This window comes from Taudactylus pleione, unplaced genomic scaffold, assembly GCF_031769625.1.
Source record: "Taudactylus pleione unplaced genomic scaffold, aTauple2 ptg000845l, whole genome shotgun sequence".
Taxonomy (NCBI): domain Eukaryota; kingdom Metazoa; phylum Chordata; class Amphibia; order Anura; family Myobatrachidae; genus Taudactylus; species Taudactylus pleione.
Genome location: NW_028285247.1, coordinates 4,762,392 through 4,906,570, shown reverse-complemented (window position 1 = coordinate 4,906,570; position 144,179 = coordinate 4,762,392). Strand labels below are relative to the sequence as shown.

Below are 144,179 nucleotides of genomic sequence, written 5' to 3'. Positions count from 1 at the left end.
GCTTACCTTCATTCAATATGCCGGGTGTAGGGATTTTGGAGGGTGGACAATGATAGGCATCGGGATTTCGATGCCTATCGTCCCACGTCTGGATTTTACAGTCTGGAAACCGGCGGTCGGCATTTTGACCGCTGGCTTCCTGACCACATACCGAGTAGCGGACGTGTGCTAGCACCAGGATTAGTGATTCCAATCCCAACATGATTTCGCAGCAGTTTGCTGTTGTGGAGCTCCATTGGTGTCAGCAAGTTGTCTGAGCTCTATCAACTCCCCCTGGGTACATGATGATCTGCTTTACATCTTCTCATTTCTCTTCCTCTTGCATTTACGGAATCAGTATGGTTCAAATCCCGACAGCGGCAGCCCGGCAAGGGTGAAAATCCCGATCATAAATTAAGGTAAGTATCGCTAACCTTTCTAACCCTCCCTTACGGGTGCCTAACCCCCCTCTAAGTGCCTAAACCTAACCCCCCCTTCCCCGCAGCCTAACCCTAACCCTCCCGGGGAGGGGGGGGGGTGCTTAACTCTAAGTCCCCACCGGAAGCCCCTAACCTAATCCTCCCCCCCTGCGGCTGTCTGCGCCCAGCTTACCTTCGATCGGGATGCCGGGCTCCCGGCTAAGGTAAAATGACAGGCGTCAGGATTTTGACGCCTGTCATTAGACCCTTGCCGGGATTAGACAGTCGGGATGCCGACGGTCGGCATTCAGAACGTCGGCATCCCGACTGCATACCGCATTTACTGAGGCTGTATGAATTAATTTGCTCTACCCTTATTATACATGCCTATGTATATATATATATACACACACACACTTGTCACTCTGTAACTTTAATTTTCAGAAGTTAATGAGTTATTGTTCAGCTATTTGTCAAGACATTTTCTTAGTTTTATTCCCTCTTCCTAATAAGCAAATTACTGTAGTCATATAATAGTTAAGTATTTGTCCGAAAGAAAAACTGAAATTAATATTTTCCACAACAAAATTATATCAACAGTTCATTTATCACATAAAAACAAACAGCTACTTACCATTATTAGCACTTAATTAAATAAAATAAACCGGACTATTAAACAAATTGTAAGAGATGAAAGATAAATGGTCTCACCTGCAGCACAGAAGTTGCAGCAAACTGCTCTACCCTTGGACGTTTCGGGATATTGGTTTTTCCCACAGCTGGGGGGGGCATAATGAGAACGGACCAGCAGGGGTAGCAGCACCGTGAGCTGGATATAGAAGCCAGACATCTCAAGAGCAAATGAGCAATTTTCCAGCTTTGGAGGAAGTTATGCTTCTCTTACTAACCAATCATCAATTAGAGGGTGGGGATTTTCTCAGCACGGGTTTGAAGGGTCAATTATATATTTCTTGCACGAGCAGTGCTGTGTGTACTATAATTCTCATTCTGAAATGTTAGATTATAAATACAGTATTTGTTTTATTTATTTTGTGTTTCTAAAATTAATTTTTGAAAAACATTAACAAAGGCCAGGGAATAAGACTGGGGAAAGTGAATGGCATTCTATAATAGAATAACAGGAATTGTTCAGTCAGTATTGAAAAATAGGGACATTTCTTCAAGTGCTGAGGACCGTCAGCATTATCATCTGCCATGTGCACCTGCCCTGGACCCTGACCACCCACAGATAATACAGGTGAGGTCAGTCATGTATGTATCTAATGTGCATGTAGTCAGGATAGCACAAACATGCCACTTACTGCAGTCAGATACATTAGAACTCCCTCATCCTGCCCAGCCAGGCACAGGTGAACATAAGTGGCACAATCACAGAAATCTGCATGGACTCATATGCATGCACCAATGTTCTGGGCATTTTCACTGTGAATTCACACAATGCACCAAGCTGGCACAGTGCATAAGACCCAGAGTCTAGTAGTTAAAGGTGAATAAATCAAGCTTATCTGTTGTCGTTAACATTTAAAAGGCCTGATCCAGTGATGAACACTAATGCCGCCACCGATACTGCAAATTTGTATGCAGCAGTCGTGCGAAAATATGCTAATGTTGCAGCTGGGATTGTATTGAGATGCCTACCGGCAGCTTTGCAAATCCAAGCGATTGTGTACAAATACCCAGCATCGGACGCAGAAGCGCCTAGTAACCCCCACAGTGGTCACAACACTCCTGTGTTTGAGACGGTATGCGTTCAGCATCCCAGTGGTTACGATGCCGACACTTACAATACCGTCGCCAGAATACCGACGCCGGTCAGAATCCCGTCGCCAGAATACCGACCGCCGGGATGCTGAAGATAAGTAACGGGGTTGGAGGGAGGGTTAGGTTTAGGCACTAGGGAGAGGGTTAAGGTTAGGCACTAAGGAGGGAGGGTTAGGGTGCAGGGAGGGGGAGTTTAGGTTCAGGCACTAGGGGAGAAGTTTAGGTTAGGCACCAAAGAGGGAGGGGTAGGGTAGGGAGAGGGGGAGGGTTAGCATACCGAATAAACAACTGTTGGTATATTTACCCTGTCGGGATCCCGGCGTCGCGATTCTGACCTCCAGGATCCCGACTGTTGGTATTTCATACCGATTCCGTTTGAGACGCTCCTTCCCCGTTATATGCCCCAAAAACTCCATGTTATATGCCCCAAAACCTTGCTGCAACCACGACGGTAATTTAATTTGACACGCGAACTGTGAATCATATGCATGCACAGACCATCGATAATCACTCAAATGCAGAAATATCAGGTCTGCATCCATCTCTGAATCATGCCCTATAAGTGAGATGTTATCCTCCATTGTCACTCAGAAGATAAACCAGACGATTATTGGACCTTAGCATAAATTTGCCGGAATCAGAACCGAACACAAAAAATGCCAGAAGATACCTCAGTTTAATATTTTAGGTTTAATATAAAATTAATCTGATTAAAGAGTGTAAATGAATAAATTATATGTGCATATCACATAAGATCACCCATATCCTGAAGGATGGAACCAACCACAACCAGCAATAAGGAGTTCCATGCCGGCATGAGACTTCAGGATTATGTCACAGTGAAAGCATCCTGAAACCATATTACAAAACCCAGGTAAAACTGCTAAGTGATGACTAATTTTTATCATAAGAAAAATGCAAAATCTAATGTGGATAACTCATCCAAAATGGCGGCAACTGTGGACCTACAATGCACTGGATATAAACAAATTTCAGTGACTTCATGAAATATGACCTAAAAAAAGGAGCGCCAACAAACTTTGTTAGCTAACAGTGTCACGAGATGGCACATGACGCACCAAGGTGTAATGCCAATTATAATAAATAATGGCGTATTGTCCCAATGACATACACTCTGATACTTGCTTTTTCATTGAAAAGTGTCCTCCCCCCACTGACCTAAGGAAGGCATAGAGATGAAGTAAATGGGAGGGTCATTTATTTCATTTCTATGCCCTCCTTAGTTCAGTTTGGTTACTTTTATATTTATGGTGTTGTTCACTAATGCAGTTTACTCATCCTTGGCCTCATGAGCTGTAAGGTTAGGTTAGCTTTGTCTGTGTGTATCTGATATCTAATGGTGCGTACACACGGTACGATTTTTATGAACGATAATGATAAATCGTTCATTTTTATGCAGCGAACTATCAACAAATGATATCTGTGGTCGTCCGTACAAGCAGACCAACTTGGACGATTTCATCACAATGACTTCACTGAAAGATATCTATCAGTGTTGAATCTTACCTAGGGGTTGCAAGGCTGCAGCCCTGCAAGTAAAATCCGCCACTTCAGTGTGCTAGTGCAGTCCGTGACTGCGCTGACTTCACTGTTACTGGAGGTGGCTTCTCATTGGAAGCGCCACCTGCCAGTCACGCTGAAGACAGGCAGCCAGGGGAAGGAAGGTGTCTCCTCCCCCTGGGACTGCCAGTCCGGGCTGCGAACAGTGGAAGCCGCTGCTCTGCCCTTTGGCATCCCTACAGGGCTTCTCAGGGCTTCAAACAATGCAGCCCTGAGAAGCTGGTGTTAAGCGCGCGCATGCAGGGCGTCACCACCGCTCATGCACATGCGCCAGTCCCGACGTCTGCGGGATTCATTGAGCAGGCATCGGGGCCCAAGCCAGCAGCTGCGGCAGCCCCCTCAGGCAAGATGGCAGGAGCCGCTGCTGATTTCTATCATAGATATCTTTCAGTGTGTGCACCCAATACCGTTCGTCCTGCACTACAGAAAAGTTCAAGGGAAATCGTTCGTTGTGCAGCGATTGTACCCAGCACGAGACCCCTGTGATGTTTGCATTTTACCATTATCATTACTGCACATGTATTCCTGTTAAAGTTCATTGTGAACTCTTTTTGTCTTCAATAAATATAGATTGCCTAAAAAATGTACTATTTTGCACTATTATTGCAATTAATAAGTAAAACAAAAACAATATAAAAGTGTAACTTTAAATGTGGACTAGAATGTCTTTCATCTCTTATGCAAACTGATGTGGTTTATGTTGTGTGAACATTTCAGGAAAGGGGGCGATTGTAGCGGTAGACATCAATTGATCATAAACACTGTGAACCTAAATAGAGCAGACCTACAGTATGCTGAGTGAGGACATAAAGCCTAGTCCTGGATCGTTGAGCCACAGGATTCTCTTGGACGCATTTCCCAAGTATAATGACACACACCTGAGTGATCAATCAGAACACATTGGGTCATGTGTGGGGCTAAAACAACCAGCAACCCTGATCAACACAATTCTCAGTGGGCATGCTGATCCGCTAAGGGCCACAATCTCCATCTGATCAGTTGTTGAAATTGGAACCAGTGTGCTCAGTAAAATAACGGAAACCCTGGTCTGTTCATGTGCGGGCAACATAGGCTCTAGCTCAACTTAAATTAAAGGGCTGACATCTAAAAGACAGTTTTTGGGGATACAAGTACTGCTGGGAAATATGCACATGTGAAGAGAATTGTATATGGGCTTCTGGTGACGACAATCTACCACAAATTCCGCTTCTGTTCCAAATTACTTTGCAAGCAGTTACATAGGAAAATATCGCAAACTACATGATGTTATCAAAGGAAGTGCTACATTGCTGAGCGTGTATGGCTTATGATTACCATCAGCAAAACCGTTTTCACGTTTGATGTCACGGATGGTTACATTATACAGTGGAATTTTCAGAAATTTGTTTTCTTATCTAGACATAAAAATCAAAATAAAAATATATGTGCACTACAGAGGAGACAAAAAAAACATGAAAAACAGCAAAACATTTAAAAACAGCAAAAAGGTGAAAAACAGCATTGCAGAAACTGTTGCTTTACTGTAAAAGTTGGAAAACAGAAACCTATATAACAGTTTTCTTTTATAAATACATTAAATATAGTTAAAATGCTACAAATGGGGCTCCATTGGTATGTGGTAATGCAGGAGAGTTTTTAGGGAATATGGGTTGACTAGATCTTTGAGCCCACCATCAGGGGACATAGCACACCACAATATGATGCCCCCTTTCAACTGTGTGCACTGGGCCTGATTGAGACCCGGTCGCAAGCGCTGTGCGCTCGCAACCGGGTCGAAGGTAGGCCAGTGCGCATACGCACGACGGAGCCGGCTCCGTTGTGCGCATGCGCGAGACCCAGATAGCGACGGGCAAATCGTCGCTCAGGGTCTCGCACCAAAGGGGGCGTGCTGTCGATGTTGAGTGACAGCACACCCCCTTTGGTGGGCGGGTCGGGGTTGGCTGCCCAGATGGAGGCGTTCCCAACGCCTACCATCTGGGGCCGGCCCCACTGACATCACAAGTGATGTCAGTGGGAGAGCTTTCGGCTCTGTTAGAGCCGAAAGCTCTCTGGGGCTTGCAGAAACGAGACCCTACCACAAGGGTCTAGTCACAAGCCCGATGGTCGCGATGGTCTTGACCATTGCGACCATCTTCCTGGCCACTCTAAAAAACAAGAAGGTCGGCCCTGATTCAGAGCGAGCGCTCTGTCAGGGATCCGGCTCTGAATCAGGGCCTCTGTCCCAAGGAACAAAGGTAAAATGTGGGGCATGTCTGTGTCAGTTTTACATAATATCCTGTTGATGAAGTGGACTGTGAAGATCAGTAAATAGTTTGATAAATTAATCACTAATTATAATAAATTGTGTGTTACATGTTCACCGAGAATCTGGAGGTTGCATGACTGCACAAGTATGGGGATAGTCATCAAAGTAGGCCACAAGTACTGTACGTATCTTGGAAGTCTGTTCATTTATAGGAAGCCATCACAGAGGGCAGAGCTAAAAATGTTATCTAATTTTCTGAAAGAGAGAGTAGGAATATACAGTACAAACAGGGTGAATCAATCCTCATCATGTCTGCGCAACTTATATATTTAATGACTTCAAAGCATTAGAATTATGGAACATTTTTAAAATGAGTCATGTACCAAAGAGGTGGGGTAACTATAAGCTCAGATCAGGGGAACACAGACTCTTCTTTCTTTTTCCAAAAGCATTAGGGAGAATGGAAGGAGATTCTGAGGAATTAATAGAGTAGAAACGGTGATCTTTTATAAACAAGAACTCACTAATAAGAGATTATCAGTTTGACAAATTTGCAATTTAAATATTCTCATCACCCTGCTCCTTTACTCTTTCATAACCAGTCATACTTACATATTTTGTGATGTAGGCTCTATTCTTCAATGAATGGCTAGTGTAAGTACACTTCTCTAGCACCTACTTCTGGACCAACATCCAAGGCATCAGCTCAGTCATCTAACCCTGTGGGTCAATGGGCAGCCTCAGGGTCTGTGAGTTAATCCCTTTTACAACAAAGTCCCGGGACAGACCCTTTTTACACTGCAGCGCCAACCCAGGGTATGCCCGGGTCAGCACCATTCACACCAGAGCCATGTCTACTAGCTCTTCCGGCATTGCAGTGGACACTTGGAGATGATTTAATCTCAAAGCGCCGCTGAAGCTAGCCAATCAGGTAGCATGCGGTCATCGTGACCTGGCTCGGACCGTTTACACATCAGGGAACGACCTGTGCCCAAACCTGCAAGCTACCCGAGTTGGATCCATTTGCACTGACTAAAATTCCGGGTTGATGCGCGTTCATGTGCAAAAAGCTAGGATTTTAATGTCGGTTAGTTATGATCCTGTTTCGTTTAATGTACACACTGGTATAGTAGTAGAGTACAATTCCCTGGTGACAAATGAACAGGCACCATACCATCTCTCTCCGAGGAAATAAACAGTTTTATTACAGCTTGGTTTAATTATATTTGAGGCACCACATAATTAAGCCCCAATAGTTGACACTGTTACCATAAGCGTGCACAGCACATTACATTACGGTGTGCACCACCGGAAAAACATTTCTAGCTCTGCTTTTGGGGTTGCAAACGGTAATGGAATAAACACCAGTGCTGACAGTGGTTGCCCCTCTGAGCAACTGCTAAATAAGAGATAGTCTCTTAGATAGGACCAGAATATAGAATAAAAAGCAGCGCTACATCAATAAACCATTTAATAAATTGAATAAATATAAAAAAGACACAATAACATATAATAACACTTAATTGCATTGATTCTATAGTAAATATACTTGCAAGTATTAATAAGCAGATAAAAAGGCACTATTAAATAAGATAGTGGACATGCATGTCAAAATTGAAAACTCACATACTTAGTATGCACCCATATCAGGCAATAATGCTAGTGCACCGCACAAAATTCATTTACACTAAAATTACAACTAATTTTAGTGCAAATCAATTTTGTGCGGTGCACTAGCATTATTGCCTGATATGGGTGCATACTAAGTATGTGAGTTTTCAATTTTGACATGCATGTCCACTATCTGTCGAAGCTGGATTATTGGCTGAGACAAGATCAGTTTAAAATTGAATCGCAGCGACGCCATCTTGGAAGTGAAATCGCAAGACGCCATTTTGCGAATGGCCGCCCAAGCGCCATTTTAGATAAACTCACACTTTAGTACATGTGGCTATATTACTATTAGCATCATGTGATTGCATCTTACACCATTTCTCATACACACATTAATACGCACAATTGCGCAGTTAACTAGTCGCATATTAGCGAATACATAAGATCCTGTATGACAACGCCGAATATTAACTTCATGCACACGCATCTGCCCCAAGTTAACTAGCGTCTTTACATCAAACCCCACATACTCACACATTACATATTCACATACAAGGTTCCATAAGCTTTAAGGTATAAGATTCAAGCATGCACATTTACTATAATTGCTATGTAATAAAGATTATTTTGTAACTAAGGTTTTAAATGTGACAAGTAAGCCATGTTTGGTATTGTAATGATGTGTACTCTCTCAACAGTATTCCGGTAACATTGATGTAGAGATCGCAACAGGCATTCTCAACTTATGGACCGCAGAGACTTCAAGCAACAAAATGTACATTATATGACCAACTGTTAGGATTAGCATGAGGCGGGAAACCAGAGACCACCAATTGTTAGAGGCTGGACTGTGTCTATTTGAACCAACCTGTTAGATGCCTTGTAACATATGCCCTCTCCTTTAGGACCAATGTTATTAGCAACAAACTTCTGTATTGTGTTGTCTATTTCTGGGGGGGTATAAATATGTGTGCTCTGACCCTGGGTTTCTAGTCTTCGTGCTGAATGCTGATTGACGAGGGGTTTCATGCTGATGCCTACATCTGGTCCAGAGCGCTGCGTATGTATAACTGTACTTGGGTCTGTATAATTCCTTTGCGCTAAATTGTAATTATAAACTAGCGTGTAACTGACTGTACTTTTACTTGAATAATACTTTGTGCTTTGGAACCACAGGTTCTAGGTCTGGAGTCTTTATTTACTGTAAAACTGCGTACGCAAAATAGCGTCAACCTTAGAGGTTTATAGGCAGGATATCAGAAGGTATAGGCAGGGGTGTATAGAGGTTCAAAGGCAGTATCGTTAGTTGGGGGCTCGAGTGAAGTCACTTACCCACTCACACGACACATACGGTTATCGATATCTCAGCAAAGGGTGGAGTGGCCACATGCAGGGTTTACCTGCAACCGCTCGGTGCTGAGAGATCGCTGCCCGTTTTCGTGTGAACCAGGGATGCTGACTAGAATCCAGGGACAAGAGAGGAAAAAGTTTGTTTTCCTTTGTTGATAGAACCTAACATTTAAAGGGGTGCCGCAGTATTGAACACGCGGCTGAGTCGCAGTTTTGCGCACAGTAAAGACGCACTTTTGTGTACGCAGCTAAAGGTTGTCATACGGTTGTGTGGTAGTCGCATTATTGTGTATGCGACTGGTCGCACAATAGCGTATACGTATTTCCGGTTGTGCTGCCACATGTTTAAACAAAGCCGTTGAGGTTTACATTCTTTTCAATTGTTATCAATATCTGGGTTAACGTTTATTTTTCTGCGCAGGAAAAAGGTGTGTAACTGTGAGTGTTTGTTTAGGGTGTTACACGGGACCTAAATGTTAAGGGTATCGTAGGACCCTTAAGTGCTAGGCGCAGGAGTTGGCCTAGTGACTCGGTAGCAGCTTACCGTTTACTTTACACAAAGCAGGTGTATGGTTTGTTATTTTTGTTAGGGTTCGGCCCCCAGCATGATTATAGCGTTCAGTAATCAATGTGTGTGATCTGTTAGGCTTATTTAAACACTATAATTGAACCACATAATCTTGGCTAGATTGTGATTGTGAGCTGGTGGGAGAGTGGACGAAATCAACTGGAACACAAAGGGTACTTTGCTGCTCCCTAGCAGTTGAGAAGTAGTCAAAAAGGGATTGCTGAGCGGAAGCAGCCTTTACTTCCGTAGGTCAGTGGAAGTTTCTAGAGGTCCTCCATAAGGTTTGCGAATTCGCCTTTTTTCAAAGACGTTCGCAGGTAAGTGAAAGTATCTTGACTGTCTTTCACCAGTTTAAATCTTTATTGAAAAACGTAGGAGTTGTCTCAGAATGGGAGCCACGCAAACGATAGAGATGTTAGACAATGATGTGCTGCTAATGGAAGCGCCGCTTGGATCGGCCCGTCGTATTATGCATACTAAGTACGGTACTTATGCAATAAGGTATTGTGAGGTATGGTATAAGATAACGATGAAGAGTGTTAGACCGTTTCCCAGAATTGGTAGTTTTCATAAAGATGTATTAGATAATGTCCGGGATCACATCAGTCTGATGTGCTGCCGAGAGAAATAGGTCAAATATTCTGAATGTTTAAAGTTGTGGCAGCATGAAGGGTATGCGTGGCTTAAAAAAGCGCAAGCGACGCAAACTAGCGTTGCGAGCGCATTGCCAGAGAATACATCCGCGACACTGAATTGCAATGCGGGCGAGCCGCAAAATGGCGTGCACGTGCAGCAAGGTGGCATTGCAGAAGGTGTTGCCAGCAGTTCACGCGCACCACCCCCACCTTATGTGGATGGAGGTGCAAGTACAGTTATCAAAAATACCCATAAAAATTTAACAAGCAACTATAAAGAAAATGTTCATGATGCGGATGATGAGCCTATTGTAATGTCTGCCATTTCCCATGCTGTACAAATGATAGATGCTACGCCACGACAATCACGAGTGGTGCCGCCATCTCCATCGGTAACAGCAAGGGAAGTGCTAACACCCTCTGCACCCGTAGAGGAAGTTGTTAATACCATACGTAGCAGAAACAGATTAAACCCCCAGCAAGGTAACAAGGTGAAAGGTAGCAGCGCTACCGGTCTGCATCCCATTCAGACAATAACTGTTCCGAATGGATATGCAGATGTGAACGGTGTAGTGCCCACGAGGGAAGTGGTAATGCATTGTCCTTGGACAAGAGCAGAACTAAATTCCATCATAAATGATTTCCCCGATCCCAAAAAGGAACTAGCCAAATGTCAAAGATTTTTGAGGAATTTGGGTAGTTCTCATGAGCCAACTAATAAAGATTGGCGGGTGGTGTTAAGGGCCTGTCTACCATGCAATACCGACATGACAAAATTTATCACAGATTGTGTATTGGATGATGACGTTCCCTTAACAAGTAAACCAAGGTAACATTTCCTGCATTGTAACTCAATTGGTTATATATTTTCCGGTAGTAGTTAACTGGAACAAAATTTAGTCTCCTGAAGAAGCCGCCGATGTTTCTAAGGCGGAGAAACACGTAGAGAGAAGGACGGGACGTGAGACCGCAAGCCGGGCAAGTGAGTCACTGACCACTCTACACTGACCACTTTACACGGAGGAAGAACAATAACGCTGCACGCTGCACACAGACGAGTGATTGCACCGGAGCCGATCCCTCTCCTCTGTGGATTACTGTGAGGCCACTGCATGTGAAAGATAAGTGGGGAGTACGGTATGACTTATGGTCACAACTGGATCGTGAGTGACAGACCCTATAAAGCATGCATGCTTGAATGTGCACTATTCTAAAAAATTTTTTTACATTTTTATTCTCTGATATATTGAACAGAGCTGTCTGCAGCTGTGCGGTCTACACGTATTAGGAGTGGATTCAAATGTTAGAAACAGCCAATGCTCCTAGATGAACAATCTATAAGCCCGGCTCCTAAGGGCTCAATCTATATTCTAACTTTTTTTCAGAATATCACTGGACATCAACAGTCCCCCTAAAAATCCGTTGTGCCACATAGGCTGGAATACCTTTATTATGGTGTACTAATTAACATTCTCCTACAGTCTCAGATGTGTGAGAGACATTAATATATATGTCTACACGGACCATCTAAGAGCTATGTAAACATCAACACCTTTAATGTTATTTGTGATTGTTTATATGCAAGCCACTATACACTGCCATTGTTGCTACATATTTACAATTTATCTTGCAGGTTTATTATTCTCAGCTTGGTGCAGATTGTATGCAATTACAACAAGTATTGCTTTTATTTTCCTATTCATTTTTTATTGTCTTAGTTGAAGCAATTCTCTAATTTATTTATATATATATTTTTATTCTTTATTTTTATTTTTATTTTCATTATCCCATTATTATGTCATTTTAGCATTTCCTATCCTATATGTATTTTTATTAATTTTTTGAGTGTCTAATTTACTATTTACTGTGGTCTTCTTATTAAATATTAGTATCTTTAGTGCCTGTCTATCTGTGCTTTCGATTTCTTGGTAATTGTTGGGAGGGTCCAGATTCCTCCACCTCTATGACGGCTGCTTTATACTAATTAATCCCCTGGTCCTCTACACACTCCCTACATTTAGCCTGGTCCACTGAGGTGGTTATAGTCCAGCGCCTATTTTTTGTCTGTGTGTGTGTCTACTGTGGAACAAAATTTTCACCATAAAGCAAAAGGAGAGTGTCACGCTGGGAGGCGGTTTTCTGGAAGCTGAGGCCTGAGGCTGCGGGGGGAAATGGAGGCGAGGGGCCTGAATGTACGACCTCTGCATCCACGGGTCTTGGTCGTTGGCGAGACCTAGTCAAAGGTGCGGAATCTAACCCACGAGATGGTGTTCGCCAGTGACCCCACCAATCGGGATATGGGCTTGAGCTGCACCTCGTAAGCAGGTCGCGGTCCTTTGACTAGGTGACCAAAACCTGCGGGAAAAAGGAGAGACGAACACTCGTGGCCCAAAGGATCTGTGCCAGTAAGGGGCACGTAGGGACACTGTACTTGAGGTACAAGGACACACTCTACCGGGTTGCCGGTTAGAAAGAGTGCACCACGGTGCAATACTGTAACACGTAGGTAGGGACCACAGAGTCCAGTAATGAGGTGGGTAGTGGTACTGGAGCCAGCCAGAGATTATGATGCTGGAGAGGTGGGTACGTATAACTACACTCAGGCTGTGATGGTAAAGCACTGGTGAAATGGATAGTATACTGCACACAGGCGGCGGTGGTAACGCACTGGTGGAATGGAGGTATACTGCACACAGGCGAGGTGGTAACGCACTGATGAGATGAATGATATAGCTGCTCACAGGCTGAGATGGTAAAGCACTGATGAGATGAATGATATAGCTGCTCACAGGCTGAGATGGTAAAGCACTGATGAGATTAATGAAATAGCTGCACACAGGCTGAGATGGTAAAGCACTGGTGAGATGGATGATATAGCTGCACACAGGAATAGATCACTGGAAGCAAGGGAACCTGGAACGAGAGACCACTAGTAACACTAGCAGCGACAATGGTTGTTCAGGCAACTACCTGATACACAGGAGCCGGATATATACCCCTGGAAGCCCACTGATTGGTCCACAGCGTCAGCTGACCGGCCAGACTGTCAGGGAAGGAAGGATAGTCAGAGAAGGAAGTGTCATGGTGGCACCCATGACAGGAACTCCGATCCCCGCGCACCAGGCTGCCCGAGACACCAGCATCAGGGAGAATGCTCAGCACCTCCCACGTCACCGCACCAGCCGCCCGACTGTCCGGGAAGTCAGAGGAAGCCGGCGGGACGGTAAGGGACGGCCGATCCCCGGCTGATCTCTGACAGTACCCCCCCCTTTCAGGGTGGACACTGGACACCCACCAGGTTTACCAGGAAATCTAATATGGAAGGCTCGAACCATTTGAGGCGCGTGAACGTCTGTGGCTCTGATCCATGCCTTCTTCCGGACCGTACCCTTTCCAGTCAATGAGATATTGGAGGTTGTTAGATTTGGTAAATCGAGAGTCCAAAATCCTCCCTACCTCGAACTCTGTACCTTGAGAAGTTTGCACTTGAGGTAACTTAGGAGCAGAAGTTTGAAAATGATTCAGCACTAGAGGACGCAGCAAAGAAATATGAAAGGTATTGGATATTCTTAGTTGAGGAAGGAGTTCCAACTTATACGCGACTGGGTTGATGACCTTCCGAACACAGTAAGGACCAATGAAGCGTGGGGCTAGCTGCATACTGGGTACTTTCAATCGGATGTTCCTGGAGGATACCCAGACTTTATCTCCAACTCTCAGCAGTGGAACAGCGACACGTCGTCTTTCCGCAAATTTTTTGTAGTTCTTGGACGACTGCTTCAGAGAGGAATGAACCCTCTTCCAAACGGTTGCGAAAGACTCCACCAATTCAGAAACTGCAGGAACCTCTACTGTAGGCAAATTTTAAAAATCTGGGACTCGAGGATGTCTCCCAAACACCGTAAAAAAAGGAGTGGCTTTGGAGGAAGTGTGATATTTGAAGTTGTGTGAAAATTCTGCCCAAGGTAATAGATCCAGCCAGTTATCTTGTGAGGAGGAAACGAAGAGTCTTATGAAAGTCTTCAGCTCTTGGTTAACTCTTTCGGTTTGCCCATTAGTTTGTGGATGGTAGGCTGAAGAAAATTTTAACTTGGTTCCACAAGTGCTACATAAGGCTCTCCAAAATTTAGTTACGAATTGAACTCCACGGTCGGAAATGATCTCTTTAGGAAGTCCATGCAACCTGAATATTTCCTTAATAAAGACTCTTGCCAACTGAGGAGCAGAAGGGAGACCCATCAATGGAATAAAGTGTTCCACCACTACCCATATGGTATTGTATCCTTGGGAGCATGGTAGTTCAGAGATGAAATCCATGGATATATGGGTCCAAGGAGTATTAGGAATGGACAGGGGTCGCAGGAGACCTGCTGCCTTCTTGCGGGGAGTCTTATGCTGAGCGCATTTTACACATGAAAGAATAAATTCTCGAATATCCCCTTTCATTGTGGGCCACCAATAGGAATGCTGAAGGAACTTGTAAGTCTTGAGGATACCAGAATGGCCAGCAAACAGAGAGCTATGAGCCCAAGTTAGTAATTTTCCCCGTAGTTCTGGGGTCACAAAAATTTTCCCTGGGGGAGGAGTCAACATTTGAGTAGAGGCGAAGACTACAGGATCTAAAATTGGTCAGGAACGTTGATGATCCTCTTCCTGAGTGCTGGACAAGAAAGACCGTGAGAGGGCGTCAGCTTTTCTGTTTAGACTGCCAGGACGAAATTGAAGTTTTAAATTAAATGTTGAAAAGAGCAAGGACCAACGGGCCTGTCTAGCATTTAGACGGTGAGCCGTTTGGAGGTAGATTAAGTTTTTATGATCTGTGATCACGGTAACTGGAAAGTTGGCTCCTTCCAACAAATGCCGCCATTCCATTAAAGCTAACCGCATTGCTAGTAGTTCCTGGTCACCAATTCCGTAGTTCTTTTCGGCAACGGAAAACTTACGAGAAAAATACCCACAGGGATGGTACTTTCCATCACTTGAGATTTGAGACAGTACTGCCCCTACCCCTACTGAAGAAGCATCTACCTCAACTGTGAACGGTTTGTCCAATTGGGGTTGGCACAGGATAGGTGCAGTGGAGAAGGCTTCTTTTAATTTTTGGAAGGCTTCGGTGGCAGTATCTGGCCAGCGAATGGGATTGGCACCCTTCTTTGTGAGATTTGTGATAGGAGACACCAGTGTGGAGAAATTTGGTATAAACCGCCGGTAATAATTTGAAAAACCCAAGAAGCGTTGAGTAGCCTTCAAGGATTTTGGTAACGGCCAGTCAGAAATGGCTTTTAACTTCTCCGGATCCATCCGGAGGGTCTTTCCAGAAATTATGTGCCCTAGGAAGGGTACCGAGGTATGTTCAAAAAGGCACTTGGATATTTTTCCATAAAGATGATGCTTCTGGAGGCGTGACAAGACTTCGCAGACATGCTGGCGTTGATCTTGAAAATTTTTTGAAAAAATTAGAATATCATCCAAATAGACTATAACAAAACTGTAGAGGACATCCCGGAAGATCTCGTTCACATAACCCTGAAATATCGCTGGGGCGTTGCAGAGTTTGAAGGGCATTACGACATATTCGAAGTGGCCGTCTCTGGTGTTAAAAGCGTTCTTCCACTCATCTCCAGCTTTAATACGTATTAAATTATACGCACCCCGCAGATCAAGTTTGGTGAACAAAGAGGCCCCGCGAACTTTATCAAAAAGCTCCGGAATCAGAGGCAGAGGATATCGATTCTTTACAGTAATCTGGTTGAGACCCCGGTAGTTAGTACAAGGCCGAAGCCCGCCGTCCTTCTTGGTAACAAAAAAAAACCCCCGCCCCTGCTGGAGAAGTGGAGGGCCGGATAAACCCCTTAGCTAGATTCTCCTTTATATATGCCGCCACAGCCGATTCCGTTCGGCGGTACTTAACCGGGATCTGTTAATTTGCATCGGCTCCTCACTGCTAGAGAAGGAAGGAGAGGAATCCCTGAGAGAGTTGCGTATGAGGTGCGGGATATGTTGGACACTCCCCAAAGGATAATGTATCACTCTACCAGTTTAAATGAAAATCCGTCCCAGGTAGATCAAATGTCCCAAATTCCAGATTCCCTTTGGACTAAGGATGGACAGGACACTGGATTAATGGCAAACATAAGCCCCGTAATGGTAAATTTAAAAAGCGGTAGGCAAGCTCCAAAAAATTCTCCAGTACCCACTAAAACAGGAGGTAGAATTAGGGGGTTTTCCAATAATTGAGCGACTATTGCAACAGGGAATTTTAGTCCGTACAGCTAGTGTAGCCAACAGTCCCATCTTTCCGGTGAAAAAGAGTGGTGGGAGGGGTTATAGGCTAGTATAAGATCTTAGAGGTGTTAATAAGGTCGTAGAGAGACAATTCCCCATAGTGCCAAATCCAGCTGTCATCCTGATGCAGATCCCATTCACTGTCATTGACCTCTGTTCTGCTTTCTTCTCTGTGCCTCTCCACCCTGACTGCCAGTATCTATTCGCATTTACATACAGAGGTGTGCAATATACATGGACACGGTTGCCCCAAGGTTTCATAGACAGCCCCAGTATCTTTTCCCAGGCATAGCACGACTGTTTACAATCTTTTCAACCTGCCAATGGATCTGTTCTAATTGAATATGTGGACGATTTATTCCTGTGTTCTGATTCGTTTATGTCAAGTTTGAATGATACTAAACTTTTGTTGCTTCATCTCTCGCATACAGGACACAAGGTGGCTAAGGACAAACTACAGCCGTGCCAATCCAGAGTAAAATATTTGGGACACTGCCTAACCCAGGGGTTAAGACATCTCACAAATGATAGAATCCAGGCCATACAGAACATGACACTGCCGCAGAATCAACAGCAAATTCGTACCTTCTTGGGAATGTGTGGATACTGTAGAATGTGGATCCCAGGTTTTTCTATTTTGGCCTTGCCTTTACAGGACTTAATCTCTTCCTCAAAGCCCGATCGTGTCATACACACAGAGGAATCAGAGCAGACTTTCCTTAATCTTAAGGATAGTTTGACAAAAGCACCTGCATTGGGAATACCTGATTATGAAAAACCTTTTGATTTGTATTGTACGGAGCCGATGGTTGTGCTGCAGGTTGTCCTTACACAAAAACATGGTGATGCCAGTAGGCCCGTAGCATACTATAGTGCCCAATTGGACACTGTGGCGAGATCACTCCCCACCTGTTTGAGAAGTGTAGCAGCTACCGCTCTATTGGTGAGTAAAAGTGAGGATGTAGTATTGGGTCATGATATGATTGTATACACTCCCCACGCTGTATCTGCTTTGCTGAATTCTGCTCAAACCAGACACGTCTCTTCGGCTAGGTTTATCAAATGGGAACTAGCTCTAATCGCACCTGCAAACATCACTGTTAAACGTTGCAGCACGCTGAATCCAGCAACGTATTTACCATATGTACAACATGATGTACAAAGGGTGGAAGGAGACGAGTTGCTGGTGAGGGGTGAGTTCAGCGGACATAATGATACACACGATTGTATGGAATATCTGAATCAGACCTTTACTGCTAGACCTGACATACACGACACACCTTTAGAGAATGTAGATGTGACTTTTTACACAGATGGGAGTTGTCATAGACAAACAGACACAGGTGAATTATGTACAGGTTATGCTGTTGTAAATGACACAGACATCATAGAAGCTAAACCTCTTGGTCCTCCTCACTCAGCCCAGGTGGCAGAGTTAGTAGCACTAACTAGAGTGTGTGAACTGACAGCAGGCAAATCTGCTAACATTTACACTGACTCGAGGTACGAGTTCGGTGTGGTGCATGATTTCGGGGCTCTATGGCATCTGAGAAATTTTATGACAGCAGCAGGCACACCAGTTGCACATTCCCGGCACATAAAACACCTTTTAGAAGCAATCCAACTGCCCAAAGCGGTGGCAGTAATCAAGTGTAAAGCCCATACATGTGAGGATGATCCGGTGTCATTGGGCAACAACAGAGCCGGTGAAGCTGCAAAATGGGCGGCAGGGTTAAAAATGTTTTCTCCCACTGAAAAAATTATGTCTTTCCAAACAATTGATATGCTGAATTAAATTGAGATGCAAAATTTGTGTTCAATTCAGGAAAAGTCCATGTGGAAGTCCAAGGGATGTGGGCAAGAGTACTCCGGGCTCTGGAGGGACTGACAAGGTAAGCCAGTAGCCGCCAATGCATATTACCCCAGCCTGGCTGAGGCAGCACACGGTCTGACTCATCTGGGAAAGCAAGGTATGTGCAAGTTGGTGAGAGCATACTGGTGCGCACCAGGTTTTTCTTCACAAGCAGAAAAGAGAGCAATGTCCTGTCTGACCTGCTTGAGGAAGAACATAGGGAAAGCGATCCCTACCGAACCATCCCACATTCCACCGACTGATGGACCTTTCCAGGTGATACAAATTGATTTCATCCAATTACCACCCTGCAGGAATCTTAAGTATGTATTAGTGGCCTACCCAGCGGCCACTAATACTGCTGCATTTACTGCCAAGAAAATAGTTCAGGAATTTGTATGCAGGTACGGTATCCCTAAAATCATTGAGAGTGACAGGGGTACTCATTTCACAGGTGATGTTTTTCAAAATATGTGTAAGCTGATGGATATTAATAGTCAGCTTCACACCCCCTACCGACCGCAAGCCAGTGCCAAGTTAGAGAGGATGAACGGGACTATTAAAAATAAGTTGAGTAAAATCATGGCAGAGACTGGACTAGGATGGCCAGAAGCGTTACCTTTGGTCCTACATAGTATAAGGACCACTCCTAGACCCCTTCCAAATCTGTCCCCATTTGAAATACTGTTCAGTAGACAACCTCATTTGATTATAAGTCCACAGGAAGACTTGAAGGGTAACAACGAGGTAACTGTAAAGTATCTTATATCAATGAGTAAGCAGTTAAAACAACAGCAGCAGAAACTGAAATTGTTGTCCAATGATATGCCTGAAACTAAGTGTCATGATGTTGAACCAGGAGAATATGTTCTGATCAGAAATTTCTTGCGTTCAGGTTGTTTGACTGATTGGTGGGAAGGTCCGTACCAGGTGCTGCTGACAAGTACTACATCTTTGAAGGTGGCTAAGAGAGATACCTGGGTCCATTCCACTCACTGCAAAAAGGTCAACCAACCGGTGGAGAAATGAGTTGGAGACAAGGCTGATAGCGTGGACCTGTCACTCGTGAGCTTGTTCCGGGAGGATTGAAAAGGATCTTAGTGAGATACCTGAACTAAAAGAAATCTGCAGGTCTTGTTGTGGCAATGGACGGGCAAGCTGTGTTCATTTTCATGTTCTCTTTTAGAGTGTTCACCATCCTGGTCGGTTCAGGAATGTCCGGTTTCTGTGAAGGGGGACCGATTGTGGAGAGGGGAGTTGATGGCAGTGCTGATGGAGTGGAGTCAGAAGGAGTGTAGTGCCAATCAGGGGAGTGTCTGACCAATCTTAGTACTGTTATTGTTAAGAGAGCTGTTATCCCGGATACTCGGGGACGGTGTGGAAGTTTATTGTCTGAAGATTCCTGTATTTGTGAGCTTTGTGAGTCCCTAGTTGATGAGAATTGTATCCAACGGTGCCAGCCTAAATATAACCCGTACTGGGGTGGGTATCCTTTAGAGGATTATCATAGCATGGTAGGCAAAGTGTTAAATCAAACTGATTGTTGGGTGTGTTCACATGTGCCACAGGGACAGCATAATGTAGGGTTGGTGCCATTTCCGCTGAATATCACGGAAATTTTAGAATTACAGAAAGGGAAGACATTGGATGGAAACTTCCTCTCATCCAAACCACCTCATTTCAAACTCTATCAATTACAAGTAGATAGATCACTTTTGTGTTTAAACATAACCAACCCCAATAGACCCGGGAGTTGGGAAGTGACAGGGAATAATCATACGATGACCTTCTCACAAAGAGCTGATAATGAGTCCATAAACCATGATCTGTTACGCTCAATTAAATCTAGTGGGAGACATTTTAGGTACCGGTATGCATTGAGTTCCACCAAAGAAATTATTGGTAAGGTGCCAGATGGTTATTGTGCTAAAATAATACAGCCAGAGACTTACATGTACCAGATGGAAGACCCAGAAATAGGATTGTTTGCAAGGGAAATGTGCTTATTGATAATGATGCATACCATTCCTTATGTTCTCCCTGATAATGTATATTTTATATGTGGAAGAAAAGCGTATAAGTGGCTCTCCCCGAGTTCCGAAGGTTTGTGTTACCTGGGAAGAGTAGTCCCAGAAGTTATGACCCTCACACATGTTGAAATGCTTGGTATACATAAACACACACCATCACCATATCTTCACATGCAATATGAACACAGAGGCAAACGATATATGATACCTGGTGACGTTCATAAAGCCACTTGGTTAATTAGTGAGACAACTGGCTTTCAAGTTTTAGTCGCATTGGATCGCACCAGGATCGCTCGGGGTACATTAAATTTTAGATATATTCAGGAACTTGCTAAATTAATAGATAATATCACCGAGATGTACGATGACACATTCAGGTATACAGGGAGAGAATTGCAAGTGTACAAGAAAGAACTGGTGCAACACAGGCTAGTGTTAAATTATTTAACTGCTGTTACTGGAGGGTATTGCGTAATGTTGGCCACCCAATTTGGAGTAAAATGTTGCACCTATGTCACCAATGATACCAGCGACCCTAAGGAAGTATAGAAGGATGGGTTTCATGGCTGAACCCAGTGAAATGGTTCTTAGGTCTAGGTAAATGGGTCCAGGAAGTGATTGCCAGCATAGGCAAATTCTTAATCCTTATACTGATTGTCATCATAATAATTGGCATATGTGTCCGGTGTGTTCCTATTGTGTTGAAGTGTGGAAAATGTAAAAATACAGTAAAACGAAAGAACAAAATTATGATGGTGGTCAGTATGAATACTGAAGTAAATACAGAACTGGATTACAACCCTGAACTAGGAAATACCATCATTTAATGTATTATATTTAGACATGCATAGAATGTATTATTGAAATGTTATTTTAAAACACCTCAGATAATGTAAAGTCTCAAATTTCCCCTTCAAGGCTGCCTTTATAGGACTGGTGTATCCCCACACCTTTCACATGATCTTCCAAGATCCACGGTGTGCGTATAATAGTAGTTTTATGTCCCCACTCAGACACATAATTGATGGATTAAGGACCACCTTGTGCCATCCCATAATAACACTAAATAGTATATAAATGTACGCCTAAATGATATTTTAAAATCAGATTGTGATAGCATGTTTTTCGCTATCAAACGGTGGAGTGTCGAAGCTGGATTATTGGCTGAGACAAGATCAGTTTAAAATTGAATCGCAGCGACGCCATCTTGCGACTGGCCGCAAGACGCCATCTTGGAAATGAAATCGCAAGACGCCATTTTGCGAATGGCCGCCCAAGCACCATTTTAGATAAACTACACTTTAGTACATGTGGCAATATTACTATTAGCTTCATGTGATTGCATCTTACACCATTTCTCATACACACATTAATACGCACAATTGCGCAGTTAACTAGTCGCATATTAGCGAATACATAAGATCCTGTATGAAAACGCCGAATATTAGCTTCATGCACACGCATCTGCCCCAAGTTAACTAGTGTCTTTACATCAAACCCCACATACTCACACATTACATATTCACATACAAGGTTCCATAAGCTTTAAGGTATAAGATTCAAGTATGCACATTTACTATAATTGCTATGAAATAAAGATTATTTTGTTACTAAGGTTTTATATGTGATAAGTAAGCCATGTTTGGTATTGTACTGATGCGTACTCTCTCAACAGTATTCCGGTATCATCGATGTAGAGATTGCAACAGGCATTCTCAACTTATGGACCGCAGAGACTTCAAGCAACAAAATGTACATTATATGACCAACTGTTAGGATTAGCATGAGGCGGGAAACCAGAGACCACCAGTTGTTAGAGGCTGGACTGTGTCTATTTGAACCAACCTGTTAGATGCCTTGTAACATATGCCCTCTCCTTTAGGACCAATGTTATTAGCAACAAACTTCTCTATTGTGTTGTCTATTTCTGGGGGGTATAAATATGTGTGCTCTGACCCTGGGTTTCTAGTCTTCGTGCTGAATGCTGATTGACGAGGGGTTTCTTGCTGATGCCTACATCTGGTCCAGAGTGCTGCGTATGTATAACTGTACTTGGGTCTGTATAATTCCTTTGCGTTACATTGTACTTATAAACTAATGTGTAACTGACTGTACTTTTACTTGAACAATACTTTTTGCTTTGGAACCACAGGTTCTAGGTCTGGAGTCTTTATTCACTGCATAACTGCGTACGCAAAATAGCGTCATCCTTAGAGGTTTATAGGCAGGATATCAGAAGGTATAGGCAGGGGTGTATAGAGGTTCAAAGGCAGTATCGTTAATCTTATTTAATAGTGCCTTTTTATCTGCTTATTAATACTTGCAAGTATCTTTTCTATAGAATCAATGCAATTAAGTGTTATTATATTTTATTGTGTCTTTTTTATATTTATTAAATTTATTAAATGGTTTATTGATGTAGCGCTGCTTTTTATTCTATTTTTTGCTGCTTTTGGGGTTGTCTAAAACCAGTCAGGGTGCGAGTCTAGCATTACCTTAAAGGGGATGTAGTTATCAGACCGGCGGCATTCCGACAGGGGAAGCCCGAAATGGGACTTTAGATAGGCGTCGATATACAGACACCTATCTTAATCCCGGCGCCGGAATCCAGAAGTACGACAGCCCGAACAAGATAAGTCTGGGGCGCCCTTAGTGTTAGCTGCAGGGGGAGTGTTGGGGTAGGCAGCGTAGCGGGGCTATGGTTAGATTTTGGGAGGGAGGTTAGGGTTAGGCATCCCTAGGGGGGAGGGTTAGGATTATATATGCTTACTATATGTTACAATATGTATACATTTTATAATCATACCACCATCCTAAAAATGTATTTAATTATTTTTACTTATATACTCCCTATGACTGGCACCCACCCCCCCACCCCTACCTTTCCCCAGTTTACTTACAGAAGTCACTCACATTGAGAGTCTGACACAGCGCACACTACTGCTGGCAGCTGCTGCCAAAGTAAGTGCCTGCCACTTGATAAATGAGTGCCAGTGCTCCACTGAATGTGTAATACTCCTCATTGCCTGGCACGGAGAAGAGAGCTGGTTGGCAGGCGTGCAGCGTGACCTCATTGCGTCACATCAATCGCACACATTGATTAAAGAAGACACTGGGAGGCAGAGCAACTGTCCCCATGATTAGATTAATTGTAAATTATATACTGCGCTCAGCTCTTTGTATCCTATTAGTGTAGTGTATGGCAAACTAGAATAATCTAGTATACACCATTAGGGTGGTATAACTGAGGAATAATTGCTATATCAATGGTCACTATTTGAGGAATAAGGATAATATCAATGTGGTAATACTGAGCAACAAATGTGTAGACAAAACAGAATCTTTACTTTTTAGGTGATGGGTGCAATTAGGGATGAGCGGGTTCGGATTTCTATAATGCGAACCCCCCCGAGCCCCCCCCGATCTGAGTCGTATCTGAGTCAGGCTCGACTTTTACCGCCTGACTCGGATCTGAAATCGAGGCAAAACGTCATCATCCCGCCTTCCGGATCTCGCAGGTTTTGGATTCTATAAAAGGTCCCCGCATCGGCGCCATTTCTCACTCCGGCTATGGACAGTGAAGAGGGAGGGTGGGAGCTAGGGCTGGCTAGGCTGTGTAGTGCTGCTGTTGTCCATAGGGGCTGGCTGGGCTGTGTTGTGCTGCTGTCATAGGGGCTGGCTAGGCTGTGTTGTGCAGTCAGTTGTCCATAGGGGCTGTGTCCACTCCAAAGTCTATAGGGGCTGGCTGGACTGTGCAGAGTCCCATAAAGGCTGTAGTCCTAGAGGGGTGCTGTAGTGTGTCCAGGGGGTGATCTGTGCATCAGGGGTGCTCCCCCAAAGTGCACTCCCCAAAAAAATGTTTATTTTTTTCTTCTGTGTTTGTGAATTGTGTGCGTGCATCAACAAATAGCGCCAAGCATGCGCCTGTGTCATAAAATAAGGGCCGGCTGGCTTGTCCGTTAAAGGGTGCTGTAACCCCCAAAGTGCACTCCAAAAATAAATAACATGTTTTTTTGTGTGTTTGTGAATTGTGTGCGCAGTAGCCGCACGTGTATCAACAAAGTAACGTCGAACGTGCACCTGTGTCATAAGTAAAGGGCCAGCGGGCTTGACCGTTAAAGGGTGGTGTAACCCCCAAAGTGCACTCCAAACAAAATAAAAAAATATTTTCAGTGTTTGTGAATTGTGTGCGCTGTAGCTGCACGTCCATCAACAAAGGAGCAGCGCCAAGCGTGTGCCTGTGTCCCATAAGTAAAGGGCCGGCTGGCTCATCTCTTAAAGGGTAGTGTAACCCCCAAAGTGCTCTCCAACAAAAATAAAAAAATATTTTCTGTGTTTGTGAATTGTGTGCGCAGTAGCCGCACGTGCATCAAACCCCCAAAGTGCACTCCAAAAAATATTTTTTTTTTCTGTGTTTGTGAATTGTGTGCACTGTACGTGCATCCTCAAAGCAGCAGCGCCAAGCGTGCGTCTGTCTGTTAAAGGGTGGTGTAACCCCCAAAGTGCACTCCAACAAAAATAAAAAAATATTATTTTCTGTGTTGTGAATTGTGTGCACTGTACGTGCATCCTCAAAGCAGCAGCGCCAAGCATGCATCTGTCCGTTAAAAGGTGGTGTAACCCCCAAAGTGCACTCCAACAAAAATAAAACATTTTCTTCTGTGTTTGTGAATTGTGTGCACTGTATGTGCATCCTCAAAGCAACAGCGCCAAGCGTGCGTCTGTCCGTTAAAGGGTGGTGTAACCCCCAAAGTGCACTCCAACAAAAATAAAACTTTTTCTTCTGTGTTTGTGAATTGTGTGCACTGTACGTGCATCCTCAAAGCAGCAGCGCCAAGCATGCATCTGTCTGTTAAAGGGTGGTGTAACCCCCAAAGTGCGCTCCACAAAAAATTAAAAAATTCTTCTTTTCTTTCTGTCTTTGTGAATTGGGTGCACTGTAGCTGCATGTACATCAACAAAGGAGCAGCACCAAGCGTGCGCCTGTGTCCCATAAGTAAAGAGCCGGCTGGCTAATTTCTTAGTGTGGTGTAACCCACAAAGTGCACTAGTCTACAACAAAAATACAAAATTATTTTCTGTGTTTGTGTGTGCCTTAGCCGCACGTATATATCAATATAACATAAATGGAGGACCAAACTTTCTCTGATAAAAATAAAATAAGGAAAGATCAAGAACCACTTCCTCCTAGTGCTGAAGCTGCTGCCACTAGTCATGACATAGACGATAACATGCCATCAACGTCGTCTGCCAAGGCCGATGCCCAATGTCATAGTAGAGGGCATATACAATTCCAAATGACAAAGTTCAGGAAAATGACCTTAAAAAAAACATTTAAATCATCTGAGGAGAAACGTAAACTTGCCAATATGCCATTTACGACACGGAGTGGCAAGGAACGGCTAAGGTCTTTCCCTATGTTCATGACTAGTGGTTCAGCTTCACATGACGATGGAAGCCCTCCTCCCGCTAAAACAATCAAGCGAGTTAAGCTGGCAAAAGCACAGCGAAGAACTGTGCGTTCTAAGAAGATATCACAAATCCCCAAGGAGAGTCCAAGTGTGGTGGTGGTTGCGATGCCTGACCTTCCCAGCACTGGACGGGAAGAGGTGGCTCTTTCCACCATTTGCACGCCCCCTGCAAGTGCTGAAAGGAGCACACACAGTCCACTTGCTGATATGCAAATTGAAGATGTCACTGTTGAAGTACAACAGGATGAGGATACTGGTGTAGCTGGCACTGAGGAGGAAGTTGGCGAGGAGGATTCTGATGGTGATGTGGTTTGTTTAAATCAGGCTCCTGGGGAGACAGTTGTTGTCCGTGGGATGAAAAAGCCCATCACGGTCATGTCTGGGCAGAAGACCAAACATTCCACCTCTTTGGTCTGGCAATATTTCTATCCAAATCCGGACAACAACTGTCTTGCCATATGTACCATATGTAAAGGTGAAATAAGTAGGGGTAGGGACGTTAACCACCTAGGAACATCCTCCCTTATACGGCACCTGCAGCGCGTTCATAAAAAGTTACTGTCAAGTTCAGAAACTTTGGCTAAGACCGTAAGCAGTCCAGGGACACCTAAATCCCTTTTTCCTGTTTTATCCAAGGAATCGGCTATGAAATGGCTAAGGTCTTTCCCTATGTTCATGACTAGTGGTTCAGCTTTACATGACGATGGAAGCCCTCATCCCGCTAAAAAGTTCAAACGAGTTAAGCTGGCAAAAGCACAGCGAAGAACTGTGCGTTCTAAGAAGATATCACAAATCTCCAAGGAGAGTCCAAGTCTGGTGGCAGTTGCGATGCCTGACCTTCCCAGCACTGGACGGGAAGAGGTGGCTCTTCCCATCATTTGCATGCCCTCTGCAAGTGCTGAAAGGAGCACCCACAGTCCACTTGCTGATATGCAAATTGAAGATGTCACTGTTGAAGTATAACAGGATGAGGATACTGGTGTAGCTGGCGCTGAGGAGGAAGTTGTCGAGGAGGATTCTGATGGTGATGTGGTTTGTTTAAATCAGGCTCCGGGGGAGACAGTTGTCCATGGGATGAAAAAGCCCATCACGGTCATGCCTGGGCAGAAGACCAAACATTCCTCCTCTTTGGTCTGGCAATATTTCTATCCAAATCCGGACAACAACTGTCTTGCCATATGTACCATATGTAAAGGTGAAATAAGTAGGGGTTAACATTAACCACCTAGGAACATCCTCCCTTATATGTCGCCTGCAGCGCGTTCATAAAAAGTTACTGTCAAGTTCAGAAACTTTGGCTAAGACCTTAAGCAGTTCAGGGGACACCTAAATCCCTTTGTCCTGTTGTATCCAAGTGCCTGCAAACCACACCGTCAACTCCCTCCTCGTCAATTTCCTCCTTAGTCAGGATCGGAAGTAGTCCTGCAGGCCATGTCACTGGCATGACTGACTCTCCTATCCGGGATTCCTCCGGAGGATCCTGCATTGCTACGCCTAATGCTGCCGCTGCTGCTGTTGCTGCTGGGAGTTGTTCATCATCCCAGAGAGGAAGTAGGAACACCACTACTTTTACTAAACAATTGACCCTCCAACAGTCCTTAGCGAGGAGGATGAAGTACGACAGCAGTCATCCTGAAGCAAAACGTATAACTGAGGCCTTGACTGCTATGTTGGTGTTAGACGTGCGTCCGGTATCCGCCATTAGTGCAGTGGGATTTAGACAATTGATGGAGGTAGTGTGTCCCCGGTTGCAAATCCCGTCTAGATTCCACTTCACTAGGCAGGCGATACCGAGACTGTACAGAAACGTCAGAAAAAGTATCTTCAGTGTCCTGAAAAATGCGGCCATTACATCTGGGCAAATTCCAGCACGTCCCATGTTTTGTTCGCACAATAAATTTGGTGGTGCAGGATTTTCTGAAAAGCGACAGGGGCGTGCAGGAGACTCTTTGGGTGGCCTGAATAATTTCTGCCCACTTTCGCCATTCAGCGACTGCGGGCCGAAGACTGGAGCGCCAGCAAACACTCTTGAACCTGCCCCGCCATCACCTGAAGCAAGAGGTTGTGACACGGTGGAACTCAACCCTTTATATGCTTTAGAGGATGGAGGAGCAGCAAAAGGCCATTCAAGCCTATACATCCACCTATTACATAGTCAAAGGAGGGGGTATTCACCTGACTCAAGCGCAGTGGAGAATGATTTCCGTGTTGTGCAAGGTTCTCCAGCCCTTCGAACTTGCCACATGTGAAGTCAGTTCAGACACTGCCAGCTTGAGTCAGGTCATTCCCCTCATCAGGCTTTTGCAGAAGCAGCTGGAGAAAGTGAAGGAGGAGCTAAGATGGAACGATTCCGCTCGGCATGTGGGACTTGTGGATGAAGCCCTTCATTCGTTTTGCCAGGATTCCAAGGTGGTCAACCTGTTGATATCAGACCACTATATTTTGGCCACCATGCTCAATCCTAGGTTTAAAGTAGGGATGTGCAGGCTCGGTTCCGTTCATTTTTTTTTACCGAATCTTATTGGCTATCCAAAACTCGTGACAGCTGAAACCCAATAAGACCGAACGGAACCGAGTAGAACCGAGCCTGCACATCCCTAGTTTAAAGCCTATGTGGTGTCTCTCTTTCCGGCCGACACAAGCCTGCAGAGGTGCAAAGACCTGCTGGTGAAAACACTGTCAGCTGAAGCGGAACGTGACACGTCAACAGTTCCTTCTTCATCTCCCGCAACTGGGGCTGCCAGGAAACAACTTAGGTATCCTAAGCAACCCGCTGGCAATGACACAGGGCAGGCAGGACCAAGTTTGGACATCTGGTCCAGACTGAAGGACGTGGCAACAATTTCTGACATGTCTACTGTCACTGCATATGATACTGCCACCATTGACAGAATGGTGGAGGATTACATCGGTGACAGCATCCAAGTAGGCATGTCAGACAGTCCATACCTGTACTGGCAGGAAAAAGAGGTAATTTGGAGGCCCCTGTACAAACTGGCTCTATTTTACCTGAGTTGCCCCCCCTCCAGTGTGTACTCCGAAAGAGTGTTTAGTGCAGCCGGGAACCTTGTCAGCAAAAGGCATAGGAGGTTGCTTCCACAAAATGTGGAGAAGATGATTTCAGAAAAATGAATTATCAACTCTTCCAGGGAGACCAGCCTCCAAAACGTACAGAGGGACCTGTGGTGGTGGATTCCAGCGGGGACGAATTAATACTCTGTGAGGATGAGGATGTACACAACACTGAAGAGGGTGAGGAATCGGTGGATGAGGAGGATGAGGATGACATCTTACCTCTGTAGAGCCAGTTTGTGCAGGGACAGATTAATTGCCAGCTTGTATTGTGGGGGCCCAAACGAACCAATCATTTCAGCCACAGTCATGTGGCAGACCCTGGCGCTGAAATGATTGGTTTGTTAAAGTGTGCATGTCCTGTTTATACAACATAAGGGTGGGTGGGAGGGCCCAAGGACAATTCCATCTTGCACCTCTTTTTTTTCTTTGCATTATGTACTGTTTGGGGCCTAGTTTTTCAAACTGCCATCCTGTCTGCCACTGTAGTGTGACTCCTAGATGGTGTCGCTTAGCATAGTCATCCAGCTACCTCGGTGCAACCTTTTGGACATGAAAACACTATTGTGAGGTGTGAGGTGTTCAGAATAGACTGGAAATGAGTGGAAATTAAGGTTATTGAGGTTAATAATAGCATAGGAGCAGAAAAACCCACAAATTTTGTGATTTTAGCTGATTTTATGCTTTTTAAAAAAAAAATACAGATCCAAAACAAAAACTGGGGTAGTATGAGAGGGTCTCCTGGCTGGACCTTATCCCCTCTGGACGGGATCACCAGAGATGCGCCTGTTGCCAGGTGCGCTCCGGTACCCGTGCTGCAGGGGGGGCTGGTCGATGCCTGGGGTGGGAATGTGACAGATCTGGTTCTGGAGAACTGGCCGTCTAACACCCCCTCTTAATTGCGACTCACCTCTGACTTGCGCTCCAGATGTCCTGCTTCCATACCTCACCGGCTTGCTTTCTGTGCTCCGTCTTCCTCGACCGCTGGTGTCTTGCACTTCTACGTAGTTGGTCACGTGACCGCTGATTGTATGGCGCGTCAAATTGGTTAGCGTAGATCTGTTAGGGAGTCCCAATGTGTTTCTTGTATATTAATGCCAGTGCATATAAACTGCTCCAACACGTTTCAGCCGTACAGGCCTTCTTCTAGGAGTTTGGTTATATACAGTCAGGTCCATAAATATTGGGACATTGACAGAATTTTCATATTTTGGCCTCTATTCACCACCACAATGGCTTTGAAATGAAACAAACAAGATGTGCTTTAACTGCAGACTTTCAGATTTAATTTGAGGGTAATTACATCCAAATCAGGTGAACGGTGTAGGAATTACAACGGTTTCTATATGTGCCTCCCACTTTTTAAGGGCCCAAAAGTAATGGGACAAACTAAACAATCCTAAATCTAACTTTCACTTTTTAATACTTTGTTGCAAATCCTTTGCAGGCAATTACAGCATGAAGTCTGGAACGCATAGACATCACCAGACGCTGGGTTTCATCCCTGGTGATGCTCTGCCAGGCCTCTACTGCAAATGTCTTCAGTTCCTGCTTGTTCTTGGGGCATTTTCCCTTCACTTTTGTCTTCATCAAGTGAAATGCATGCTCAATCGGATTCAGGTCAGGGGATTGACTTGGCTATTGCATAACATTCCACTTTTTAGCCTTAAAAAACTCTTTGGTTGCTTTTGCAGTATGCTTCGGGCCATTGTCCATCTGTACTGTGAAGCGCCGTCCAATGAGTTCTGAAGCATTTGACTGAATATGAACAAATAATATTGCCCGAAACACTTCAGAATTCATTCTGCTACTTTTGTCAGCAGTCACATCATCAATAAATACAAGGGAACCAGTTCCATTGGCAGCCATACATGCCCACGCCATGACACTACCACCACCATGCTTCACTGATGAGGTGGTATGTTTTGGATCATGAGCAGTTCCTTTCCTTCTCCATACTCTTCTCTTCCCATCACTCTGGTACAAGTTGATCTTTGTCTCATCTGTCCATAGGATGTTATTCCAGAACTATAATGGCTTTTTTAGATGTTGTTTGGCAAACTCTAATCTGGTCTTCCTGTTTTTGTGGCTCACCAATGGTTTACATCTTGTGGTGAACCCTCTATATCCACTCTTGTGAAGTCTTCTCTTGATTGTTGACTTTGACACATATACACCTACCTCCCGGAGAGTGTTCTTGATTTGGCCAACTGTTGTGAAGGGGTTTTTCTTCACCAGGGATATAATCCTTCTGTCATCCACCACAGTTGTTTTCTGTGGTCTTCCGGGTCTTTCAGTGTTGCTGAGCTCTCCGGTGCGTTCTTTCTTTTTAAGACTGTTCCAAACAGTTGATTTGGCCACACCTAATGTTTTTGCTATCTCTCTGATGGGTTTGTTTTGATTTTTCAGCCTAATGATGGCTTGCTTCACTGATAGTGACAGCTCTTTGGATCTCATATTGAGAGTCGACAGCAACTGATTCCAAATGCAAATGTTACACCTAGAATCAACCCCAGACCTTTTACCTGCTTAATTGATAATGAAATAACGAGGGAATAGTCCACCCCTGTCCATGAAATAGCTTTTGAGTTGATAGTCCCATTACTTTTGGCTCCTTAAAAAGTGGGAGGCACATATAGAAACCGTTGTAATTCCTACACCGTTCCCCTGATTTGGATGTAATTACCCTCAAATTAATTCTGAAAGTCTGCAGTTAAAGCACATCTTGTTTGTTTCACTTCAAAGCCATTATGGTGGTGAATAGAGGCCAAAATATGAAAATTCTGTCAATGTCCCAATATTTAAGCACCTGACTGTATGTTCTCAGGCTTCATTTAAATTTACCTATGTTTGCCTGTTTTTTATCGTTGCAACCATCACCTAAAAAGTAAAGATTCTGTTTTGTCTACACATTTGTTGCTCATTAGTATTACCACATTGTTATTATCCTTATTCCTCAAATAGTGACCAGTGATATAGCAGATATTCCTCAGTTAGACCACTCTAACGGTGTATACTAGATTATTCTAGTTTGCCATACATTACACTAATAGGATACAAAGAGCTGAGAGCAGTATATAACTTACTGTTACTCTACTTACCTTGTAATAGTCAGCTATTATTTCTTATACTGCAGCTCGCCAAGCATTAAACACTCTCAGTGCGCAGTTATCCCCCATTCTCTCTCTCTGTGCCCATGATTAACCCGGTCAGTAATCAGTCCAGACCTGGTGCTGTTGGGGGAAAATTAATTGGCGGCGAACACTGCAGGCTTGTGGGGGGGGAGGGTGCTGGACAATAGAGTGTGCCTGTGCACACCAGGCACCCCCCGTGTACATGCTTATGGCTCTTACTCCCAGGCAGATTCATGTGTCTACAGTTCAAGGGCCGGCTGCGCTTCCAGAGTTTGCGTTCTGCTATGGAACGCAAACTGGAAACTCCCGGCTCCTGTGTCTCCTCCCTCATCCTCTGCCACCTTTCTATGTCCACCCCCTGCCGCTGTGGATGTAACAGTGGGTCCCCCACAGGAGCAGTGCAGTAGGGCGTGTCAGTCTCCTCTCCTTACCCGTGATGTCAGCTGCCTGTGTACTAGCGGCAGCAATAGAGAGTGACGCCGGCCCCTTACAGAGCAGCACTAGGTGGTATCAGCGGCCAGTCGCTGATACACAGGGGGCACTCGTACTGGGAGCATTACACACTGTGCATTACTACTGGGAGCATTAGACAGGGGTCATTACTACTGGGGGCATTACACAAGGGGCATTACACAGGATACATTACTATGGGGGCACTACTACTGGAGGCATTACACAGGGGGCATTACTACTGGGGGCACTACTACTGGGGGAAATACACAGGGGGCATTACTACTGGGGACATTACTCCTACTGGAGGCATTACTACTGGGGGCACTACTACTAAGGGCATTCCTACTAGGGGCATTACACAGGGGGCACTACTACTGGGGGCATTACTACTGGGGGGCAATACACAGGGGGCATTACACAGGGGGCACTCCCACTGGGGGCATTACATGGGGCATTACAAAGGAGGCACTCCTACTGGGAGCATTACACACAGTGCATTACTACTGGGAGCATTACGCAGGGGGCATTACACAAGGGGCGCTACTACTAAGGGCATTACACAGGGGGCATTACACAGGAGACATTACACAGGGGGGAACTACTACTGGGGGCATTACACAGGGGGCACTACTACTGGAGGCAATACACAGGGGGCAATACTATTGGAGGCATTACTACTGGGGGCACTACTACTAAGGGCATTACTACTGGGGGCATTACACAGGGAGCACTACTAGTACTGAGGGCATTAAACAGAGGGCATTACTACTGGGGGCATTACACAGGGGGTATTACTACTGGGGGCATTACACAGGGGCACTACTACTGAGGGCACTACTACTACTGGGGGCATTACTACTGGGGACATTACTACAAGGGGCATCACTCCTGGGGGCACTGCATACGGAGCACCACTCCTGGGGGGCACTGAGTAAGGAGCACTACCACTACAGTGGGCTCTGCATAAAGGGCACCACTACTGGAGGCACTGAATAAGGGGACCTGCATTAAAGGCACCACTACTAGGGGCACTGCATAAAAGGCACCACTACTGGGGGCACTGAATAAGGGTCACTATCACTGTGGGCACTGCATAAGGGGCACTACCACTACTGGGGGCACTGCATAAGGGGCACTACTACTGAGGGCACTGCATAAGGGGCACTACCACTACTGGGGCCACTGCAAAAGGTGCACTACCACTACTGGGGGCACTGCATAAGGGGCACCACTACTGAGGGCACTGCATAACGGGCACCACTACTGTGGGCACTGCATAATGGGCATCACTACTGATGGTACTGCATCAGGGGCACCACTACAGTGGGCATTTGCATAAGGGGACTACTGCTGTGGGCATTGTATAAGGGGCACTACTACTGTGGGCATTGTGTATAAGGGGCACAAATGTGAGCATTGTGTAAAAAGGGCACTGCTGTGTGTCATACATGAATAAGGGACACTACTATGTGGTGTAATGTGAATCGGGTGAATCAAGATTGTGCTACTGTGTGGTGTAATTTGAATTGGGAATACTATTGTGTTACCACGCCCATTTATTTTGTGACCACGCCCCTTTCATTTGAGATCACGCCCCTTTTTTTGTCATGCACCTACGATGCGCACTGTAATTTTTTTACAAGGGGGAGGGTGACTTCCCCCACTTCTCTAGGACCACTTTAAGTACTGGTGACACCCTACATCCGGAGGGAAGATACCAGGCTGTGGAGTGCTAAACCAGCCGAGGAGAGGCTGATCGCTCCCCTGTGATTCCTGGCGACTGGACGATTGTTTGGCACCCTCATATCACCTCAAGCTTTGGGCCTCATCATCCCGGAGACCTGCAAAGCTATATTCGCCATCCTCAAGCAACAGTACTTCAAGGTAATAAAATTTGAATGTCCCTCAATGCTATATGCTTCTGAACAACACTGTATGCCCCCCAAGTGTTATTTGTTACTCCCCTTACGGTATATGCTGCTGGACACCACTGTATGCCCACCAAGTGTTATTTGCTGTTTCCATTACGGTATATGCTGCCAGGGCCGTAGAGAGCCCAGCCGGGCCCAGGTAGAGGAGGGGGTGTGGCCTAATCGCGGGAGGCGTGGACATGCCCCCTTAAAAAAAAAAACACTTTTCCAGCGCCGCTGTAAGCCCTCCAGCCCGGCGCTAAACAGGGGGGGGGCACGAACAGTGTAATCGCTCCCCCCCACAGCCATAGGAGACTGCTCTGGCTGCTGCAGCAGCTGTGAGCAGTCTCGCACTGCAGAACAGCACAAACTGTGTGCTGAGCTGCTGTGAGGGAGGATGGGGGGGCAACGCCGGGCCCCTCTAGCAAGCCCAAGCCCGGGAAACTGTACCTGCTCCCCCCCCTCTCAGCGCCTATGTATGCTGCTGGTGACCATTGTATGCCCCCCAAGTGTTGTTTGCTGTTCCCATTACGGTATATGCTGCTGACCACCACTGTATGCCCCCCAGGTGTTATTTGCTGCTCCCATTACGGCATATGCTGCTGGACAGATCTGTATTTAAATGTAAAAACCATGTATTAATAATTTTTTCTCTTATATATTTAATTCTTGTTCCCTTCAACCATAGAGGAATGGCAAAGAATTGCTCATGAGTTTGAGTCACGGTGGAACTTTCCAAATTGTGGGGGAGCCATTGATTGCAAGCATGTGAGATCTGGATCCATGTACTTTAATTAGGGCTGTAATTAGGGTGGTGCGACCTGTGCCATGGCACAGGGTACCACGGGGCAAGGGGAGCTGTTTGAGCCTGTCCATTTTCCTGTCTATTATCATTCTCACTTGTAGCTTCCTCTTCTTTTATCCCCATCTCCTGGCCTCCGCTATCTCTTCTCTGGCCCTTCCCAATGAGGCCACGGCCCTTTTTCAGGTGCACTGTCTTATGTCCCTATTTAAGAAATGGGGTTGGGGGGGCACCAATGCTCTCTCTGCAGGGCCAGCTCTAGGGGTGTTCGACCAGTGCGATTGAACTGGGGCGCAACCCATAGAGGGCTCACCCCTCCCCAACATCTCAATTTCAGCGGGACAGTACTGTCCCGCTGTTCCACCTGTGGGCCGAGGTGGCCCGTGGGTGGTCAAATCGGGGGGTTGGGGACCCCAGAGTCTGAATGGATGCTGCGAACATGTGCGCGGCATCCATTCAGTGACAGGAGAGGGCTGAGGGAAGCCCAGCTAGTGAGGCTCCCCACAGCTTGCTATTATTTGGAGCATAGCACGCCTTCGAATAACATCATGTAGGGGGTGTGGCTTATGGTAATAAGACCACACCCCCATTTTCGGTTTGAGCGCACTGAAAAGAGCCAGCACAGGGTGCTCCAACCCCTGGAGCCGGCCCTGTCTCTCTGGCACAGGGCACCAAAAAGTCTAGTTATGGCTCTGACTTTAATTATAAGGGATTCTTTAGCATAGTGATGATGGCCATCGTGAACGCAAAATATAAATTCCTGTTTGCGAACGTGAGGAAGAATGGCCGTGCATCGGGTGGTGGATCCTTCGGGGAGATGGTCTTTTATGATAAGCTCATGTCTAAAAGCCTCAATGTACCTCAAGCTTCCCAATGCAAGTCTTGACTAAATTTTGTGTTTGTAGCAGATGAGGCTTTTGCACTGCATGAGCACGTTATGAAGCCGTTTCCACAAAGGGAATTAATAAAGGAACGGAGGATTTATAACTATCGGCTATCTAGGGCATGGCGTACTGTGGAAAACGCCTTTGGCATCCTTAGCAGTCGCTTCAGGATATTCCACACAGGCCATCAACTTACATGTGGACAAAATAGAGTGGGAAGTATTGGCCTGCTGTGCCCTGCATAATTTTCTGAAATGGGGGGGTGGGCATAGTGCGCCGTTCTTTCTAGGGCACAGTGTACTGTGGAAAACGCCTTTGGCATCCTTAGCCACAAAGGCCATCAACTTACGTGGACAAATAGAGTGACTAGTACTGGCCTGCTGTGCCCTGCAAAATTTTCTGAGACGTAAGAACACGCAACAAAGGCCAGCAAGTACATCATTGGCAGAAACAGACCGTATACAGAACATTGATATGTGGACTCCTGTGGCTAGTGAACGGTTCCCAGAAGTGGCCTCTGGGCGTACTAAACAGGTCAGGGTGGAGTATCTGGCTTATTTCAATGAAGAGAGGGCATGGCAGGAAGCATGCATAGTCTAAATTTAATTTTTAAAAACTGCTAATTGCTCAAAGAATAAATCTTTACATTTCACAAATTATATAGCATTGTTTTCTGTTGAAATGGTTATGTTTTTTTAATAAAAATTATTTTAAAAAGTAAAAAATATTGTCAATAAATTATATTTGCAATGAAGCTACTGGGAGCCATGTATAATTGGTGCCTTTGTGTACTATGGGCGTGATTCAGGTTGGTGCGCAAGGCCATGTTCGCATGCAGCCAGCCGATGTTTGCATTCTGCACATGCATATAAGATGCAGTGTGCGTGCGCGAACCAGCCACAGTGATCAGGAAGCGATTGCAGTGAGCTCGCAGAGTCTTCATACACTGATTGACAGGAAGTGACCGTTTCAGGATGGTGATGGGGGTGGTCAGAGAAACGCAGGCGTGTCTGGGCGATTAAATGCCGTTACAGAGGCGTGCATAATGAAGCCCCTGCGATAGCATGCGCTGGCAGAAGTCTAGATAGCGACAGGAAGTTTAGCAGTTTCTGCGGTAGGTTCAGGTCAACCACAACTGTGCGGATGGTTCCGATGTTACCCGATGGTACCGATGTTTTCGCCGACTTGCGGATGCATGTCATGAGAAGTGGGCGGCTTTATACAGTGATGGGCATCTTGGTATAGTGCTGCTGTTGCCATGCGATAGCATTCATTAGTACATTTTCGCAGTGATCAGTCCCTATGTGCCATATACTGGGTGCCATATGTAGAATTTACATGTGTTTACATTGTATAATGAAATAATTTTTTATCCATCGAAAATTGCATAGAACAGAATTCAGGACTGGATTAATTGATTTATAACAGGCCACTGAGTGCCTCTACAGCAAAGACTACTCCAACAAATTAACGTATGCTATTTGTGACATACGGTTAAGATGTCATGACCACGGTTTCTTAGCATGGTGGTCGACGAGTAATACCTGTGAGGTCACTGTGGTGGGGGGCATCTGGTGGTGGCGCTGGTGTTTGGCGAGGGGCATTGGCTATGCGTAGTTCTGTGCGGGCATGTTGTCACTCTGGGCTGGTGAGGCCTGGTGGTGCTTCAGTTCTGCTCGGCATGGACGCCGCCATCTTGCCTCCGGCCATGTGACCTAATCGCCAATCCTGGTGTGTCACATGCTCTCTCCGGGCCAGTCACGGTATGGCACTTGGTATTTAGGGAGGTCCAGAGCCTCTCTTCATTGCCAGTGCAACGTGTTCCTCAGCGACAGCAGAGAGAGAGTTCCTGTGCTCATTACCTGCCTCCTGGAAACGCTACCTAGCCTGTTACATCTCTGCATGCTCTGACCCCACTGGACTTCCCTGCACCCTCCATTTACCTTCCCCTTGCCTGAGTACCTGAGTCTCCTGTTCCCTTCCACCTTGCCTCCACTTGCACTCCGCTGGATAATATCTCCTCAGCCTGCATTTTACCTCAGCTCACCATACCTGTTTACTGGACTGTCTCCTGCTTGTCACTACCTGGACTTTTTTCCATTTACCTCACTACAGTTCCCAAGTGCACTTTAGTGCTATATCTGGACTTTCATTTTTGCCATATTCATGTCTACTAAACCACTCATTAAAAGTTCCACATTTTCAGTTAAGTCTGCTTCAGTGTCTGCTCCTATTACCACCCCGGGTCCACAACAAAACCAGAACATCACAGTTTGCACTGGCCCAATGGATCCAGCCACGGAACAGGAGTCTGGAGTGGATTTATTCCGGTGCATCGTAGGCCGTTTGGAAAACCTGGAAGCTATGCAGCGCCAAATGGCTCAGTTTCTACAAGAGATGTCTAAATGACAGGATAATCTGCAAACCTCCTTATCCACCCCTGAGGTAACAGTAACTACACCCGTTTCTGTGTCTGGAAATACAGGAAGCAGGTCATCCCCCTGATTACACCTTCCTATGCCAAGCAAATTCGGTGGTAACCCTAAGCTCTGTCGTGGGTTCCTGAATCAGTGTGATATACACTTCACCTTACAGCCTGATAATTTTCCCACTGCAAGAACTAAAGTGGCTTACATCGTGTCTCTGTTGTCCGGCCCAGCCTTGGATTGGGCTTCCCTACTCTGGGAGCATTCAGATTCCCTGCTGGATAACTATACGGGCTTTGTATCATCATTCAGGAGGATTTTTGATGAACCTGGGTGTACTGTATCAGCCTCGTCCGGTATCATGACCCTGAGACAAAGAATCCGTCCCGTCAGTCAATATGCCGTACAGTTTCAGTTTTTGGCATCGGAGCTCAAGTGGACTGAGGAAGCCCTTACCTCTGCCTTTTGGCACGGACTTTCTGACCGGCTAAAAGATGATCTGGTCACCCATGAGCTTCCTACTAACCTAAATTATATTATTTCTCTCTGTAATAAGATTGACCTATGCTTCAGAGAACGTCAGGCTGAAAAGCATAGAACTGACCAGCAAAAGTCATCTACCCCTCCCTTGCCTATCTGTCCGTCCCTTCCTCCTATGGATGAAGAGCCTCTGCAGCTGAACCATACCCATCTCCCCAAAGAGAAACGTCAGAGAAGAATATTGAAAAACCTCTGCCTATACTGTGGAGATTCGGGTCACCTGGTGGCCTCCTGTTCCCGTAAATCAGGAAACGCCCGCTCCTAACTGACACTGGGGACATCAAGTTGGGAGTAATGAGTCCGTCCTCAAATTCTAAAGACTTTGTGGTGATCTTAGCCATAGATCTCAAGCCTAACCTGTCTTTGTTACTGCTTTACTAGATTCTGGAGCAGCCGGAAATTTCATGACCTCTAGCTTAGTTGACAAACTACAGATTCCTTGTTCACCCCTCAATCACGCGATTTCCCTGACTGCTGTAGACAGACGGCCTCTAGCTAACGGGGTGGTCACTAAAGAAACTTGACCAGTACTAGTTCTAGTTCGCATTGGAGCACTCCATTCTGAGTCTCTGAAGTTCTTAGTGATACCTGAAGCTTCCCAAGAAATCATTCTAGGACTACCCTGGTTATGCCAACATTATCCCAGGATAGACTGGTGTTCAATGCAAATTCTATCATGGGGGGCTGACTGTCAGAAATCCTGTCTTCCCAAGGCACGAATTGTAAAGAAAACAGTTTCAGTAATATCTCCAGCAATTCCTAAGGAGTATCAGAAGTACACTGATGTATTTTCTGAACAACAGGCAAATATCTTACCTCCTCATAGAGAATGGGATTGTCCAATTGATTTGTTGCCTGACAAGATGCCACCTCGTGGTCGCACCTATCCCCTATCCTTGCCTGAGACCAAAGCAATGTCTGAATACATCCAGGAGAATTTGGAGAAAGGATTTATTCACCCTTCCACCTCTCCTGCTGGAGCTGGGTTCTTTTTCATTGGCAAAAAAGACAGTGGCTTAAGACCTTGTATAGACTACAGGGGTCTTAATGATATAACGGTCAAGAATCGATATCCACTTCCATTAATCACAGAGTTATTCGACAGAGTCAAGGGATCCATCATCTTCTCCAAGTTAGATTTGAGAGGGGCCCATAATCTCATTCATATTCGCACAGGTGATGAATGGAAGACTGCTATTAATACCAGAGATGGACATTTTGAATACCTTGTGATGCCCTTCGGGTTGTGCAATGCCCCTGCTGTCTTTCAGAGCTTTGTTAATTAAATTTTAATTAATTTGTTAATTACATTTTCCGGGACTTTTTATGTTTCAGTTGTTGTCTATCTGGACAATATATTGATTTTCTCATCTTCTTTAGAGGAACATCATAAACATGTGAAAGAAGTACTAACCCATCTGAGGAAGAACCACCTCTACTGCAAATTGGAGAAATGTGTCTTTAGTGTACCCAATGTGCCATTCCTTGGTTACGTCATCTCTGGCTCCAGTTTAGAAATGGACCCCAAGAAGGTGCAGGCGATTCTGGATTGGTCTCGACCTCAAACCTTGAAAGCCATCCAGAGACTACTCAGATTCGCCAACTACTATAGATGATTTGTCAAGGGATTCTCTCCATTACTGCCCTCACCCGTAAAGGCGCTAATCCTGCCCTATGGTCATCCGAGGCAGATACAGCCTCCTAGCTTTTGAAACAATCCTTTATTTCTGCCCCAGTTCTAAGACAACCAGATCTGGATAGACCTTTTCTATTGGAGGTTGACACATCATCAGAAGCAGTGGGAGCAGTCCTATCCCAGTGTTATGAAGACAATCAAGTTCATCCATGTGGATTTTTCTCCAAGAAATTTTCTCATCCCAAAAGGAACTAAGCTATAGGTGAACAAGAACTTTTGGCAGTGAAGTTGGCGCTAAAAGAGTGGAGATACCTGCTGGAAGGGGCCAAATTTCCCTTCACTGTCTTCACTGACTATAGGAACCTCCTCTTCCTCAAAAATATCCAGTGTGTGAGCCCCCATCTGGCCCGATGGGCAATATTCTTTGCTTGGTTCCAGTTTATCCTGACCTTGTGATCTGGAGCTCTTAATCAGAAAGCAGATGCTCTGTCCAGATCCCTCCTCTGTAACGACAATTCGGAGATCCAACATAGTGCCCCTGTGCTGGAGTCAAGGGTGTTTGCCACCATACAAGTACAGCCCCCTACTGGGAAGACCTTTGTGGCCCCAAAGTTAAGGAAGCAGCTCCTCACCTGGGCTCATTCCTCTTGCTTTGCAGGTCACTCAGGTACTCGGAAGACTCTGGAACTTTTAAAAAGAGGCTACTGGTGGCCATCCATGAAGGCTGTGTTGGAATTTATTTCTTCATGTACTTCATGTGCTCAGCATAAATCTTGCATCAAGCCCCAGCTGGCGAGTTGTTACCCCTACCTATTCCATCACATCCATGGACGCATCTCTCCATGGACTTCATAACGGATTTACCAAGCTCTCAGGGTTGTGGTAGACCGATTTTCGAAAATGGTCCATTATGTTCCTCTAAAGAAGCTGCCTACTGCCCCTGACTTGGCTCATTTATTTGTCCAACACATATTTTGCCTCCATGGACTCCCTGCCAAAATAGTCTCAGATCGTGGTGCTCAATTTGTGGCAAAATTCTGGAGAGCGCTATGTTCAGTTCTGCAAGTGAAGCTAAACTTCTGGTTGTCTACGGCTTCGGGTTCCTGAGTTTCAAAGCCTGCCTGTCTTTGATGTGCCAGCCGTGGAGGATACTGTACAGAGATTCGCATCAATTTGGACTGAAGTATGTACTGACTTGGAGAAGGCGTCCTCTCGCTACAAACTTCAGGCTGATAAGAAACGTAGGAGGGTGCCATGAATGCAAGTTGGAGACCAAGTCTGGTTATCCACTCGGAACCTACGGTTCAGAGTACCATCGATGAAGTTTGCTCCACGTTTGCTACCTAGCCTGTTACATCTCTGCCTGCTCCGACCCCACTGGACTTCCCTGAACCCTCCATTTACCATCCCCTTGCCTGAGTACCTGAGTTTCCTGTTCCCTTCCAATTTGCCTCCACTTGCACTCCGCTGGATAATATCTCCTCAGCATACCTGTTTGCTGGACTGTCTCCTGCCTGTCACTACCTGGATGTTTTTCCATTTACCTCACTACAGTTCCAAAGTGCAAAAGTCCAGGAATGATGATGAGGAATGTTTGTCCATGCAAGATGACGTTTTGCCTCTTTCTGAGTCCCGTTTTTTGGAGGGAAAAGTCCGAACTCAGCGTGCAAATTCTAACCTTTCCGAGCCTGCACATCCCTAGTTTAAAGCAAAAATCTTATTTTTATCCGGGGGTTTCTGAAGAACCTCCTCCGCGTGGTTTTAAAATTGGTCCGACCTAGACGGTCCAGAAGTGGGAGCCTTGGAAGCCATCCTCCACTTCTTTGTGGGAGCCTGAGGTGGCGGTGTCTCCATATCACTCTCTTCAACTTCTGTGGGCTCACTGGTTGGAGGGTCAAGATCCACGTCTGAAGTAACGAACTGGGAGAAAAAAGTTGTTTAGTTCATATTATTAATTTAGGGAACATAAATCTACTTTCATTTATTAAGTGAGGAGAAAAGGAAAAGCCAAACCAGTGAAAAGAATGAAGAAGTGAGCCAGTGGAGAAGTTGCTAATGTTAACCAATCAGCTAATATGTAGCATTTATCAAGTGCATTATAGAAAATTAAAAGTAGTAGCTGAAAGTTAAACACGGACAAATTAACTACTCGCACACTACTCTTTTCAAATCTTCCCAAATGTAATAGTGTAAATGTTTTTATTTATACTTTATTTTTTTTAAAAGGGCGTGTTTGCCAGATCCTGACTCTCCGATTCTTCCTCTACCAAGATGTCTGGCAAGTCTGGTCCCAGTGAGCACCATAACTGCCTCTTCGGCTCTTTATCCAGGGTAAACGTGAGTAGGTCATAATACCATAACGATGGTTTTCGGACTTCATTGGCCCCAGCTCCTGAATGTTGCGCATCATTATATTTCTTGTGCTCCTTCATGAAGACAGTTCTTAAATTCTGGATCTTCGCCTTGACCCAGGGTATGTCGGCATCACTCTACTGAACAAAACCAACTTCTCTAGTGCCTGATTTTTCTTGTCACGGTTGGAGTAGTCTTTGCTTTTGACTCTCCAGAGGCACTCGTTGGCCTGGTACAGATCAATGAATCCAGTCCAAAATTCGCGATTCTGTGTACCAGCCGTATCTGAAATTAAATTTATGAGAGCAAAACTTTAATATAAACATGTAATCCAGGAAACATATCATCGTGTAAACGTTACACAAAAGTAGTTTTAAAAAATTTATCAAAAGTGGTCTAAATTACTGGGCAGTGTTGAAGTTAGATACATGTGGGCAGAACACATTTGTAGTCACCTGAAAAAATATAGTCTTTTTCTGGGTATCTGCCTGACTACATTACCTGAGTTTGGCAGTATTAAATACATTTGTAAACCATTAAATCTTTGATATCCCTAAAGTGTGTATTGTTAAAACTGTACCACATATGTATGTACACCATAATTATATATTTACAGTGTTTATATAAAAAAAAGTAGCTGCCAGTTTGTATATATGGTAACCCCCTCACACAGAAGGACAATGGAGTGCGAGTGCGAGCGGCGGGAATCGGACCCGCACGCGACCGCTTCTATAAGAGAGAGCACCCGCGGAGGCCGCTGGCAGTGTGTGGTGCTTGAGGTAAGTGAGCAGTGGGGACAGCGCTGTGCTTACCGGAGGGGGAGTGGATTTGCCGAAGATGTGAGGAGCCACCGCTGCCGTGAAAAGACTGCTGGAGCACACAGGAAGCTGCTGCCGGGACCATGACAGGAGGAAGCAGCATCAGCAGTGGAGCTGCCCTGCTCCCTCCCCTTTCTTTTTGACTGACAGCCGGGCCGGAGAATGCTGTGGGCGGAGGCGCGGCTTCTACAGGATAGGACGGACCAGAGCTGGTGACAGGTAGGGATGGGCAGATCGATTCACTGCACTGAGTTGTCTCGAGACACGGCTCTTTAGATAGAGCAGCGCTGGAGCCAGCAGGGGAGCCAGCGACTCAGAGTGAGTCGCTGACAGCTCCGCCTACCCCGCAGCCCAGCACTACAGCTCAGGGTTCTCACTGACTCTCCTGAGTCAGTGAACTCCCCGAGCCCTGGCTGTAGCTGCGCGACTCAGTGAGTCGCTGACAGCTCCGCCCCCCGCAGCCCAGTTCAAGCCTCTGCACTGACTCAGGAGAGTTAGTGCACTGCCCTGAGCCCTGGCAGTAGCTGCACGACTCAGAGTGAGTCGCTGACAGCTCCGCCCCCTACACTGCCGATCTGACTCAGTGCACATAAGTATGATCAGGTCGGATCAGCAGTGTAGGGGGCGCAGCTGCCATTCACTAGCTCCCACTGACAGAGAGGCTAGGGGACGTAGGTGTCTCGACTCACCAAACACTGAGTGACTCGAATCATTCACTCATCTGAATGATTAGAGTCAGTGTGTTGAGACACTCACTCACTAGCCATCTCTAGTGACAGGTGGAGCAGTGAGTACCCTGATCCAACCCTAAAATGATCCCTGTCAGCCCAATCCATCCTCTGCCATAGATAATACCTCGCAGCTGGGGGAGAGATTTTAACAGGCTATAAACAGTCCGGATCACTAGTGGCTTTAATGTAATCCCAAAGTGAATTGTGCTGAGCCCAAGAGAAAACAGTATTCAATGCAGTGCTAGTTTCTTACCCTCCAGAGAGATTTTACTGTACAACTCTGGTTAGGTTGCTGTCAGGAATTGACAAAGACAGAGGCCCTGATACAGAGCCGCTCGCTCTGAATCAGGGCCGGTCTTTTTTGTTTGTTTTTTTAGAACGGCCTCCTTGCCGCTCGCATAGCTGTGGGTGACCACCCACAGCCAATGCGAGCGGCCAGGATGATGGTCGCGATGGTCAAGACCATCGGGCTTGCGACGAGACCCTTGTGGTACGGTCTCGTGGCCGCAAGCCCCAGAGAGCTTTCGGCTCAAACAGAGCCGAAAGCTCTCCCACTGACATCACTTGGAATGTCAGTGGGGCCGCCCCCAGACGGTAGGCGTTCTCATGGGAACGCCTCCGTCTGGGCAGCCACCCCCCCGGACCGCCCACCAAATGGGGCGTGCTGTCACTCAACATTGACAGCATGCCCCCTTTGGTATGAGACCCGGAGCGACGGTGTGACCGGACGCCGTTCGCCTAGGCCACCCCTGGTCATGGGTTAGCGCTTTTGGACTCCCACTCACCGTCAGTGACCGCCTGTCACTGACTCCGCCCACTGCGCCGTGAGCGTTTAACGATGCTGCCACCACCAAACTCTACCATCGGCGTTTGGAACCGGTTACTAGGTACAATCAGGCTCCTGCCTTGGAACCTGGAACCGCTTCTGCTGCGTATGCGTTTGATTAACTACGGACACACCTCCTGTTTGGTGTCAGCTGTTCCCACCTGATCCCTCGTAATGGACCAGGTCTGCACGGTAGCTAGCAGAGGGCTTGAACTTGGAGACACGGAGCTCTTACCCAGAACAGCAGGAGAACGGAATAGCGTTTTTGCGCAATTCTGTTGGTCGCAAGATTGAGGCAATTGGTAAAGGCAAACGGTGTTTATTTGCTCAATGTCTTAAAGAAGACCCTCCCTTCCGTCTGAAGGGGAATATCACACAGAATCAAACAGCAATTCTCCACAAAGGATTTCCAAAGATGTACCACATACAGGAATCTTATAAGCAGCTCTTCTCCTCATAGAAGTTACAGGGTTGTACACATACAGGGCTCACAGTCCCTCTTTTTATGTCATTCTAACACACATTACCACAGGGGGTAAGCCCACCTTGTGGTTTCCAACCAATCACCTTAAGTGCATGACCTGTGCATGTGCTAGCCACATGCACATTTAACATTGTCCCCTATGGACAGTGGGGAGTGGTCACTCCCTGAGCCTGAGACTACCTGGTGTTTTGGTCACCACCCAGGAGTCAGCTCGTCTAGGGCTGGGGGAGGTTTTCCGAAAAAAAACATACTTCCAGGAATCTGCTAAGGGACCAGCCCAGCCACCTAAACTTTAAACACAACTGATTTATCATACATTATACTGTCTCCTAAAATGTTGGTATAACATGTCACAGGAAATAGTAAATGACATTCATCCTGATTCCTTATCAATCAGTTTGGCATTTCCAACCTTAACACTATTCAGTGACATCCAAAAGGTTCTTAAAAACAGATTGTCTTTTCAAAGGAAGTTCTGTACATATAGTGTTTGGCTATATGACACCATTCACACCTTCACACAGAGAACTTCCAGTCACCCTATTCATCAGACCTCCTGCTAAGGGAATCACAATCAGCATCTAGTATCTGCAGACACAGAGGCTGGTCATGTCTTATACAGACATATATTCAATAAGTGCATTTTCTCTACAAAATATACGTTTAAACCATATAGTGCACAGCCTATTAAATATACGTTGCCTCATGCACTAATGCATTGCAGCAATACATATATACTTTAATACAGTTTATTATAAACCATGTGCAGTGTGCTTTTACACTGTCCTTTTAAAAATGACGGCACAGCACGGGGGTTAACCCCTTCACTGCTGTGGCAGCCATTAACCCCGTGTGGCCTGCCTCCGGCCACAGACGGATTGCCCGCCGCTATCCGGGTCTCGCGCATGCGCACGTCAAGACCATCGTGACCAACGGGCTTGCGACGAGACCCTTGTGGCAGGGTCTCGGGGGCCGCAAGCCCCAGAGAGCTTTCGGCTCAAACAGAGCCAAGAGCTCTCCCACTGACATCACTTGTGATGTCAGTGGGGCCGCCCCCAGACGGTAGGCGTTCTCATGCTAACGCCTCCGTCTGGGCAGCCACCCCCCCCGGCCCGCCCAAAGGGGGCGTGCTGTCGCTCAACATTGACAGCACGCCCCCTTTGGTACGAGACCCGGAGCGACGGATTGCCCGTCGCAATCCGGGTCTCGCGCATGCGCACGACGGAGCCGGCTCCGACGTGCGCATGCGCTCTGGGCCACCATCGACCCGGTTGTGAGCACTCAGCGCTTGCGACTGGGTCTGAATCAGGCCCAGAGTACACAGTGGGCAGCAGGGCTCTCAGCTAAGCAGCAGGGAGCATAGCCAGGAGAAAGTGCAACTAACTTTGCTATATTTAACGGATCCCAATCAGCTAACATACAGCTGCTTCTAAGGAGATAGTGGTATATTACACATTCCATCCAAGCAAGATGTCAATATTGCTCAGTAAGGGAAGTCAGAGAGGATTGTATTGTGCACACTACTACCAGAGACAAGTAACCAAAGTTGTTTAAAAAGTGTCAGTACAGGATCTGGCATAAATAAAAGACACCGCGCCTCATCTTGCAAAACTATCCTTCAGCCCGGGCAACGTTTTACAAACACTGACTAATAGGTAGTTAATCTCTTGCATGCAGAGATAGGACTAGAGATCAACTGCCTTTTTGTTTTTCTTGGTGCACCAAGTAACTGTCGGTCATATTACATCAGTTGAACTATTATACCCGAATGTGACGTTATATGCATGTTTGCTGTTAATCCATTATTCCCACAGTCGGATGGAGAATCCAGAGTTCCTGTTTAATAAATAAGCCGGAGCAGAATGTACTTTGGGCCTGATTCAGAGCCGCTCACTCTGACAGAGCTCTCGCTCTGAATCAGGGCCAGGCTTCTTTTTTTGGGGGGATCGGCCTCTTGGCCGCTCGCATAGCTGTGGGTGACCACCCACAGCTATTGCGAGCGGCCATGATGATGGTCGCGATGGTCAAGACCATCACGACCATCGGGCTTGCGAAGAGACCCTTGTGGTAGGGTCTCGTGGACACAAGCCCCAGAGAGATTTCGGCTCTAACAGAGCCGGAATCTCTCCACTGACATCATTCGTGATGCCAGTGGGGCTGCCCCCAAATAGCAGGCGTTCTCATGGGAACGCCTCGGTTTGGGCAGCCACCCTCCCGGCCCGCCCACCAAAGGGGCGAGCTGTCACTCAACATCGACAGCTCGCCCCCTTTGGTGCAAGACCCAGAGCAACGGATTACCCATTGCTAGCCGGGTCTCGCACATGCGCACGACGGAGCCGGCTCCGTCATGCGCATGTGCTGTGGCCACCATCGACCCGGTTGTGAGTGCTCAGCGCTTGCGACCAGGTCTGAATCAGGCCCTGTATTCACTTAAAAGAGTGTTGAGCCAATTGTAATGTAACTGATTTAATGTAATGTTGGTGTGTGGACATTGCTTCTTATAGCACGAATACAGTTAAATAAATACTTATTTTAATTGTACTCTATTGCCTGTATCTAATCATCACCATCCGGAAGGTTACAGGACTATCCAGGGTTGTAGATTGGTAAGGAAATATCGGCTACACCACACTTTACATCACCTGTCCGTATAGTGGGTGTCGCAAATCTCTATATATAGAAACCCATTTTAAAATATATTCAATTTAGATTTTTTATTTCCAAAACAATATGGAAACATTTGTGGGCAATACTGACAGGGGCCCTAAATACATTGGTGGCATTAATGGGCGCTAGTGACGGGCCCTATATACATTGGTGGCATTAATGGGCACTAGTGACGGGCCCTATATACATTGGTGGCCAGTGTATACATTGGTGTACAGTACTGACAGGCGGCCTCTATGCATTGGTGGCCAGTGGTGGGCGCTAGAGACAGGGGCCCTATATACATTGGTGGACATTGCTGCCATCACTGCACTTATTACCGTTTTTGGGTGATATTTGGCTCCTCTCAAAGATGCTGCTTGCTGCTCTGCATGTACTGCATAAAATGGAGGGAGTCCACGGAGTGGCTAAAGACTTCCAGATCGGTCATCACATACATACTGAACAATATTGACTATATCGTCAACGACATAATAAAAATTGAGCTCCATGTACAGACAACAAAATACATTGTTCATTGTTTACTGCATACACACTGGATGATATGAACGATATATCGTTGAACGATATCGCTATCGTTCATAAATATCTAACCAGGGTGTACGGCCCTTAACTGTCATCGATTTGAAAAATTACAGTTGGGAGCTGATTGGCTTGAGCACCATTTATAATACGCAACAAGTTTTAAAACTGGTTGCGTATGATAAATGGAAAGAGAGAACTAACAAGTGGTTCTGTTTAAGGCGCTGCGCAGGGTAGTAATTCTAAAGCTGCTATTAGAGTTGAGGATAGTCAGACCTCAATAATGGAATGTATACAGGTCAAAAGGATAAACAGGATAAAATTAGACTGTCTGACATACAGTCAGGTCCAGTGGTCGAAGTGGGGCGGTATACGGCGGTATGACATACCGTCACTTCCTGGCCAGACTTCATTTTAGAGGCAGAAGAGAATGCACCAGCGCTGGGATGCAGTATGGCATCCCAGCGCTGGAGCAGCGGCTGCAATGTGTAGCGATGTGTCCCGCAGGGGACACATCTCGATCAGCGGCTGGCATGTAGCTAGGACAAAGCAGCCATCTGGTCCCAGCTGCATTGTAAGCAGCGCACTCTGGCTGCCAGCCAATTGCAGGGCTTGCGGCCACTAGCCAATTGCAGGGCTTGCGGCCGCCAGCCAATCACTGTGCTCGCAGCTGCCAGCCAATCACGGGGCTCGCGACCACCAGCCAATGAGAAGCTGCCAAGTGGCAGCTTCTCATTGGCTCACACTACTGCAGCAGCAACAAAGACCCGGTGCTCCTGGCAGCTCCGTTCCAGAAGCACAGGACAGCAGGTAAGAGGGAAGTAGAGAGAGGGGAGGATGTGAGAGAGGGAATAGAGAGAGGGGCAGACAGAAGGAGGCAGGCAGTTAGTATTGTAGGAGGTGAGGGAAGAGAGGGATTCAGTTAGAAGAGCAGGGTGTGAGAGAGGGGAGCAGGCAGGGAGAAGTGTGGGGGTGGGGTGAGAGATGTACAATGGGGTGATATGGAAGCAGGGGCCCAGGGGGGGAAATTCAGTCTCCATATCCCCACCTCTAAATTCCCACTTCGAGCACTGGTCAGGTCCATAAATATTGGGACATTGACAGAATTTTCAGATTTTGGCCTCTATTCACCACCACAATGGCTTTGAAATGAAACAAACAAGATGTGATTTAACTGCAGACTTTCAGATTTAATTTGAGGGTAATTACATCCAAATCAGGTGAACGGTGTAGAAATTACAACGGTTTCTATATGTGCCTCCCACTTTATAAGGGGCCAAAAGTAATGGGACAAACTAAATAATCCTAAATCTAACTTTCACTTTTTAATACTTTGTTGCAAATCCTTTGCAGGCAATTACAGCCTGAAGTCTGGAACGCATAGACATCACCAGACGCTGGGTTTCATCCCTGGTGATGCTCTGCCAGGCCTCTACTGCAAATGTCTTCAGTTCCTGCTTGTTGTTGGGGCATTTTCCCTTCAGTTTTGTCTTCATCAAGTGAAATGCATGCTCAATCGGATTCAGGTCAGGGGATTGACTTGGCCATTGCATAACATTCCACTTTTTAGCCTTAAAAAACTCTTTGTTTGCTTTTGCAGTATGCTTCGGGTCATTGTCCATCTGCACTGTGAAGCGCCGTCCAATGAGTTCTGAAGTATTTGACTAAATATGAGCATATAATATTGTCCGAAACACTTCAGAATTCATTCTGCTGCTTTTGTCAGCAGTCACATCATCAATAAATACAAGGGAACCAGTTCCATTGGCAGCCATACATGTCCACGCCATGACACTACCACCACCATGCTTCACTGATGAGGTGGTATGTTTTGGATCATGAGCAGTTCCTTTCCTTCTCTTCTCTTCCCATCACTCTGGTACAAGTTAATCTTTTGGCCTGATTCAGATCCGCTGGTAAGCGGCCGCTCGTTCGCTCCGGGCGATGTTCGCACAACTGCGCATGCGTATGGGTTGTCGGAAATTGTGTGCTCGCAAAATAGCGAATGCCTGCTATTTTGAGTGACAGGATGAGGCGTTTGTGGGTGGTAACAGGGGAAGGTGCTTGAAAACGGGGAGTGGAGATCCGAATGCAGGCGTGCCAAACGGTGAAAACGGGCGTTTTAAGGGTGTGCATAATTAACAAAGCAGCATCATCGACCACGTCTTTTAGCCTGAACTGCTCGCATGATTGCGGTAGGAAAATCCAACCACAAGCACTGCGAGAAGCTCATACGCCTTTCGATGTACTCGATTAATCTAATAAATAGCGGAGATGACGTAGGATGCGAGCGGCCAGGGGGCGTTTTTTTTTAAATAGCGAGCGCATGTTTCGTTCACTCGTTCAGACATAGAGGCGTCAACAGACCGCAGAGAGCGAGCGCTCTATTTAAATAGCCGGCCCCTTTTTCTGAACGAGCGAGCGCAAATAGCGTCCGGCTCTGAATCAGGCCCTTTGTCTCATCTGTCCATAGGATGTTGGTCCAGAACTGTAATGGCTTTTTTAGATGTTGTTTGGCAAACTCTAATCTGGTCTTCCTGTGTTTGTGGCTCACCAATGGTTTGCATCTTGTGGTGAACCCTCTATATTCACTCTTGTGAAGTCTTCTCTTGATTGTTGACTTTGACCCATATACACCTACCTCCCGGAGAGTGTTCTTGATTTAGCCAACTGTTGTGAAGGGGATTTTCTTCACCAGGGAAATAATTATTTTGTCATCCACCACAGTTGTTTTCCGTGGTCTTCCGGGTCTTTTGGTGTTGCTGAGCTCTCCGGTGCATTCTTTCTTTTTAAGAATGTTCCAAACAGTTGATTTGGCCACACCTAATGTTTTTGCTATCTCTCTGATGGGTTTGTTTTGATTTTTCAGCCTAATGATGGCTTGCTTCACTGATAGGGAAAGCTCTTTGGATCTCATATTGAGAGTTGATGGCAACTGATTCCAAATGCAAATGTCACACCTAGAATCAACTCCAGACCTTTTACCTGCTTAATTGATAATGAAATAACGAGGGAATAGCTCACACCTGTCCATGAAATAGCTTTTGAGTTGATAGTCCCATTACTTTTGGTCCCTTAAAAAGTGGGAGGCACATATTGAAACTGTTGTAATTCCTACACCGTTCACCCGATTTGGATGTAATTACCCTCAAATTAAATCTGAAAATCTGCAGTTAAAGCACATCTTGTTTGTTTCATTTCAAAACCATTGTGGTGGTGAATAGAGGCCCAAAACTGAAAATTCTGTCAATGTCCCAATATTTATGGACCTGACTGTATATCTATGTATAACTTTATGTGACATCAGCCAAAAGATTCCACTACTATTGTAGGCTATAATAGGAACAGGTATTTATTGCACTATACTTAGATTATCCCAGATGCCTATGACCAATTGGTTCCTTTTTAAAAATTCACCCATGTACAAGATGAAATGTTGAGCATCACATATTTTTATCAATGTATATGGTTATGGTTATTTACTGTCTGAATTAAAAAAAATATATATTATTTTTCATTCTTTTATATTAAATATTATATTACACAATCCTTTCCATCTTATTTATGTATCATTTATATGTTGATTATAGTGTTGTTTATCCTTTTGACTTGTTGATAAATGGGCATTTAATAGTGCAAGTTGTGTGGTGATGGGGGAGGGGGAAGAAATAATGAAATGGGGTAAATGTAATAGCCTGCGGACTGCAGGCATCGGCGAGCTCTGTGCGATACTGCCCGATGTTTAAAGTAGCAGTCATTTAAAAGGCAAGAAAAGAAAAAGACAAAAAATGTGAAGGAACCCCTGCGCTAATTAATATGCATACAATAGACAAAAAGAAAAAAAGGAGTTGTATTTTGGGCGCACAAAAAATTATTTATATCAATGAATATATAACTTTTAATAAGTCATTACTTTAAAATATCCCAATGTAGGGAATATAGACAGTGAAATATAAGGAATAAAATGATTGTTGGACAAAACACACATGTATATTAAAAAGGCCGGTCCACTAATGTATTGTTATTGTATTAGGGTATTGATACACTTACATGAGAATTGCAAATATAATCGTACACACTTCAAACTTATAACATACAAATTATTGACAAAATTGTGTCCAAATTGCACTGTACTATGATTCGTGTATTAATAGACACAGGTGTCAATAGTAATATAGCTAGTCAAAAGATACAGCAATTTATGTTAACCAGCTCAAGCTGTTCCATTAAGATAGTATTAGGATGTGCGTGTTTGGTGATTATACACTGCAAATAAAAGAATTTAACCAAGTTATATCAAGATCTCATTGTATACACATTAAATTCGGGGATATTTGAAGTATATTGCTTTCTTGTATACATTAACAATTATAGAAGGAAGAGGAATTGATATGTTTCTACAACTTCTCAGGCTCTAGCAAACAATGTAATTAATTGTTGCTTATTGATATTGCAACATACTTTTCAAGTTGGAAACTTATAATAAGCAGGTGATTATCAATATCCTTGACAATCACCACACTGCTATACTTATTTGTAGATCTTTACTTATAATAAAATATAATATAACAATATCAAATTGACCGGTCAGTATACAATGTAAAAGTCACCATAATATAGTGATACAATTCTTAGATACACTATCACAAAAATGTATTGCTGAGAGAAGAAAAGAAAAAAGTGAAGGTAGCGCTGGTACCTATAACCAAGCACAGGTGGCTGCCCTAAAGAGGATAAAATAGGGGCTCACCTTCCCTTAAATGCTATATACCAAAAAGTATCCTCTGGCGCCTCCTATGGGTTCTGTATATAATTCAAAATATAATCCTCATAATAATGAGAGAATATTTATTAAAATAATGATCACGAAGTGAATACTAAAAATAATGCAAATTTATTAAAATATACAGTGATTGTCATATAAAATTGCACATATGTGCTGAATCAATATAAAACAGACTCATCCACAACATATAACATAAAACACAAAACACAAGACTATGTGAGTATGTATAGACCACGGAATAACAGATACGCTAATAACGTTTTACTCTGCTATCCAGGGCCGGTTCTCCCGTTACACATGGTACGCAGCTGCGTAAGGCGCCACATAGTGAAGGGCGCCTCAGCTGCGTACCATGCGGGCCGCGGTGCAGACTGTGTCTCTGTGACACAGTTGCACCGCGTGTGTAGCGCTGACCGGATGGAGTTCGGTCAGTGCTACACAGCACAAACACACAGCTGCCGGCGCCGGCAGCTGTGTGTTTGCTTTAGCAGCTGATGAGAGTCAGACAGACTCTCATCGGCTGCTGCTCCCACTGCCGGAGCCGGACATCTTCCGGCTCCCGCAGTGGGTAATGGGAGTGACGTCATGACGTGACGTCACTCCCATAATGCAAAGCGGCGGACGGAGGAGCTGATATCGGCGGCGGGACCAGGAGCAGGAGCGGGTTTCAGGTAAGTGGTTTTTTTTAAAATTTTCATTACGTCTCTACTGTGGGGGGCGGGGGAAGGTGGAATACTACTGGGGGCACTACAAGGGGGGATTACTAGGGGGGAATACTACTGAGGACACTACAGGGGTTAATACTACTGGGGCACTACAAGGGGGGATTACTAGGGGGGATTACTACTGGGGACACTACTGGGGGTAATACTACAGGGTGTAATACTACTGGGGGGCACTACAAGGGGGGATTACTAGGGGGGGAATACTACTGGGGACACTACAAGGGGTAATACTACTGGGGGGCACTACAAGGGGGGATTACTATGGGGGGAATACTACTGGGGACACTACAGGGAGTAATACTACTGGGGGGCACTACAAGGGGGGAATACTACTGGGGACACTACAGGGGGTAATACTACTGGGGGCACTACAAGGGGGGATTACTAGGGGGGGAATACTACTGGGGATACTACAGGGGGGCACTACAGGGGGTAATACTACTGGGGGTACTACAGGGGGAATACTACTGGGGGAACTACAAGGGGGACCACTATTGGGGGCACTATATAAAGGGCACTGCATAGTGGGTACCACTACTGGGGCACTATATAAGGGGAATACTACTGGGGGCAAAAGGTGCACTGCACAGGGGGGACCACTACCGGGGGCACTGTAAAAGGGGCACTGCATATGGGGTACCACTACTGGGGGCACTGCATAGGGGGACTACTACTGGGGGCACAAGGGGCACTGCACAGGAGGGACCACTACCGGTGGCACTGTAAAAGGGGCACTGCATAGGGGGGCGCAAAAAAATATGCTTGCTTACCAAAAAATTTGGGCTAAGGCCGGCCCTGCTGCTATCCTATATTTTGTATTCTAATTGGTGGTCCAAAAAAGAAAGTATGGGAAGATAAATCGTATCTTCCCTGGAGGTAATTCCAGTATGAATAATAATCCAAGTCTGAAAGGAACAATTGCTTACCATATGCTAGAAAGGAGGTGAAATCAGTGAGAATCGTTTGCCGACAAACTCAGGGATAACTTACATGCTGCAGACATAGGTAAGATTCCCCCCCACTATCACCGCGTTTCACCTAGGTGTGGTACCCCCAAGTTTGTTTCCAAATAGTGGTCCCCCAATTTTTTTTTTATGTATGTACACATAGATATACTGCAGCCCCATTCCTTATTATAGGCAGGTATAGTGAACTTTGACTGACCTTGCTCTCCCTGAACCCCATTGATAATGTGCAAACAGGGAGGTAGAAAGTGCCCCTTGGTCAGCGATCCATTTAGGAGGGAAAGTCCTGCCCCATTGATTGGTAGCCTAGGTGTCCAGGCAGAGATCCCTGTAGGTGGCCTGTTGCTGGGTCCTCTCTGTCCACTCATAGATTCCAGACCGACCGGGAGGAGAGTGAGGGAGAGCTTATATAATACCTTCCTCAGGGCTGTCAGTGCTGAGTCTGGGAGGAATTTCTGAAAAATGATTGTCTGTGAAGAGTTGCTGTGGAGTGTCCCTGGATCTGTACAAATAGGGGAGCAGTAACCCCTCTCATTTATCCTGGATTACAAATACTGTGTCACGGCCAGGGTATTTCAGCATGGCGCTAGGCGGGTGTTACCTGTGAGGTCAGTGTGGCGCGGGCTGTCTGGTGGCGGAGCTGGTGTCTGGCGGGGGGCTTTGGCTGCGCGCGTTGTTGTGCGGTCCTGTTGTCACTCTGCGCTGGTGAGGCCTGGCGGCGTCTCCGTTCCATTTGGCATGGGCGCCGCCATCTTGCCTTCTGGCCATGTGATGCGGCTGGCCAATCCTGGTGAGTCACATGTTCCCTCCGGCCAGTAACAGCACGGCATGGGGTATTTAGGAAGGGTCAGTGCCTTCCATCTTTGCCAGTGCAACGTGTATCTCAGCCTAGCTGAGAGGGAGTTCTCTGTGCTTTCCTGTTCCTGTGAATTCGCTGTCTGCCAGTCTGCCTGTCAGCTCCTAGTTCCCACTGGACTACCCCGCTACCTCCACCACCCTTGCCCATACCTGAGTGCCTGAGCCTGCTGACATCCTGCGCTTCAGTTCACTACCTGCAAACCTGGCTTGATTATTTTCAGTTCACTACCTGCAAACCAGGCTTGATTATTTTCAGTTTCATTACCTGCACACCTGGACAGCTCTAATTGTTTCTACCTGGACATTAACCCTTTTGCTCCCACCACAGAACTCTTGTGCACATTTATATTTTCCTGGACTTTTATTTACTGCCACATTATATGTTTACTCAAGCACTTATTAAAAATCCTAGGACCTGATTCAGACCCACTCGCGAGCGGCTGTCCGCTCGCAAGTGGTTCGATGTTATGCACTGAGCATGCGCACGATGGAGGGAGCTCCGTCGTGCGCATGCGCCAGACGCGACGAGCGAAGGAAAGTCCTTCGCTCGTTGTGTCCGATCAAAGGGGGCGTGCTGTCAATGTTGATTGACAGCACGCCCCCTTTGGTGGGCGTGCCGGGGGCGTGCCTCCCTGACGGGGCGTTCCCACGGGAACGCCTCCCGTCAGAAGCCGGCCCACTGACATCACTAGTGATGTCAGTGGGAGTGATTTTGGCTCAGATAGAGCCAAAATCACTCCGGAGCTTGCGGTTGAAAACCTCAACCGCAGGCTCCGGCTCACAATTTCGATGGTCGCGATGGTCTCGACCATCGCGGCCATCACAAAGCACGCTCGTATAGCCTGTGGGTGGTGACCCACAGCTACACGAGCGTCCAGGAGGACGCTCCATGAAAATGGAGCCCGGCCCTCATTCAGAGCGTGCGCTCTGCTCAGAGCGTACGGCTCTGAATGAGGGCCCTAGTTTTATTTTCAAATCTGCTTCTGTGATCGCTCCTGCTACCACCCCGGGTCCACAAGCAACCCAGAACATAACAGTTTGCACTGGCCCCATCGAGCCGGCTACGTATCAGGAGTCAGGAGTGGATTTGTTCAAGTGCATTTCTGGTCGTTTAGAAAATCTGGAAAACATGCAGCATCAGATGGCTAAATTTCTGCAAGAGATGTCCAAGCGACAGGATAGTTTGCAAACTTCCTTTTCTACCCCTGAAGTACCAGCATCTACATCCGCATCAGCGTCTGGGAATACAGGAGGCAGATCATTTCCCCGCTTACGTCTTCCTTTACCAAATAAATTTGACGGCAATCCTAAACTCTGCCGGGGATTCCTAAATCAGTGTGACATACATTTTACCCTGCAGCCTGACAACTTTCTAACTGCAAGAACTAAAGTGGCTTATATAGTCTCTCTGTTATCCGGCCAGGCCTTGGAATGGGCTTCACCACTCTGGGAGCGCTCAGATCCGCTGCTGGATAATTACACAGGCTTTGTGTCATCCTTCAGGAGGATTTTCGATGAACCTGGGCGTACTGTATCAGCATCATCAAACATCATGACACTGAGACAAGGGGTTCGTCCTGTCAGTCAATATGCCGTGCAATTTCAAATTTTAGCATCAGAGCTCGAATGGAATGAGGAAGCCCTCACCTCGACCTTCTGGCATGGGTTGTCAGACCGACTAAAGGATGATCTAGTCACTCGAGAGCTTCCTACTAATCTGAACGACATGATTTTGTTGTGTATCAAAGTTGACCTACGCTTCAGGGAATGTCAGGCTGAAAAAAACAGAACTGACCGGCAAAGGTCATTTACCCCCTCCATATCTACCCGTCCCATTCCTTCCCCTACTGAAGAGGAGCCTATTCAGAAGAACGTCAGAGAAGAATGCAAAAGAACCTCTGTCTGTACTGCGGAGAGTCCGGTCACCTGCTGATCTCCTGCCCCCGTAAACCGGGAAATGCCAAATCCTAACTGACCCTGGAGACATCAAGTTAGGAGTTATGAACCCGTCTCCAAAAATTAAAGATTTCACGATTACCCTAGCCTTGGATCTTAAACCCAAACCTGTCTTTGCTACTGCTCTACTCGACTCGGGAGCAGCCGGAAATTTCATAACGACTAGTTTCATAGATAAATTTCAGATTCCTTGTTTGTCTCTCAACCATGCCATCTCTCTGACCTCTATAGACGGACGCCCTCTAACTAACGGGATAGTCACCAAAGAGACTCAACCAGTATTGGTCCGAATTGGGGCACTTCATTCTGAGTCCTTAAAATTCCTGGTGATATCAGAGGCCTCTCAAGAAATTGTTCTTGGTCTACCCTGGTTACGTCAACATAATCCCAGGATTGATTGGAGTTCTATGCAGATTCTGTCATGGGGTATGGACTGTCAGAAATCCTGTCATCCAAAAATTCGACCTGTGAGAAAGACAGTTCCATTAGTTTCTTCTGCCATTCCCAAGGAATATCAGATGTTCGCCGACGTTTTCTCTGAACAACAAGCAAATATCTTACCCCCTCATAGGGAATGGGACTTTCCAATTGAATTGATACCTGATAAGATACCACCTCGTGGTCGTACCTATCCGCTGTCCTTGCCTGAGACTCAAGCCATGACCGAATACATCCGGGACAACCTGGCAAAGTGGTTCATTCGCCCCTCTACTTCACCTGCCGGAGCTGGGTTTTTCTTCATTGGCAAGAAGGACGGTGGTCTAAGACCATGTATCGATTATCGAGGCCTTAATGACATTACTGTAAAGAATCGATACCCTCTTCCCCTGATTACTGAGTTGTTTGATAGGGTCAAGGGCTCTGTCATTTTTTCGAAATTAGATCTAAGAGGGGCTTACAACCTCATTCGTATCCGAGCTGGCGATGAATGGAAGACCGCTTTTAATACCAGAGATGGACATTTCTAGTATTTAGTAATGCCTTTTGGATTGTGTAACGCCCCTGCTGTCTTTCAAAGTTTCGTTAATGAGATTTTCCGGGATCTGTTATATGTTTCGGTTGTTGTCTATCTGGATGACATACTGATTTTTTCACCCTCTGTGGCTAAACATAAAGAACATGTTAAAGAAGTTTTGACCCGTTTGAGAGAAAACCACCTTTACTGCAAACTGGAGAAGTGCGTCTTTGGAGTGCCCAGTGTACCTTTTCTCGGCTATGTAATATCTGGCTCCAGTTTAGAAATGGACCCCAAGAAGGTACAGGCAATTCTGGATTGGACCCGACCTCAGACACTGAAGGCCATCCAGAGATTGTTGGGCTTCGCAAATTATTATAGACGCTTCATTAAGGGATTTTCTACACTGCTGGCTCCCATTACAGCCTTGACCCGCAAAGGTGCTAATCCTGCCCAATGGTCACCTGAGGCAGAGTCTGCCTTTCATCTTCTAAAACAGGCCTTTATCTCAGCACCAGTTCTTCGACAACCCGATCTGGACAGGCCTTTTTTGTTGGAAGTAGACGCATCATCTGAAGCTGTGGGAGCAGTCTTGTCTCAACGCTATGAGGACAACCGAGTCCATCCGTGTGGGTTCTTTTCTAAAAAATTCTCTCCTGCCGAAAGGAACTACGCCATAGGTGAGCAAGAACTACTAGCTGTAAAGTTGGCATTGAAGGAATGGAGATATTTGCTAGAAGGCGCCAAGTTTCCATTTACTGTATTTACGGACCATAGAAATCTCCTATTTCTCAAAAACCTCCAATGTGTGAGTCCTCGTTTGGCCCGCTGGGCAATATTCTTTGCCAGGTTTCAGTTCACCCTGACCTTCCGGTCTGGAGCACTTAATCAGAAGGCTGATGCCCTATCGAGATCTCTCCTCTGTGATGATCAATCTGAAAATCAAAGCAATACCCCTGTCTTGGAATCAAGAGTTTTCGCCGCATTACAACTTCAGCCTCCTACGGGAAAATCATTTGTTGCCCCGGAATTAAGGAAGCAGCTTCTCACTTGGGCACATTCCTCTCGTTTCGCAGGGCACTCAGGCACTCGGAAGACCTTGGAGTTCCTGAAAAGACACTATTGGTGGCCTTCCATGAAGGCAGATATAATGGAGTTTATCTCTTCCTGCTCCTCCTGTGCCCAGCATAAATCATCATTACAAGCTCCAGCTGGGGAATTGCTTCCATTACCTACTCCATCACGTCCATGGACGCATCTCTCCATGGATTTCGTCACAGACCTGCCAGTCTCTCAAGGTTTCAACACTATCTGGGTTGTAATAGACCGATTTTCTAAGATGGTCCACTATATACCGTTGAAGAAGTTACCTTCTGCCCCTGACCTGGCACAGTTGTTTGTCCAACACATATTTCGTCTACATGGCCTTCCTGCTGAAATTGTCTCTGACCGTGGTGTGCAGTTTACTGCAAAATTCTGGAGGGCTTTGTGTTCAGTTCTTCAAGTGAAGTTAAACTTTTCCACGGCCTACCATCCACAAAGCAACGGCTCCACCGAGAGAGTTAATCAAGATCTAGAGACTTTCTTAAGAATTTTTATGTCATCTTCCCAGGATAATTGGGCTGCCTTGCTGCCGTGGGCTGAGTTTGCACATAATGCTTCCTACCACTCGTCAACTAACCAAACGCCATTTCAGGTTGTATATGGCCTTCATCCTCGTGTTCCCGAATTCCGAAGCCTGTCTGTTTTCGATGTTCCGGCCGTGGAGGACACGGTGCGGAATTTTGCTGCCATCTGGACTCAAGTACGGTCTGATTTTTTGAAGGCATCCTCTCGCTATAAGACCCAGGCCAATAAGAAGCGTAGAATAGTTCCACGCATGCAAGTAGGAAACCAGGTCTGGTTGTCTACTCGGAACCTTCGTCTAAGAGTTCCGTCTATGAAATTCGCACCCCGCTTCATCGGTCCCTTCACCATAACAGAAGTCATTAATCCAGTGGCCTACCGTTTACAGTTACCCCCATACCTAAAAATTCCCAATTCCTTCCATGTTTCCTTATTAAAGCCCCTAGTCCTGAATAAGTTCCATAATGCTCTACCTGCTTCTCCTCGAGTCCAGACGGAGAGAGGAGTTGAGTTTGAAGTCGCCCAGATCTTGGACTCTCGTCTGCGCAGAGGTCATCTTCAGTATTTGTTGGACTGGAAAGGTTACGGTCCAGAGGAACGTTGCTGGACCGATGCTCGTGATGTCGACGCTCCCACGCTCATCAGGAGATTCCATTCTGCTCATCCGGAGAAGCCTGGTGAGTGTCCTGAGGCCACCCCAAAAGGGGGGGGGTACTGTGACGGCCAGGGTATTTCAGCAGCTCCTAGTTCCCACTGGACTACCCCGCTACCTCCACCACCCTTGCCCATACCTGAGTGCCTGAGCCTGCTGACATCCTGCGCTTCAGTTCACTACCTGCAAACCTGGCTTGATTATTTTCAGTTCACTACCTGCAAACCAGGCTCGATTATTTTCAGTTTCACTACCTGCACAGCTCTAATTGTTTCTACCTGGACATTAACCCTTTTGCTCCCACCACAGAACTCTTGTGCACATTTATATTTTCCTGGACTTTTATTTACTGCCACATTATATGTCTACTCAAGCACTTATTAAAAATCCTAGTTTTATTTTCAAATCTGCTTCTGTGATCGCTCCTGCTACCACCCCGGGTCCACAAGCAACCCAGAACATAACATACTGCATCTGGTGTTGTCTGTAAGGACTTTCATTGGAGTGCCCTTGGAGCTGTAAAAATAAGGATGCTATAACTTTTATGTTTGCCCTGAATTACAATTACCAGACTTCACATTAGCCCGCAAGGCTACCTTTCCAATCTGCCAGGAGAGGTGCTCTGATGTTGGATGTGAGTCCCTAGAGGAAGCTTGCCTGGGGATTTGCATAGAGCACCCTGCTTTGGAAGAAGCCCCCTCTGAATAAAGGGCTGCCTTCCTAAGTGCCTGTTATCAGGAGGAGCCACATTTGTTAATCTGCGCATGCTGGGAGAGAAGAGGAGCTGCCTGGGAAGGAGGTCTCATCGCTCCATCATTGCAGATGAAGCCCCAGCTGAGGAAAAGTTCCTGCCAGTGATGAAAACCCTGCTGTCACCCGCACAGGCAGAAGAAAAGACAGCCCCAGAGGAAGAGTGCTTCAGGACCCCTCCTGCTGCTGTGTGTGTTTGCTGGACAGAGCCCCTGTGGAAAGGGATTTTGCACCTGTTGCTCCTTGTAAAATACCTGCCGGAGGTCTGCAGCTGGGAGCTCCAGTGCTGTGCATCCCAGAGTTTCCCTGGACATCGTGAGAGGTTGAACAGCCACTGCCAGGGGTGAGATCATACCAGAACCTCCCTATACTCTGTCCCTCCACAGCTCCTATCTTCCCTCCATTAAGGCCCTGCCCCTCTGTACACCTATCCTATCTGGGTCCCCTGGGTCTATTGCATTATCCTTTACCTTGTGGCTAACCATGATTAGGCTGGGAGACTAGGTTTTGTGTAAAAGCTGCGACCGGGAGTTAGTCTCCCACACAACTGGGTGTAGAAAGGCGTCATAGTGTTTTAAATTAGATAAAGTGTGTGTGTAGTGATGAAATAGGGGGGAAGTAAAAGATAGGTCATCCCCTCTTTTTCCCAAGAGTTGCATTGGTGGTCATTTTCTTTCCTGTGAACCTCTGGCTCATGTCCAGGAGGGGACGTGCCTTATGGGTGTCGGCTCATGTCCGATGCCACTGTGGGTGATGCACAAAGTATTTTATGTCTAGCTTTAAAGTAAATGTAATGCCATGTGATATGTATTTGAATCTGTTTACTGTTTGACTCGTGTGTTAGCTAAAGGGTTGATAGTGGCCCTCCGTGGCCCTTTATCTGTTATAATACTCTGTAAAGCTGTTCACTGCTTGCTGTGTTATTATTGTCAATGCTGATTAATATTTTGCTTGCATGAAATGTTTAAGTATTTACCCATATTGGTGTTGATGTAAATTGTTTCTTATACACTTTTTGGCCCGGTAACCATTTCAAAGTCCATTCATGCTGATATAATGTATATTGCTTATTTATTTAGCCCTGTGTAACCCCGGCTGGCAATTCTGGTGATAGTAATTTGTGGCATAGGCAATTAGGAAGACTGTTGTCACTATTTTCTCAAGGCTCAAGGACTGTGTAACTATTATTGCAAGTGGCCGGTGAACTACTGCTACCAGCATAGCCTCAGTTGTCCTTATTTTCTCAAGGCCCAAAGACTGTGTAAGTTACTGCAAGTTGCCGGTAAACTACTGCTATCTGCATAAACTGTTAGCCGTTTTCAGATGATGAACTGTATTTTTAAACTATATGTTGGTACAGCTGGTGCACTACAAGAACCTATCCAACCGGCAGGTGCATAACCCTGATTGCAGCTAATTATTTTGCATAGACTATTTGTTGTTACAGCTGGTGCACTACAAGAACCTATCAAATCTACATGTGCATAACCCTGCTTGGAGCTAATTATTTTGCATAGACTATTTGTTGTTACAGCTGGCGCACTACAAGAACCTATCCAACCTGCATGTGTTTTCCCACGTTTTTCTCAGCAAAAAGGGAGCATTAACCCAGACTGTATTTCACAGCTATAGACTACCGGAGCACCATTGATTCAAGCTAAACCATCAGGTTTCATATTTAGGTCTCTCATTTGTTTTTTTGGTAAAGTTCTGCAGGAATTGTGGTTCTTGTTGGTTTCACATGCTTGCCAGCTGGGGTCACCGGTAGATGACGGGGAGGTAATAAATAAATACCTTGTCATTGAATAGTGTAATTAATTTCATTCCATCTGTAAATGGTAAATATCTCCTGTCATTTGTAGTTAATTATTAACAAATAATAAAATTGCATTGCACCTTCCCTCCTGACTGGTCATTGTGTCTGCAAAAGGGGAATTCAGGCTTGCCTCTCTGTCACGGTGTGTCCTATCTTAACACGGGGAAATCGGCCAACCGAAGCATTCCGAACACACCTGAACCTGGTGCTAGTGGTGCAGCACTGTACAAACCAGTCAGTACATCACATAGGCAAAGCCGGATTTATTTGCCATTTAAATGACTGCTACTTTAAAACATTGGGCAGTCTCGCACAGAACTCGCCGATGCCTGCAGTTTATTACATTTACCCCAATATCTCTATTCATGCTGCTCTCTCCACTGAATAACCAATGTTCCATGCATATGACTAGCACTTCATGAGCGGAGCAGTGTGCAGAGGGGCATAACATTTCACTGTCCCAGCTCAGGACAGTGCTTTCCCACCAAAAATGAGATACCTTCCTGAGAGAGCTGCTTTCTTTTATCTGACCTTTTAGCTCAGACTTCCTGCAGTTGCTGGTGTTTTCAGCTCAGCTGCTATTTGCATAGATCCAGTAAAGGTGGCCATACACGGTGAAATTCAAAAGTTAGTCAGATCAGTTGTACGATTTCCCTTGAAAATTCTTCCCTTCAGATACAGGATGATTTGTTTTTAAAATGCAACTATTTCACATTAGACCATACGATTTGATCAATCACATCACATAATGTGTGTCAATTCCTAGATGACCAGTTGAGATCTCTCTGCAAAACCATCTGACCTGCGATCTAACTAGACGACAGCGGGGACGCGCATCGGGGTCGCAGAAGACACAAAATACAACTATTTTCAAATGATTGGTCTGTCCAACCTATAGAAACTGCCCAAAACTTGTGATCAATCGTCCCGTGTATGCCCAGCATAAGGTTGCAGAGCTATTTAGAGAACAAATAGGTACTATTCTCACCTCCTGGAAAACTGAACATCACTCCCTCCCCACATCCAGCCTCAACAGAAAATCAATATCACTTATGTTAAATAATTAGACCTCCTTCGTCCCTGACAGCCCTACTATTTTATCCAACCCCCATGCACCCTGACATTAAATTAATAACATTCACTTTTAATATACTTTGCACGTTGCAATAACACTCTGCCAGACCCTACATTTGTTGAGGAGAGTGCTCTGCGCTCTCTCCTCAGCTGCAGGGTCCCTGGGACTCTGGGGTCCATTTACTAAGCCTTGGATGGAGATAAAGTGGACGGAGATAAAGTACCAGCCAACCAGCTCTTAACTGTAATTTTTCAAGCACAGCCTGTGATATGGCAGTTAGGAGCTGAAAGGCTGGTACCTTATCTCCGTTGATTTTATCTCCATCCAAAGCTCAGTAAATAGACCCCTCTGTCCCTTAGTGACGGAGGTGCACTGACATCACAGCATGAAATCTGACCCAATGCGTTACTGCGCATGTGTGGGGTCTGCTTCCTCCATCCTCCATTAGAGACTGATGTGCCCCTCAGTGACTCCTGAGGGAGACTGTGCCTACAGACACTATGGAGCCTGCAATGAAAGTCCCAGAACAGGCTCCACAGGTCAAAGTTCTGCCCAGCGTACACCAACTGGAGGTCCAACCAGGACCACAACCCCCTAGGACAGTATGCCTATAATCCCAGCATGCCCTGCCACAGTTTTAGCATTCCCGAATAGTAAAACTCTGGCAGGGCATGCTGGGATATGTAGTCCCACAGCAGCTGGCGTGCCAGGGTTCAGCATAACTGCCCTAGGATGTCTTCTGGGATGCAATGTTACCACTCTGTGAAGTCCATCCAATGGAAGGCTCAGACCAGGCTCCCGGGGTCAAAGTTCTACCCAGCGTACACCAACGGGAGGTCCTACCAGGTTCCTAACCCCCCTAAAACCTGGCCAGGATCCAACTGACCGCCTCACGTTGGTTTCATCCCAATCGGTGCAGCGGTGTCCAAATGCATAACCGGATAGATGGACAGACAAACAAACATACTAATGAATTTTATATATAAGGGGGGGTCACGGGGCACATATTAAACATATATAAGGGGTGGCAGGTGGCACAACATAATTAAATATGTAAGGGGAGGGCAGGTGGCACAACTTAAGGGCCTAAATTAATCAAAACCCCATTCATGGCTGGCCCCTACAGGACATCACAACAACATGTGGTTGTCTCTGGTGTGTACTACCGTCTAGCACGAGCGGCATCTCTATATCGGTCATAAAACTGTGGTGAAGTTTGCACGTATAGGTGGTTGGAATCCAGGTATGCTCGTTCTTGTTAGGGACTGAATGTTGTGAGATTCCTAAAGGCCATCTAATGGTATTGTACTAATCCTTTATCAGGGGGTTGATGGGGATTTATCTGGGTCACTAGCTTGGAGCGCTACCAGTTTCTGGAATTCATATTTGATTGTTTATAGAATTTTTATTTGTGATGAGGCGCATAGTGTTGTGCAGTTGGTAGTGTGGTACTTGCTGTTATTACCCTGTAGGCTAATTTATGTTCTCTTATTTTTTTTAGTTATGTTTTATTGTTTTTATCCTACTTCTTCACTGGTCCTTTTTTTCAGTGTGTGCCAGAATTGCAGTCATTTATATTTGTGTATACTACTTGTCTGAGATGCTTTTTTTTCTCTCTCTCTCTCTCTCAGTAGCTACTTATACTATGTTCACTACGTGTATTTTGATATTTCCACATATGTATGTGCTTATTCTTGTTAGAATATTATATTTGCTGACTGTTTTTGTTTTGTTTTTTGAAAAATAAATAAAAATTACTAAATTAAAAAATAATAATGAATTAAAGCCTACATTAAACATAAAAGGGGACAGGTGGCACATTGAACATTACCAACCAATCAGCTCCTGTCATTTTTCAAACACAGCCTGTAACATGACAGTTAGGAGTTGATTGGTTGACACTTTATCACTTCCCATGGCTTAGTACATAGACTCCATAAGGGTCATAAAGAAGCCACAGTCACATGTAATAACACCTGGAGTAATACGATGCACTTATACGGTACGTGTGGTTCCTTCTTATCCATCCAATCAATGTCTGCAGTATGCTAAACAGTGGGAAAGTAGTTCTTGCACGTCATGTTCCATGCGGCGGCATCCAGCCAGGACATGGCTCTGATGCTTGTGATACTGTACAAGGCAAAGTCACTCCTCCGGCAGGATGGTGGTATGGTCTGTGACTGTATGGCGAGGCAATCAGTCACCGCCCCGGCATGGGATTTCCAATGTGATTCAGCAGATGTGAAGTCTTCTTCAGGGAAGTATGACATTTGTAAGGCTAATAACTTGATTTAGAGAAGTTGGATTGCTATCCCACTGATTGTGTAAATCCAGTTTAAAAATCTTGCCTATGCTACCTTGGACTTATGGAGCATACCTACACACTAGACGATAACGTCTTGTGTGTCCCCGGCAGGGTGTGCTCAATGTCGTTCATGACATTGAGCACACCTGCTGAACAATATCGTTCAGAGCCGGGCTCTCTCCCCCATTCCCCAACATGCAGCAACCTGACGACATCGTCAGGTTGGCCTGCATGTTTACTTGATGAACGATAATGACGAACGACCCGCGGGAACGCGCGTCCTCATTATCGTTCATCGTTTTGATATCAAAAATGGATGATAAAGTGGACGACTGAACGATATCGTTATCGTTCGTCCACTTTAATCGCCCAGTGTGTACGCACCTTTAAAAGAATGCCTACAGAAGATAGAAATATTCTAGGAAAGGGAGACAATTCCTTATCAGCTGCTGAAACTGAAGTTTGATTAACTAGATGCTGAATTTTGACTTCTTTCATCTGACAAAGCTAATGAGTTTTTTACCACCAAGAAGTGTAGCAGTTGTGAAAGCACTAGATTGCTTTTACTGTATTGATGACTCATCTATGTTCAGGTCCCTGTAGGAACATTATCACCTTTACTGTTCTGTAGCTAATTTTCCTTTTACTAGAATGTCACCAGATAAGGCCATACTGTGATTTATTGTTTTCAGAGAACAGTCATTAGACCCGTCAACACTTTGGTAAATGCTCTTGCAGAAGTGGAAAGTTTAAATAGAAAATATGTGAATTAGAATTGGTGACCCAGCACAAGGACACTGATATATTGATTATGTTGAATATGAATATAAAGGCATGCCTTTTGCAGATCTACTGAAGAAAGGCTCTCAAGTCTGATAAGATAATGGACTCTAGTGACTCCATGGAATAAATATATTGCATATATTAATTAATAAAGCCACCCAAGATCAAAAATGGTTCAGAAGCCCATTAATAATAGATTTTCCTAGTTGAAAAAGTATTACTAGAACCCAATGGGCTTTTGTAAGCCGCCGCTAGCCGGTGGGTTGGAGATGAACATTTAAAACTGCACCTGTACTGTAGTCCAAGTAAATCATACCCAGGCTTTACACTGACTGCAGGTACCGTTTTAAATTTTCACCTATAACCCATCGGGAAGTGGCGACTTACAAAAGCAGCCGCTTCGTAAATAAAGCCCTTTGTCACAGGAACAGGAGAAATGACTTCTTCCGAGAAAGACTGTAAACTGTTCTGTAATGCCTCAATTTTCACTAGAGAAAACAGAACGAGATTCCACAAAGAAATTTTCCTGTGGGCAGAGTGGTATTCTTATATTCTTGGTTGATGATGTTGCAAAACATCAGTCTTAGTGGTGAGAATCCATGTTTCTGAATAGTTCAAAATGCTGCCACCAAGAGGAGTATATGGAAGTTGGTCTACAAAATAGTAATCTCTTATATTACTTATTAGGAATAAGCTAAATGTAATCTCACCAAAATGACAAAAATACTACTTCCCTGGATAACCTTGTGGTTCTCTGCATTGTTGTCCTGAGGATGGGATTTACATCTAATGACTTTTTGAATCATTGAGCCCAGTATTTCCCAAATAATAAACCTCCAACAGATTGAAGTGTGGTTAAAGGATTCTTTGACTGTGGTTCCACCATCTATAGATGCAGCCCGTGGGCACTCCTGGTAACTACTGATAGGTATAGTTCTGTACGAGAATGAAATTGCATCCAATAATAGCTTCACAAAAAAAAAATGCAGAAAAACATTGCTATTATGCATTGCTTTTATTATATATGACCTTCTTAACTTGTCTTGCGTATCTTCTTGACAGCTCTCTGAGCCAGGGTTGGGCAATAAGCGGCCCTCCAGCTGTTGTTGAACTACAATTCCCAGCATTCCTTGCATGTTTTAGCATGGCCAAATAGCAAAACGGTTGCAGGGCATGCTGGGATGTGTAGTTCTACATCATCTAGGGGGTCACTTATTGCCCACCCCTACTCTAAGCAGTGTGAAGACAGAGACCATAGCCACAATGGACTTAAATATTGTTCCTAAAGGAACATGAACATTCTCAAAAAAGCATTCCATTTTTCTATCCTTAGGATCCATCAGTGGACCTCCACTTCCCTGTCACAGTTTTTCCGTTAGGGCATGCAAAAACTGTGGCAAGGCATGTTGGGATGTGTAGTTCCATAGCAGCTGGATTGACAGACGTTGCCTACCCCTGGTCTGGTGGAATAGATGTATTTGAGAAAAAAAAAAGGTATTTTACCTCCAGCACACAGCAGCAATATTGGCAAAAATACTTGAATCCTACATGATAATAGAAATTCAGGAGGTATTGGTTACATACATTTGCAAATATATGATCAAGCGCCGGGCCAATGTCAAGGCTCCTCTATACCGGCGTCCCTAACATTAAGGGATTCACGTTCCGAGGAGCAAGGCATCCCAAAAGAATCCAGCCAAAGACCATTCCCAGGGCATCACACGAAAAATTAAAGAAAGGTGATAGTAAAGTATAGATGTGTAAAAGATAATCAATAAGTGTTAATATAATAAGAATTAAAATGACACAAATAATAAACAAACAAATAGAAAGGTGATGAAAAAATATTTATGTGAATAGATGTATTTGTAGACAGGATTACTACGACACTAGACACCATTTAGAATCTTCTTTTTTCTTATTCGAGATCTTTACAAACCCGGCATACTAGAAACATAGAGCCAGATTCTGAGTAAGACAAGTTCAATTGCGGACACATCTACTGATTCTTAGAAAACTGTGCATAAGCCGCAGGATCATCACACGCCTCGACAGAAGCCCTGAGTGCACCCAGTTCTCTCTGCACATTGAATGGACGCTTCTGGGAGTCAATTGGGTGGAGACCATGTGAATGGTCGCTATAAATCGATGTGGGAGTGTCGCAGGCATGTAGCCAAACTTCGGTGCTATTCTGAGGCAGGCCCATGATGAAGGGATGCCTGTGTCAGAGATCTCTTACACCCAGCAGAGGACTGTTCTAAGTGCCAATATTAATTATTGTTGCAGCTGCAAAAAAAACAAAACAACACACTGGACGGAGCAACTATACCCATTCAAAAGAGAACCCAAGGATCATTATCACAGAGGGACCAGGCTCAAACTCGGTCCTCAGGACCAAACACAGTTCACGTTGTCCAGGTCAACTGGCTGGTGCACAGGTGTATTCATTACTGACGGACACATTTTATAAGATCCACAGGTAGAGCTAATTATTTCACTTGTGATTTTGTGATGAGACCAGGAAAACATGTAGTTTGGGGTCCTGAGGACTGAGTTTGGGAACCAATGCTCTATGTGCACACTAAGAGGTATATTTACTAAAGTGCGGGTTTTTAGAAGTGGAGATGTTGCCCATAGCAACCAATCAGATTCTAGCTATTATCTTCTAGAAGGTGCTAGATAAATAAGTATAACCTGATTGGTTGCTATGGGCAATATCTCCACTTCTAAAATCTCACACTTTTGTAAATATACCCCTAGGTCATTTGGGTCTCATCTGCCCTGGTATTTTAATTATGTTCTCAGAGACAAATGTATCCTACATTAATGTAACCAACCAGTAAAATAATGGATTTATCTGTTCAGGAGACCGATTTGGGCTAAGAAATACCAAATAATGGCCCCACATAATCATCAGCTAAATGCTTTCTTCCATCCACAATAGTACAAAGATAAGTTACCAAGGGGGAGATGTACTACGTTTCTGAGAGAGTTAAAGTGGTGAAAGATAAAGTACTAGCCAATCAGCTCCTGTCAGTTTACAGACTGTTTGAAAAATGACAGGAGCTGATTGGTTAGTACTTTCTCTCCAAGGGTTAGTACATAGACCCCCAAGTAAAGTGCTGTAAAATATATACCATTTTTAAAGTGTTGTTTCTTCAGAATGACCAGATAGTCAGTGGTACTTTCTCCTGCAACATAACAATCCTCCAAAAGGCACCTTATACATTCTGCCCCCTCAAAAGGACAAGGAAAACACCAATGTAATAAACATGCAGTATTAATAAAGAGGCTGGAATGGCGTCCATACAGGACCTGTACTGTTTTCCTACTTGATCAGGTGTAACATTTTCTAGAGGAGTTTCCATGCAAGTAATTCCCCAAATCACAGTAAATTGTAAATATATACAGTACACAGGAATTAATCCAGGAGAATATTTTATTGACAGTGAGCACTACTGATAAATGATTCGGTCTCTGTAACCTCACAGACAACAAAAACATTATCAGAAGAATAACAGACTACTGCACAAAACAGACTGCCAAGTCAGGCACCATACAATTACAACAGGGAACAAATTACTTTTTAAGTACTAGGTAAATCTGGATCATTTGGACTTTTATTAGTGCTGGTTTTGGATGTAGATGACAGTCCTCTCACAAGTGAACTTCTAACCAATAAAACAGAAAAAAGGTTGTCAATAACGGGTCATTTTGGAATCTAGCAATTAATAGAAACAAATAGAATTTATACAAAAACAAATACAGAAATTTGTAATTTGGCATAATATTTCGGATCATAGACCTAATAAGCTACGGCTGCCCCTGTACTGATAAAGAAACGAAGGACTAGTGTGGGTAAATATCGTATATGATATAGCTTCTTAAAGATTAAGAGCCAAGTTGGTATTATGCAATTATCTTAATAAATACAATGTATATACATGAAGCAACAATTGGCTCAACAAAGCAGCTTTCCAACTATCCCATAAGCAATACACATTCATTTAGGATTATACTAAAGAGTATCACAGAAAGAAAGGACTCGTCCACCTCATTCTTAAAGGCTAATTTAACAAACACATTCTTAGAGCACTTAAATGTTGTATTTAAAAAGGAGAGGTTATGTGAAAACACTGGTGTAGATTAGTGACTGCCGAAATCCATATGCTGCTACCATGAACCTACAAGTTAGTAGTGCCAGAAAACCATCAGTATTCAAGGCAATAATACCATACAATACATAATACAATAAAACAAAACAACAACCGTGCAATACAGTCTGTAGCATACAAGCAACAATGCTACAGCCAGCATTTGCGGGGCTGCGGTATATACTGTACACACGAGCAGTTTGACATTTGCATTCGTTCCATTCACAGAATGGTGAATTTATGTCTCCAGAGATTTTATTAGTGAGCATTGGGCAAAATAACAATAAACACTAAACAGATGATGGACAATAAGGGCTATTTCACACCTGCCGGTTTTCACCGGCTGGCAAAAATCTGGGCGTTTTTTTGGCGTGGATCACTTTTAATAATGCATGAAAGCAGATGGGTCCTTTCAGACAGCACGGACACGGCACGGTCACCGTGTTACAGCCGGGAATATCCACTGCAATGGACGGCTGCCGTCCACAGTTTCAATGTTAACGATTGGGAAAAAAAAAAAAAAACACGGCAAAAGCAGCACACGCGGCACTAAATCGTTGGGTGTGAAAGGGAAATATCCACTGGAAAAAAAAAACGTCCAGAGTTTTGCCGGCCGACGAAAACCGGCAGGTGTGAAATAGCCCAAAAGGAGGCATGCTTTTCTCTTCCCAGGCATTCACAATTTATCATAAACACTTTGGGTCTTATTCAGTTGTCAGCAAAGCAAGAGGAAAGAAAAATGCTGCAATGCAAGAGGTGCAAATAGATTACATGTTTTGCATGAAGGGTAAATACTGGCAGCTGTTGCATGTAGCCCACAATACTGGACAGCTTTATCCACTACTACTGCTGTATGTATGGTCTGCCCACACTATTAAACCCCGGTGCTCTCTCAGACCAGGTTAAGTGTATACAGATCATAGCACATACGCCACTTCATGTGCAAGAAAAGTATTGTAGAATGTTAATTAATAAACCTGGTAACTCAAACCTCTATGTAGGACTTGAAAAACTTCTACAGAGAAACATTAAAATTATTTTTTTACATTCTATCACTGAAAACACAAAAATCTATACTTAATCTCTTGATATCTATATTTATTTAAGAAAATAAATGATGGGATTAACAAGTATAAAAATAGACAAAAGTAAAATGAAACAACCAAAATTGTCATTAAAGGAAGCCGGGATCTCCTGTACTGTAAAATATTGTATAACCAGGACTTAGCAAAACATTTCTTACTCCAGATACAGAATTAAACATATTTAACTAAAGAACCACAATGGTTATTAATGTATGATCCATCATGATTGGAATTTACTATAGAATACAGACTGTAGTGACTTGGCAGTTTTAAAAGTTTTTAGAAATGACCAAATATATTAAAGAGATGCTCCCAAGAATCAGGTAATACAGAAGTAACGTTTCAGAGAAGACAGGATTAAATGGGGAGTGTTCCAGTGCTTCTCCAAGTCTCAAGAATTTTACCAAACAAATATATTGACATTCAGCAAGGATCGCAATTGCAAAGCTGCACGCAGGCCATAGATATGATGTATGTACGCATGCCATAGATATGATGTATGCACGCATGCAGCTTTGCAATTACGTCCTTACTATTATGCAAATGCAGCAGGAGGTGTATGACACCCTCTGCTGCATTTGCGATGCCAGCACTGCGACAGAGGTCGCAGGCTGGGATCACCATGTCGACCATCGGTGGTCGATTGTCACGATGTTGGACGGCGCCGGTCCACCAGCCAGCTGAGTAAGCCGCTGCCTACTCAGGCTGGCTGGCTTGCGAGCCCAGGAAACTGTGTCCCTCTCCCGAAAAACGGGCACTGCGTTGCCACTCCCAGAAAACGGGAACGCCAGCAGGGTCGGCCCCACACCGCCCCTTACATGCCTCTGCCTGTTAATCAGGCAGAGGTTTAAAAGGGTCTGCGTGCGACTACGCAGGAACCATTCTGCACACTCAAAAAATGGGTCCTGTGCACGCACAGATTCCCGATAATCGGGAATCTGTGATCAGCAATGCACGCTGAATCAGGCCCACTGTGTGAGTCCAAAAACAAACTCAATATGAAATATGCTCACAGATCCTTGAAAGTAATCGAACCTTGGATAATATTGCACCGTTACCCCCCAATAATTGCAGCGTGCACTGGTGGCTTTCATCATAGATTATTTAAGTTGTTATACTTCTCTAAAATGACATAACAGGACTTTATACCACAAACATCGGCATTATAAATGTATACCCCAGGCGAATAACACATTTACAAAGAGTGAGTACGATCTTGAAGGATTTATTTTGTCCGATTCACCATAGGTGACAGTAGACACTGTTTTTATTCTATATTCCTTTCCGAGTATCCTGAGGAACACCTACCAGAAGATTAGAAATCCACCAGTGCAATCTGCAATTAACAGAGGGTAACAGCACAATATTGCTCAAAGCTCAATTACATTCAAGAATCGGTGGGCATATTTCATATCGAGTGTGTTTTTGGACTCACACAGTATACACTAAATTTTTGTGTCTTCCTCTTTTTTGGTAAAATAACCCACACATATTGAGATTAAAGGTTGGAGAAGTGTTGGAGTCGTCCCATCCCCCCCCCCATTTGATCATGATATCTTCTAGGAACTTATTGGTTGGGTTCCAAGAGTTTGAGCTGCATATTCTTAAGCTCCGTTGGACCTTTTTCATTTGCGCAAGTTATCTTCACTTCCTAGGAGCACATAACATTTATTATTGCCGAAAGACTTGTCTTGAACAGTTGTAATCGTTTACATGATACCTCATTTTTCATCACTAAGGGTTTTATATTTGCAGTTTTAATGATGGCTAATAAAAGTTATATTTTAGTGCCTCACTGCTTAAAATGTGTGCCCCAAAATAAGAATACTTTACTCGTATATAGATGTTACTTCTGTTTCAGACTTAGTTAGGTGCTCAGGATAAGTTCTGCATTTCTATGAAATGTGGTTCTGCACCAAAACTTCCCCTCTGGGTTTATCCCAGGCAGGGTCTATATGTCTGGACTCCTTTCAGGAAGTAGGCAAATGAGAACGGAGAATCCCAACATGTAAAATACAGACAAGTTTTTCTCTGGAGAGTTTCTGGGTAAAAAAAAAAAAAAAGTCAGATGCACAATTAAAGTGAGACCCATGGATGGAATAAATATTTAGTTTTTCCCCCTACTGACCACAACACAGAATTTTTTTCTCATTTTAAAGTGTATTTCCCTCTACCAGTGAACATAAATTAACAATCTGCTTTAGAAGTAAATTAACACATTTAATAAAATAATAATGGTGTTATATGTATACTTAAGCTGAAATGTATCACTCCGATTTTGCATTCACTTTCTAAACATCGCTGGTTTAAAGATAAAAAAAAAGTCAGAAATCAATTGGTTGCTATGGGTTACTGCCGATTCGAGCACATTCCATAAAGTTATTAATTAAGGTCCACAGAGTATCCAACACTTGTACCCAGAGGAGGCCACCATTCTATGTGCTGGACCAATAATGGAGGGTGGTTCCCTCATCCCTGGTACATAGGGGCCAGGCCAAAGCGTGCACTGTTGATACTAATACCCATATTTTTGCACAGCATATTTCAGTCATTGGGGGGGGATTGATTTATATATACACACACACATGAATTACTGTATAAATATATTAGTTTCTGCTAAACAAACATACATTTATGGTTTAATATATTTTATATGGATGGCTCATTATAAACCATATCCAAATCTTTTTTTTTTTTTTACATCACCTTAAATAGTTGGTGCAGATTTAGATCATTGCATGAGCAGATGAGAGTTACCACCTAAGCAAATAAAAGCCATGACTTATGTGCAAATCCTGCCATGAAGGTCGGGTCTGTGTGTCTGTGTGTGTGTATATATATGGGGCGGAGGGGTTTTATGCCTTACGCATTAATGCACCCTAAGAATACACAGGCATAGTAGCAGCAAAACCGGTGTAGATCCTTGTGTTAAACTACAAGTTCTATAGCCATGGCCACATAACTTCCCCAGTTAAGTGGTGGGAAAGTTTGTCTGGATGAAAGGAACTACATAGGAGACTTAGAATTCCTCGTGAACATTACGAGCATAGTCCATCAGTTTGCTGCCTGTGAAATACTCGCTGTATTTCAGGATCTCATCTAACCCCAAGTGATGGTCTTGGTTTTCATCTGCCACCGCGATCATCTGTTTAGCTTCATTCAGGGCGTTGTAATCATTCATAGGGTCCATGTACTCCTGGAGACACACAGAACAAGGTTGTTTAGTTTGTAGGAAGAAATAAAAAACCTACACCTAAAAAAAACAGTTAAAGCGCATCCAAGAAGCAATTTCGGATTAGCCACATTCAGCCAAGTCCACTATACATAGTAGAAGGGCGTCGTGCTTCAGAGCAGTCACTATTAGGGAGGGAATTCAGATAGCCACAGGCTTTAACATGAAGCTTCAGCTACCAGGTAAAGTGCCCACAGCTAATCAATTAGCAGCCCGCAGTAAGTCCGTGACTAGTCCCAAAGAAGCACTTAATGTGGAACTTTGCTCACCACCTTCAGAGGGTGCAAGCAGAAAACAGTGTAAAGTGCTGCCTTGGGGCTAGTCACATGCCGCTAATTAAATAGTCCCGTGCAGTTAACCTGAAAGCTGAAGCTGTGTGGTAGAGTGGCTAACTGAATTCCCCTCTTAGTGAATTAATACATTGAATATTGGTTCAGTAAACAAAATGGCCATATCACTGTGTGCAAGTAGCTGATCCACTTTAAAGCATAGTTGAATATAACAAAATTGGCTGATTCAAAAATTAACTACATCATAACAAAATCTAGGAGGTGCAATAATCTTATCAACCTATAATAGTTTGCGAGAACAGACTAATGTCAAGGGAGATGTTTGAGGTCCTTGGAAGAGGGGTATGTAGTCTTTGGGGCGTAACCAAACTTGGAAAGTACCAGAATATGACAGACAATGCAAAGTGGTGGCAGACTTCCCCTTATAAGGATCCTCATTTAACGTTAGGACTAAACTGTGCTAGGTGGTGTGTGATGACCCAAGTGCCCCCCCAGCTTGTAACTAACCCTGCAGCTTGGCTTGTCCCAATATTGTGTACTTTTTACAGCCAGTTTCTGCTTTCAAGTCTATAAGGGCAGGAAGGACAAATAACCAGTAGAATGCCCAGCTGAGACAGCACATCCTTTATCAAGTGGAACTTGGCATGTTATAATGCAGATTAAGTGTTTGTGCATCACATACTGCTATGGACATCATTAGAACCTTATATTGGCAAATAATTAACATGTTGTGTTACTGCTGTCTGTAATAGTTAACCCTACTGAGGGCAACAGTCCCTCTTGTTGTATAGCTGCTTTGCGCCTGTCAGTGAAACATATCTCTAGATCTAAATGCTACTCACAGGATGCATAGGACATACATATTCCAAAAGCGGATACCGCACACAGCCCCCCCCCCCTCCCTTCCCACCACTCTGAGCTACAGACAGGAAGCTATAATCAGCTGGAAGGTCTCTGATATCACAAATGACAAAGGATTAACAGGGACTCCTATAGCCCCAGGGAAGCCATCCTCCTTATCAGCACGATTAAGTGTGCTTTGTTCTGGTGTGGTCTTTGCTAGACCACCAGGCACCTGAAATCCACAGAGGGGAGTGGGGAACATCATACTCACTAACTGCTCTGTAGCCAGCCCCTACATTCAAACCACACAATACCAGGAGTCAGGGGTGTCACCTAATTGTGGGAAAATCAGAGGTTTTAAAATGCAAAACCCAGGGCTTTATAGGGAGAAGTTGAGTGGAGTTCCTAGCCTGAGTGGCAGAACATATGCAGAGTAGGGCACATGAGTCTTGAGATCCTGTCAGCCTGCCGTCCATGGACCTTGCTCTACCGAAGAGGCCCTGGCGAAAGATACGCAGTCAACGCATATATGCTCCCTCAGGAGCTGTTCCATGTGTGCTGGCTGGAGCCAGGTGACTGGTCGGCGCACCCTGCTCTTTGCGAGTAGAGGACTATCAGGCCAAGCGGCTAGTATCAGCAAGTCAAGGACGGAGAAGCCATTTCCCTGAGAAGCGTGCAGTCACACAGCAGCCTATCTCAAGCGTAGCTTTTCCCAGCCAAGGCGGGTAAGCGTGACGGAGTAACCATTTCCATTTCTAATACTGAAGGGCTCTCTATTTAGGGACATGGTAGGATCTTCAAAGTATAGCTAATACCACTGGCAATTCTGTATATACTGCACACTGTATATAGTTTGTAGTTGCTGTTTTTACATGACTGTGTGTGCTGTGTAAAATAAAGGTAACATTGTACCTTTGCTATTGTGTCATTCCTGTGCGATCCAAAGGAACTCTTAAAGGAACCTGGGTACTGTGCAAGGTGGTGAAGGGCGATAGGTGAAAATAACATACACATAAACCCGGTATCCTCATGTGCTGCATCCCTAGCATAAGATTTATGCACTTCAGTTACATGCTTTTCTTGAATTGTTAATGGTACATTCACTTTTCAGAAATAAGACAACATTTATAAAAATCTAAAATATCATTCAGAAAACACCCATATAGGAGGTATTTTAAACAATAAACTAAAAAAAGTAACCAAAAGAGATGACGGCTGAATAATAGAAATGTACTTTTTCAAACAAATCCTAGGCTCTATACTGTGGGAATTTCCACACACACAAAGATATAGAACTGAAATAATAAAAAAAAAAAGTTAATTCAACAGTTTTTCCAGTTTGCAAAATAAAAAATAAAATGTGAAAATGTTATTTATTAACACTTCTTTCCCAACTACACTGCTCAGACTCAGCTCATGACAGAAGATGCACACTTTTCAATGTTCATTTACCAGTAAAAGCCTGCAATGTTTCCATTAGGAAATGAGATTGTATTACAGTGATGGCCCAGCTGCCACGCATAGGTTCAGGGTGGTTCATATACCATGCATAGTGAAGGTGGAAACACTTCTACACCTTACAGACATAAGCCAAACTCCCAGGGTTTTTTCTGCGCACACGCATCGACCCAGGTTGACTGTCCTAGATCGGTCATAACCCTTTTACACCAAAGTCCAGGGTCTGACCAAGGATTTAGAACACGCTTCCAAACTGGGTCAGACCCCTTTGCCTTCGCCAACCCGGGTTACTCCTGGGTAGGCGCTGATCACACTGCACTAGATGATATAATCACCAAGCGCCGGGGATCCGCGTCTTCCAATGCTGTGAACGGGAAGCGGGTCGGATGACCCAGGTTACCCGTTCACATTGCCAGGTAACCCGGGTAGCTCCCGTGTTAAACCCTGCAAGCTACACGGGTTGGATTGCCGGTTCACTCGACCCAGGAGTCCAAATAATAACCCAGGTTATTTGGGCAGTGTAATAATACGATTTTTACTCACCGTAATATCTCTTCTTTGGAGTCCATCTGCGGGCTGCCATTACTTCTGGGTTATGCGTAGTGAGGTGTGGAGTCGGGCTCTAACTAATTAAAACTGGCTCCCACCCCTATATAACACCTCTCCTCTCCCACTAGAACCTCAGTCTATGTTTAACAAAGCCGGAGAAAGACTCACGGAAGAACTGTGAAACCAGAAACCAACAGGTGGCTAGTATGAAAACAAACAAGGGAGGGATCCCGTCATCCACCAGATGGACTCCAATGAAGAGATTTTATGGCGAGTAAAAATCATATTGCCTTTTTCATCCATCTGGGAGATGCCATCTGGGACATACCAAAGCAAGCCAATTAAGGGGGAGGGGGAAGCGTTGGAACTGACCGCTCAAATAATTTTTTCGCCAAACACCGACGTCCCTCGCTCCAAAAGTATGGAAGCGGTAAAGTTTTGTAAAAGTGTGTACGGATGACCAGGTAGCTTGTTTTGCACAGCTGCTCAAACGAGTCACAATGCGGTACAGCCCAATAAACCCCGGCAGCACGAGTCGAGTGGGCCCAAATTGAGTCCGGAATCGTCACATTCGAGGACAAATTTCCCTTCCCGAATTGCATAAGTGACCCATCTAGCAATGGATCCTTTCAAGGCTGGCCAGCCTCTTTTTGTGCAACAATCACCACGAACAGGGAATCCATACACCTAAAAGACACAGTACGCTCCAAGTAAATGTGCAACACACGTACCACTTCCAACAGCTCTAAGGAAGAAGCTTCACAAGTCACTGAATCCTGGTGAAAAGCTGCAAGAACAATACCATGGTTAATGTGGAAAGCCGATACCACCTTCGGAAGAAAGGAAGGTTTAGTGCGTAACACTACCCTATCCTCATGAAAAATGAGAAGCGGAGATTTACTCAGATACCCTTCTGGCCGATGTAATGGCCAAAAGGAAAACAACCTTCAAAGTTAGATATTGCAATTCTACAGATTCCAAAGGCTCAAACTCTTTTGAAGTGCCTCCAAAACTAAATTCAAGTCCCAAAGAGGAATTGGCGGGACATAAGGATGCTGTATGCGAATAACCCCCTGCAAGAAGGTTAGAACTTCAGGAATGGTAGCCAATTTCCTCTGAAACGGGATCGATAGGGTTGACATTTGTCCCTTAAGAAAGGACCAGGACCCTTAACCAAACTCTCTTGCAGAAAAGACAAGAGATAAGACACTCGGAAACCTTTCTGGTTTGAACTTGTGTTTTATCATAGCCCTGAGGACCGAGATATGAGACATCTGTAAAATGGTCCTTATTTTGGATTGAAGATCCTGAATCTTTGCCTGCAAAAGAAACACTCTGTGACACTGGGGTTGTCAAAGAGAAGACCCAAAAATACCATCTGCTGAGATGGATTTAAATTTGATTTGAGAAAATTGATGATCCAGCTGAATCTCTGGAGCATGCCTAAGGTAATCTGAAGATGTTGTTGCAATAGGGCTATTGATGGTGCCCTTAGCAACAAATCGTCCAGATAAGCCAACACATTGATCCCTCCACCCCTGAGTAGAGAGATCATGTGTGCCATATCCTTTGTAAAGATTCTGGGAGCGGTGGCCAAACCGAATGGCAGAGCCTGGAACTGAAAATGCTGATGCCCCACTGCAAACCGCAGAAGATGTTGATGACCCCTCCATATAGGAATATGGAGGTAGTCATCCTTGATATCCATGGAAGCCAGAAATTCATCTTCCTCCATGGAACAAATGACTGACCTTATGGACTCCATCTTGAATTTTCCCAAGTGGAGATAAGCATTTAACCCAGAGGTTGAGAATGGGACGAAATGACCCATCTGACTTGCTGTACTACCGGAACTGGAATAATTACTACGGAATTGGAGAGCGCAGATATTGCCTGCATCAGTGCCGCCTTTCTGCAACCATCCACAGGGAGAGGAGTGGAAAAGTGAAGAGTGGAACAGGACCATCCAAATCTAAAATATAACCCCTGGTTACTAGTTGATTTATACAAAAAATCGTAGTTGGTTTGAATCCAAGTTTCCTGGAATTTCAGTAAGCAGCCTCCCACCAGAGAACTGGTCCCAGTCCCGTAACAGTCCTGTGAAGTGACCTACTGACTTAGCAGTAGGGCGACGGGTGCCGGGAACAGCACGTCCCCTGAAGGCACCTCTTCGGGGACCCCTAGGTATACCCTGGAAGGCCTGAAAGCTTCCCCCTGCCTTGAGTTCAAAAAGAACGAAACCTAGGGGATTTCGGTTTTGGTGTTGTTACAGGAAGGTAAGGACTTTTTCCTCCTCCTGACCTGAGAAATAATTTTAGTTAATTCTAGACCAAACAGAATACCTCCTTCAAAAGGTTAGAGCTTCCGAAATCTAATCAGCTAAAGAACTAGCTTCAGACAAATCCTCTGATTGAAACCCAGTAATCATCTGGTTCATCCAGGAATTGCTAATTTATCACCTAGGCGCTGGCCAAAACTGGGCGCAGCAAGACTCCTGACAAAGAGAAAATAAATTTAAATACAGCCACATTCGTTCTGTCCATAGGATCTTTAGGAGTTACAGACTGTTGTGGGAATAACAGTATTCCTGACCAACCTTGCAATAGGAGCATCCACCATGTGTGGAATTTCCCAAAGCTTGGTATACTCTTCCGAAAAGGGATAAAGATACTTACATTTTTTTCGGAATATGAAATTTGGACTAAAGGTTTTAACCAGGCTTCTTTTATATATTAAAAAACAAAAAAATCAAGCGCTGCAACCCCCCAAGTGGAAGTGTAGGGGGATTATCTGACTGCTGCCTTGAATACAGATGTGGGAGATATAACAACCCACAAAAAAAGGCTAGAGCAAAAAAAATTAAAGTAATTCAAGGTGCTGTCAGATTAATTAAATGTAATCACAAAATAGATAAGAAATCCTAAATAAACAGCAAATACAATATAATACGTACAATAAAACACTAGACCATATCCCCACTAAAAGACTCTGGATCCAAATTCAAGACGTGTGATACCCCATAACCAGGGTGTACCCCATGTTGAGAGTTCCCACATGTATCTATGCAAAATGGTATTTCTTTAAACAAATTTCAATGTATGAAAACGTTGCTTAAATTCCTGTTACTACCAATGATGTTACTTGATTTGTTATGCATACACTTAATAATTATATTGGAAGTACTCTAGTAAGGCCTGTGTGCATATTTATGCCTAGAACACTGTTGTTCCACTTTTTAAGGTATATTTATGCTTCTGAACTTCTGTGACATTGCCCTATTGGACTACCCCTAAAGTGGGGGAAATATGGACTCTTCCAGTCAGCAGGAGGCCACGTGACTCAGAACCTGATGGAACCAGCTGCAGGTGGTTGAGGGGGTCAGTTAAGTCCACTACAGAGAGCCCTGAGGTTACCGTGAGGACCTATGCGATGGCGCTGACTTGAGGCCGTGACACGGCTCCCCTATGTGGGTAGAGTCGAGGGGTGGCTGGTGGAGAGTGGAGGCTGCCCAAGCACTCCTTCCTGGCTACGGACAGCCATCAAGGTGGACCAAGGAAACAGCTGTAACACAGGAGACTGCTGATGGCAGCACCTGAGGAGAAATCAACAATGGATACAGAAGCTCCCATCTGAGAGAGGTCTGTAGTGACGCATGCACAGCCCTCCTCACTAGTGTGTCTCTGTACTGTAGTCCCAGTTATTAGCTGTACACCTGTATATGGCACACCTGTAGACAATGTAAGCAGCCAGAAACGTTCTTATAAGGGACTAGTTACTCACATAAGCAGCCAGCAGCTTAAAAGACTTAGGCCCTCATTCAGAGCCGCTCGTTAGCGGCAGTACGCTCGTTCCGAGCGATGTTTGCACATCTGCGCATGCGTACGCTTTTTAGTACGCATGCGCGAACCAGTCAGTGCGGCCGAAAATCCTTTGTACGCTATATAGCGAGTGCCTGCTATTTTGAGTGACAGAATGAGGCGTATGTGGGTGGTAACAGGGGAAGGTGCTTGAAAATGGGGAGTGGAGATCCGAACGCAGGCGTGCTTAAAGGTCAAAACGGGCGTTTTATGGGTGTGTATATTTAAAACAGCAGCGTCATTGACCACGTCACTGGGTTATTTTATAGCCAGAACTGCACGCAAATTTGTGGTAGCAAACACCAACCACAAGAATAGCGAGCAGTTCATACGCTGGTCGATGTACTCGATTAATCTAATAAATAGCGGACATGACGTAGGATGCGTGCGGCCAGGGGGCGTTTTTAACAAATAAACGAGCGTATGTTTTGCTCGTTCGTTCAGACTTAGAGGTGTGAACAGACTGCAATGTGCGTACAGATCATTTGAATAGCCACCCCTTGTTTTTAAACAAACGACCGCAAATAGCGTCCGGCTCTGAATGAGGGCCTTAGTCTCCGCAATAGGCTCTCTAATGGATAACAGCATAAAAAACTCAGATGGCTTCTAATATCCTTCATTTATCTGTCATCACCACAAATTAAGCCAAGTTGTCCAGACTGGTAACAAAGCACGTTATTTGCATCTTTGGTAAGGACCTAACAGTATCAGCACTTCTCCTATATACAGTATGTAGCATATCTCTAACAAGGCTAAGACATTTAGCAGCTGGAGAAGGATAAATGCAAGTGTAGTAATTAGCAACAACCCCATACTGTAGCAATACAAACTGGAAAAATAACATCAACTCCTTATGTGCACCACCTATAAAGATTCAGCTGAACTGTGCTTAGTGAACTATTTAAGGTTAACCATATTGTTATTTATAGTTTATTCTTGTTTTCATTTATGTTCATTGTAAATACATAGAATGTTAACGGTATTGTATTATCTTATTTCTGCTTAAAGAAACATTCGCCCTCGCTGAGTTCCAGTAAATAAATCCTAACTTTGTTGTAAGTGTGAATCACTTGTAAATGTTATTGAGTTGGATTTAAATGTTCTATCAAAGTTATTATAATGATAGTAACAAAGTTGTTCTAAAAACTGCTTTATTGAATAAAGTAAAACTTATTTGGAAACGACGGCTATTCCCTTTGAGTCTGGATAACCCTTCTTACCTCTCTGGCTTACTAAAGGATAAGTAGAACCGAAGCAGGGAGAAAGAGTAACATCCTTACCGGAAAGGTAAGAGAACAACACACCTCATGCCTTACACCACCTAGTTGTGTGTTACACATGTGTTTGTCATAATTAATAGAAGATACTCTGCATTTCAACTGTGATTCATAATAATTGTATCCAAGGACTAACAACACAGTCATTAATCTGTATTTACCAGCAAAAAATTGTATCCAATATAAAATCAGAGCTTTATATTTGAAACATGTTTGCAAGGTAACTGCAATGTGCATAGCACATTGCAGAAAAAACCACACTAAGTTGATCTATTCAAAGTGCAAAAAACAATCAGTCTCCACTTGATAGGAATTGCCACAAGACACGAGTCTAAAACACCGGTTCAGTGAACCCTGCTGCGTATGGGGCTCCGAAGCAAACGGATGGTCACTGCACTTATGCTAACGAAGGAGTGTTGGTGGAAAAGGCTTACATTTTCACACCTGTATTGGAATTAAACCTCTGCTGATTGCCGAAGGGTTGCCTTCACTAATGAGTCACGTTTTCTTCTTCATCGAACGGATGGACGTTGGTGTGTCAGGTGAGAAACATCTGAGAACAAAAACCCTGCAACCATTGCTGGAAGAACACAAGCTGGTGGTGGCAGCATTATGGTCTTGGGAATGTTTTCATGGCATTCTCTGGGCCCACGCATCCATGTGGAAGGCACCCTCAACCGATTAGGTTTTGTATCCATCCTTGCAAAGCACGTACATCCATACATGCTGATAGTCTTCCCTGAGGCAATGAGACATGCACCTTATTGAGTTGCTAGCTGCTGTCCGAGTTGCACACGGCGGTTACTCTGGCTATTAGCTGGTGGTCATAATATTGAGACTCGACTGTGTATGTGTACCTCAGTAGGCAGTGTAAGGGCAATCCACCGCAATCAAGATCATCCAGACTCTTTGGTTTCCATGTCTCTTATCTCCTGCTCCCCTGGAAGAAGTCCAAAAAGGACGAAACATGTTGGGACCTCCTCCACCCACTACTATATGGACAAAAAACAGACTATCACACTGAGTGACGGCACTACAAAGCACTTTCTGTGCTATTAATATACTCAGCTAAATCTCATCATTTTTTAGCTACATTTATTTTCATTTATTGTATGCATATTATATTTTTCTTTTTACTTTTGTTTTTAATATTTCTGTAATGTTTCCTCGCTTTTTGGATTATTAACTGAATCCCTATCTACCCTTCTACCCTGCTGTAATTTCAATAAATGTACCCCAATATTTTTTTCTATAAAATATGTGAGAATGCTTTTTATCTAAATTATTCAAACATCTTTAGAAAGAGGGGACTATTATAATTCCCCTGTTAAACTAGCTCTGATCATCACAGACACATCACTGGATATTCATTATTTTTTGAAAAACACTGGAACACTTAACACTGAGAACCTGGATCATACTCACCTGCTTTTATCAACACAATATCTGGTACGCATACAAGAGGGATACCTGTTGTGTGTCTACCATAAACTACTTAAATTATTACACTATTAGGCGCTATTTCTTCTCTCCCATCCTCTAGATCTACACAGCTGTTTTGCCTAAACCAGCACATTGAGGATAAAGCTGCCACCTCTTATACACTGAGGACGAGTGTTTGTCTCCTATGAACTATTTAATGGACATATTGGAGTATAACCTTTACTGAGTATTAGGAAGCGCACCAGGTGCCCCTAGACTATTGTTTCTCTCTCTCTCTATACTAATATATATATATATATATATATATATATATATATATATATATATATATATATATATATATATATATATACACACACACACATATATATATATATATATATATATATACACACACACACACACACACACATACATACATACATACATACATTTGTTTTTCTATAGCTCCAATCCCAAAAGCTTCACCCCCAGTTCCCAAAGCTATTTTTACAGTAAAATAGCCCTGGGCACAGATAATGGGAACACACTGTAATAAATAAAAAAAAAAAATTGTGTTAACTGTCCCATGTGTGTTCTATAGTATTTTTTATTACACTAAAGTGTGAAAAGTCATTAGATAAATGCCTAGTATTGTGTAAGACCCCCTCTAACCCTGCAAAGTGCAGAAACTCTATGTGGCATCAATTCCAAAAGTGGACTGAAGACCTCTGGAGAGATGTTGACCCATGCCGTATGGATAGCTACCCACAGCTCCCCGATATTTGTAGGTGCAGGATCTTGGGTCCGAATTGACCTCTCCACTACGTCCCATATATGATCTATTGGGTTCATGCATTATCCTGCTTGAATATTCCATTATTTGTGGAGGTACATGAAGGGCTGCAAACGGATCAGGCAATGCAACCGGTCAATGACAAGTTCAGGCAGACCAATGGACCAAACCCATGCCACATAAACAAAACCACCAGCAGCCTGCACAGTGCCTTGCTGACAACTGGGGTCCATTACCTCATGGGGTCTGCGCCACAACCAAACCCTACCATTAGACTGTAACAACCGGAACCGTAACTCATCGGACCACGCCACATGTTGCCAGTCCTCCAGGGACCTATTAGCAATGTTATGAGCCCAGGTGAGGCACTGTGTCCAGTGTTGTAGTATTAACAGGGACACACTGGTGAGTCTTCTGCTCCCATATCCCATGGACGCTAAAGAATGATGGACTGACCAGTTTGAATATGCATATGATACCACCTGCATTGAATGTGGATGTGATTTGAATCAGTGTAGCTTGTCTGTTACTACGGACAACTCCGGCCAGACGCCACTGGGTACGATCATTAAGCACCCATGGTCGGCGGTAATGCCTTCCATGAGATATTCAAGGTACACACGTGACACTGTAGATCGAGGAATTTGAATGTCCACACAACTTAGGAAATGGAATGTCCCATCCGTCGGGCACCCATGATCATGGCCCATTCAAACGCCAATAATTCACATAGTCTTGCCATGAACAGGTAACAACTGATGCAGGTCTGGGTATTTCAAATAAGTCACAGTACGGTGAAACCACCTACCATTACCATTATATACTGTTACCCCATGACTTTTGGCACTTCAGTGTATATTGTGAGGTTCAAATTTTTTTTTAAAGACCACTGAAAATCCAGGTCAGACACTGCTTGTGTGAGAAAGAGGTTGACCCAAGAAAAACCTGAGTCTATGGTGAAGTGTGAAAGGGATTCTCTAAACTGGGACCCAGGTTATACCAGTGTTGAAATTGCCATGGCATACCCGTGTATGTGCCGGGGTTTAAATCTGAAAGGGTATTTGTCATCTTGTGCTGGTATTTGTCATCTTTATGGTGGGTAACATTGAGGCTAAATAAAAGTGAGGTTGGTCTGGCTCCAATTTTGCTTCCCCCAACTAAGCTGCGGATATATTATTTGTCCGTACAGCTAATAACTAGCGACCCATCCCGGCTTCGTATGGGAGCAATTTCATCTCGCCAAAACCCCCTAAACTCATAACCTACGCCATGTCACTGCAGTCCCCTGCATCTCACCAGAACCCCCTGCTTCTCACTCCTGCCCCCTGCATCTCACCAATGTCACCACAACAACCACTGCTGCCCTGCAGCTGGCTGGGGCCCAGCCACTGAGCTGCAGAAGGGCAGGGGGATCATGGATGAGAGATTTGTAATGCAGCTACCGTAAGGTAGCTGGGGCACCTGCGTATATTTCCACAGCCTCCATGGGCACCCCTCCCCAGCCAGGGCCGCCATCAGGGGGGGTCTGCCGGGACAGGAGTCCCGGGCCCGGACCCTGGCTGAACGGAGGGGGGGCCCGGCCGCTGCTACGGCCTGCCAGCAGTCACTGCTAGCTACCACCCGCCGCTGCCGACTTGGTCCCGGTACCCTTAAGTAAATAGAGGAGGAGGAGGCAGCCCGGACCCGCTCGAGTTGCTCCACACGCTCCACCCAAAGGACACTTGCTGGCCCCTGCCCTGCTACTGTATGTTTAATAATTTTTTTTAGCCACGGCACGCGTGACGTCATGACGTCACGCGCTACTGGAGGGAGAGGTCGGAGAAGCTGCGGATCAAGAGGAGCAGCATCTCTGCCAGGGAGGAAGCGGAGAAGAAGCCGGAGCAGGGAACTCGGAGCCTTCTTAAAGGAAATAAGGTAAGTGCACAGCGGGGAGATGGCAGATGGATTTTATAATAATAAACAGGACGGGGGGGGGGGGGAGGAGTTTGGAAAAAAGAGCTGGGCAGGGCACAGGCTGGATTTAACAAACGGGGAGACTGGACTTAATAAATGGGGGAGGGGGGGGGGGGGAAGTGGGGAATGAGCGAGGCAGATCATGGCACATATTGGATTTAATAAACAGGGCCGGGGGGGAGTGAAGTGCGGAAAAAGCTTAATTTTTGCCCAAAACATTTGACAATTTTGTATTTTATTTTTATTGATAAGGTGGGGGTGGGGGGCCCGGTACTGACAAAATAGGCAGTGCCGGGCCCCACAGTTTCTGTTGGCAGCCCTGTCCCCAGCTGCCGAACATGGAGATGAGCAATGTCCTCTTTGTACAAAGGGCTTAATTCAGCAGCAGACGCAAATGCAATCACAACTGCAATCACTTACAGATTACAGTTGCTAAAATATGCTAGTGCCTGCCAAAGCACAGCCGACATAAAGACGCCCGCTGCTGCCTTCTCATATTTGGCCAATGTCGCACTCCTGCGTAAACATCGGTATCATCGACGCACATCAAGCAGTCATGCAGCATCTATGGCAGGTCTGACCAGCCGCAAACACTGCATCTCTCCTCACACACAGAGGATGCTCATGCTGCGAATTCCAACGCCATGGCTAATTTATGCACGCCCATGAAACGGTGTAGAAATGGTCAGACACACTTGTGTTTATTTAACCATCCTCCCGTTATCTCCCCCAAACACTGACCACGATACGCACTTTACAAATGGATCCTCTGTGCGTACGAAATCGCGTGCCACTTACATGCATGTGCAATGGCAAATAATCGCTTGACCTGCGTGAATCTCAGCATTGCGTCGGCGGCTGCTAAATCACGCCCAAAGTACTTTGTATTTCCTGGTCTTCCTATTGAGCTCCCTCACCGTGGTGCCCCTATACGAGAACAACTCTTACTTCCATGGGAGGTTCCTCCTGTTCAATGAGGGTGTGTGGCTGAGCGGGAACATCATGAGAGAGTGCTTAACGGTGGAGGAGTGGTGGCTGGAGTCCATCTGCATAAGCAACAGGGCACATTGCTATCTCTGATTGGCTCTCACTGTCTCTTGCTGTTACAGCACACTGGCCAGCTCTTCTACAGCAGCTTGGTACAAAATGTATTATGCGACTGCTTCACAAAAATCCTCACTGCTTGGCTCCCTGAATGTTTCATACACCTAAAACCTCCCTTCAGGGCCGAAACTAGGATTTTTGTCACCAGGGGCAAGACAGTAATTTGGCGCCCCCCATGTAATTCCCCCTGCAGTAGTGCCCATATTGTAATGCCCCCATAGTAATGCCCATATGTTAATACCCCCATAGTAATGCCCCTGTAGTGCCCACCATACAGTAATGCCCCTGTAGTGCCCATGCTCCCATATTAATGCCCCTGTAGTGCCCATGCTTTCATAGTAATGCCCCTGTAGTGCCCATGCTCTCATAGTAATGCCCCTGTATTGTCCATGCCCCCATAGTAATATCCCTGTAGTGCCCTTACAGTAATGCCCCTGTAGTGCTCATGCCCCCACAGTAATGCCCCTGTGGTAATGCCCCTGTAGTGCCCATGCCCCAATAGTAATGCCCCTGTAGTGCTCATGCCCCATTAGTAATGCCCCTTATTGCCTATGCCCCCATAGTAATGCCCCTGTGGTAATGCCCCTGCCCCCATAATAATGCCCCTGTAGTGCAGCTTATTAGAAAAAAAAAAATACTTACCTTGAACCCCGCTCCTGCATCCAGCGTCGCGTCCGGTCCGCCGGCTGCTCCTTGGAACTATGGGGGAGATGTCATGAAGTCTCCCCCATAGTGCCCGTGGGGAGAGCCTGAAGCTGGAGTTCGGGAGAGAACTCCAGCCTCCGGCTCCGGCTACACCGCGACGCTGCAGAGAAGGAGCCGGGCGCCCGCTGGTAATAAATATTACCAGCGGACGTCCGGCTTGGAGCCTCTCTGCAGCGCCGGGCTGGAGGTCACTGGCACCAGGTACAGCGGCATACCCGGTGCACGTGCACCTCCAGCCCCCCCCTAGTTGCGGCCCTGCTCCCTTGACCAATTCTGTATAGAATAGTGAAAATCCTATCAAAATCCATCAATTGGTTCAAGAGATTAGACCGAACGAACAGGCAGACCCCTAAACCGGGGAGACTTTAATGATTGATAGATAGATTCAATAAGGCTTACATCTATCTATCGAAGGAATTTTTATCATAAACAAGTGTCATGCTTTTAAATTGTAAGGAACTGTGTACCAGCTATGTTAGAAAAAAATGCCCAAGAACGTCCAGCAAGCGCCAGGACAGTCTCCTAGAGTTGGTTCAGCTGCGGGATTGGGGCACCACCAGTGCAGAGCTTGCTAAGTAATGGCAGCAGGCAGGTGTGAGTGCATCTGCACGCACAGTGAGGTGATAGCTTTTGGAGGATGGCCTGGTGTGAAGAAGGGAAGCAAAGAAGCCACTTCTCTCCAGGAAAAACATCAGGGACATAGATATTCTGCAAAAGGTAAAGGGATTGGACTGCTGAGGACCGTGGTAAAGTTATTTTCTCTGATGAATCCCCCTTTCGGATTGTTTGGGGCATCTGGAAAAACACTTGTCCGGAGAAAGAAAGGTGAGCACTACCATCAGTCCTGTGTCATGCCAAAAGTAAAGTATCCTGAAACTATTCATGTGTGGGGTTGCTTCTCAGCCAAGGGAGTGGGCTCACTCACAATTTTGCCTAAAAACACAGCCATGAATAAAGAATGGTACCAAAACATCCTCCAAGAGCATCTTCTCCCAACCATCCAAGAACAGTTTGGTGATGAACAATGCCTTTTCCAGCATGATGGAGCACCTTGCCATAAGGCAAAAGAGATAACTAAGTGGCTCGGGGAACAAAACATTGACATTTTTGGTCCATGGACAGGAAACTCCCCAGACCTTAATCCCATTGAGAACTTGTGGTCAATCCTCAAGAGGCGGGTGGACAAACAAAAACCCACAAATTCTGACAAACTCCAAGTATTGATCAGGCAAGACTGGGCTGCCATCAGTCAGTATGTGGCCCAGAAGTTGATTGACAGCATGCCAGGGCGATTTGCAGAGGTCTTGAAAAAGAAGGGTTAACACTGAAATGGTGTCTTTGTTCTATAATACTCCACCATTCGGTAATGTATTTTACTGACCCCTATGTGGGATACCTGTATATTGCTAAAATACATGTTCTCCCTATACCATGTAAGTTATATTTTAAAAATGCTGTGCTATTGTTCAATAAAAATTTATTTACTAACCTCCAGCTCCTCCATTGTGACAATCCCATCATGGTTGGAATCAATAACTTCTTCAAACTCTTTTTTCCGGTCTCGGACCCATTCATCATCAATTTCCTGGGCCTGTTTGTTCTCAACTGTGCCCATGGGAAGAGAAATGAACTCAGACAGGGTGAGCTTTTTATCTCCATCTTGGTCTGTGTGATAGACATGAGAAGTTTATTTCACCCACTTTCAAGAATTGGCAATTATATTACACATGTAACTTCTGCATGTCTAGGACTTTGTTTGTAACATTAGTTTGGATGTTTTCAACATGTTTATTTGCAGTTTTCCTTTCAGTGCTACCCCCCCCACCATGTGCCCCTTCCCCAATTGTAACTTTAGTTTTACTGCTTTTTACATTTCTACCTTTGTCTACCATCTGTGCCCATTTAATCTCCATTTTACCCCGTTACAATGGGCTAAGGAAGTGTGACATAAAGAACCCTTCAATGTAACGCACTGTGTGTGTGTGATGTGCTAACTGCAAACAGACAAGTATTATTGCTAAAACAGGTTTTTTTATATAGTGCAGCAGTAGAGAGTGTTACAGTCATTCACATCAGTCTGCCACTTTGAAGCTTAAGGTCTAAATTGACACACACACGGCTCCATTTAATCAACATCTCTGTGAAACATAACTTGAAATGAACTAAAGATCAGAAGTATCACCTATATCAACTGCTAAAAATAAGTTGCAAACCATGGCCCTGATTCAGAGCCGGACGCAAGTGGCTGCTCGTTCGCTCCGAGCGATATTTGCCCAACTGCGCATGGGTACGGATAGTAATACGCATGCGCGCACCACTCAGTGCGGCCGAAATTCATGTGCTCGCAAAATAGCGAATGCCTGATAATTTGAGTGACAGAAAGAGGCGTATGTGGGTGGTAACAGGGGAAGGTGCTTGAAAACGGGGAGTGAAGATCCGATCGCAGGCGTGCTTAAAGGTCAAAACGGGCGTTTTATGGGTGTGCATAATTAAAACAGCAGCGTCATTGCCCACGTCACTGGGTTCTTTTATAGCCAGAACTGCTCGCAAAATTGTGGTAGCAAAAACCAACCACAAGAATAGCGAGCAGTTCATACCCTGGTCGATGTACTCGATTAATCTAATAAATAGCGGACATGACGTAGGATGCGAGCGGCCAGGGGGCGTATTTTTCAAAAAAACGAGCGTATGTTTTGTTCGCTCGTTCAGACCTAGAGGCGTGAACAGACCGCAAACAGCGAACGGTTCATTTGAATAGCCACCCCTTGTTTTAGAACGAACGACCGCAAATAGCGAGTGGCTCTGAATGAGGGCCCATAACAGTAAGAAAACAACAAAATACATAATTGAGTAGCATGTACTTACATAGCACCAGCATATTCCTTAAAATAGGGGACAAAAAGTAACAAAATATACTAAGCACTGACGGACAGGTAGGAGGGCCTTCTCTCATTCATTATATGTAACCATGTAGAGAAACAAGTTATCAGTTTTCATTCTTGGTTCCGGCATATTTAGTCTGGTTGAGAAGATTAAAGCGTGGGAACAACTGGCCACTTTGTTATCCTATCTTTCTGTTAACTTGGCACAGCTCAACTGTTGGTTTATTGGATATAAAATGGATAGGGGTTTGCACAACCAATTCACATCACCAGCTCAGACCCTCATCTTAATTTGTGCATGATGTATACCTAACAGGACAAACGCTATCCGACACTGGACTGTTTAGTTTCTAATTTATACATTTCTGGAGTTCCCTGTTGCTATGCCGAGCACAGGATTGTTCTTATAGATTGTTGGGAAGTTTATTACCATTAAATGAAAGTCTCATTATAGCAGAATAGATTAATCTCATATTCTGCACTGTGCTATACATTAATATTGTGACAAATGTAATTAGGCAATTTTAATTTTAGGAATATTATATTGTAGAAACGGTTATCACACAGTATTTTTTTTATGACTAGTGGAACATGTACTGGTGATGCTTATTAAGGATTCCCACCGAGCCCTATCTATGTGGAGTTTGTATACGCTCCCTGTGCTTGCATGGATTTCCTTCGGGTACTTTGGTTTCCTTTCACAATCCTAAATTATACTGGTAGGTTAATTGGCTTCTGACAAAAATAAAGTGTGTGTGTGTGTGTGTGTGTGTGTGTGTGTGTGTGTGTGTGTGTGTGTGCGCACATGGCAGGGAATATGAATATTAAGTTCTGGGGCACTGATGTGAACGGTCAAATATTCTCTGTAAAGCGCTGCGGAATATGTATCCCAAACCTAATTCAAATCAGGCGACAGACTGCTGAATGCATTTTTTTAAATAAGGGTTTGTAAGGGTAATTAGAAGCATAGCAAATAAATTTTAAATGTTATGGTCATGTTATTTTTTTGCTCTCTAAAGTTTCTGTCTTATGCATATATTTTTTACTTTATACCCCTCCCATGAAAGTACAACAAAAAAAAAAAGAAGTGCAGAGTCAGAGGGATTTTGCTGTGTTTTACATGAACCATTTGTACAGAGGTGGTTCAAGCCTCCAGTATGAGTCATTACACCTATACATAGAAAAAGGTGATTTGATTAGGTCAGAGAGTACTACAGAGTAAGAACAGACTGTGGTGTCCTGATGGGATGTAGTTATGAGATTGGTGGCCGCTGGTCTCAATACCAACAGGGAAATCCTCACAAGGGACTTAAGATAGACGTCGAAATTCCAACGCCTATCTTAATCCTGATGCCCGAACGCCAACCCCAACCATGTAAGTTCGGGGCGCCCTTAGCAGGTGGGGGGGTTAAGTTTAGGGAGCGTAGTGGGGTTAGGTCAGGCACCCCTGGGGGGGGGGGGGGTGGTTAGGGTTAGGCACTAAAGGGGGAGGGCTAGGTTTAGGCACGTAGGGGGGAGATTTAAGTTTAGCCACTAACAGGGAGGGTTAGGTTGCGGGGTGTGGAGGGTTAGGCTACAAGAAGGGAGGGTTAGGGGGAGAGGGTAAGTATACTTATCCGACCCCTGCCGGGATACCAAACATCGGGATGCCACTGTTGGTATTCTGACAAGAGGCATCCCCGACAGCCGACATTACATACCCATTCCGTCCTGACATCTCAGACTGCGATTATGGTGCAAGTATGACCAAAAAGAATGTTGCAATCTTGACCAATCCAAGTTTACACCATGTATTAATTAATCTGGAAATTATTTTCTAATATTTTAGTCAACCCTAGTTCATTGTACAGCTAGTATTATATTTTACTATATTGATTGCTTATTTCTACAGATCTTGGGTCTTTTTTGCAGCATATTAGAATACTTATATCAGTATATAGAAGAAAATACAAACAGAATTTAGCTAAAATTCCACCATCATTCTACAAAGTCAAATGATTTAGTTACTGATGAAGAATATTCATTTTTATCATAGATTTTCCTCATTTATATTTCAATAAATGAAATAAACCTAAACCAACCATCTTATAAAAGTGGTTTTAGGCTGAAAAGGTCCAAACACCGCAAGATGGCTGACAGCAATCTAAAGCGACCAAACCAATATTTAATCTAAGAATGTTAGAATTACAAAAAAAATGCTAGGCCCTGGAATGACACAAAAGCCCAGGCAATCCTTTGTCCCAAGCCACCGATATAATCATTACTACATCTTGTGGCTCAATCCCACCCAGAACCAAAGAGAAAAAACACCACACAGGCCTACCTCAGCCTCTCACACATACAAGGGGCAGATTCTGAGCTGTGAGCAAGCAGCAAGTAACTTTGCATTTAGAACAAACCATATTGGACACGCCACTCCCAAATCTAGACCCCTGCATACTGCACCTGGCCACCTGCAGTGTAACATGGATTTTAGCAACTTAAGGTGCGTACACACACGATACCATTTTAATGAATGATAACAATCAACGATAAATCGTTCATAAAGTTAATTTTTATTCAGCGAACGACTAACGATGCGCGTTCCTGCATAGACGAGAATATCATCCATGGTCGTCCCTACATGCAGGCCAACTTTAATGATTTCATCACAATTTGCATGTTAAGAGATTGGCAGGATGACTTCACTGAAATATATCATAGAGATCTATCAGTGTGTACACCCAATATTGTTTGTCCTGCACTACAGAAAAGTTAAAGGGAAATCGTTGAGCGATATCGTTGGTTGTGCAGATCGTACAGTATGTACCCCAGCATTACTTTTTTTTTCTTCTTTACTCAGATTCAGCCCCACAAATGTGGTGTCCGTATGAGAGAAGGAATTCTATTCCATTTCAGTCTATTTTATTCCAAAGTATTATTTTATATTTATGTTGATACATTACCTTTTGCATTGAATTTTGGTTATATAGTCCTTTCTGTAGATACATTTAACATATTTCTATAATCACCTTTTTAATAAGTCCTTTTTTTATATTAGACTCCATTTTTCAATCACCATCCACAAATAATTATATATCAGGAGAATTTTTTCAACATGGTCCATGGAGGAAAATTCAATTGGTGTTTGGGCGCCTGAGCAATTAAATAGCTCATTTGGGCGCCCAACAAAGAACTGAATTTGTCCCATGAAGTTCTAATAAACTCACCCCAAAAGAAACGCCTGCACTTTTGAGAAATACTGGCAGACATCAGTAAAATGAATCTCCAAAGTCCGTCATTTGTTTTATCAAGGCAAAAGCAATTAGCACCAATGCATGAAAATATTTCATCCTAATCAGCCAGCGTAAACTATTATGGTGCCCTATTACTCTTGGGGCATCCATAGCCACAAAGAATGGATAAAGAAAGAGGACAGATAGCCGGCAGGTCATACACCACATCCCAATTACTTGTGTAATAACCACTGGCAGACATCAGGGTAAATCTCTCCAAGGCTTTTGTCACTAATCAGAGGAGAGTGCATTTTGCACGTTGCTGTTGTTTTTAAAGAATTTTATATATTACACAAAGTAATATATTTACAATGCGCATGGGATTTCCCATACATTTTTTAAGTTCTACACTGAAGAGTTTCCTATTGAGGATACTCCCTTATATGCACATATATCAGATACATTTTGAACTGAAAATCTGAGTACACCCTTTATCTACAGACTTTGCACAGGAGCTGACCGGAAAGACCGGTTCTTCCTGCTTGCTAATACTGTCCGTTTGCTGCGAGTCACCATGTACTTTTGCTTAACCAGGATTAAAACTTTGTCTGCGACAGCAAAACTACAGATGATTATTGAGATTATGAGATGATAATTTTCTGGTAAAAAGTACAGGAAGCCGTTCCTCAAACTCCGTGCTGAAGTACAAAACACATTTAAAAGATTTATTCTGGTAGATGTACAGAGGCAAGGCATATGTTCCTAAAAACTTCATAACCTTATTGTAGATTAATTATTTAATTACTACTAGTAATTAGAAGACAGAATTCCAGACGTAGGTCAAAGCTCCTTGATTTTAAATGAGAGAGACTTTATTTTGTTTTTATCCATAGGAGTGTCCATGTTTATATAGGTACTGTACTTCTGAGTGTTCCATTTAATACAGAGGTCATGGTGGTGTGATAAATTTTTTAATATGTCACTATTAACCTAAAGAGATAGAGCAGACGAGAGACATCACATTATTCAAAACAGATTGCATTTTTGGTCAGCACAACTTTGTAATTGCATTGCGAGAACAATATAGCCCTCTACATGTGACCTCTCTAACATCTTATGACAGTGGTTCCCAAACTTTCTCGAATCACAGCGCCCTAGACTATAAGCATTTTTTTCATGGTACCCCTTGACCAAAAGTTTATTTAGCATTCCCGCTAGGCTGTTTTAGTGCCGCACCCTGCCAGACTTCAAACGGGCAGAATGCACCCTGCTCTTTTGGCGGCACTCCAGCTTAAACAACATGCCGGGTGCCACCCACAGTGTCCCACGGGTGAGAAATTACGGTGAATCGCTCACCACTGGTGAATAGATGCCATGTGCATGCCACCATCACTGGTTTGCCTATCACATTGACCATAAATAACTTGATTTGGTCCTGGTCCACCAACTAGAGACACCCTTTAAGTGCCTCGCTGCACCCCAGGGTACCATGGCACAAAGTTTGGGAACCACTGCTTTATATAATCTGGTCATTAGCTGCATGATATTAATATCTGCACCTCTGCATAGAGTAACAATTTGCCATAATCACCACATCATTGTAAGCAGTGACCACATGTTATGTCTGACGGAGCTGCAGTTAGTGGGTGGGAACATGCGGTGAGCCAAAACGCCCAGGCCCTAGATGCTGCAGAAATTACAGTTATTGGTGAACAAGAGGGGCCATTATTGCAGCTTCATTCATGTTCTTACCTAGGTCACGGATAATCTCTTTCACCATGAATTTGAGCATCCCTTGGCTGTGCTCTGGGTGCAGGAAAGACAGGAATTCCTTTTCATTCAGGAGCTGGTCAGCGGGTGGGTTGTCTGCTTGGAACCAGCGGTCTTTGAGGTTATCTAGAACTTCCTGTGCTGCAGGGGAAATAGAAGAATGCTCCTTTACATAGGTCTATCTAAACACATGCTTTGCTGCTGAGGGCCCAATCCAGAATTAGGAACAAATAAATGTAAAAGAAGAGGGCAAATAAGTTTTTAGTAAAATATTCATATTGCAGAAAAACTTACTATACTTTACAATTATGTCATAATATTTATTAGACATGTTATGCACCTAAACTAAGGGGTCAATCCTATTCCATGCGATGTTCTCGGAGGTGCGAGTCATTGCAACAATGGGCGTGCTTGACTGTATCCCAGATTCGCTTAAAAGTGATCACAGCCCCATAGGGCTCAAAGCCAAATTTAGCGAATTGGGGCTCAGAGCGGGCCGCGATGTGTGCGAGGTGACTGTTTCCGTCATTTTAACACCGTTGCAACTGCAACTCGCACCCTTCGCATGGAGTAGGATGGACCCCTAAGTGCTATTAAATCAATGGCACTGTGAGGTTAATATGAACAAATTATATGTCTTGAAATACATTGGATTATAAATCTACCAAACCAGAACATATATGGCGTAGCCACAGAGATGCAGCGATTCACCACTCATACTAAAGATCAGGCGCCACCACTGCAGTCAGACAATGGTTGCATTCATGTGAAATTATGGCGGGTATGTTACTGCAGTCTATCAACATTCAAAGGTTTTCAATTTTAGACAAGATATTTCATCATATTGGGCTGTAATCTGCACGAAACCCTATTGGGAGCAAAACCTAATTAGCCACGAATATTCCAGAACATTTATAATTAATCTTCTAAAGACAACTGGTGACTTCTTAGTAAATCTGTCCTTACATAATGCATTTTGTGTTAAAGAAAAATACATACAACAAATATGCTCCCTTCTAACTATTATCCTACAAAGATTTGCCAAATGCAGCCAATATTTCATGCTTGGGTAAGAGGGTGTTTGACCACATATAGTAAGTGCGGACACTACCTTTAACTTGCTAGGCTCCCATTTATAGAGATAAAGGACTAGTTTTGCAAAGCAGAAGTGTCAAAGCTTTGATCTATAAAGGACCTTTATCAGCACCGGAGATACTGTCCTGTTTTCTATCCTATTTCCTTTGGGTTAAATTGAGGGAACCCATTAGTTCTCCTTAGGTTACAGAGATCAGGAACACGTTGGCGTTACTTCTACATTTATTTATACATAGTATATTAGTGTTGGCAACATTTGCATAGAAGAAACTGCAATTTGCATTTTCAATGAATTTGTACATGTTGGTAAATAGGCCATTAAAAACAAAAAAACAAAAACCCACAGATAACTACTGTCCATTTGTTTCCCAATATTAATACATGACAAACCTTGTGTTATGTACAACAGATTGGGTTGTGGGAGAACAAACATACAGGATTTATTTTGTGTGTTAATGGTTTAACAAAAAAAAAAAAAACCCAGAGGTTTATGGTTGGATCAGAGAGCCAGACACACATTGAGAACCTTGCTCTTCTGAAGCTTTTATATAGCCCACAAATATCTTTCTTTCCTTTTCTTTACATATAGAGCTCTAGAGGTTTTGTTCGGTGCCTTTGTTATTACTATCACAATTCAAGAAAAGCGTGAAATAAACGGAGGTGACGTCAACTCGTTGATAGTAAAACTGTTCCTACACCATTCAGGGGAAGTCTCGGCGACAGCTAGTTTCCGACAAGTTCTAACCACAATGAAGTTCAATGAGGTGGAGATTAAAAACAGAACTATAACAAGCCTTAAATGGCTTGTGGGAATCAGTACACAAATCATACTTGTAAACAATCTTTAGTTTAAAAAAAATCAAACATTCAAAAGATAAAAAGCTTTTCTTACAAAATTATCAACAAGGTATTCTACATTGCTATAAAACAGATAGAACCAGGCATCGGAACAACTTTCAGTATCCTCTGACGGGTCTGTATATCGACATTCGGGATGCCGGCGCTTAGAATGCCAGCACCGGAATCCCGACACCTGTCAGAATCCCGGCACCAGCATAACGATGGTAAATACTGCAGTTAGGGGGAGGGTTAGGCACTAGGGATAGGCTTAGTGTTAGGCACTAAGTGGGGAGGTTTAGGGTGCGGGGTGGGGGAGGATAGGTTTAGGCACCGGGTAGGGAGGGTTAGGGTAGGGGTAGAGAGAGAGGGGGGGGGGTAGGTTACTGACCGACGAGTGTCGGAATCCTAACCCTGTCGGGATGCCGGCGTTAGGATTCTGACCACCAGGATCCCGTAACCAACCCCCTCTGACACCTATTCTGAACAGTCGAATATTTCTGGTATATAACTATATGATGCAACTGAAAATTCATAGAAATAAATAGGTGCACAGTGACTAGAAAACTACAACTTTGCACAGATTTATGAATTTTTTTAAAGCTTTTAATTAGGGGTGTGCACCGACCACTTTTCGTGTTTTGTGTTTTGGTTTTGGATCTGGATCTTTCTTCGCGTTTTGGATCTGGATTGGTTTTGCCAAAACCACCCTTCCGTGTTTTGGGTTCTGGGTTTTGTGTTTTGGATCTGTATTTTTTTGAAAAAAAGCATAAAAACAGCTTAAATCACAGAATTTGTGGGTTTTTCTGCTCCTATGCAATTATTAACCTCAATAACCTTCATTTCCACTAATTTCCAGTCTATTCTGAACTCCTCACAATATTGTTTTTATGGCCAAAAGATTGCACCAAGGTAGCTGGATGACTATGCTAAGCGACACGAGTGGGCGGCACAAACACGTGGCCCATCTACAGTGGCAGACAGGATGGCAGTTTGAAAAACTAGGCCCCAAACAGTACATACTGCAAAGAAAAAAAAGAGGTGCAAGATGGAATTGTCCTTGGGCCCTCCCACCCACCCTTATGTTGTATAAACAGGACATGCACACTTTAACAAAGCAATCATTTCAGCGCCAGGGTCTGCCACACGACTGTGGCTGAAATGATTGGTTTGTTTGGGCCCCCACAAAACAAGCTGGCAATTAATGTGTCCCTGCACAAACTGGCTCTACGGAGGCAAGATGTCGTCCTCATCCTCCTCATCCACCGATTCCTTGGATAAAACAGGAAAAAGGGATTTAGGTGTCCCTGGACTGCTTATGGTCTTAGCCAAAGTTTCTGAACTTGACAGTAACTTTTTATGAACGCGCTGCAGGTGCCGTATAAGGGAGGATGTTCCTAGGTGGTTAACGTCCCTACCCCTACTTATTTCACCTTTACATATGGTACATATGGCAAGACAGTTGTTGTCCGGATTTGGATAGAAATATTGCCAGACCAAAGAGGTGGAATGTTTGGTCTTCTGCCCAGGCATGACCGTGATGGGCTTTTTCATCCCACGGACAACAACTGTCTCCCCAGGAGCCTGATTTAAACAAACCACATCACCATCAGAATCCTCCTCGCCAACTTCCTCCTCAGTGCCAGCTACACCAGTATCCTCATCCTGTTGTACTTCAACAGTGACATCTTCAATTTGCATATCAGCAAGTGGACTGTGGGTGCTCCTTTCAGCACTTGCAGGGGGCGTGCAAATGGTGGAAAGAGCCACCTCTTCCCGTCCAGTGCTGGGAAGGTCAGGCATCGCAACCGCCACCACACTTGGACTCTCCTTGGGGATTTGTGATATCTTCTTAGAACGCACAGTTCTTCGCTGTGCTTTTGCCAGCTTAACTCGTTTGATTGTTTTAGCGGGAGGAGGGCTTCCATCGTCATGTGAAGCTGAACCACTAGTCATGAACATAGGGAAAGACCTTAGCCGTTCCTTGCCACTCCGTGTCGTAAATGGCATATTGGCAAGTTTAAGTTTCTCTTCAGATGATTTAAATGTTTTTTTCAAAGTCATTTTCCAGAACTTTGTCATTTGGGATTGTATGTGCCCTCTACTATGACATTCGGCATCGGCCTTGGCAGACGATGTTGATGGCATGTTATCATCTATGTCATGACTAATGGCAGCAGCTTCAGCACTAGGAGGAAGTGGTTCTTGATCTTTCCCTATTTTATTTTTATCGGAGAAAGTTTGGTCCTCCATTTATGTTATATTAATATATACGTGCGGCTAAGGCGCACACAAACACAGAAAATATATTTGTATTTTGTTTGGAGTGCCCTTTGGGGGTTACAGAACCCTTTAGCGGTCAATCCAGCCCGCCCTTTATTTATGGGACACAGGCGCACGCTTGGCACTACTTTGTTGATGCACGTGCGGCTACTGCGCACACAATTCGCAAACACAAAAAAATATTTTTTTTTATTTTGTTTGGAGTGCCCTTTGGGGGTTACAGCACCCTTTAATGGACAAGCCGGCCTTTTACTTATGGGACACAGGCGCACGCTTGGCGCTGCTCCTTTGTTGATGCACGTGCAGCCACAGTGCACACAATTCACAAACACAGAAAAAATATTTTTTTTTTTAGCACTTGGGGGGAGCACCCCTGACGGACAGAGCACCCCCTGGACAACACTACAGCACCCCTTTAGGACTGGGACACTGCACAAGACTTTGGAGTGGACACAGCCCCTATGGACAACTGACTGCACAACACAGTCCAGCCAGCCCCTATGGACTTTGAAGTAGTGGACACAGCCCCTATGGACAACAGCAGCACAGCACTACACTACACTACACAGCCCAGCCAGCCCTAACTCCCACCCTCCCTCTTCACTGTCCACAGCAGAGTGAGAAAATGGCGCCGATGCGGGTACCTTATATAGGATCCAAAACCCGCGAGACCCGGAAGGTGGGATGATGACGTTTTGCCTCGATTTCAGATCCGAGTCAGGCGGGAGAAGTCGAGCCTGACTCGGATCGGCCTCGGATCGGGGGGGCTCGGATTTCAGAAATCCGAACCCGCTCACCCCTACTTTTAATACATAATTGTAATGGTGTAATGGCTAGCTTGACTGACTCACAGCACTAAGGTCTTGTGTTCAATTCCCACCAAGCTGTTCTAACTATGTGGAGTTCAAATGTTCCCCATCCGGGTACCCCACTTTCCTCCCACAATTCATAAACATACTGGTAGGTTAATTGGCTTCTGACAAAATTCTGTATGTGTACATGTAAGGACTACAAATTTTGGGGTTCCTCCAGGTGAGTTGGCTCTCAATTTGGATATATTAATGTATGTGCTATTATCATGTAGCTTAACTGTATGCAATTATATGACCCAAAGTGGGTGTTATGATAACAGAGTTAGGGACGACCAGAACAGAGAAACCTTGACACGGCCTGGTGGCTTAAACATATCTTTGCAAATACATGCGAACTGAGATCTCTGTATTTCTATTTTCATGTAGCATTCAAGTCTCATTGCTGGTCCTTTGCAGAGCGCTGGGGGTGCATTTTTCCTTTTTCTTAGGGACTACAGGGTGTAAGCTCCACTAATGGTGGAACAGATGTGAATGACCAAACATTCCTCTGTAAAGTGCTGTGGAATATGTGTGCACTATATAAACAATTGATGATTATTATTAATAATAATATATTTGAGAAGAAAGTACATTATACAAAGATGAATCAAAAGAATTTCCATTGCAAAGATGTGCTGCATATAATAACGTTCCACAAATTGACAATTTCTTTGATGAAATAAACCACAACAATAAACATAAAAGCCTATAGAAAGGTGTAACGCCATCTTACAGCCTTTCTAATTATCACATTTTATTTACAGGGTGCCACAGTTGTTTTGCAGCGCCGTACAGAGGGCAAAACATAAAGACAATACAGTGTAAAACAGTACAGTAAAAATAGCATTACAAATCTCGACACAGCCACTGATGCAATGTGTGCAATTGAAAAATACAGCATCAGTTGAAACTTTAGCTGTCAGCATGGGTGCAAATGACAGGTCTAATGTACCTAAAAAAAACAAAAACATGTGATTGAGGTCCAGGGGCAGAGAGCCCAAGGAGGTAGTGTATCTGGTTTACAAGAGCAGTAGGTGATGAGAACAGAAAGGCCCTGCTCATAGAGCTTACATTATAAAGGTAAGGGGGAAACAAAAGGAAGATATAAAGAGTTAGCTAGTGTAAGGGGAGTTAAGAGGTAGACTATTTGGTGACATGGTTAAGTAGAGGACAGATATGCTTTAGGTGTACTTATTGTGGCTTAAAGCTTAAGCAGCATGGTCCCCTAATTGGGAACCACCTTATTTGGGGTGTAAGTTTTTGTTTTAAATTTATGTTATGATAATGTAGCCTCCCACTCATTAGGACGTAGCAATACCTAATCCTAAATTTTGAAGGCAATGGACAGGCTGCAAACTAATTGATTCAATTGGCAAAATGTGAGTAGAACTGAATTTAAAAACAGATGTATCCAAATATCTACAGCAGTGGTTCTCAAACTCGGTCCTCAGGACCCCACACAGGTCACATTTTCCAGGTCACCTAGTAGGTGCACAGGTGTACTGATTACTCACTGACACGTGCTAATTATTTCACTTGTGATTCTGCGAGGAGACCTGGAAAACATGCACTGTTTGGGGTCCTGAGGACGGAGTTTGAGAACCTGTGATCTACAGAATACAAAAAACTTCACAGTGCCAATTACATTATGGAGGAATCAGAATTACGAACAAAACTTACTTTCTTCATCAATCTTCAGCTCCTCGTTGTTCTTCACCTTTTCAGCAACCTCCTTTTCGTTGAAGCCCTTACTGGCTAGGAACTTGATCTTGTACTCGTCCCAGGACACGTGTCCTGCCGTGACAAAATGAACAGACCAGTATGAGATGTAATAGAGAGCACTTCAGTGTCAGAAAAATAAAGCAGATTATATTGTGGACATTCATCTAGAAGATTGCATATGAAATTGGCCACATCCCTAACCTATTTTCATCCAACTAACCAACTGTCCATCTTGTCTGACCAACTAAACAAGGGGTGGGCATTAAACGGCCCTCCAGTTGCTGTGGGACTAAACATCCCTGCATGCCATGCCCGAATTTTGCTAGCAGGGCATGTTGGGATGTGCAGTTCAACAGCAGTTAGCGGCCCGCTTATTGCCCACCCCTGAACTAAACACTTATAAAGTGTACGCCTTTCACAACTCAACTACGTCGTTCACAGACATATCCGCTGGACACAGCTGGCGAGGCACTGTAGATATATCACCCGTGAAATGGAATGGGCAATATATCTCTGTGTGTACCCAGCTTTAGGCACTTGGAGGAGGTTTAGGCTCCAGTTAAATTTAGGGAATTGGGGGAGGGTTAGGCTTAAAACACTTAAAAAAAAAAAAATTGTTGACCAGTTTTGGGTCTACCTTTTGACCCCGTCGACCCACTGCCTTCGACCATTTGGTGTCGACGTATTACCTGTTGATCTTTTATACAACACACCCTATAAATGCAGTGAATTTAAGACTATGGGGTAAATTTGCTAAACATCAATTTGAATTGATCAAAAATCGATCTAATATTGATCAACATCGATGTTTCAGGGGCTAAATCACACATTTACTAACACTTAAAAAAAAAATATCATGTTAGTAAATGTGTGATTTAGATCGATTTTTATTCGATTAAAACTGACCTTTAGTCAATTTGCCCCTTATAGCTTTGAATGACAGACTCTCAAATTTACATTTCAATTGCAGTGGTGTTAGACAGATTGGCAACATGTAGCAGCATTTCTGGCATATGTAAATGCCATTCCTATAGACAAACGACAATCATCACCTACCATCACCATCTGGATCCACAGCTCGAAAGTGAAGTTTATTCTCCTTAACGGCTTCCTGGAAGTGCTCTTCAGTCTTCTCCATGATCCAGCGCTGCATTTCTTGTGCGCTTACTTGTTTATCCTTGTTCCTGTCCACCCTTAGAAACGGAGGGGAGAAATCACCATAAAATGTGAGAGCTATCTTGTGGATTTCGACAAACAACTATACAGAAGAAAAGTAGTCATATTCAGAATGCCAAGATGGCCACATAAGACACACATACTGGTATCTGGCTAGTGCAGTGGCCCAATGACAGCACTCGTCTGTGAACTTGGTCACTGGCCACCTGCGTTTCAGCAGGAATAAGCCACAAGTTTCTCTCACAGTCTCTGGTGGTCATGTATCAAATTGTGCATAATTTGACTACACAGTTCCATAAATCACCCATCGCCAGCCACTTGATAAATAAAAAGTTATAGAACCACTTAATTCTGGCGCATGAACCTATTGATAATGAACTATTTTTGATAAATATAAATGGAGTACTGGAGAGATGCAGCCAAGTTGCTGTGTATGTTTGCAAAGATAATAGATATAGAAAAAGATAACTATTTCAACTTTCTGATTAGCGGTGGAAGTGTTAATAAGTGCAGTTGAAAACACATGCTTCTGAATATACTAATAGGAGCCAACATTTCATTATAATCTAATTTACAGAGACTACTTTATCAAAACCTGAAAAAACATATGATTTTGGACAGATTGCCTGATTTTCATAATTTTTTTTTCATCATCAAGATTTTCTGGACTATTCAGCTAAATTCTATCTGCTGCAGCATCTACTCACAGGAGCATGAATTCACTTTGTATCAAAGTTTAACATAAGGCTACTTATGACAAACATTTCTTTGTATCATTTGCAATAAGGAGCACAGTGTTCAGTCATAACAATAATTGGTATATATATATTATTGGTTTACTGTTTATTTTTTGAATTATATTTTTTGTCATTGTCTAGATAATTGTTTTTATGTGCATGTAATTCACATAGAATACTTTTATCACTTCTCTATTTGTTTGTATATTCTTTATGTCATTTTAATTCTCTCTCATTTCATTAACACTTATTGATTTATCCTTACACATCTTTTCTTTACACTTCACGATCACCCTTGGCTGGAATTTTTTTGGGGTGCCTTGCTTCTGGGACGTGAACCCCTTAATGTTAGGGATGCCAGTATAGAGGAGCCTTGACGATTGGCCTGACGCTTATTCATATATTTGCAAATGTATGTAACTAATACCTCTAAATCTCTATTATCATGTAGGATTTAAGTATTGTTTTTGCTGCAGCGTGCTGGGGGGCAAATCTCTTTTTTTTTCTGTGTTCAGAGTAAACCCCGAAATTTACAAGCACCAGTGTTATGCAATTAGCTGATTTGAGCAACTACCATATTTTTTTTTTTTGTATATAGGTAGGAAGGCCCTGCTCGCAAGCTTACATTCTATAGGGAAATAGGCATTGATACACAAGGATAGGTGCTATATATTGCATTTTGGTCCAGCCAGAATGCACAGTTTCTTGGTGGGCTGCATGATCCATTCACACCGGAATGGTGGCCAAATGTCATGAGGATGTGAGAGAAAGACAATGTGTGAGGTTGTGTGTGGACTGTGAAAGGGGATGTAATTAGATATGGAGGCTATGAAGGTTATGTGGGTGGTTCTGGGATCTGATAAGCTTGCCTAAAGAGGGGAGTTTTCAGGGATCGCTTGGATGGAGACTAGAGGAAAGTCGTATTGTGCGTGGTAAGGCATTCCATACAGTGGGTGCAGCCCGAAGAAAGTCCTGTAACCGTGAATGGGAGCAAGTAATGCGTGGGAATGAGACGCAGATCTTGTGCTGAGCGGAGAGGTCAGGTAGGGAAATATTTTGAAATGAGTGAAGAGATGTATGTTGGTGTGGTTTGGTTAATAGCCTTATGTGTAAGTAAGAGTATTTTGTATTGAATACGATAGAAAACCAGCAACCAATGGAGGGACTGACAGAGCGGGGCAGCAGACGATGAACGTTTGGCAAGGAAGATAAGCCTTGCAGCTGCATTCATAACTGATTGTAATGGCGATAGCCTGTTTTTGAGAAGACCAGTAAGGAGGCTATTGCATATAATAAGTGCATGGATTAGAGTTTTTGCATTGTCTTGTGTGAGATATGGACGAATTTTGGATATGTTTTTTAGATGTACGTAACATGATTTTGAGACAGATTGAATGTGGGGAACAAAGGACAGTTCATAGTCAAGGATGACACCAAGGCAGCGAGCTTGTGGGGCAGGGTGGATTGTCGAGTTATCAACAGTGATAGAGAGATCAGGTTGGTAACTGTTATTGGCTGGTGGAAATATAATTAATTCTGTTTTAGAAATATTAAGTTTCAGGTGGCGAGATGACATCCAAGATGAAATTGCAGAAAGACATTCATTGACACGGACCAGTACAGATGGTGATAAATCTGCGGAAGATAGGTAGATTGGAGTATCATCTGCATACAGATGGTACTGAAATCCAAAAGAGCTGATTAGTTTGCCAAGAGAGGAGGTATAGATTGAGAATAACAGAGGCCCTAAGACAGGGCCTTGCGGTACTCCAACTGATAGAGGTAGTGAAGAGGAGGCAGAATCTGAAAACCAAACAGTAAAAGAGCAATCAGATAGGTAGGAAGAGAACCAAGAAAGAGCTATGTCCTTAAGACCTAGGGATTGTAGTGTTTGTATGAGAAGAGAGTGGTCAACAGTGTCAAAAGCAGCAGAGAGATCTAGAAGAATTAGGAGTGAGTAATGGCCTTTAGCCTTTGCAGTGATCAGATCATTTACTACCTTAGTCAGTACTGTCTCTGTGGAGTGTTGGGAACAGAAGCCGGACTGAAGTGGGTCCAATAAGTTATGCGAGTTAAGAAAGTGTGTGAGGCGGGTGTAGACAAGTCTCTCAAGTAGCTTGGCTTGGAGGGGCATGGGAGCTGGGAGATAGGACGGTAATTTGAGAGAGTGTTGGGGTCAGAGTTTTGTTTTTTCAAAATAGGAGTAATCACTGCATGCTTGAACAGTGATGGAAAGTTGCCAGTAGAGAGAGAGAGATTACAGATTTTAGTTAGGGTTGGGATAAGCACAGGAGACAGAGCTTTACTGATTTGTGAGGGTAAAGAATCTAGAGTAGAGGTAATAGAGAAGGAGGATGAGAAGAGGGAAGATACTTAGTCTTCGTTTGTGAGATCAAATGAAGAGAATGTGCCAGAAGATTCAGGTAGGGAATTGAGCAGGTCATTAGCTGAAGAAGAGCATACCATTTCATATCTGATCAATCTTGTCCCTAAAATAGGAAGCAAAATCTTGCGCACAGATAGTAGCAGGTGGTTTTGGGTGAAGGAGGGGTAAGAAGCAGTTTAAATGTATTAAAAAGTCGCTTGGGGTTAGAGGCTTGAGCAGAGATAGGAAATATGTTTGTTTGGCAGTGTCCAGAGCAGCACGATAAGAGTTGTAGATAGTCTTATATGTGAGGAAGTCAGTTGGAGTATGAGACTTTCGACAATGACGTTCAACTTTACATGAGTTTTTGTAGATGCCTTGTTAGGTTAGAATGCCACGGTTGATGTCTAACTCTACGTGGTGTGTGATGGGTAGCTGGAGCTACTTCATCGAGAACTTTTTCTAGAATCTGGTTTAGGTTTGATGCAGCAGTCTCAGGTGAAGTGAATCTAGAAATTGGTGAGAGTTGTTGTTGTAGAGAGGTAGATAGTTGTTGAAAGTTAATAGTATCAATATTTCTGCGGGTTTTAGGTTTAGGTTTGGTTAATTTCAAGGACGTTGATGTAATGGAGGAGAGTGTGCAGGTGATAAGGTTGTGATCTGAGAGAGGGAAAGGAACATTAGTAAAATTAGAAACTGAGCATAGTCGAGTGAATACAAGATCAAGGCAGTGTCCCTCCTGATGAGTAGCAGAGTCAGTCCATTGGTAGAGGCCAAGAGATGAGGTTAGAGAGAGTAGTCTGGAGGCATGAGGAGATTGTGGACTGTCAATGGGGATATTGAAATCACCCATTACAATGGTGGAGATTTCTGATAATAGGAAGTGAGGGAACCAGGCAGAAAAATGTTCCAGAAATTGTTGAGGTGTCCCAGGTGGGCGATAGTTAACAGCAACTCGCACAGAGAAAGGAGTGAAAGTCCTGATACAGTGTACTTCAAATGATGTAACTGTGAGTGAAGGTACCTGTGGGAGAACTGTGTATGTAACAGATTGGGAAAGTAATATTCCTACCCCACCTCCTTTACAATTACCAGGCCTGGAGGTGTGTGAGAAGTGTAGGTTACCATATGAAAGTGCAGCAGGAGAGACAGTGTCTGATTGTGTGAGCCATGTTTCTGTTATTGCCAGAAGGTTGAGGTTAGTTGAAATAAAGAGGTCATGGATGGATGTTAGTTTGTTGCAGACAGAGCGTGCATTCCATAAGGCACATTTTAGTGACTTGGAGGGTGAAGGGAGGCATACAATGTTTATGAGGTTAGCTGGATTTATAGCTCGTTGTGGGTGTGGCATGTGTGTTGGGCCTGGATTTGGTGATATGTCACCAGCTAATAGAAGCAGAAGGAGAGAGATATAAATATATTGGTTGGATTTGTATGATAGATTTTTATGGCGACAGGTTGTGGATGTCATTGTCAATGTGTATAGATAAGCTTGTGTGTGTTTGTAAGAGGAGAGAAGATTAATGAGGTAGCAATATGTACTGAAGGATGAGCTGCAGGGAGAGTAAAGGATGTAGTAGCCTTAGAGATGATTCCATGTAACAATACACTTCAGTGTATATTATATATACACACAGTCCTATTTTTGTTATTTACTATCGGTCTTCTTCTGGCTGTAATTGTGGAACTGCAGCTGGTTTGATAATTAAGGGTATATTTGAATTTGGTTACACAGATGAATAACTGCAAGGACTTTTGAAAGCTAGATTAGCGCCGAAGTCATCTGTTTTGTGCTTACACTAAGTGCAAATAAGTCACTACGTCAAAGATATATCTATATGAAAAATACCTTATTCTGCCCCTCTCATATCACAAAATGACAGATGGGAGGATCTAAGAGGCCTATGTGATCAAATACTCCACAAATACCACTACCTTGCGGAGAAATGTCAAGCCACGTTCAAACTTATTCAGGGCAAAATGGGATTTTGGTTTTTACGTGTTAAATCTTTTCTCTGATTCTATGGGGGACACTGCAATACGCTGGGTAAAGGTGGAGATGGAGGAGTCTGGGCACAAAAAGGCTAAGTTTTTGCACAGTCCGGACAACTCCTCCCAAATACCCCACCCCCTGCCTGCAGCTTTCAGTTATTATAAAGTCCAAAAGGACAGGGATTGGAGAGGAAGAGGAGGTAAAAACCAGGTTCACCAAACAAACACAAGAAAGGGCAGAGGCCTGGATTTCCAACGCCCTGGCAACACCCCTGAGTAAGCCAGGAGCTTAAGAGCGGGCATCCTGTATCCCCATGGTCTCAGAGAAAATGATTTAATGGGTAAGACCCAAAATCCCATTTTCTCTTTCATTCATGGGTGACACTGGAATACGCTGGGACATCCCAAAGCTGTCCCTTGAAGGGAGGGAACGCTCTTGTGCTATGCGAAGGACCCCTTGCCTTAGACTAGTGGAACCAGAGGCGAAGGTGTCAACTTCTAGAAATGAAGGAAGTGTATCCCCAACGGCGGAGCGGAGGACTGGTTGCCACTGAGCCACCCCCCCCCCCTCTCGGCTGTCTTCCCAGCCCGAAGGGGGGATTGCCGCTGGGTCCTGTGGAGTGAGCCACTTACATGCTGTCCCTTATGCTCCGGTTATGGCTAGTCCCTGTGTGTCCATTATACTCCGGTCACAACTTGTCCCTGTGTGCTCCAGGAACCGGTCGGCGTGATTGACTCAGGCGCCAGTGCACTGGAGACCGGAGCATGGTGATGGAGCGGCCGGCATAAGTGCTGCATCTGCAGCATCACCACCGGCCGCCCTAGTAATCATACAATAAATTAAATAAAAATAATTAACCCAGCTGCCGCAACAGCTGAAAAAGAAACAACAAAAAAACAACAACAAAAAAAAAAAAAACACGTGCTCTACTCCTTTGTGCACCAATATGAAACTGAAGTTTACAGGCAGGGGGTATAGGGGATGAGGAGCCTGGGCTGTCGAAAAATGTAACCTTTTGGAGCCTAGACTCCTCCAAATCCACCTTTATCCAGCATATTCCAGTGTCCCCCATGGATGAAAGAGAAAATTAATTTTAAACATCTGAAAACACATAACGAATAGTAATTCCGCAAGCAAATGCTGTGCTACAAAACATATTGTCATCATTCTACAACAGAGTACCTCATACTCATACCCAACATTTAAACACGCAAAAAAAACAAAACAACTCTGGGCCTGATTCAGAGGCGCACGCTATTTGCGAGCACTCTCTGAATCAGGGCATCCCTTATTTAAAAAAAATTCCGGCCTCCAGGCTGCTCCAGGCAGCTTGTGCGTGCGGCCTGGCAATGGTTGCGATTATCGCGACCATCGGCATTGCGGTAGGGTCTCAGCACTGGCAATGCCAAGTGGACTTCCTGCTCTAATAGAGTGACGTCAGTAGGGCCGCCCGCAAACGGCAGGCGTTCCTTCGGGAACGCCTCCGGTTGTACAGCCACCCCCCCCCTCCCCGCCTACAAAACGGGGCGAGCTGTCGATCCACCCCGTTCTGTTGCGAGCCCTGGAACGAGTGATTTCTCACTCGTTACGGGGCTTGCGCACGCATTGGGCCACCATCGACCCGATTGTGAGCGGGTCTGAATCAGGCCCTCTGTCTCCAAACCACATTCCCACTCCATCAATGAGTGTGTGTGTGTGTGTGTGTGTGTGTGTGTGTGTGTGTGTATATAATAAAAAAAATGTAAAAAAAAATCAGGTTTGTCTACTCAAAAGTGGCAGAGCTAAGGGTATGCTAGCATACATGTAGATATGAACATTATTTTCACATTCTAATTTAGAATTAGGAGTAAATTCATCAAAATGATGCATTGCGACATAACCACGATGGGCTGCAAAGTGATTTAAATTGTAAGGACAGCTTTAGCGTTAGCACACCTAGCTCATCTACAAACTGCAGGGAAAAAAATAAAGCTGCCCACTATGTTGCATATAAAAGCAGCTAGTTGTATGTGTCCATTTGCAAATTAGCCCCCTTTAGCTGAATTTCTCCTAACCATAACGAGGCCTGCAGTGTATTCCAGTAACAAATGCAGAACAAGAAAATTATAATTATATGGACTGCGGAAAAGGTGATCCCAATGAACTTTTATACCTGGTTATCTAAACTTCCACACCTTGAGGTGATGACAAAAGTGAATTGTTGTGTGTGGGCGCAGACTGCAGAAGAGTGATCTTTCCTCAAATCAGATATCCACTTTGCAGGAAGACAATGAGGAAGAGATATCAGCTGTATTTATCGTGTCTCTCACCTTATGTAAATCTTAACATATAGGAAAAGCTGAGAATTACAGAGAAGAATAATATATATATATAAATACTGGAGATGTTCTATCCAACTCATTATACACACCATGCTCTCTTCCACTCATCTCCAGCAGTCTGATCAATTAGGAGGCAGATGCTTCTCTTACACATCAGACAGTGATTGATAGATTGTCAGACTTGCTTTGCATTAGATCTAATTTACAACATGCCTAATGTGTGCGTCAAAACACCTTAGCGGTTTAAAAACATATATATATATATTAAAAAAAAAAAAAATTGTCTGTATGATCCACTCAGTCCATCATCCGGCCTTCTCAGGAGATGCTCATGAAATGCATAAGTGCACAAGGAGGATGTACGGCAATGTAAAAAGAAGAAGAAAAGTTTTCAGAGGACCTCTGTACAAACACCCACCACTTAATTGCTACATTAAAGTCTTCTCCCAATATACAGCTTGATATCACCTCATTCAAGAACTACATTTACAGCAAAAGTGAGGGGAGAAACTTAAATAAGATTTGCCAGTTTAGGTTGTGTGGAGCTTTTCATTACAGTGTACGGAGAGAACCAAACATAGTAAAACATTCAGATGACAAGTGTGTCCCATTAAAAGTAAACAAAGTTATGAAATGAACATGTGCCTTCCACACGGCAAGGTAGCTCCATTAAAAATACACCCTCCCATTTACCTAAATTTTATAATGTCATTTCACCAAACTAAGTGCACCAATGCCCTCCTCAGTAGGTGCATAAAATCTGCTTCTGCACAACCATTAACAACTTGCACTTTGGCAGAAATCAGAGCTAGATCAGCACTACACATCCAACTTTCTGCATGGTGTGTCCACTGTGTGGATTTACGGATCCATCCACAAGGGCAGGGCCAATGACATCACAGCAACTCAAACTTCTGCAATCTCAGCCTTTAGACCTGTATCAGATCTAATCTGGGCACTGTTGGTCTCAAAAAGATCAGTGGTGCTGTACAATAATTTTTTTCCTTCCCTCCATGTAAAGCCCTGGTTGTTGTATTTACCATCTCCTGACCGGATCGTATAGGCCTGTTTCATTGTCTAAAATTCTGGCTAAAATGCATGCCACCTGGCTTAATGCTGTAATTGATGTCCGGAGTCATGCCTGGGAAGCTACCATCCAGAATCTCCATTATCTATTCTATCACCTCCAGATGGCCCATGTATCGGCGATAGGGCTAGTGGTGGTGTCTTCGGATGCTGCCATGGCCTTCTATATTGTTGAGTGGACTCTCTCTGGAAGAAGTTTGCAAAATTTGCCAAGGGCCCTAAGTTTTCTCATTGTGTTCAGTTGTAGTACTCTTTGCCGGTTGCTTGGGTCACACTACAACTCTGCTTGGGTTAGGCAGAGGGACACGTTAGGGCTGCCCTCTTTCCTACAAATTGTTCACATTTGTCATTCAGCTGTTATGTCTTCTTAGGTCAGATTTCAGCATTTGTGATTTACAGGCCGGGAACAGTTTTAAACAGTATAGCTCTCTAAGCTGACAGCGTGCTTCTTTCTGTTCATGGCCGACAGTCTTCTTGAGGTGGTTTGCAAAGTTTGTGGCTTTCTGGGCTTCTAATTAATTTGTCAAAGACCAGTATTTTCCCCTTTTTTCTGCAGTGGACCATGAGATTTTACATGATTTCCGGATTTGGGTGACTCCCGATCCTAAAGTTTTTGTGTTGCATAATGTTGAACGCTGTCACTACTCAAATTAAATTAAAGGCAGCGTTGTGACTTAAATGTGGATCTCCTAACAGTGGCGTTTGGCACCTTTTGTGAAAATGTCATGGTGTCCTTGATTTCTGGAACTGTGTTTGGTCAAGCAGTGTGACCGCTCCTATGCTTCCTCTGGTGAAACCTAAGCTATGTTTGTTTGGTCTTGATTTGGAAGACTATAACAAAATTATATAAAAATAATATATACAAAACTGTCCATAAATATGTAATTTGTGTTTTTACTATTACAAAAGTTATTACGCTAGAGTTTAGTATGCTCCATACTAGTAGAAATGCTATTCACAAATACCACAAGCTCTGCAACAGATGGTGGCTCTCAATTTAGTCTGTGAAGGGATGACGAAGCTACTTGTTGAGTCGAGCCCTGACCCACATAATTTGCCACTTTTTCCTTTTTGCACTTATGGAGGCTAAAGTTTCCAATCCTTGCCAGGGGTCCTCACTGTAGTTGATCATTGCAGGTCTGTATTGTATGTTTGGTGTGTTCTGTATTGATAGGCTTTCCACGTTTTCCTATATTATTTTTTTTTTTTTGCTTATATTGTTATTTCAAAATAAACAAAAATTACCTGTTTTAAAAAATAAAAAAACGGCAGTGGTGCTTTACCTACCTGTAATGGATATAGGAGGTAATATTTTACTTTTTGGCAGTGCTGCAATGGAACATCAGAACAATAAACATTGTATAAAAAGCTTCTTTTTATATATTTTGGATTCCCATATGTACCCTTTGTTTTAACTCTTCCCTTTTTCTTTTCAGCACCCCATACTCGTTTGAAAATGTAATAAAACTATTGATGTTAAAAGCTTAAGTTTAAAGGTTTAGTAAATATAACCCTGGCAGAACTCTATTTTAGCATCTCTCACACATGGTTAAGCATCCTGTATATACCAGGAAGCCACCCTGCAATACTGAACTGGTTTGATCTGCAGCAACTGGAGAGACTTTCTTTAGCAGGGGGCAATATGTGCTTCTTACTTAATGTATCAAGCATGAAAGTAACTTACATGTAGAGGGTATTGGTGCTTTACAAAATGCAGTAACAGACACTTTTGCAATGGAGAACTCTGTATAAAACCTACAAATATGAAAAGCAGAAAGAAAGACACTTGTAATAACTTATTTCCCTGCCTGAAGTTGGCAGTAGTAGTAGTTTTAAACCACTAGAACAGGTACTGTGGCTTTCCTTTGATTTGCAAGATATGTCGGTAGAGGAAGCGTAAAAAAAAGAAAAAGAAAGAAAAAAAAAGCTGTCCTGAGATATGAGTAGCTTTGGAGGACTACAAGTTACACCACCTTTTCAGATGCACCTGCCACCCAAAGCTGATACATCAAACAATCATTCATATACTCACCGATCACTCACATTTGCAACATGTACATACTAAAAATAAACAAAACAAACAAAAAAAGGTGGAATTTGCTGAAAACCACTAGTCTACACACTTTCATGTGCGACACTGAAGATGTGATCTCTCCAGGAAACCACACTTAATGTGCTGCCCCCTTTCATAAGAAATGCTGTTAGCACCCTCGGCAGACTTACAGTAGTAAGCAAAACCAGGTTGTGTGAAAGCGAGACGTGTATCGCCCATCTCAGTGGTCTGGGGTTTCTGCTTTCAATACAAAGCTCAATTACCAAACATACACCGTCTCTGCTCTCTTCATCAAAAATCGATTTCAATGTGGTGTAACCAGCTGAAAAGCACATTAACAGTGGACAAGCTCTCAATATAGGACTGGTAAAACCATGGTTTCTATCAAGTCAATGCAACATACTTCATCATGTCAACATCCTAAGTACGTACGTTTTGGTTTACAGGGCCTGTTATCAACATCAGTAACACAATGTGTGTATTATACACACATTGTGTTACTGATGTTGATAACAGGCCCTGTAAACCAAAATTTATTATATAAATATATATATATATATATATATATATATATACACACATACGTACGTACATACACACACACACACACACACACACACACACACACACACACACACACAGCCAATTGTACACACAATATAGGGGGAAGTCAATTGAACTCAAAGTTGAATGGCATTGGGAATGAGTGCCCCAGGCTATTCAATTGTGCGCTCTGTAAACCCGCGACATGAGGATTTGTGCTTGCACCCTCCGGAGGTACAAGCAGAAAACGAAACTAGTGCTGCGATGCTAGTTGCGAGCTTACCGCGTGTGTTACCAACATCACGTCAGGTATTTAAGTTGGAAAATGACAATGCTGTTTACAGCCACTATATCCCTGGCATTAGCTGCTGTAAACCGCATCTCCCGACTTAAGTTCCGGGCGCGATGCGGACAATTGAATAGCTCCAGGCACTCATTCCCAGCACTATTCAACATCGCATTCAATTGAATACCCCCCCATAATATATACATACTGTGACAAAAGCACTCGGGAAGTTGTTGATGGGAGGTATATACATAATACAGTATGTACCAGCTACTTAATTATCTAAGTAATATTCAGCCTTTACGGCCAGACCACTTGTGAGAGGCTGATAAAAGGTGTTTCAGGCCTTCAATTAAGGGGTTTTCGTTCTGTACTACAAAGGTGGGCGATGCTAGGTTGTTACCGTCTTGCTTTATTAGGTTAGTGAGCCCATCATATCGATAGATCACCAATAATTCCCAACATATATTTTTATACCATAGGGGCGATTCAATTCAGCACAATTTGAATAGCTTTGAAAAAGGAGTTCCCAGAGTTGTTCAATCGTCACCATTGGGCCCTGCACTTAGTCAGGAGATGCTGGTTACTGCGCCTTAAGCTGGATGTTAGTCGCGGTTGATGCCCGCGATGCTGTTAGCAAATGCGCTAAACCGGAAAACAGCATAGCGGCCCTAGTTTAGTCTGATTCCTGCTCGAATCGGCTAGTCGGCAGTTTACAGCGCAGCCAATCGAATAGCTCCAGGAAATCCTTTCCGGTGCTATTCAAATCTCGCTGAATTGAATCGCCCGCATAGGGCCACAGGGCCCAATCTTTTTGGTGTTTAGTGCTATAGCTCTAAATGTGTGCACCTCTTCTCTTGCTCTAAAACTGTACATCTGCCCTACTATAGCATTTATGTGACTGTAAGATCCAATTGTAGTCACTAGATTGTTACTTTTCTGTTTAAAGTACCAAAATGAAAGGGATACCATTTGCATATGCCCAATCCATTTACACTCGTTAGGTATGCTGCACTGAGAATTATGCGGGGAGACCCACCTTGAGTGTGTGTATGTACAGTATCATCGCAAGATCAAGTCAAGGTGTGACGTGACCTGGGGTAAACTGTAGCACTTCTCTTGCAGAAGCGATTAATAGCACACCAGTCCAGTGCCTTCGTACAAGTAACCGCAGCTAGTTTTATTTCGCAGTATAAAATCAACAGAATCTAAAAAATCCTGCCCTGTCCGGCACTAAGTAATAAGTATCCCTCTCAAAAGCTGGGTACACAGTGACAGATATATTGGCAGATCAATTGATCTGCGCTGCACAGCCGTTGGACAGATATATCTGCAGATATATCTGTCCATCGGCAAGTGTGTACGACACATGCAGCTGCGGGGAGGGGAGTGGACACGCCCAGGATCCGTCCCCCGGGCAGCGGGATAAGCGGCTGCCTGGAAGATGAATGTCGTTCGGTGTATATGAACGACCATCATCTACAGATATATCGCCAGATCACTCGATCTGCAGATATATCGGTTAGGTGTGTACCCACCTTTATGGGTGGGAGGACTGAATGTCCACTTCACACAAAACATTTAAATGCAGCATTTACCTAAAGCCATAGCAGTGTTTCTCAACAGGGATGTCAGCCTGCTTTCCAGGTTGTGAGAGACTGCACAGAGAGGGGAAACATCTCCTGTCCTTCACTTTTACACACTCTCTATAAAAAATAATGAGAGTTATGATAAGAACTTACCTTTGTTAACTCTCTTTCTTCGAAGTCCATAGGGTCCACAGGGAGACATTGGGGTGTAGGTGATGAATAGGAAATCCGGGGACTACGCAGTTAAATTTTAACACCCAGGATGCACTGGGTCCACAATTCCTAAACCCTACCCCGGAGCCAGAGGCACTTTCATAACAAGCCAAAGGCCGGAGGAGGAGAAGAGAGAAGGAAGTCAGGAACACACAAGATCACATTCTCACAGAGTAGGAGACGGAAAACCGGCAACCAGAACAAAACCCATCTGAAGCCAGGTGTGTCAGGGTGGGAGCCCTGTGGACCCTATGGACTTCGAAGAACTAGTTAACAAAAGGTAAGTTCTTACCATAACTTATTTTCTTCTTCAGGGTCCATAGGCTCCACAGGGAGACCTTGGGGATGTCCCAAAGGATTCCTTTTAAGGGTGGGGACGCTCCTGCGCTGAGAGGAGAATCCGGCGAGCAAAGGAAGCATCCTGAGAGGCAAAGGTATCAAATGCATAGAACCTTAGAAAGGTCTGAACAGAAGAACACGCGGCCGCCTAACACAGCTGAACAGCCGAGGCGCCACGGCGAGCTGCCCATGAGGGACCCACAGACCGAGTAGAATGAGCATTGACAGAAGGCGGAACAGGAAGGGCCTCCTGAGTGTAAGCCTCTGAGATAGCCATACGAAGCCATCTAGCCAATGTTTGTTTATTGGCTGGCCAACCCTTCTTGTGAAATCCATATAGGACAAATGAGGAGTCCGATTTCCGAAAGGAACTGGTATGGTCCACATAAATCCTGAGGGCACGGACCACATCCAAAGAGGCCTCACCTGCCGAGAGGACTGGAGATTGAAAGGCTGGAACTATCATTTCCTCATTAATGTGGAAACTAGAAACAACCTTAGGAAGGAAACCAGGGTGAGTCCGAAGCACAGCCCAGTCCTGGTGAAATATCAGAAACGGGGAGCGACAGGAGTGCGCCCCTAAATCTGACACTCTTCTAGCGGAAGCAATAGCCAGAAGAAACAGTGTCTTTGCCTTCAACCATTTGAGACCCACTGAAACCAGGGTTTCAAAGGGAGGGCCTGAAGAACTACAGCCACATCCCAAGGAGCCACCAGGGGGACAAAGGGAGGCTGAATCCGAGAGACACCCTGTAGGAAAGGTACGGACATCCGGAAGAGGCGCAGTCCTTTGTTGGAACCACACTGATAGGGCAGAGACATTCACCTTCAGTGAGGCTAGGCGGAGACAGAGATCCAGTCCCGCCTGAAGGAAAGCCACTCTGGATATCCGAAACACCTGGGAATCGTAACCCCTGGGATGACACCATTGAAAATATGTATGCCACACTCTGTGGTAGATCCATGCAGAGGCTGGCTTACGTGCTCTGAGCATAGTGTTAACTACAGAGCTGGAGAATCCTTTGGACCTTAGGAGGGACGTCTCAAGAGCCACACCGTCAAAGACAGACGACCCAAGTCCGGGTAAAGGCAAGGACCTCGAGACAACAGGTCCGGAAGTTGAGGCAGCAGGAACAGAGCGTCGATGGAGAGACTCTGCAGATCCGAGTACCAATGGCGTCTGGGCCAAGCTGGTGCCACCAGCAGAACCGTGCCTCCGTCTTGTTTGAACTTCCGAAGAACTCGAGGAAGCAGTGAGACTGGAGGAAACAGGTACGCAAACTTGAAAGTCCACTTGACTGACAGAGCGTCTACCAAGATCGGCTCGGCATCTCTTGTCCTGGACCCATACACAGGCAGTTTGTGATTGTGTCGGGAGGCCATAAGGTCTACTTCTGGAAGGCCCCACTTGTCCACTAGGAGTTAAAACATCTCTTGGTGAAGAGACCATTCCCCAGGATGCACGTCGTGACGGCTGAGGAAGTCCGCTTCCCAATTGAGAACTCCCGAATGAACACAGCCAATATGGCTGGGAGATGACCTTCCGCCCATTTCAGAATGCGTGACACCTGTCATTGCCACCTGACTTCGAGTACCTCCTTGATGGGCGATGTCTGACTGAACTTGCACGGGTTTCTCGTGAAGTATATGTCTGGCCAGTTTGAGGGCCTTGTAGACTGCCCGAAGTTCTAATACGTTGATTGGCAGGGCTGACTCGCCTGTCGTCCAACCCCGGAGACTGGCATCAGTTGTTAGGATCACCCAGTCCGGAATCCAAAAGGGGCACCCCCTTGGTTAGATGAAACGTCTGTAGCCACCAAGACAGGGACAGACGAACCTCTGGAGAGAGCACCATCATCTGTGCCTTTATCTGATGGGGTAATCCGTTCCACCTGGAGAGGATCAGTTTCTGTAGAGGCCTGGAATGAAACTGAGCATATTCCACCATGTTGAATGTCAACACCATAGACCTCAGAACCTGCATCACTGAGTAGATTGACACCCGGCAACTGTGGAGACATCTGCATAGTCACATCTGTAAACTGGAGATCTTGTCTGCTGTCAGAAAGATCCTCTGCTGTTGGGAATCCAACAGGGCTCCCAGATGAAGCATCTTCTGGGATGGAGTTAAGGATTATTTCTTCCAATTGATTAACCATCCGTGTGTCTGAAGAACAGAAATCGTTAGCTGCAGATGGTGGTGGAGTACCTCTGGAGACCCTGCCAACAACAGGACATTGTCCAGGTATGGTAGCAGTCAGGACACCCTGCCCCCACAGATGGGCCGCCATGATAGCCATGACCTTCGTAAACACCCGTGGTGCAGTAGACAGGCTAAAACGCAGAGCCCAAAACTGGAAATGCTGGTGTTGTACAGCAAACCGGAGATAACGCTGGTGAGAGGGAGCAATCGGTACATGTAGGTACGCATCCCGAATATACATCAATACTGTAAAATCCCCAGGTTCCATAGCTAGTATGATGTAGGGTTTCCATTCTGAACCGAGGTGCCCTGAGGAATTTGTTCATGGATTTGAGATTGAGGATAGGCCGATGGGATCCTTTCAGCTTCTGGACCAGAAAGAGAGTAGAGTAATAACCTGTCCCCCTCTGAGGTAATGGGACCTGTACTATGACCCCTGCTTGGAGCAAGGACTGTATGGCTTTCTGGATCTGCAAGGCCTTGTCCCTGTCTGAAGGAAGGTCGGTGCAGAAAAACTGGTGGGGAGGCCTTCTGAGAGCCCACTTCTCTTACCCAAGTGTCCATGGTGGTCTGACACCAGCTCTGGGCGAACTGAAGTCGGCCTCCCAGTAGGCTGAGAACTTATTCTTGGACTTGGAAGCCTGACGTCTTGAACTCCAGGCCTGCTTCTTGGGCTTGGCAGTCGTGTTTCCACAATCTTGTCCAAGTCCGGACCGAACAAGTTTTTACCATTATAAGGCAAGCTTTCTAAACCTTTATTTGAATCAGCATCCGCCCTCCAAGAGCGGAGACACAGGGATCGGCGAGCCGACACAGTAGCAGCCGAGACTCTGAAAGTCAAGAGACTGACATCCAGAGCAGCTTACCCAATATATGCGGCCACGTCTCTGATGTTACCAACCAGTTGTCACCTGATTTCTGGAAACATTGGTAGGGAAGAAGTCCTCAAGGGAGTCAGCCCACTGCTCCATAGCCTTGGCCACCCATGAGATAGCCATGGACGGTTGGGCAGCAGCTTCTGAAAGAGTATATTGATTTCAGGAAAACTTCCAATTTCCTACCTGTAGGATCTTTGAGGGAAGAAATGGAGGGCATAGGCAATGTAGCACTCTTAATTAAGTGCGTAACATCAGAATCCACCGCAGGAGGTGATTCCCATTTAGTACAATGCTCCTCCAGAAAAGGCTAACAGTAAGCCAGGCGTCTTTGAGGCTGGTATCGTTTCCCAGGAGATTGCCATGCCGCCGCATGATTAACTGGCTGATCTGACAAAGGTTACTTCTGCAGAATTTCCTTTATCTGCTTGAACATGGCATATTTAGGCCGAGTACCTGGCAGTTCTTCCTCTATGAAGAAGGCAGAACGGACACCTCGTATCAGAGCAGGAATATTAATCTTAGACAGAGTCTCTACCTCCTGCGGAGGAGAGTCAGAGGCATCCACAATTCTCCATCAACAGATGACATCTCAGACACAGTACGTAGTGTGGACTGAGATGACGGCATATGACGCTTAGCAGGCTTAAGGGGTTTTTCACCCTGTAACATGGCCTGGAGGGCAGTAGAGGTGGCTGCCAAGTTCTGTGGTGTGGTAGAGAGAACATCTACCCCTGGTGGAGGCACAGGAGGTACATGCATGGCTATAACCTCTTGAGGCAATCCCTGTGAGGGAATAACAGACTGCTGTGGTAACCCCATAGGAGGGAAAACAGCTGGTACCACCAAACGGCCCGCAAAGGATGTCAGGACCTCAGAAAAAGAAGCCCAAGGGTTCTGCATGGTGACCGAGACATTAGAAGGGCTTGGAGGATTATAACACTTAACGCAAAATCCATCCTGTACCATCTCCCCCTCACTTTAACCTGCACGATAGCAGGATGGGCGCAGAAATGTGTATATCATTATCATTCTCAGACATAGTGGTAGAGGACGCGTTGTGTGTGCCGCAGCTGCCGGCCCAGTGACATCCCTCAGTGTTTCCCAACCAATGACCACGGGCAGGAGCGTCTCATCATCCAATTGGCGTCTGAGACCTCTGCCTTCTGGTCACGTGATGCCGCTGGCCTCTCCTCACAGATCTCTGAGGTGGAGCTGAGCCGCTATTTCCCTCCAGCAGCTGCCTGTTGCCTGCACAGCGTGGGTAGGCTGACAGTGTGGCCTCCATGCTCAGGTCTGCTGACACCCCCGGGTCATCCTCCACCAGCCAGGACACGGAGTTAGGATCGGCAGTTGCGAGCAAGCTGCAACTCCTAAGACACTGCACACCCCAGTACATGGAAGCTAACAGCCCGTCCGGATGTGGTAAATACCGATGGGTAATAGCACTCCTGCTGCAGCCTCTGCTCACTGGTGCTTACAGCACACTAAACTAGGATCAGCCCTGAGTAATAAACAATATTAAAGCCTGCTCCCTAGCAAACATTATAAATATCACTCCAGAGGATTACTGTGACATACACTTGGCAGTATTGACATTAGGGCTAGGAATACTGAAAAATGGATTATAACATGTAACAAGCTGCTACTCCTATAATTATAGCATTGAGCACATATAGGGGGGGGGGGGGGGGGGGGTGTCAGGGTGCTGCATGATAGAGCACTCCCGCTGCACCCTCTGCTGTTGTACCCTTCAACACAGCACAAATAGTGCTGATATCTGAAGATTTTACACTGAGCCCACTCACCCATAAGCCGGTGGCCGCTATATTACTTGCCTCGCCAGGAGTGTAAACCACACAGTCATCCCGGATTATTCAGACATTGAGACTGTGCACCATCAGCCATTTACTTTTTCCAACAAGGGTGCTGCTCCCGCACCTTGCCTCAGCCAAAACCCTCTTCGTTTAAAAGCCCCCTAACCCCCTCATACTGCGCCAGCTGCCATCTACGCTTACCCCCACCCTACCCCAACCATGCCTGCCCCTAGCCCCCTCCTTGCCTTGCAGCACTGTCGCAACCGTCTGCACTTATACCCTCCCTACCCATCCCCAGCACTGCCCACCCTACTCCCCTCTGCCCCAACTTTCCCCTGCCTTTACCCCTAGCTCTACCCCAACTACTGCTTGCCCTTAACCTCCTCTAACACAACTGCTACCTGCCCCCAGAACTGTCCCAAATGCTCCCTGTCCTCACCCCCTGTAATATGTGATGGGACCCAGATTTTTTAAATTGAGGGGTCCCCAGGACACACAATTTTTTTCGCTCACCGCGATCACTGCTTCTATGTCATTTTTTTCTTTTACATTTTTTTTTTCTACACACAAAAACACCTTGATCAGCAAATTTTGCACCAAGGTTTATAACTGTGCGTGGGAGAACTTTCTGTAACCACCCTCAGGCTTAGACACAAGACTCAGTCACGTTTCCAGCTTTTGGGCTGCCTCAATGATAAAGGTACAATTTCTTGTAAAGGTACCACAAGAAACAGCACTTCCAACAGGAAGTCTCATTTAACGTTTTATTACCGAGTATGTAGGCTCAGGTTTCTCAAAATGACTATACTGTCTGTGCAATGTAAGATAACGTGCAAAAGCAATCAGTTGTTTTGCAATTATATGGGTTTTACCCTAAAACAATAATTTCAGATATCCTCATGCACAGGTCATGGTATAAATGTAGTCTTAAATTTAATAATACAGTAAAGAAAACTTGAAAGGGATTACATACTTTGTCAATAATGCTTTGTAAAAAAAATAATTTTCCACACTCACTGGTATCATTGCCATTTCTACCTCAGCTCATTGGTGAGCCTTAAAATGGACCCTCACTGACAAGACCGTATCACCCCCGAATGTTATGTATAAAGGATAATTATAATTCTTTACTAATACAATAAGAACTATGGGGGCGATTCAACTCAGACCGAGGTGAATAGCGCCGGGAAGTTTGTCCCAGAGATATTCAATTCACCTTGCAGTTAAGTTGGAGAATGCCAGTTCTCACGACTTAACCGAGAACCGTCCTTCTCAGACTACAATGCCGGCAAACAGTCTCGCAGCTGGCACTTTAGTCGGATTTCTGCTTGCACCCTCAGGAAGGTGCAAGAAGAAATCCTTTAGTTGAACTAACAGCGCGCTAAATTTAATAGATCCAGGAAGTCCTTCCCGGCGCTATCAACAGCGTGCTGAATTGAATCGGCTCCTAGGTGTCTGTCTATTCCAAGTTGTAGCAAAGACTACTAAATAGATTTCCATGAAAACTTCATCATTCTGTAGTGGAAACTCCTAAAAATAACCTGCACTTTGTTTCATCTTGATCCTTCAAGTTAAAGCTGAGCAATAACAAAAACAATATGTATTGACATCTTTGCAAGAGATAGGTGTGGCACCATTCGCGCAGCTGATAAAGGGTGGGTAAGAGGTGCTTTGGGCGACGTTCACTTGAATAGGATTGGCTACATAGCAGTCTGTGCACAGGGCACACAGTGACATTAGTATGAGTGGTGGGTGAAGGCGCTGCTGCCACTGCTGGTCATGTGGGCCACTCCCACGACAAGGCCCTTATGCAAAGCAATACAACTAGAGCACCTCAAATTAAAAAAAATGTTGGCAGAAGGATTTCTGCTCGCCACCTCAGGAGGCTGCGAACAGCTGAGTTCCCAAACAAAGCAACAATTAAATTGCTTCATTGTGTGCCAATTAGTTTAGGCACCCTATATAACAATTGAATTGCACCCATATTTCTCATTATCAGCTAAGCACCAGATTACTACTCTACGGAGCGGCACGCCTGCCATCCATCTCTAGAAAAGGAGCAGTGACTTCCACCTTGTGCCGAGCCCACAGTGCAGCGCTGTTGTGTTACAGGGCTCTGGGGAAAGACGCGGTGAGCGGTGCCTTACATTGTGCTGCTGAAGTGGAGAACAGGGTGCTCTAACAGGGTGAGAATATCAGCAGCCCTGTTTATGTGATTAACTGCTTATATATGGACTGGACACAGTGATTCCTAGCTGCACTACAACAATTGGGTTTAATATATCAATCTGCAGCATATTTATGCTATAAATGATACACCTGCATCTACTTATACATCTTTACCCACTCAAGGGGCAGTGTGTAGACCTATACATATGACCGTGATATCTATGGGGATTTGTTTGAGCAAAACTTTTATTGCAAAGTGCCTCTGATTCATAGAAACAATATTGTTGAGAGAGAGTTGCAGATTGTATATTGTCTTTATTGGAGTCCTCTTTCATTATCTGCACATACATGCATACATTTCATAGTGCATACACTGCAGTAATGATAAGTCCTAAGTACCAATACATTTATAAAAGAAATGCTGGCTCAGCGTTACATTCATTAGAGAGGAGAGTGTTTTGTGTAAATGACTAAATATTGCTATGAATAGGCCCCCATTGGCATTACTGTCAGGAGGCTGCAGGTTGTTGGGCTGCTCAGTTTAAATAAACTGCAGAGTTAACACCGATTGTAAGCAGAAAAAATCTGAGATGTTTGCTGGGGATCGTTATGAATGACCGCCGGACGAGAGCCCGGCGGTCAAAATCCTGACGCCAGCAGGCCGAACAGCGGAGATCCTGACGGAGGTTAGTTAACTACTTAACCCTCCCCTCTCCCCCCTAACACTAACCCTCCTTTAGGGGTGCCTAACCCTAACCTCCCCCCTTAACGCCTAAACCCTAACCTTCCTCCGGGGTGCCTAAACCTAACCCCCCCCCCCCCCTCCTCGCACCCTAAACCTAACCCTCCCTTCTCCCCCCTAACACTAACCCTAAATCCCCACGGGGTGCCCTATCCCTGACCCCGCGCGGCTATGAGGACGCACGGACCGTACTTACCTCGTTCGGTCCCGCGTCGTTCTAGATTCTGGCGTCGGGATCATGATAGGAGTCGGTATTTCGATGCCTATCAATAATCACTAGCCGGCATTCTGCCATCGAGATTGTCCGCCGGTCACATGACTGCATCCAGTTTGCTGTCTGTTACAGTTAATTGAATGGGAAATGCAGTTTCTCTATCACAGGAAAGCTCTTCAAAGTGTCTCAGCTGCCAAAGCCTTGCTCTTTAGGCCTAAAGGCCAATGCAAATGAACCAGTGGGAGTCAGTGACAGCCAGTGCTCACAAGGGGTTCCGGACTATAGTCAGACAGTAAAAAGGTTGACAATGTCTAGATAGACACCAGATGTTAGAGTCAATAGGTCAACAGGGTCAAAAGGTCAAACACAAAAATGGTCGACACCTTATTTAAAAAAAAATAATAATAATTTTTTATTGGGTTAAGCATTTACCAGAGGGTTAGGGACTTACCCCGACGGTTAGGGTTAGGCACCAGGAGGGAGTGTTAGGCAGTAGAAGGAACGGTTAGGGACTTACCCCGACGGTTACAGTTAGGCACCAAGGGGAGGGTTAGGGTGAAGATTAGGGCTAAAAAAAAAACCAAAGAAATCACATGTCGACCATTTTCCCCCTCGACCATTTTTATGTCGACTTTTTTGACCATGTCGACCTTTAGCGTGTTAACCTATTGACTGTCTAACATCTGGTGTCTATCTAGACACTGTTGACCTTTTTACTTTCCATCTACCTATTAATCCACACCTGCTTACAAGATAGACAGTCAGACAGGTCATATAAATACATTGGATCATCAGTAGGTGGTTAGAGGGGATTTCGGGGACACAAACAAACTGAAGACAAAAAGAATGATTAATAATACGGTAACAGGAAGTGAGCTCTCAGTCCTACAACACAAACTCCTGAACAAAGTACAAGTGACTCAGACAAAGGTCACATCAGTCTAGTACATTACATTACTTCGGAACACTAAGACAAGCCTATTACAACTCATGGAACTATTAAACACATCAGAGTACAAAGCACTGACTAAGGAAATATCAGTAATGAATCTCTGTTCTCAGAATTATCTAATTACTATCATTTTTATAGCGAAATGTAGCATTCATTTCATGTACTTTCATGCTGAACTCCACACCCATTTATCATTTTGCGGGTACATTCATTTATTTTTAAAACAAGAAGCTTTGTATAGTATTTAAGAGTTTGAACAGTATTTTGTGTGAAGTAGCAAATAAGGTGCGGTGCTGCTCTAAACCCAGTGTCAAACACAATCAAGTTTGACAAGTTGGATGTCAATAGAAAAACACTACACTGCTCACAATGGGTTCACTTCACAAGCACATGGAGCAAGCTGTCAGGACAACTGCACCGCAATGCTCTGACTGCAAGGGAAAAGGATAGTGGGTATAGATTGAGATACTTAGTACCTGCCAATCCCAATTACCTTTTTTCCTGCCAACAGTGACAGATTTCCAAAGGACTTCTACTTCATAGTAAAAGCTACAGGCAGGTTAACTTTAGAACTTACATGAGTAACAAAAGTTGTGGAACAAGATTACTATTAAGTACTTCTCTGCAAACTTTTGATAGAGAAAACAAATAGATTCAATAGCGCAATACGTATGAAATAAAGGGGCAGCTCGCATTTTGGGTTTTTCTTCCCATTGCCTTAGGCTAATTCTGCTTGCACCTCCATAGGCTACAAGCAGAATCAGACAGTCAGTTAATGTGCGGGGCTTCTGCTCTTGATTGAATCTTCCCAATAGTTTCCTTATCCATCTCCTACACCAATTTACCTCAATAACAGAAAACATCCCATTATACTTACCGATAATTCTGTTTCTTCGCGAGACTCCATGGCAGCCACACCTTGGGATATAGGCCCTGTTCCCCTTAGTATAGACAGGAAGTTTTCTCAGGAACTGCCCCCTCACTGAATATAATCCAGCCCCTTCCTCTTGTTTTTTTGATTTGGTTCCTACAAAAAACACTCGAGGGAGGGTATCTATGGCTGCCATGGGGTCTCTCAAAGAAACAGAATTACTGGCAAGTATAATCCGATGTTCTCTTGTTCGTTCCTCCATTGCAGCCACACCTTGGATCATACTAAAGCGAATATACACAGGGGGGTGGGGAGGGGGCGCAGTACCCAAACCTCTTAATACTGCATAACAAATAACTTTTATTCAAGTGTCTCTTGAAGCACCTAATCTCTAAAATGAGCACTTGACACGTCCAATGCATAAGGAGTAGTAAATGTATGTAAAGATGACCATGCTGCTGCTGTACAAATCTTCTACTGAAGCCTTTGCCTTATTTGCCCTTATTAGCTACGGACTTACTTGAGTGCGCTTTAAGGATTTCAGCCACCCTAAGCCCTTCTTTCTTGTAAGCAAAGATAAAAACTTCTTATCCATCTTGCAATGGTTTGTTTGGTAGGACTATAGACTTGTCTGATTCCACTTGGTAGGACAATTAAATGCTTTGTTTTTCTGCAATCATTTACTCTATGTAGATCTAGATAGCTCTAACCATATACAGTGTATGTAGTTCTCTTTCTTTGTCATCTTTTGGCTGAGAGAAAAAGGCTGGTAGTACAATATCTTGATTCAGGTGAAAAGAGGAGACCACTTTTGGCACGAAATTTGTCCCTGACGAAGTCCGATCTGATTGGCCTGACGAAACGCATTACCACGCCCCCAAGCACACCTCTCTGCACGGGTATTGTCCTCTAGCCGTGAGCTTAGCTAGCGGGTGAAAGGAGAACCAAGACGGCGGCACAAGTACACCAATAGCCGGCGCTCTGATGCACAGTACTCCCGCTATTCTGAAGAGAAGACTGCAGCTTAAACCCATAGAAGCGGACAGCAACAGATTTTAACCTGCTCAACTCAGGACACCTGCGCTCAAACTAGGAGATCTGACATAACCCCCAGGAGGTTTAAAAGGAATAGGGCGGCCGCCCATACACAAGGTAAGGACACAATACCTAAGAGATTGAACGTCTCAATGCTCCGTACACAAAAGGAAAATTTCTTAATACAAAAAGCATTGCAATAAAACACCCTTTATGGGAGAACGAAGTTCAACTCCCATTTGCTGACTTCTTTAAGACCGCTGACTATGGGCCCACCTGCAGAAACGTTTTATATTCAACGTTTTAAATTCAATTTTATTTGCTTTTATATATTGCATTGTAATTTTAGCTCTGTATCTGTTATTGTGATTTATTATGTGCTCATAAAATAATGCCTATTATTCACACCGTTTTTAACATTTCTTAACTTTGCAATACAAATGAGAACAAATAAATATTCTATCATCTAATCCCAGCAATTGCAGTACATATCACTTTTTTCTTGCGTCTGCAATATAAATCTTTACATTTAACCTTATACGTGGCCACTAATCTGTCGGCAGCAGAAAAATCACACTTAAACATTTCTATAGATAGGAAGCGAAGAGCGCACTTGCATTTCCAACTATCGCGTTTACCTTTGTTGTCATTAAGTCCACTTCCGGACATCCGAATCTTATTATTATTACTCAAAATAGAACTGTGTTCAATTCCCATACTCCCGGGAGAATTCGTTTCCTGCTCAGGAGGTCTGCTACCACATTTTCCTTGCCTGCCACATGGGAGTGCTGAAAGGGAAAGCAAGTACTTTTCTGCCCAGTCATGATCTTTGAAACCTCTTTCAAGAGGGCATGACGATTTATGTATGTTACCATTGTCAAGTTGTCCGGAAATATTCTTAAATTAGTTCCTCTAAGTCTTGGAAGTACTGTAACCCCTTCCATACCGCTCGCATCTCTCTTCAATTTGAAGAAAATAAATTTTTCCAATGAAGTCCACCAACCTTGCGTTACTAGTTGTGACACATCTGCTCCCCATCCTGATGGACTTGCATCTGTCGTTAGAACTAGGTATTGTGGTTGTAGCAGTGGTGTTGATCTGTTCTTAAGATTCACACTCTTCCACCAGAATAGGGATTCTTTTGTGGCTTGTCTCAGTCGTATGTGATGACAAAGAGGTACTTTTTTCCTGAATGAACTTTAATATGCCTCATTGTAGGCCTCTCATGTGCCACCTTGCCCAAGAGACTACATCGATGACGAGATCATGCCAAGCAGTCTTAGAGCCATATTCAATTTGAGCCGAGACTTGCTGCCTACTTCGCCTGTTTTGTAGGCGGAAAAGTATCGCGCGCATGCCCGCTTTACCCCGTATTCAATTTGAAAGTACGCGAATACGGGACACGGCGAAACTTAAACAAGCAGAAAGTAGTGTCAGATTTGGGGAAAGCAGCCCGACACCCCCCAAAAGATGATCTGACATGGGGGTTCCCTATGGTACCGCCAATTTGGCATGCTGAAGGTATTTGGTGTTTTTAAACGGGCTCAATAGCTGCTAAATAGCGTCTTGCTATACACCTGCAATAAAAAAAACACTTGGGGCATACTTGGGGACCCCCCCCCCCAGAGTCAAGTCGCTAGTTTTTAACTTTGCACCCCAACATTTTTTTTCGCCCCCAAAATGAAAGTGATTTTTTGGGGTGTTCTAAAGTGTTTTCTTTTACATTTTTTACAGTTTACCTTAGGGGGACTGTCTTAAGGCTGCAGGGGGGTTCCCGCAACGTTGCACCCCAAAACCCCAATTCTGCACTTTTTTCCGCCTGCTGTACATAGGCGAAACTTTTTCGCCCATTACACTGCATTGACTTTCCGCCTAGGCGGAAAATCTTTCAAATTGAATACAGAGTAAAAGCAAAAAAGGCAAAAATGACGTCATCGGCGAAAAAGTATCGCGGATCCGGACTTTTCGCCTCAAATTGAATACGGGCCTTAATCCCGTAAGGAGTTGAATCCTGTTGTAATTCTGTATGATCTTTTCCATTTTTTGCATCTTATTGCTAGAATGCTGATTAATTTTGCTAAACTCCCTTCCATAGCCATCATTTCCACTCTTGTAATTGCCATTCTTGATATACAAATTTGTACTATTTCTGGTTCTTTCTAGAACTCTGGCCCTGATTCAGAGCCGGACGCTCTGACAGAGCGCTCGCTCTGAATCAGGGCCGTCCTTCTGATTTTTTTAGAGCGGCTTGCGACGAGACCCTTGTGGTAAGGTCTTGTCTGCCGCAAGCCCTGGAGTGCTTTTGGCTCTATCAGAGCCAAAAGCACTCCCACTGACATCACTTGTGATGTCAGTGGGGCCGGCCCCAGACGGTAGGCGTTCCCATGGGAACACCTCCGTCTGGCCAGCCACACCCCCGGCACGCCCATCAAAGGGGGCATGCTGTCTCTCACCATCGACAGCACGCCCCCTTTGTAGCGAGACCCATAGTGACGGCTTGCCCGATTCAGGCTCGCAAGCGGGTCTGAATCAGGCCCTCTATTCGATATCCGTTGGATACAACATCCAGTACCCATCTGTCCTGAATACAATAAATCCATTGTAGTAATCTTCCCCCTACTGCTATTTCCAAAGAGGTCCTATAGTCATTGCTGTTTAGGACTGAGGGCCTGATTCAGACTTGCGCGCAAGCGGGTTGATGGTGGGGTGCTGTGCGCGCATGTTCAAGCCCCGGAGCGAGAGAGAAATTCTCTCACTCCGGGACACTACAAAAGGGGTGACTGTCGATGTTGATCAACAGCTCGCCCCGTTTTGTAGGCGGGCAGGTGGGGTGGCGTTCCCGAAGAAACGCCTGCCGTTTGTGGGAGGCACCACTGACATCACCAGTGATGTCAGTGGAGAGCTTCCTGCTCTGTCTGAGCAGGAAGCTCTCTGGGGCTTGCGACAGACAAGACCCTACCACAAGGGTCTCGTCGCAAGCCCCGATGGTCGCGACCATCACCTGGTCGCTCGCAAAAGCTGTGGGTGGTCACAGAAAAAAAAACCAAAACGTCCTGATTCGGAGCAAGCTCTCTTCAAGAGCGTCCGGATCTGAATAAGACCCTGAATCTCGTGAAATTCTACAGAAAATATTGTCTGGTTATTCCTGAAGAATACCTTCTACTATATTGACGACCGATATGATTTACCTCCCGTCACCATTTGTATCAGTGAGTCCAATTTACTCCCAAATAATAGGTTAACGTAGCCAACCTGTTCTTTGAATTCGAATCAGCCATCCAGAATTGTACATATAAAGTTCTCCTTGCTACTACCCCAGTAGCCATAGATCTTGCTGCATACGTCACAGTGTCCAAGGATGCTTAACACAGATATTCAATAGCCTTCTGCATGATCTCTACATTTCTCAAGAGAAATTGGCCCTGATTCAGACCCACTCGCAAGCGGCTGTCCGCTCGCAAGTGGGTCGATGGTCTGCACTGAGCATGCGCACGACGGAGGGAGCTCCGTCGTGCGCATGCGCCAGACGCGACTAGCGAAGGAAAGTCCTTCGCTCGTGTGTCTGATCAAAGGGGGCGTGCTGTCGATGTTGATTGACAGCACGCCCCCTTTGGTGGGCGTGCCGGGGGCGTGCCTCCCTGACGGGGCGTTCCCACGGGAACGCCTCCCGTCAGAAGCCGGCCCACTGACATCACTAGTGATGTCAGTGGGAGTGATTTTGGCTCTGATAGAGCCAAAATCACTCCGGGGCTTGCGGTTGAAAACCTCAACCGCAGGCTCCGGCTCGCAGTTTCGATGGTCGCGATGGTCAAGACCATCGCGGCCATCAAACTGCACGCTCCTAAAGGCTGTGGGTGGTGACCCACAGCTATACGAGCGTCCAGGAGGACCCACAGCTATACGAGCGTCCAGGAGGACGCTCCATTTTTATGGAGGGCGGCCCTCATTCAGAGCGTGCGCTCTGCTCAGAGCGTACGGCTCTGAATGAGGGCCATTGTTTTGATATCCTTTCATCAATATCTGTATGCATAGCCCCACTCCAGAGCCTTAGTGTCCTAGAAACAGAGGCCATAGCTATACCTGACTTCAGGAATGCAACAGTAGAAATATGTAATTTCTTGAATACATTCTCCATTCTGTTATCCATGGTATCTTTAAATGCTGCCCCATCCGCTAATGGAATGGTAGTTCTCGTCATTATTTCTGCAATTGCAGCATCCACCACCAATTAAGCAAATAATCATCTCTAATAATATACATATACATTTCAATACCATTAAAGTTAGTTTGCCTTTTATCTACATTTTGACACTCTTTGGATATTATTTCTTTCATTACTCTGAACAGGGAAACGTCTACCCCTTTTTACACTGTCCTCAAACAGTAATACCCCTTTCACATTGCAAACCTGGCTCTGACCAGGGATTTTGAAGTCGGGTCGAATATGGCTGCGATACGGGTCAGACCCCACTTCGACCTGGGTTATTCTCAGGGGCTAAACACACTAAACCAATGAGGGCAATCTCAAATTGCGTTAACTACCTTTTACGAGTCATTTGAAGTATTTTACATCTTCCGCTCTAAAAAAGGAAACATAGGTTTGGTTGTATGTCATTGTCATTTAACTGAATATTGATGACTCCCCAATTCCTGGCTCTTAATGGGGGGCTATTCAATTAAGACAGAGTTGAATAGAGCCGGGAAGTTGGTCCCGGAGCTATTCAATTCACCTCGCGGTTTAGTCCGACTAGTCTAACCTAAGTCGGAGAATGTTGGTTCTCGCGACTAAAGCCAGGTGTTTAGTCGCAAGAACCGGCATTCTCTGACTAAATTGCCGGCCTCGAGGGTGTTAGCGCTGGTCTAAGCCGGAAAACAGCCCCACGACCGAAACTTTAGTGGGATTTCTCCTCGCACCCTCAGAAGTGACAGCGCACTGAACTGAATCGGTCCCAATTAGTCAAGTAAATATTAACTATAATATGAGGCGAATTCTTTAGCCACAGGAATTACCATGGGCTTTTAGCTTCCGAGCTATGAGCCCAGTGCTGTTCAATTACTGGTTGCAGTAAGGGGGTCATTCAGACCAGCTCATGAGCGGCAGTACGCTCGCAAGTGGGTCGATGTTCCCCCACTGCGCATGCGCACGACGGAGGAAGCTCCGTTGTGCGCATGCGCGAGACCCGGGGAGCGACGGGCTCTCCATTGCTCTGGGGCTCGTACCAAAGGGGGCGTGCTGTCGATGTTGATTGACAGCACGCCCCCTTTGGTGGGCGTGCCGGAGGCATGCCTGTCAGACGGAGGCGTTCCCATGGGAACGCCTACCGTCTGAAGCCGGCCCCACTGACATCACTAGTGATGTCAGTGGGAGTGATTTTGGCTCTGATAGAGCCAAAAATCACTCCTGGGCTTGCAGCAGCGAGACCCCAACGCAGGGTCTCCGTCGCAAGCCCGATGGTCAAGACCATAGCGACCATCATCATGGATGCTCGCATATGCTGTGGGTGGACACCCACAGCTATGCGAGCGTCCAAGAGGACGCTCCATTTTCAGGGAGGAGGGCCCTGATTCAGAGCGAGCGCTCTGGTCAGAGCGTTCAGCTCTGAATCAGGCCCTAAGCCCAGAGGGTGCACTTCGCGCCGATTTCTGTTCACATCTCAGGAGGGTGCAAAGAGAAATACATGTTAAGTGCATTCTCAGGGCCAACTACGGGCAGTAAATACATAGCTCCTGGCACTTAATCCACAATCTGTGATTTACCGTACATTAGCCGCTGGGCATACCGCGGGATATAATTGGAGTTAAAAGCCCGCAATAAGTCCCAAGGCTAATAGAATTCCCCCCTATGTGTGCAAACACTGAACTTTGAGTTTAGACTGATTCTTGTTTGTAGCTATGGACTTACTTTGAAAAGATCGCGGCCAGTTTCCGCCTATTCTTCCTTGGCTCTGAATCTTCATCAAATTCTTCCATCTCTTTGCCCAGGAACACCTCTTGATGAAACTCCTTGTTGAGGTGGCCATCCATTTCCATCTTTACTCCATTAAGGTGGTCTGGTGGCATAATCTCATTCTCCTCTCTATTGTCCAAGGGCTTATCTTTCAAGGCAGAATTATTTGCGGGCCTGGCATAAACATCCATAAGGAGAAATACAAACAGGAGGGACAGGTACAGAGAACCCAGACTGAACAGGAATGCTTGCTTAGATACCATCGTTCTTCGCCAAATCACCAACAAGGTAATACTGTAGAATAGTTTTCTCTCTGAAATAGCAAATTCATAGTAAACAAAAAGGTAGTTACAAAACACGCAAGCCTAAGATATATAAAATGCATAAAGTAAAAATATGTACAAGGGTGCCAATATCAAAAATCAGAGCTGATCCGCTGCATCAGTACAAGGCTACTTTATTTTTTTGTTACTCAATATCCAACCAACATACAGTGAGACCCAGTTCTTGTACATACTTGCCAAGCACTCAGGAAAACTGACAAAACTGGTTTTCCTGGGCCCTTCAGTATTTGTTTTTTTTAAAGGAAATTTTATTGTTTTGATAAGAGACAACAATCAAATGACCAACTCAGAGATCTGCAATAAACAAGCGGTACAATAATAATTAGCATTAGACATAAAACAACATTCGAATTTTTTTTTTTATAAATTCTGTTTTTATGTTACAAGGAAGTGTCATCCATATTTCATAGAAAAGAGATGTAGAAAAAAGGAATAGATAAGCATAAGAATATAGAGGATAGAGAGAAACCGAGGGACGTGGGGTGGCTGCCCTCAAACAGGAAGGAGTCGGAATGGTAAGAGGGGATGGGGGATAAAGGAGGGACGGGGAGGGAAGAGGGGAGGGAAGAGGGGAGGGCGGTTTTGACCCAGCTGGGCATTACCATGCATCCACTAAGTAGCGAACCGCAAACATTGGTAGCAAAAGGATTTAGGGGTGAGAGGGACATAGAACTCCATAATGGAGTGAGCAAGATTACTAATCTCATTCCAAAAGGGATCAAGCTTTGGGCAGCTTCACCATGTATACAGAAACATTCCAATATCCGCATCTCCAACTAAGACCCGTATTCAATTTGAAGCGAAAAGCCGGAATCCTCGGAAAAGTTTCGCCGATGACATAATTTCGCCAGGCGGAAAAGTATCGCCGTATTCAATTTGAAAGACTTTCCGCCTAGGAGGAAAGTCAATGCAATATAATGGGCGGAAAAGTTTCGCCTATGAAAAGCAGGCGGAAAAAAGTGCAGAATTGGGGTTTTGGGGTGCAACATTGCGGGAACCCCCGTGCAGCCTTCAGACAGTCCCCCAAAGGTAAACTGTGTCAAAAATGTTTTAAAAAACAAACACTTAGAACACCCCAAAAAAATCACTGAATTTGGGGGCGAAAAAAAAAAATGTTGGGGGACAAAGTTAAAAACTAGTGAACTTGACTCTGGGGGGGTCCCCAAGTATGCCCCAAGTGTTTTTTTATTGCAGGGGCTTGCGCCAGGTGGATTTTTCAAGATTTTTTTAAACTTAACTTTAGCAACTTTAAAATATGCTGGCCACCATTTTCAAGTACCCCAAATTTGCTGGGATAAGTTATTTTCTGCAAAAAAACCTACTGAATACTATTCTGCACCACTTATAGAGAAAAACTATTTAGCAGCTATTGAGCCCGTTTAAAAATACCAAATACCTTCAGCAAGCCAATTTGGGGGGTACCATAACTAACCCCCATGTCAGAGCATCTTTTGGGGGATGTCAGGCTGCTTTCCCCAAATCTGACAGTACTTTCCGCTTGTTTAAGTTTCGCCAGGTCCCGTTTTCGAGTACTTTCAAATTGAACACGGGGATACGCGGGCATGAGCGCGATACTTATCCGCCTACAAAACACGCGATGTAGGCAAAAAGGCTGGGAGGCGGAAAAGTATCACGGGTCCGCTCAAATTGAATACAGGCCTAAATCTTATTTATGGAGTGCATTTTGTTTAACCTGGAAGGGACATAGGCCCTCATTCAGAGGTGGTCGTTAGATGCAAGAGGTCGCCCTGAATCAAGGCGGCCGCTTGCATCCTGAACGGCCGCCTCCTTGTCGATCGTTAAGCTGTGGCTTGCCACCCACAGCTTACGACCGACCAGGTTGATGGTCGCGATGGTGATCACCATCGCGACCATCGGGGCTTACGACCAGACCCTAAGGTTGGGTCTGATCACTCATAAGCACCAGGGAGCTTTCTGCTCTGATGGAGCAGGAAGCTCCCCACTGACATCACTGATGATGTCAGTGGGGCCGCCCACAAAACGGTAGGTGTTCGTAAAAGAACGCCTCCGTTTTGGAAACCACCCCCCCAGCCCGCCTACCAAACGGGGGCAGCTGTCGATCAACATCGACAGCCGCCCCTTTGGTAGCGTGCTCCAGAGCGACCGAGACGGTTACGAGCGCATCGGCGCTCACGACCGACTCTGAATAAGGTCCATAATACCATCTGTAAAACAATTTGTAAGCTATCTTTTGTATGCGTTCATATATAGAGCTAGATGCAACATTGGCATATATAAATCGCCATAGTCTTCAGTATCTAGACTTTCCTTCAGGTCAGCCTCCCATGCCATCTTGTGTGGATTCCTAGTCTCAGTACTAGGATGTACAAGTTCTGCAAACAGTGTGGAGAAAAGGCCCTTGATGCTCACACCCCGTAAAATAGAAGTGAGCTGTCTGTTAGTTAGCCGCGATTATTGAATAAAAATGTCAGATTTGTCAATATATTGAAAAAAATGTGTGTGGGGAATAGAAAATTTGGTTTGTATATTTGTAAATGTGTGGAATATTAATTAATGTCAACTCCTCCGTTATGCGAGGATAGAAAGGTAGTCGGGACTACATCCTGGATGAAAGGCAGGGTTGTCAAATACGGGGATTATTGGGCTTGGGTGCTGAGCAGTGTAAAAACAACGGTTAGCAAAATCCCAAACATCCAGGTGTGAGAAATATTGGGATTATGTAGAGATGCTCCGGGTCGGGTCATTCGAGGGACCCACAGCAAGAAAGAAATAACATGTAATATAAGACTTTCTGATTCAATTGACACCCAGACCCTCTCAGACTTTGGCTAGTTTCACATACACATTTTGCGAGTCTAGCTGCCTTATAATAAGCTTTAAAGTTTGAGACACCTAAACTCCTTAGGGCCTTTCAGTATTATAGCAAGGGTAAAAGTTGACTGCTGAAAATCAGTGTCAGTGGAGGACCAATAGGACACTGCAAGCTCCAGGCTCACAGCATCAGATTGGTCAGTGTATTCATACCCCCACAGGCGGTACATAGATATATATATTTTACCAAGTAAGGATCATTTTAATTTTTTTAATTTTACTGTTCTATACGTGTAATAAGAAACATGGGAATAAGTTGTCCTATAGTGTGCTGTAATGTGTCTGGATAGAAGCAGTAGAATTTATTGCACATTTTTATACATTCTGACTGTGATCATTAACGGTTTTTAAAGGACAAACAGCTTGTTTCTAGTCTAAAATGAAAGTGCAAAGGGTGATTCTCTGTGTGACGCATGGGACATTTACATACATTTAAGTATGTGAACTGTTTCTATATCACAATTTTTTTTTTTTTTAATTCTGATACCCGAGTCTTTAATACTTTGTTGGTAAAAAAATATATGCTGGGGGGTCTAGGTTTTGGGCACCTGACAGAGCAACTGAATTGGTGCTCCATTTGGACGCCTAAAGCTGCGGGAGGACACATTTCTTCTCGCGGCCTCCTGAGGTGGGAAAAGAAATGTGTGCAAAGTCCATTGTTTGGGCACCCTAACTACCTTTTTAGACAGGTTTAGCTGGTTTGCGCGGCTAAACCCAGTGCTTGTAGCCAAGTTAAAAACTAGTGGGTGCCCAAATGGTGAAACAATGAAATTGCTCCGTCGGAGCTAGCCGAGGGGTCCAGCAGGGGACACGCAAAACATTTGAATCACCTCCTCTGATTCTCTCTGGGTACAGTGAGTAAATGGGACAATAAAAATATCCCTACACTTATGTTTTGCAATCTGTTGAGAGGGTACAGTGTTATTAACTATATTACAAAAGGTACAGAACTGTACTGAGAATCAGATCGTGATTACTATCCCAAGTTGCCCTAGGCAAGATACTTTGGGCATCCATTACACAAACACACTTAGAAAAAGGGCTAGCATACTCTGGGCAGCATAATGACTGCGGGCCCTAGACAATCGCCTTGTTTTCCTAATGGATAAGCCATCTCAGCTGCATGTACACCTCCAAAATGTCATTCCTTCTGAGCCCATACCCCTCTTTCCCTCTGTTCTCCCATTTTGTCCCCATTTTGGATCTGTGGTATGGATTTGATATGAACAACCATATTCAATAGCTCACAAAGGTGTGGAATTATAATATTATCTGATATATTGTAAAGTCTTCCACAGTCACCAAAACACTAAACACATTTCTAATATTCCACTGCTTTTTAGCCTGGGTATAAAATACATAAATAGTCTCAAAAAGTTATAGTTCTCCTTCGACTTCCTGAAATGATGGGAGTAAATGAGTTTGCTCTGAAAGTTTCATTGATGTATGTGTAACATAACATCCATTGCAGAATTTGCAGCTTATGGTTTGTTTTCTCATGTTAAACACGAGACCTGATAAAAAAATAACGGGTTAGGTACGAGATTCCAGCGCTTGGGATCCCGGTGGTCAGAATCCCGACAGGTTTAGGATACCGACACCTGTCAGTAAGTATCTTAAGTCGCCCCCCTCGTGCCTAAACCAAACCCTCCCCCCCCCTTGTGCCTAATGGTGCGTACACACGGTCAGATTTTTCTTCAGATCTGAACGATAACGATTTAAAAAATCGTTCATCTCTGAAGGAAAATCTGACATATCTGACATGCCTGAACAATGGACGATGCACGTTCCTGATGGTCAGATATCTGACATCTGATGTGTTTGCAGTCAGACTTGGACGATTCCATTCATTTTAATGCAGTCAAAAATCATTCAATCGTTCATCTGACAGATCTGACCGTGTGTATGCTCCCACTGCTTTGCGGCAGCATTGTGAGCGCCTGCATCCCAGCTGTCAAGATTTCAACTACCTCCCATAAAAACAATTAGTCCCACTGGCAACAACAGGGGCACTACAATCACGTTAATTAATGGCATATTAGAATACTTTATCATTTATTATGTCTACAAACACATCTATGGCTCGTGTCCCTGTGTATTACAGAAAATATCGTATTAAAAAGGCTAAGTGGAGGTGTGCCATTATCTATGTATATGGCAAGTGGCTGGCATGGTAAAGGCTTAAAGCAAATACAGTATCACTAGTGACAGATAAAGTGCCAGCCATCTCCTGACGGTGCTGGGAGAAACATACATAGAGGCAGCTGTAAATGTGTGATGACTCCGCATATGCATAACACGTTACCGCCATCTCCTGCCCATAGTGGTCTGATATACACCCAAGTCCGGGCACTTATGCTTACATTGTCACTAGCACAAATCCGTCCAGGCACCCTTTACCTGCAGGCTGCACCCCAAGCCACGAACACCGGCTCCCAGCGCCTGCGCTGCCGCAAACCGGAAGAAGGAAGTAATCGGCACTGGGGGAAAGTGGAATGCAGGACACGCCTGTGTCTAGAGGAAAGCGTTCCACCTCCACATCGTGGCTTGTGTTTTGAGCTAGTTAGCACAGATGAGAGGAGAGTGACTGTACAAAAGGAGATGAGTAGGCTTTATGCATTAGCCTGTAAATTACAATAAAATTTATCAGAAAACATTTATTATTAATAGTTTATTTCATGTAATCATTAGAGGACAACGTTTTGAAATATGTTATAAAGACACTTTGCTGCTGAGCCGATCCATCAATATACAGTACATTGGTGATAATTCTGAGATACAAATGAAATGCGGATGGGTGATTTCTGCTGAAAGAACATGCTATTCACCAAAGAAAGAAATCAGTGATTTAGCATGACCAAATTTTAAGTTCATCCCAGACTGAGTTGGATTGATTGTCCTTTGACGGACCACAATAGGGGCTCCATCCAATTAGGTGCTAAAGGTTTAAACGCTGGCAACGGCACCGCATCTCACACCCTTTGCTACCCGAGCCTAGATTTGCATTAATTTGCTTGGAGCCCTATGGGTCTGCGAGCAATATTAGGCGAATGGTAGACGTATCAAACCTTGGGAGAGAGATAAAGTACCAACCAATCAGCTTTTAACTCATTTTTTATTACAGGCTGTGTTTGAAAAATGTCAGCTAGTTGCTGATTGATTGCTACTTTATAGCTCTCCAAGGTTTTAAACATCTGCCCCTATACATGAAATGGATGTTTCTGGGCGATATTTGGAAGGTGACCAACAATACTTAAAAGTACAATTGCCCCTATTTCATCTGTAATTTAAATTTGATATTGGTGGATCCATTTGCTGGATTGTGTGCACACACCTGTATTATATATTTTTTTAATTACCAAGGGTATTTAAACGAGCTATGAAACAGATGCTACTCATTTAGCCTCTTAGGACACTGCGGGACCTACTGTATAGAAACGTGTCATGCACTTACCCTTGTGGAACCTCACTTTCAGAACTACCTCCCTGTCTATCACTATTGATCCTCACTGGACATTAGTTGCAAGATTTTTGCTAAGGATGCACGGAGGACATTGGCCCTCATTCAGAGCCGCTCGTAAGCGGCAGTACGCTCGTTCTGAGCGATGTTTGCACATCTGCGCATGCGTACGGTTTTTAGTACGCATGCGTGAACCAGTCAGTGCGGCTGAAAATCGTTTGTTTGCTATATAGCGAGGGCCTGCAATTTTGAGTGACAGAATGAGGCGTATGTGGGTGGTAACAGGGGAAGGTGCT

The 144,179-nt window shown here is 44.5% G+C and overlaps 2 protein-coding genes across 3 annotated transcripts in view; both read right to left on the bottom strand.

Annotated features, from left to right (window-relative positions):
- The window catches only part of TNFRSF4 (TNF receptor superfamily member 4), a 14,948-nt gene extending 13,669 nt beyond the window's left edge, over nt 1-1,279 (bottom strand). The window contains exon 1 of the mRNA XM_088458650.1: nt 1,110-1,279. Within this exon, the coding sequence (XP_088314776.1) occupies nt 1,110-1,248 (139 nt within the window). The 5' untranslated portion in view covers nt 1,249-1,279. The remainder of the gene's footprint in view (nt 1-1,109) is intronic.
- Nucleotides 1,280-71,741: 70,462 nt separating this feature from the next.
- SDF4 (stromal cell derived factor 4) lies at nt 71,742-142,906 on the bottom strand. 2 transcript variants are annotated; one of them, XM_088458642.1, is made up of 7 exons: nt 142,824-142,906; nt 137,182-137,539; nt 106,757-106,893; nt 105,659-105,772; nt 98,895-99,053; nt 92,535-92,710; nt 71,742-76,755 (listed from the first exon to the last, which is right to left on the bottom strand). In XM_088458642.1, the coding sequence occupies exons 2-7, from the start codon at nt 137,487-137,489 to the stop codon at nt 76,579-76,581; spliced, it is 1,071 nt and encodes a 356-aa protein (XP_088314768.1). In that variant the 5' UTR covers nt 137,490-137,539; nt 142,824-142,906; the 3' UTR covers nt 71,742-76,578. The 2 variants fall into 2 exon arrangements, with proteins under 2 accessions (XP_088314768.1, XP_088314767.1); XM_088458641.1 differs by having other exon boundaries at nt 142,787-142,902.
- Nucleotides 142,907-144,179: the final 1,273 nt, after the last annotated feature.

Bases quoted from the DNA above. Each gene is read 5' to 3' on its own strand.
- SDF4 (XM_088458642.1), bottom strand. From the start codon at position 137,489: ATGGTATCTAAGCAAGCATTCCTGTTCAGTCTGGGTTCTCTGTACCTG. The intron at 99,054-105,658 runs GTAAGTTTTGTT...TTTCCCCTGCAG, and splicing joins GCTGAAGATTGATGAAGAAA to CACAGGAAGTTCTAGATAAC. The intron at 76,756-92,534 runs GTTAGTAAATAA...GTGTGTCTCCAG, and splicing joins TCACAATGGAGGAGCTGGAG to GAGTACATGGACCCTATGAA.